Genomic DNA, 136,241 nt, shown 5'->3' with positions numbered 1-136,241 from the left:
TGGTACCTGCAGGTTTAGTGCAGGGCTCCAGCCGGGGGGTGTTCATGGAAAAGGGTTGGGATTGTCCATGGAAAGGCTGGGAAAGGCTCAAGTGCTGGGAAAGGCTCAAAGCGCTGGGAAAGGCTCAAGTGCTGGGCTCAGGAGCAGCAGGAGGTGGAGCAGCCCCTCTGGGTTTGTCCCTGCTGGGGTTTCCTCCAGCTGGAGCAGCCAGGGCTGGGGTCACCCTTGGGCACCAGGGTGGAGCTGTCAGTGATGGGGAGGGGGCTCTGCTCCTGCCCCAGGGGCACAGGACCCAGCAGGGGCACACACGGGCATTGTCACACGCTGCCACTGGGGCATTGTCACACCCCTCTGCTCCTCCTGAGCAGCCAGGGGGACAGCCAGGGATGTCCCCTCCCAGAGACACCCTATCCCAGAGATGTCCCATCCCAGAGATGTCCTATCCCAGGGATGCCCCTTCCCAGAAATGTCCCCTCCCAGAGACACCCTATCCCAGAGATGTCCCATCCCAGAGATGTCCCCTCCCAGAGATGCCCTATCCCAGAGATGTCCCCTCCCAGAGATGCCTCATCCCAGAGATGTCCCATTCCAAAGATGCCCTATCCCAAGGATGTCACCATCCCAGAGACAATCTATCCCAGAGCTGTCCTGTCCCAGAGACACCCCCTCCTAGAGATGTCATTTCCCAGAGATGCCCCATCTCAGCACCTTTTTGAGGCGTCAAACCCAACAAAGCAGAGCCCCCCCTGTCCCCAGTCCTCTCCTGGGGGTGCAGAGCCCCCAGGCCCTGCAGCAGGAGGCTCCCAGCCCCCAGCCATGCTCTCTCCTGGGGGTTCCTGGGTGTGGGGCAGAGCAGGGGGTGCTGGGTGCCCCCCTCAGGGGGTGAAGAAGCGCCGCAGCACCAGGTGCCCCAGCACCACCACCACGGCTGCCACCAGCAGGTACTTCACATAAACATTGTCCAGGTTCTGCACGGCCTCCTGCCAGGGAGGGGACACGGGCGGGGTCAGTCCTGGCAGTGTCCTGGACCCCAAACCTCAGCTCCTGACCCCCAATCCCTGACTACCCCAGCTGTCCTGGCCCCTGTAACCCAAAACCCTGCCCCCAAAACTGCTCCAAAACCTGCCCCAAACCTGCCTCAGAGCTGCCCCAAACCTGCCCCCAAAGCTGCCCTCAAACCCTGCTACCTGCCCCCAAAACTGCCCCAAACCCACCCCTACCTCCAAAGCTGCCCCCAAACACATCCTCTGCCCCCAAAGCTGTCTCAAAGCTGTCCCCAAACCTGCCCCAAATCTGCCCCCTGAGCTGCCCCAAACCTGCCCAGAGCTGCCCAAACCTGCCCAGAGAGCTGCCCCAAACCTGCCCCCAGAGCTACCCCAAACCTGCCCCAAACCTGCCCCGAGCTGCCCCAAACCTGCCCCCAAACCTGCCCAGAGCTGCCCCAAACCTGCCCCCAAACCTGCCCAGAGCTGCCCCAAACCTGCCCCCAAACCTGCCCAGAGCTGCCCCAAACCTGCCCAGAGCTGCCCCAGAGCTGCCCCCAAACCTCCCCAGAGCTGCCCCAAACCTGCCCCCAGAGCTGCCCCGAGCTGCCCCAAACCTGCCCCGAGCTGCCCCGAGCTGCCCCAGAGCTGCCCCCTGGGCTGCCCCTCTCACCCATCCTCCCTGCTGCACGATCCAGCGGGCGATGCGGTGCTGCAGCATGAACTCCCCCACGTAGCCCGCGATGCGGCACAGGAACCCGCTGACCCCGCGCTGCCACACGTGCATGGCCAGGCGGTACCCGAAGGCCATCAGGGCGATCACGCGGCCCCAGTTGATGCCGCTCTCAAACAGGCTGCAAAAAAAAAAAACCCAGGTGATGCCTGAATTCCTGCCCTGAGCTCGCTGCTCGGAGCTGGCCAGGCCAGGGGAGCGCGAGCAGCGGGGTCGGCATTGAGGAAATGGCCCCAGATTGCACCAGGAAAAGCTTAGGTTGGATATTATTGGAATTTTTTCCCTCTGGAAGGGTTGGTCAGCCTTGGAACAAGCTGGGGAATCTTGAGCAGTGCAGTCAACATTGAGGAAATGGCCCCAGATTGGACCAGGAAAAGCTTAGGTTGGATATTTGGGACAATCTTTTCTCTGGAAGGGTTGGCCAGCCTTGGAACAGCTGCCTACACCAGGGAATCTTGAGAAGTGCAGTCAAGACTGAGGAAACAGCCCCAGATTGTACCAGGAAAAGCTTAAGTTGGATATTATTGGAAATTTTCTTCTCTGGCAGGGTTGGCCAGCCTACACTGGGGAATCTTGAGCAGTGCAGTCAACATTGAGGAAATGGCCCCAGATTGTACCAGGAAAAGCTTAGGTTGGATATTATTGGAATTTTTTCCCTCTGGAAGGGTTGGCCAAGCTGAAGGATCTTGAGCAAAATGATCAGGATTGAGGAAACGGCCCAAAATTTTACCAGGAAAAGCTTAGGTTTTATATTACAGCATTTTTTTTCTCTGGAAGGGTTGCCCAGCTTTGGAACTGCTGCCTACACTGGGGAATCTTGAGCAGTGCAGTCAAGATTGAGGAAATGGCCCAAAATTGTACCAGGAAAAGCTTAGGCTGGATATTAGGAAATTTTTTTCCTCTGGAAGGGTTGGCCAAGCTGGAGGATCTTGAGCAAAATGATCAGGATTGAGGAAATAGCCCCAAGTAGTACCAGGAAACATTTAGTTTGGATATTTGGGAAAATCTAGTCATTGCAAAAGTTGTCCAGCCCAGGAGATCTCAAGCAGTGTGGTCAAAACAAGAGGAAATGGCCCCAGATTGTACCAGGAAAAGCTTAGGTTGGATATTATTGGAAATTTTTCCCTCTGGAAGGGTTGGCCAGCCTTGGAACAAGCTGGGGAATCTTGAGCAGTGCAGTCAACATTGAGGAAATGGCCCCAGATTGTACCAGGAAAAGCTTAGGTTGGATATTATAGAAAATCTTTTCATGGGAGTTCAGAGAGGTGACTCAGAAATGGAGCTGCACTCAGAATTTTCCATGGGAATCCAAACATTCCTGGGAAAAATGTGGCTCTGCAGCAATTTGCAAATTTACCTGAGTGTGACAAGGGTTAATTTACCTGAGTGTGACAAGGACAGGGACAGGGGTTAATTTAATTTTCCTGAGTGTGACAAGGACAAGGACAGGGGTTAATTTACCTGTGTGTGTTGCCGCCTCAGCCAGTGTGGCTGCCAGGCCAGGTGAGCAGGAAAAGGACAGAAAGGAAGGAGTTAAACACTGGAGAAAAGAAGGAGTTAGACACAAACACCGAGCAGAGGGCACAGGGACAGGGCTGTCACAGCCAGAGGTGTTTGGAGCAGTGACAGGAGCCCAGAGACCCGTCCTGCCTGACTGGGGTGGGCATTTCCCTGCAGACAGAACCCCTTGGTGTCTCCTCAATGCAAACTTCCCTGGGAAGTCCTGGCAGGAAGGTTTCCAGGTCTGTGCCCTCATCTGTCACTGTGCTTTGGGTGGCTGTCACCTGCAGGAGGCTCTGGGTGTCCCCTGCAGGAGGCTCTGGGTGTCCCCTGCAGGAGGCTCTGGGTGTCCCCTGCAGGCTCTGGGTGTCATCTGCAGGCTCTGGGTGTCACCTGCAGGAGGCTCTGGGTGTCCCCTGCAGGCTCTGGGTGTCCCCTGCAGGCTCTGGGTGTCACCTGCAAGCTCTGGGTGTCACCTGCAGGCTCTGGGTGTCACCTGCAGGAGGCTCTGGGTGTCCCCTGCAGGCTCTGGGTGTCATCTGCAAGCTCTGGGTGTCATCTGCAAGCTCTGGGTGTCCCCTGCAGGCTCTGGGTGTCCCCTGCAGGCTCTGGGTGTCACCTGCAGGCTCTGGGTGTCATCTGCAAGCTCTGGGTGTCCCCTGCAGGCTCTGGGTGTCACCTGCAGGCTCTGGGTGTCCCCTGCAGGCTCTGGGTGTCACCTGCAGGCTCTGGGTGTCCCCTGCAGGCTCTGGGTGTCATCTGCAGGCTCTGGGTGTCCCCTGCAGGCTCTGGGTGTCATCTGCAAGCTCTGGGTGTCTCCTGCAGGCTCTGGGTGTCACCTGCAGGCTCTGGGTGTCCCCTGCAGGCTCTGGGTGTCATCTGCAGGCTCTGGGTGTCCCCTGCAGGCTCTGGGTGTCATCTGCAAGCTCTGGGTGTCTCCTGCAGGCTCTGGGTGTCACCTGCAGGCTCTGGGTGTCATCTGCAGGCTCTGGGTGTCCCCTGCAGGCTCTGGGTGTCCCCTGCAGGCTCTGGGTGTCACCTGCAGGCTCTGGGTGTCATCTGCAGGCTCTGGGTGTCCCCTGCAGGCTCTAGCAGCCCGTGAAGCAGCCCCCATACCGAGGTGTCCATGAGGACCAGCTTGGGTGGGGACTCTGAGCCACCTCATCTCGTGTGTGGCATCCTGCCCATGGCAGGGGTTGGACAGAGATGGTCTTCAAGGTCCCTCCAACCCAACCATTCCACGAGTCCATGATTTCTGTGACCATCCCACCTCCACAGCCTGTGGCTGGGGTTGTTCCCTGGGATGTCCCAGCCTGGAGCAGGGGACAGCAGGAGCTGGTTGTGTCCCCAAGGGGCAGCTGGGACAGGCACCCAGGGACATCCCCTGAGGGACCCCAGGTGCTGGGCAAGGCCTGGGAGGGCACAAGGACAGCAGCATTGCACAGGAGGAGGAGCAGACAGGCAGAAGACACAGGAACAACCCCGGGAAGCTCGCAGGGCTGGAGGGTGAACCTCAGACAGAGCGTGGGTTTAACCAACAGCACCGACCACACCCGACCTCCCCTCCCCTTCTCCTGCACGGGGAACCCCCAGCCCACCCCAGGAGCTCCCAGGCTTTACCTGGAGGCAATTTTGGTGAAGTGCTTGTAGGCGTTGTCGCGGGTGGGCTGCAGGCTCTCCAGCATGGTGCGGAACTCGGCGTCGTAGCGCTCGTAGATGTCGTCCCCGATGATGGCCAGGCGCCGCCCCACCTGGCTGCCCGTGCTGGGGGGACAGGGGGAGTCAAGCCAGGCTCTGGAGCACGGCCTGGCTCGTGGAGAGGGGTAGGAGCAGGGATTCACCTCGCCAGGTTCTGCTGGATCTGCTCGATCTCGGGGTCGGGCGGCAGCTCCGCGCCGCGCTCCTGGCGCTCCTGCTGGTAGCGGTAGAAGGCGTAGCTGCGGAACACCTCCTCAGCCTCCTTTGCCACGTGGCCTTCTGCGGGGCCAGAGGGACAGAGAGCAGGCCATCTCTCTCCATTCTCAGGTTTGGAAGAGAGACATTCCCACAGAACCTCCTCCAGACACACACACAGGTGTCCCTACACCCACAGAACCTTCTCCAGACCCACACAGGTGTCCCTACACCCATAGAACCTTCTCCAGACACACACATGCCACCACAGAACCTTCTCCTGACCCCACACATGCCACCACAGAACCTTCTCCAGACCCACACACGCGTCTCTGCACCCTCACAACCCTCTCCAGAACGCCTTCTCAGCCTCCTCCGCCACGCGGCCTTCTGCAGGGCCAGCAGGGACAAAGCTCAGGGCACGTGCTCATCTCTCTCCATTCTCAGGTTTGGAAGAGGCCATTTCCACAGAACCTCCTCCAGACCCACACATGTCATGACAGAACCATCTCCAGACCCACACAGATGTCCCTACACCCACAGAACTATCTCCAGACCCACACATTTGTCCTTGTCTCCATACAACCTTCTCCAGACCAACACGTGTATCCCTGTCCCCACACAACCCTCTCCAGACCCACACAGGTGTCCCTACACCCACAGAACCTTCTCCAGACCCACACATGTCCCCACACAACCCTTTCCAGACCCACACAGGTGTCCCTGTCCCCACACTGCTCAGGGACACAGCCAGGAGCAGCGTCCCTGCCCCAGGGAGCATTTCAGCCCCACAGTGACAGATCCCTCATCACACACATTCCACAGCTCCAGGGAAAGTCCCCACGGGATGTCCTGGATTAGAGCTCGGTTTGAGCTGCTCCAGAAGCCCCTGGAGAGGGACAGTGGCTCCCACAGCCCCACTGAGTGACCCCACAGGGACCAGGAGCACCAAACCCTGTCCCACCATCCCAGAAATCCCAGAAATCCAGACTGGCCACGCAGCTCTCCAGAATCTGCATTTCCATCCTGAGATCTTCCTGCCCAGGGCTGGGAAGTGAGGGCACAGCTGTGCTGGCAGTGCTGCCCCACAAACCCCATCCCCAAACCTCAAACCACACCAAACCCTCCTCACAGGCTTTGCCAGCTGCTCCTTGTCCTGGCTGGACCTGCTGTGCCCGGGTGACACCAGCAGAGCCGAAGGGAAAGGACAGCTCCTGTCACTTTTCCAGGGGTTATTTTCTGTTTCCAGAGAGGGGTTTGTTTGGTGGCAAACCTCCAGGTTTCCCCTCTCTTTCACTTTTTCAGAACTGTAGTGTCTGACATTCCAAGGGGAGAGCAAGAAAATGAAACCAACTTGAGTCAGAGCTGCAGGAAGTGAAGGGCAAAACACTCAGCCAGACACAAGAGGAAAGGAAATCTCTGCGCCAAAACAAAAAAAAAAAAAATCGATGGAGCTATTTTTCAGAACAGGACAGGAGGACACATTCCCCCTTCCCACAGCTGCTATTCCCATTGGGATTTTCATGGGATCTCTCCCACCCAAGGGATCTGGATCGGGGTTTCCCTGGTGGGTTCCCAGTGCCAGCAGTGCCGCGGGGAGGTTTGGAGCTGCTCAGGGATCTCTGGAAGGGAGGAACTGCTCCATGTCTGCTCCATGTCTGCTCTGTGTGTGATTTACCCTCCTCACATGCCCAGCAGCACCAGGAGTCCCCGTGCCCCACCCTTCACCCGCTGAGGGATTTCCTGCCAGCCCATTCCCAGTTTCACCCATGAACCAGGGCAGGGCAGGGCTGGGCTCACATGGGGACAGTGGCCCTGCTCCCAGCCTGTCACCACTGCCCTGCCAGGGCACACAGGACCTGGTGTCACCCCAAGGCCACCCAGACTGCCTGAGATCTGTGTTTTCCTCTGTGATTTCAAGCCCAAACACCCCCCACTCTCTCATGCTCGGGGAAGGAAAGGCACAACACCAGACAGCTCCCAGCACTTTGTTCTCTCCATGCCTCCGATCCCACCTTGCTGCCCACCCCGACCATCCAATGCCAAGCACACAATCCTTGGTTATTTTGGGTGGAAAATAACAAAATAACCTCTAACCTCGCCCTGTTCCACCCAGGGACACCTCCCTCTAGACCAGGATGCTCCGAGCCCCCAGCATGTCCCAAAAGCGCTGAGCACCTCCGGGTTCAGTCCCGCTCCTTACAGAGCTGATCTGTTACCCCAGCCTTGCAAAAAGCCCCGGAGACAGGAAATCCCAACCTTGCCAAAGGAACACAGCAGGGAAATGAATTAAAAACCAAAGGTTTGAAGAGGAGGGGAGCGCCCAGAGCCCCCCAGAACCCTTTACCTGAACTGAGGCCGTGGCTCCCCCGGCGTCCCTCATTCCCCTCATTCCCCTCATTCCCCTCATTCCCTGAGGCCATTGCAGAGCGATCTGGGGATAGCAGCTTCACCTGGAAGGGGGATGGAGATGGTGAGTGCCTGGAGGAGCCCTCTGGTCCCTCACAGCCCGAGGATCAGCGCGCTCTGATTTTGGATCAGCGCGCTCTGATTTTATCTCTGCCAGGGCTGGCTCCGCCCTTGCAGCACACTCATTCTGTACCCACAGGAGGAGTTGGAGTGCACTGGCTCCCCTCTGACTTCCCTGATTCCCCTTTCTATGAGGGAATATCATTGCTGATGTTACTAAAAGAGACCTCACACCGCTAATGGACTTCCCTACTGCTTCCAAAAGCTGTGGGCCGCACCAGCTCCTCCCCAGCCCAGACCACAGAGCTTTCCAAAAGCCCAGAAAAAAAAATTCCAGCAGCTCTGAGGCTCCCTGGCTTGTGACCACACTGAGCTGCCTGATAACATCTTCAGGAGATGAGCCCTGATTTCCTCCAGGACTCCACAATTTCCTCTAATTCCCTTTGTTCTTTACATTTCCCCTCTCAGAAAATAAGAAAATTAAATAAATGGGAACTAAACACAAAGCTCATCTTTTCCCTGAAGTTCACAGGTGTCCTAAACCTGTAGTTCAGGGCTCATCAGAGCTCCTTGAGGCCACAAAGTTCCTATCAGGATTAATGGGATCAGGGCAGCTCCTTGCTGCTGTCTGACATTCCAGAGCACATTCCCAGCCCTCACTTCCACAGGGCTGAACCCAGGATTTTCCTCATCTGCACCAAGCCTGAAATACAATTCCTGACACCCCAAAATTTAAATTGTATCCTGGTCAAAAATAAAGAAGTGCTGGGTAGGGATAAATAACCACCCATGGGTATGGGAGAAGTGCACAAGGTGGTTCAAGCTCAGGGCTTCACACTGGAGATTGTTCAGAATGAAAAAGAAATGGGAGGCAGGAAGTACAGCTCATTTCTGTGGGATGGAAAGTACAGGCTTGGTGCAGATGAGGATTTTCCTCATCTGCACCAAGCCTGAAATACAATTCCTGACACCCCAAAATTTAAATTGCATCCTGGTCAAAAATAAAGAAGTGCTGGGTAGGAATAAATAACCACCCATGGGTATGGGAGAAGTGCACAAGGTGGTTCAAGCTCAGGGCTTCACACTGGAGATTGTTCAGAAGGAAAAAGAAATGGGAGGCAGGAAGTACAGCTCATTTCTGTGGAACTGCAAAGCTGGGAGAAGCACGAGGTCCTGCACAGCTGCATAGGGGCCTGAGCCTAGTGGCCAGGATGGAAATGCTGATTTTTCCTACACTCTGACAATGGGAGGACAGGATTGCCCCCTTCCTCCCCAGATTCAAACATCCCCATCCAAGGCAGAGCTGAGAATGCAATGAGGATCATCAGCTGCGACCAGGGGTAAATCTCTGGCGAGAGCTGCCGGCCACTGGCCCAGATCAGCTGCAGAGCTGCCTCTCCTGGCTCTCAGAATCACAGAATTCCTTGTCCTGGGATGTGCAGATCCCCTGGGATGGTGCAGATCCCCTTGGGATGGTGCAGATCCCTTGGGATGGTGCAGATCCCCTTGGGATGGTGCAGATCCCCTGGATGGTGTCCATGCTTTGGGGTGGTGCAGATCCCTTGGATGGTGCAGATCCCTTGGGATGGTGCAGATCCCTTGGGATGGTGCAGATCCCCTTGGGATGGTGCAGATCCCCTGGGATGTACAGATCCCCTGGATGGTGTCCATGCTTTGGGGTGGTGCAGATCCCTTGGGATGGTGCAGATCCCTTGGGATGGTGCAGATCCCTTGGATGGTGTCCATGCTTTGGGGTGGTGCAGATCCCTTGGGATGGTGCAGATCCCCTTGGGATGGTGCAGATCCCCTGGATGGTGTCCATGCTTTGGGGTGGTGCAGATCCCTTGGATGGTGCAGATCCCTTGGGATGGTGCAGATCCCCTTGGGATGGTGCAGATCCCCTGGGATGTACAGATCCCCTGGATGGTGTCCATGCTTTGGGGTGGTGCAGATCCCTTGGGATGGTGCAGATCCCCTTGGGATGGTGCAGATCCCCTGGATGGTGTCCATGCTTTGGGGTGGTGCAGATCCCTTGGGATGGTGCAGATCCCTTGGGATGGTGCAGATCCCCTGGATGGTGTCCATGCTTTGGGATGGTGCAGATCCCTTGGATGGTGCAGATCCCCTGGGATAGTGCAGATCCCTTGGATGGTGCAGATCCCCTTGGGATGGTGCAGATCCCCTGGGATGTACAGATCCCCTGGATGGTGTCCATGCTTTGGGATAGTGCAGATCCCTTGGGATGGTGCAGATCCCTTGGGATGGTGCAGATCCCTTGGATGGTGTCCATGCTTTGGGGTGGTGCAGATCCCTTGGGATGGTGCAGATCCCTTGGGATGGTGCAGATCCCTTGGGATGGTGCAGATCCCCTGGATGGTGTCCATGCTTTGGGGTGGTGCAGATCCCTTGGAAGGTGTCCATCTCCTCCACTCAGGAGCTTCCTGTGCTTCCCCCTCTGCCATCCCAGCCTGTGGCCGAGCCCACCTGCACTGGGAGGACTCAGAGCTGTTCCCAAGCTGGGAGCAGCTCCTTGGAGCTGCGGGAATGGTGGGAATCTCCTCTGTACCCGGCAGTGCCCCTGCTCAGGTGGCACAAGATGCTGGGCAGGGTGTGGGTGCACACAGCAAAGAGCTCAGGAGCCCCTGGAGCTTTTCCAGCTCAGCCTGTGGGGCAGAGGGCTGTGCCCACAGTGACCCAGGGCTGCCCAGGGGTGACAGGGACTTTTCCTGCCTGGGATGAGTGAGTGAGGAGCGAGGACTTCCTGGAGCTGCCTGTGCAGCACTGGAACCAACCCAGAGGCAGATGACTCACGATTTTCAACTTGAGTTTTATTTCTGAAGCCCTGCAGTGTCTTTTGGTTTTGGTTTCCTTCTGGGCCCTGGCCGCGCCGTTTTCTCTGTCACACGTGATACTGCAGCCCTGTCACTGCTGTCATCACCCTCTGCCGGCCCCAAATGCCCATGTGGACTCCCAAAAGAGTTCACTGCCCATCTCTGCAGGGCTCAGAGTGCCCCAGGCCATCCTCTCCAGCTTCCAGAGCTGCTGCCCGTGCTCCTCCTGCTTCCCAGCTTCCCCATTCCCCCTTTGTTACTGGAACAAGGGTGTGAACCAGGAGGTGACACCCAAACACCCAGAGACAGCCTGGGGCTGCAGGAAATGAAAACTCTCCAAGATCTGAGTCAGGGCTCAAGGGAAGGTCTCAGGGGAGCCTGCAGGGTCTCATCTACCCTACAAGGGCCCTGTAGGAGGCTGCAAGGGGTTAAAAGCAGCTGCAATCCCTATATCCGAGCCCAGCCACGGGGCTCTGGAATCACCCCCTGATGTGTTATGAATGCCATGAAATTGATGGAGAATCCCCTGGGACGAGCCTTGGCAGTGATCCCTGCAGGGCAGAGATCCCACAGGATCCCTGACCCCATCCCTGCCCGGCCGCTCCTGCCCCTGCCCCAGGGCAGCAAAATTTGGGAAGTTTGGGGCCATTTGGAGATTGCCCAGTTCGGTGGTTGAACAGTTTGGGGGTTGCCTAATTCGGGGTTTGAACAGTTTGGGGCCATTTGCCCAGTTTGGTGGTTGCCCATTTGGTGTTTACCCAGTTTGGGGGTTGCCCAGTTTGAGGGTTGCCTGGTTTGGTGTTTACCCAGTTTGAGGGTTGCCCAGTTTGGTGTTTGCCCAGTTTGGGGGTCGCACAGTTTCAGGGTTACCCAGTTTGGGGGTTGCCCAGTTTGGTGTTTGCCCAGTTTGGTGTTTGCCCAATTTGGGGCCATTTGCCCAGTTTGGTGTTTGCCCAGTTTGGGGGTTGCCCAGTTTGGGGGTTGCCCAGTTTGAGGGTTGCCCGGTTTGGTGTTTACCCAGTTTGAGGGTTGCCCAGTTTGGTGTTTGCCCAGTTTGGGGGTTGCCCAGTTTCAGGGTTACCCAGTTTGGGGGTCGCACAGTTTGGGAGTTGCCCAGTTCAGTGTTTACCCAGTTTGGGAGTTGCCCAGTTTGGTGTTTACCCAGTTTGGGGGTTGCCCAGTTTGAGGGTTGCCCAGCTCAGTGGTTGAACAGTTTGGGGGTCGCACAGTTTGGGAGTTGCCCAGTTCGGGGTCTGCTCACCCAGCACCCAGTGTGGGCACAGGACCCCCAGCATCCACCCAGCCAAGGTCACCCCCAAACCGTGCCCGGGGGTCCCTGCGGGGCCAGCACAGCCACAGGCGCCGTGTCCGTGTCCGGGTCACCGCCCGGGCGTGACGGGACGGGTGTCACCCGATCCCCAGCGGGGACAGCTCTGCCCACCTGTGTCCCCTGCCCACCGGTGTCCCCTGCCCACCGGTGTCCCCTGCCCTGAGCCCTGTGGGCGCTGTGAGACTGATGCCGCGGGCACCGTCACCGCCCGGCTGGAGAAAATTCGGTTAAACAGAAATTTCCTTTTTTGGGGCAGCGACCCGCCCGGAGCGGGACCTCCAGCCCTGGACCGGGGGTTTCTCACTTTGTCCCTGTCCCCCCTCCCGCAGCCCGCACTGCCGCTCCATCCCTGCCCATGCCGGCCGGGCCCGGAGAACGGGGAGGACCCATAACCCATGCCAGGAGAGTCTGGGGAGGGGGAAATGGGGGCGAAACCCCACTCACCGCGGGTCGGGATATCCCGGGAGCTACCGCATCCCTGCCGGGATCCGCTCCATCCCTCTGGCCGCCTCCCTTCCTGCCTCCTGCCCGGGCAAAGGAAGCGCGCGGGGCCGAGGAGGAGGAGGGAAAAGAAGAAGAGGAAAAAAAAAATCAAGTAGAAACCCAACCCCAATGACCATAGATAGAGCCGCGCTTTATTCAGATTTATTCAGCTCCCTCTAGAGGCACCAACCCCCGAGCTCCGGGGCATTTTTTGGGGGGTTCTGGGGTTTCCTCGGGGGAAGCTGAAGCATCTCGCGGTCCCTTGTGGGGCTTGGGGGGTGTCGAGTGCTGGGCTGGTACCGCACACTCCGTGCCACCCTCGGAGATTCTCCCTCCCGGACATCCTCGGCTCCTCCCTGGCTCCTCCAGGAGCTTTTCCTTAAGGCTGCACCTGAAATTCCTCCTCTACCAGGTTCCCCAACCCAGAGCCCGGTTAAAGTAACGATTTGAGAGTTGATTTTTCCTGGGAGGGAAACTTGTGTCGATCCAAAGGGGAAAAAAAAACCCAAAATCCCCGGTGGCAGAGGTGGCTCCCACCAAGCGCCTCAGGGAATTCGAAATCCGCGGAGATTTTGGGGAAATCGCAGCATCTCGAGAGAGAGATTCGGCCCTGGAGGGTTCACAATCTGCCCGAGCGTATCCTGCCCTCCTCGGGCCGCTGCCAGGGCGGCTGCCGGGGCTGGCGAATGCCAGATAAGCAGCGGAGCTCTGGGGCTGGGCAGAGCCCGAGTGCCGATTATCTCATCTCCCGTCCGGCAGGAGCGCTCTGAGCGCCCTGCAGGATCTGCTCTGCCCCGGGATTTTTGGGATTCTTGCCTGGAATGGGTCCCTTGGCTTTGGAATAGCTGGAATATGAGGATCCTCTCTCAGCCATTCCTGAGAGAAGTTGAATTCCCACAGAGGGAGAGGAGGTGACAGCTCGGAGGAGTCGCTGTCCTTTTGTTTTGGGCTTGTTTTGGTCAGGTGAAGATGCAGGGCCCCCAGAAGCGGAGGTGCCCCCAGAGAAGGGGCTCTGGAACATGAGCAGACAGCAAAGGGCTTCAGGTGAGGTGGGTGAGAGGATGGGGAGAGTGGAGAATGCTCTGAGGAGGGTCCCAGGCCTTGGAAAAGGTGTAAGGATGGAGAACCAGGAGCAAAACTGATCCCAGCTCTGCCCTGGCGCCCCAGGGGTGTCCTGGAGGTTCTTCCATCCCTCCCAGCTGAGGAGGGAATAACCTTGGGATGTGCTGGTCAGGTGTGGGCAGCCCTTGGCTTTTGGGAGTGCTTGGCCCATGGGTGCCAGGCACATTGTCCCGTGCCACGGAGCATTCCAGGAGCTCTGGGTGATGAAATGGCCCCAGGAGGGGGAAAGGTGGGAGAAGAGGGAAAGGTTTTTTTCCCAGCTCAGCTGCTGGTGTCAGTTCCATCAGAAGGGAGCTGCTGGACACTGTCAGCACTGACATCATCCCTGCCCGGCTCTGTTTCCACTGCAGGCTCCTGCCCCGAGGAATGGGATGGGAAGGGAGGAGCCGCTCCTGAGTGGGGCTGCAGAGGGCCCTGCAAACCCCTGGGGTGTGCTGCTGCTCAGGAGGCGAGCCAGGAGAGAAATTACCTGCCAGGGGCAGGGCTAGACAGGATTGCAGCAGAAATTCCTCCCGGTGAGGGTGGGCAGGCCCTGGAACAGGGTGCCCAGAGCAGCTGGGGCTGCCCCTGGCAGTGTCCAAGGCCGGGTTGGAGCAGCCCGGGACAGTGGAAGGTGTCCCTGCTGTGAAAAACGCCAATCACTTGTTTTTAAAATTTTAAAAGTTGTTTAATAGTAATAAAATGGTTATAAAATAGTGATATAATTAGAGTAATAATAATTTGGACAAATTGAATTAGGACAATATGAGACAATAAAGACAAAGAGTTACAAATGTCCGGGTACCTTTTTCTGGGCAGCACGAGCCCGAAAAAGGACCCGCGTTAACAAAGGATTAACCCTTAAAACCAACAGCCTGTTGCATATTCATACACCTCACACATGATGCATAAATTCCATTCAAACACAGGATTCTGTCTGGGCAGTGTCAGCTTCTTCCTCTGAATCCTAACAGCACCTTCGAGGCAGGAAGAAGTTAATTTCTTCTGATAATGAGCAATAAATTCTTTTTCTCTGAAAGATTCAGGTGTCCTGTGGCTGCCATCTCCTGCGAGTCCTTTCTTTAAAAAAAGTATCTTACATAGCATAGTTTCTATTTTAACATTTGTTATAACCTAAAACTATATTTAACACTCTGCTTAAGAGAATTACCACAGCATCACTTTCTAACACAACACATAAAAGATTCATTTTAATATTTGCCGAAAGCCAATCATAAAACACGCATTTTTCACACCTGCCATGGCGCTGGATGGGCTTTAAGGTCCATTCCAACCCATTCCAGGATTCCGTGGTTGTGAATCTCCTCGGAGCACCAGGTGGCACTCTCCGACTTCCCGGCGAGCCGGGCTGAGCCGGGCCAAACCCGGCCGGGAGGCGCAGACACCGCCGGCTCCAGCTCCGGGCCAGAGGACAGCGGGGACAGCACGATGGGACAGCGAGGGACGGGTCAAAGGGGTTTTCCAGGTTTTTTTGGGGGTGGGCGGATTCACCTCCTGCACCCTCAGCAAATCCCAGAATGGTGAAAACGCCAGCCCTGTGTTGTTGGCCAGGTTTGTCCCAGAGGGGGCCCCGAGGGGGACAGGGCACCTTTCCCGCGGTGTCCCCACGCCGGGGTGTCCCCCCGTGCTGGCTCCGGGCTCCGCAGGAGCACAGGACGAAGGAAATCGCTTTTTCCTCTCTGCCGGGCTGTCCCTGCCTGCGGGAGGAGCGTGCTGCTGGCTGAGGGCAGCCAGGGTCAGGAATTCCCCACGGGAATGGCGGCTTTCCATGGCCAGAGGGCCGATCCTGCGCAAAGCCCCCCTCGGGCTGAAATCTAGAGGCGTTTGCAAGTCTGGCAGTGACCCATGAGGCGCTTTGGAGGGGAGGATCTGCTGTGCAACCCCTCGTAGGAACATTCCCAGCCCCCAGAACATTCCCAGCCCTCAGAAATTCCCAGATCCCAGAGCATTCCCAGCCAGCATTCCCAGATCTGAGAGCATTCCCAGCTCCCAGAACATTCCCAGCCCCCGGAACATTCCCAGCCCTCAGAACATTCCCAGCCCTCAGAAATTCCCAGATCTGAGAGCATTCCCAGCCCTCAGAGCATTCCCAGCTCCCAGAACATTCCCAGCCAGCATTCCCAGATCTGAGAGCATTCCCAGCCAGCATTCCCAGCCCTCAGAGCATCCCCAGATCCCAGAACATTCCCCGCTCCCAGAACATTCCCAGCCCTCAGAGCATTCCCAGCTCGGTCACGGGCCGCAGGAGCTGCTGGCAGCTCGGCTCGGGCTAATCTGGGAATTGTATGCCAGGAAGGGCACACCCAGCCGGGACAAAGGCTCTGCTCCTCCTCGCTCCAGCGCTCCCGGGTTTCCCCCGAGCGCCTCGGGGCTGCTTTGGAGCCGGCCCGGCCTCGCTGCTCCCTCCCCGCACCTGCCCGGGGCTTGGGCACCTGCTCCAGGTGTGGGGACACAGTTTGGTGACGCCCTGAGCTGCTGGAGGCTTTCCCAGCCCCGCCTCGTGTTCCTGCCCATCCCTGGGGAACGTCACTGAATGGGGATGTAGAACCCAAACTGCCCTGGCCAGGCTGAAACTGGGGCTGTGAGAGATGCACATCCTGAAATCGGGGCTGGGAGAGAGATGCTCACCCTGAAATCAGGGCTGTGAGAGAGATGCACACCATGAAATTGGGGCTGGGAGAGAGATGCACAACCTGAAATCGGGGCTGTGAGAGAGATGCACAACCTGAAATCAGGGCTGTGAGAGAGATGCACGCCCTGGCCAGGATGAAATTTGGGCTGTGAAAGAGATGCACACCCCGGTCAGGCTGAAATTGGGGCTGTGAGAGAGATGCTCACCCTGAAATTTGGGCTGTGAGAGAGATGCACGCCCTGCTCACCCCCAGGGTGTTTAATCCAGACCCTGACAGTGGCAAATTCACTCAGCCATCGTTGTTTTCCTGCCCGTGTTGTTTTGCAGAGCTGTCCTGGCAACAGCCCCTTCCCATGATGCCTTCCCAGGTACCAAAACTCTCCGTCCTTGACACATCCTTAGAAGCCTTGAGCTCCAAATAGACTCCAGGCTGTGCAAAACCGCCCGAGATTTCCCGAAGCTGCAGAAAATGTGGGGGTTATTATTAGAGCTCAGCCTCTGCCAGGGCAAGTGTCAAACACCACGGAGGTGTTGGGAGGAAGGGTTTGACCCGGCTGAGTCACTGCAGGGCAGCTCCTGGTGGGGTTCTGTGTCACCATGATATTTTCCTGAAATATCCCATGAAAAATCCTTTTTTTTTCTCCTGAGAAGCTGAGAAGCCTCAGAGGAAAAGAAAAATAATAATTATCTGCTGCTGTGGAGTGCAACAGGTGCATCTTTGATTGGTCCCATGTGGTTGTTTTTAATTAATGGCCAATCACAGTCCGGCTGTCTCGGACTCTGGTCAGTCACAAGATTTTATTATCATTCCATTCTTTTCCTTTCCTTGCAAGCCTTCTGATGAGATCCTTTCTTCTATTCTTTAGTGTAGTTTTAATATATCATTTTCTTTTAATATATAATTTTCTTTTAGTATAATATATATCATAAAATAACAAATCAGCCTTCTGAAACATGGATTCAAGATCCTCATCTCTTCCCTCATCCTGGGACCCCTGTGAGCACCACCACAGTTCTGGGCACCTCTGAGGGAAGCAGCTGAGAGGAGCCTGGCAGGGACAGCCAGGCCTTTCCACAGAGTCCCTGAGCTCCTTGTCCCCGTGGGAAGTGGAGACGCCTTGGCCAGGCTGTGCTGGGGAGCTCAGATATTGTCATTCAGATATTACAATTCAGATATTATAATTCAGATATTGTAATTCAGATATTACAATTCAGATATTATTTTATGTTATAAAATAATTTCTAGAAGAAAACCATATGAATAATATGACTGAACACAAGCCCTATGAGGAACGTTTGAAGGAGCTGGGGGTGTATAGCCTGGAGAGGAGGAGGATTAGAGGTGACCTTATTACTCTCTACACCTTCCTGAAGGGACTTGCAGACAGGTGGGGTCGGTCTCTGACAGAACCAGAGGACACAGTCCCAAGCTATGTCAGGGAAGGGATAGGTTGGATATTAGGAAGAAATTTTTCACCAAAAGAATAATAAAGCCCTGGAATGCCCTTCCCAGGGAGGTGGTAGAATCACCACCTCTGGATGTGTTTAAATAAAGACTGGACATGGCACTGGGTGCTAGAGTCTGGTTGAGGTGTGAGGGCACAGGTTGGACTCCATGATCTACTTAGAGGTCTCTCCCAACCTCATTATTCTGTGATTCTGTGAATATATTATGAAAGAATACATTTGGCCCTCTGAGGGGCCCCCCGAGTGCCGTACATACATATCTGTATTGGCTCTCTGAGGTCACTTGTCCCCCCGGCGCAGCTGCAGTGACGCTGCCACATCCTGCCGCCGGTGTTTTAAGGTATTTTCAGTTTTTCAGGCGGTTGTTTACAAACAGCGCCGTGCTGCGAGGGCAGGGGGAGCTGCTCACGGACCGGCCGCGATTAAAAGCCTCTGTGCCAGCCTCGCTGGTTTCCCCTGCTCCATGCAAAACCGGGATGCAGCGCTGGAGAGCTGTCCCGGCTGGTGGGATGGCTCCATCCCGTTTCCATCACCCTGCTCCTCGCTGCAGCCTTGCCCTGAGCCACTCAGGCTTGTCCTGCTCCTGCTGCAGCTCCACAGAGGCCTCCTCCATGCAGGGTGCTACACCAACACAGAGGGAAAGAAAGGCCTGGAATAATGTCCAGGCTGAGATTCATGGGGCTGGTGAAGCTGCTGTAAAGTTGCATTACAAATGCGAGCCACTCGGATATTCCAGTGATCCAAGCCAGCAGAGGAGAATATTTTAAATGAAATATTCATGGGGATCCTCAGCCTGCGAAAGTGATAGAGCTCTGCAGCCTTCTGTGGACTCACACTAATTTATTTTTTATTATGACCCATTTGTAGGATGATGGGGCCGGGAGGCTCCAGGCGGTCGCCTCCAGCTTCAGATCCCAATTTTTATTTTTTCTTTTTTCAGGTGCTCTAAAAGCACAGAACAGCTCCACGATCTGTGCCCCAAATTCCAAACCGCTAAGGATGTAGCCTGGTATTTCTGACACACCAAACCTGGGCCCTGACACAGGCAGTAGCTCCTCCTCCCTGCCCTGGCAGCTCACACAGGCCACAGGGTCCCCTCTGTGCCACTGTCACCGCCCTGGGGCCACAGGGTCCCCTCTGTGTCACTGTCACTGCCCTGGGGCCACAGGGTCCCCTCTGTGTCACTGTCACCGCCCTGGGGCCACAGGGTCCCCTCTGTGTCACTGGCACTGCCCTGGCTGAGGAAAGGACCAGCATCAAACCAACAAAGGGCACTCACAGGCCCGGAGCAGATGGGAGAAATATTTGCCAAACAAAGGCTCTATTTTCAAGGAAATCCTCAGACTTTCTGCCTCGAAGACAGAAATGATTCAAGCTCTGGCGCGGGCGGCCGTGGGTAGGAAATTCTCCTGTCATGGGCTCTGCCGTGGCTGCAGCGAGAGCTGGGGCTGCTTTTCCAGGCAGAAATCATTCCTGCTTTACATTTGGAGTGACTTGAACCCCTCTGCAGACTCCAGGTGCACCCATTTCATCCCTGGAAGTGTTGGACAGGGCTTGGAGCAAGCTGGACTGGTGGAAGGTGTCCCAGCCCATGGCAGAGGATGGAATTGGGGGATTTTTAAGGTCTGTCCAACCTGTCCTGGAATATTTCCAGGGATGGACCATCCCCAGCCGCTTCATCCACTCACCCAGCCCTGCTCAGCACAGCAAACAGCTTTGGGCTCTGCTGGCGGGGTGTGAAATACGCTGCAATATCACCTATCATTCTTAAAGCCCCGCAAAACAAAGCACTTGCGTGGCTCCCTTTTTGTCTTTCCCGGCTGTAAATCCTGCCCAGCTCCCGCTCTTCCCCCTCCACTCGTGCCTGTCCCGGTTTATGGCACGGCCACAAGACTGATTTACATGCCGAGTCCCTGCAGAGTCGCTCCCACCCCGCGCTGTCCCTGGTCCCTTGTCCCGGCTGCAGTGACTCAGCCCCACAATGACTAAACCCTTCCCTGTTCCCCAGACCGGGATCACGGCTTTGTTCAGCGCCCCGCAGCTCCGGAGAGCCGCCCTGGCACTGCCTGACTCATCCCCAGGAGCTGATGGAGGCGATGTCCAGCGCTGCTTCCCTTGCAGCGGGGCTGCAATGGGGCTGACCCCGGGATTTCCAGCGGCTCGTAGTGACCCTGACAGAAGTTAAAAAATCTCTTTTCTCACCCCGGCGCTCAAAGAAGGAGTTAGAGCTCTTCATTTCTCGGTCTTAAGGTTGTTTATTGTGTGTTAAAATTTTTTTCTTGTTTTGCTGTGGTCTGCTCAGCGAGACAGTCAGAGGCACTCTGCTTGCCCCCGGGAGGGCAAATGGGAAGGGGAGATGATGGTGCTTAAAGAGAATTTATAATGTCCTCAGCAAGAAAAAGCATAAAACAACTAAAGATGTTTTATGTTCAACAACAAATCCCTCTTCTCTCTGACTGCCTTTTAACTGGCAATCAGAAGCAAAGTCAAGATTTAGTGGACAATGATGGTATCTATCCAAGAAGTCCACATGATCCATCTGCTGGGTGCTGCTGGTAGTAGGATTTCCTTTAAGGAATATTCAACACAACAGGTCCGAGTGGCTTGGGAAGAAGAGACACATCTCCTGTGCACCTTTACTGACAAGAGACTCAAAGGAATGCGCAAGTCTTTTTATACTAAAAACTACGTGTACAATATTTACAGTTACTTTTTAATACTTATAATTTATGTTAGATAGTGGGAGGGTTTATCCACCCTGCTGGGGTTTGCACCCAGCCTGTCCTCACCCTCCAGCACCATGGGGTGGGCTTGGGAGTCAGGATTTTCCTCATCTGGGTTTGGGGGTGAGGATTTCCCTCACCTGGGTTTGGGAATGAAGGTTTCCCCCATCTGAGTTTGGGAGTCAGGATTCCCTGGGTTTGGGAATGAGAATTTCCTTCACCTGAGTTTGGGAGTGAGGATTTCCCTCCCCAGGGAGGGACAGCCACCCATGTCTGATGAGGCTTTGCTACCCCCACGCCCAGTCCCCAGTTTGAGGTGATGGAATATGTGCACAGAAGGAATAATATGGGAGGAATTCCTGCCTGTGAGGGTGGCAGGCCCTGGCACAGGGTGCCCAGAGCAGCTGGGGCTGCCCCTGGATCCCTGGCAGTGCCCAAGGCCAGGTTGGAGCAGCCTGGGATGGTGGAAGGTGTCCCTGCCCACGGCAGGGGTGGGATGGGATGGGATTTAAGATCCTCCCAACCCAACCCATCCATGATCCTGTCCCAGCAGGGTGTGCAGGGTGCCCAGGGCACTCCTGCCATGCTGGGATGGGCACAGGGTCCCTTCCAGCTTTGCCCTGAGCATCTCCAGTGCCATCCAAGCAGGAACAGCTCCAAACTGGCACCCTTTCACCTGGAGGGGCCCAGGCAGGCTCTGCGCACCAAGGGGAGCAGCCTCTCCTGTCCCCCCACCCCTTGGGGACATTCCCAGTGTGACAGGGGTGGTGGCCTGGCTGACAGGGAGGCACAGCCCACGGGCCACTGCCTTCCCAGCCCGTCACTCAGCAGGAAGCAAGGCAAGGCTGTGGTTTGCTCAGCCAGGGCTGTAATTAGGCTGATTGGCACTAACTTGCCTCAAAACTCCGGGGAGGAGGGGAGAAACCACAGCTCAGCCATTTTATGTGGGGTTTTTACTGGGAGAAATGGAGCCAGCACGGGGCTGGCTCTGTCCCTTCTCGCTGTGACATTCCCGTGAGCCCTTTCAGAGCAGACCACCCCCAAGATGAGCCTCACTGCTGCACCCCCTGCTTCAAACCCGCCTGGCGCAGCATCCCCAAAGCCCAGCTGGGGCTGGGATGGAGCTGAGCGTGCCCTGGGGCTGGCAGGGCACCGTGGGCTGCGTGCCCAGAGCAATTTCCTGCCAGGCTCTGATAAGATGTGCCTTCATTCACGGCTGTGTGCTGACCACAGGCCACATGAGAGGCTCAGCATGGCCCACTTGGGAGCAGAGGAAGCACAGCGTGGCCTGGCAACCCCTCTGCAAGGAGCTGCTGGGAGGAGAGGCCGTGCCTGGCCCTGCTGGAGCCCTTTGGGGGTTCTGCAGGGGCTGGGCACACTGTGGGATCTGAGCTGGAGCTGCTTGGGAAATCTGCCCATTTGTCACAGAATCCCAGACTGGTTTGGGGTGGGAAGGAGCTCAAAGCTCACCCCATTCCACCTCCTGCCACTGACACCTTCCACTCTTCCAGGCTGCTCCAAGCCCTGATGGGACCAGGTCTGGTCTGGGTGCTGCCCTGGTGTGCAGGAGAAGGCTTTGGGTGAATAAAGGAGGATTTTCCTGGGATGTAAATCCTGTGGGGTTGAGCCAGTGAGGCTGGCAGTGCTGCTCCCACACGGGCACAGCTGTAATGGGTGAAAAAGCAGCGGATTTGGGGCACAGCTGAGGAGGATTTTGAAGGTGGCTGCACACAGGAGGGCTGGGCAGTGCAAAACCTCTTGGGCAGCTGACAGAAGGGATGGGAAATGAGGATCAGGGCTCTTCCCTCTGCCATCCTGACCCGGGCTGAGGGTACAGCTGGCAGCCCCAGCCCCTGCTCCACCCCCCAATTACCCCGTGTTTGCTCATTAGGGGAGTTGCAAGCCTGTGCAAACACTCCATTTGCTCTCGATAAAGCCAAGGGAGGAGAAAACCCTGCCCGTGAGGTGTGGCCGGACCCTGCAGGCTCCTCCCAGGGGTCCGGGGCTCCCAAGGGCCACCTGGCAAGGCCGGAGCATCCCTCCCTGCCCAGGTGTCACCCCCTGGCTGTCCCCAACCCCGCTGCTCCCACGGCATTTGTCCCAAACTTGGCCCGGTGTCGCTAACAGCAACTGCTAATTGTTCTCGAGCTCTGTACTATATTTAATTCCCCACTATTATTTTTTCCCCTTTTAATCATAAAAAGCCTAAATTTCCCTCGGGGAAGGTTATTGGCTCGAGTGTGGAAATATACCTGTGCCTTGCATGGCGCTGGGCCACGGGGGCTTTGGCTGTATTTTTAAATCCAAGTACAAAGTGTCTTCACCATTTAACCCTTCCCAGGAGGGAGAGTGGGAGGAAAGGACTTGGTGGGGCGAGTTCTTCCCTTTTTCTCAGCTCCTGCTTGGAGCAGGATGGGTTTGGATGCCTGGAGAGCAAGGAGAAGAGTGGGGTTTGAGGAATTTACCCCATATTCCTGGCATTGAGGAATTTGGCTGCAGTTTTAAATCCAAGTACAAAGTGTCTTCCACGCCAGCGCCATTTAACCCTTCCCAGGAGGGAGAGTGGGAGGAAAGGAGAGTGTGGGGGGAGTTCCCTTTTTCTCAGCTCCTGCTTGAAGCAGGGTGGGTTTGGATGCATGGACAGCCAGGTGGGCAAGGAGAAGAGTGGGGGTTGAGGTATTTATCCCATATTCCTCTGGCAAGGTGGGCAAGGAGAAGAGTGGGGTTTGAGGAGTTTACCCCATCTTCCTCTGGCAATTCCTCTGCTTTTCCCTCTCCCAGACCCACCAGGCAGCCCCGAGCATCTCCTCCTTCCCAGCCCCCTCCTGCCCCCGCTGTGGGCGTGTTTTGGGGCTGGGGTGCTCCGAGGTAACCCGGAGCCTCACACCTTTGAGGATGTGGGCCAAAGTCATGCAGTCTGAGAGCTATTTCAGGGGAGAGCGAGCGGCTGCTCCCGCGGGAGCCCCGGCACAGCCGCCGCCGGAGCCGGCCGGGCACGGCTGGGACGGGCAGGAGGGAGCCGCTCCCGCCTCCTCCCTTCACGAAATCACCCGAGGGGGCTCAGCCCTTCCCCCGCAGACCTTGGGGCGCCTTTCAAGTGGCTGCTGCAGGGGGAGGTTTGGGGTTTGCAGCTCGGAGCAGATTTGGGGCGTCACTCTCGTCGCTGTGGATGTTCTGTGCCAAAGGAGTGATTTTGCTCAGTGCTCCGTGCTCTGAAATGCTCGCTCAGAAGGACAAACGGGATTGAAGCAACCCTTTTTTCTGGCCTGGGGGTCAGTCCTGGTTTCATCCATCCCAGCCCTGATGCTGCTTCTCTCTGGGGTGGGAGGATGGGGCAGCAGCTGAAAGGCTCCACACAGGCTTTGTGCTGCTTCTGGATGTTCCCTGACCCTGCTGCTGCCCCCAGAGCCACCAGACGAGGGGACAAATTCCCCTCGTGGCCCGAGAACCCCCCGTCCTCTGCCTGACCCTCAGCAGAGCCCTCTCACTGCCTGCTCTGCCCGGCACAAGGGACCGAGTGTCTCCCTCCCTCCTCCTCCTCCTCCTCAAACAAAGGCAGCCACAGTTATTTTCCTCCTCCTTCTTCTTCTTCCAAGGGGTTCCACCCTTGAGTTGCCGGCCTTGGTTTGGGATTCCTGAGGTGACCAGGAGGCAGAGGGGGCCCTGGCAGGGTGCTGAGAAGCTGCTTGGGCACCAGCACCCATCTGCCCTCCCCAGCTGCCCCATCCCTTCCCAGGGCATCTGGACGAAGCTGAGCTCCAGGTGGGATCCTGTGGAGCTTTGGGGCTGAGGATCCAACCCTGGGCGATCTGTTCTGGGAGTCCAAGCCCATCCCAGGGCAGGGAATGCTCCCTGCCAGCAGGGGAAGGGTGGGCAGGTAAGGGGAGCTCTGCCAAGGGATCACCCTGCGGGCAGGGCGGGGGCCTGGGGCAGGGAGGGGACCCTGCAGCTCCTTCAGAGGAGCAATTTCAGCATGAGAAAGGAATGTGGCTCCCGGGCCTGCCAGGGATGGGATGGGATGGAGGCTGTGCTCAGGAACAGGGATGATTTCTGCTGGCTTGGCTCACTGGCAGCCTCCTCACAGCCGCTTCCTCTCTGGGAGGCAGAAACTCCCAGTTTTTATTTATCACACGGCCTAAAGTAGGGGTGAAGGAAGGAAATGTTCTTATTTTTAACTGCTCTGTCTCCCCAGGGCCTGGGCCAGCGCTGGCATGGCGAGGTGACCACCAGGAGCATCCCCATGGCCAGGGCTCCCCCTCACCTGAGCACTGCAGCTCCCCACAGGCTCTGAGCCCATGCACGGAGTGTCCCTGCAGGCTGGGACCATCGAGGGACCCTGTACAGAGTGGGGACACCCAGGGTGGGCAGGGGCATGGCTCATTGTGGGCACAGCCACGCTCAGGGCAGCTGAGATCCACTGAGAGCCCCTGACAAAATTCATTTCTCTTTCCTTGGAGCCACCTGCCCGTGCTGCTGCTTGTGTGGGGACAAACCTTGGGCACCTCCTGGGGGTCCCTGTTTGTGCCCCCCACAAGGACAGAGCTGTCACCAACCTGGGGTGCTGGGGGTCCCTGTTTGTGCCAGTCTGGCGTGCTGGGGGTCCCTGTTTGTGCCCCCCACAAGGACAGAGCTGTCACCAACCCCAGGGTGCTGGGGGTCCCTGTTTGTGCCAGTCTGGGGTGCTGGGGGTCCCTGTTTGTGTCCCCACAAGGACAGAGCTGTCACCAATCTGGGGTGCTGGGGGTCCCTGTTTGTGTCCCCACAAGGACAGAGCTGTCACCAACCCCAGGGTGCTGGGGGTCCCTGTTTGTGCCCCCACAAGGCAGAGCTGTCCCAGAGCTGGAGGATGGGGAGGGTTTCATCCATCCCAGCTCCATCCAGGGAGGATTTGGGGGTGTTGTGTCACCATTCCCAAGGTTCAGAGTGGGCAGGGTGACACCCCTGGAATATTTTGGGTTCCTCAGCTGAGCTGGGACATTCAGTACCTGGCTGGGCGCCGGCAGCACCCGGTGGTGCCATGGCTGGGATGGAGGCTCTGTCCTGCTATTCCCAGTCCTCCTGGGTGGCAGAAACCAGGCCAGGTGTCTGTTTGTGTAATGCCACAGGGTTTTTTTTGCATTTCCAGAGGGTTTTCCTTGCCCAGCCATGCCAGGTGAGGCCGGTGGCACTGGTGTGGCACAGCCACAGTGCCCCTCAGCTGAGGCACTGGTCATGTTTGTGCTCAGATCCAGGTGTGAAGTTTGAGACTTTGGTTCCTTGGGGCTTCCCTTGAGCTCCTGTTGTGAAACCTTCATTTGCTTCTAAAAGCAGGGAGTTTTTGTTGGGTGTTTTTTTTTCTCATGATCTTCTCTTTTCCCCCTCTGTTGCCCTGAGATAAAGGCTTCTAAATTTGTCCTGTGCTGAAAACGCAGCTAATCCTGATGGACCTGAATTCGCATCTCCCCCCCAGAGGAATTGCACTAATTTTTTTCCCTTTGTTCTGCCAGGGGACCTGTCCGTTTCCTAGTGGAAAGAATTAAAAAAAAAATCACTATTTAGGGCAAGGTTTATATTCCCGAAACCTGTGTTTGTTTGCGAGAAAAGAGGACAGGAGGGAAATAAATGAGAAAAGCATCATGCTGCTTTTTTTTTTTTTTTCTTTTTTCCTTTCCCGATATTGTTTTTACAGCAGGCAAATTTTAATTAAAGTCAAGAACTGGGTCGCTTGTGCTGTCCAGAAGATGCTCTGAGGACGTGCTCCTTCCCCACCTGTGTTAATTTGGGAGCCCAGAGCAGCTGGCCCAGCCTGGAGGTGTTGGGAAGGACTGCAGGGGCAGGGTGGGCTCTGGAGGAGGGCTGGGGGTCTCTCCTCCCTGCCCACGTCCCCTGGCAGTGATGCAGGGGTTGGATGTGGCTTTTTGGGTGCCACCGGCAGGGCCGGGATGTCACCGCGGCAGGGACAGGAGGGGACAGCGCTGGTGGGAGGCGGAGCAGGTGCGAGCTGGCCCTGCTGGGAGCGGCAGGAGCCACCTGGGCTGCGGGAAAACCGCGAGTGGCAGAAAAATGGCAGAAAAATCCAGCGAGAGCCGCCTGGGGCTCTCCCTGCTGCGGGACCGGGACAGGGACGGGGACAGGGAAAGGAACAGAGACCGGGACAGGGATGGGGACAGGGAGAGGGACAGGGACAAGGAAAGGAACAGGGGGCAGGGAAAGGAACAGGGATGGGGACGGGGACAGGGAAAGGAACAGGGATGGGGACGGGGACAGGGAAAGGAGCAGGGACGGGGACAGGGATGGGGACAGGGACAGGGATGGGGACAGAGACAGGGACAGGGACCTGTGGTCCCCGCGGTGCCACCTGAGCAGGGGCTGCACCCCGGGGGCGGCACGGGAGGGGTCGGGGGCAGGGAAGGGGCGGCGGCAGTGCCTGCTCGCTGTCACCGCCCTGGCTGCCGAGGTGCCTGGGGGGGCTCCCCGCGACCCCCGATGCCCCGGGGCCGTTCCAAGCGGGGCAGAGACCCCCGGGCTGGGCTGGGGGCTCCGTGCTGGCTCTGAGCGGCCCGACGGGGAGTTCGTGCCGGGGCTCGGGGGTGGCGGAGCCGAACCGGGGCAGCCGAACCGGGGCAGCCGAACCGGGGCAGCCGAACCGGGGCAGCCGAACCGGGGCAGCCGAACCGGGGCTGCCCGCGGGCACCGGGGCTCGCAGCCGCCGCCCCCCCCGGTGGGAGGCGGGTGCGGGGGTGGGGCCTCCGGTGCCCCCCCCGGTCCCGGGCGGCCCCGGGTCCCCTCCCCGCACGCTGCTGCCGTCGGGACTTCCTGATCCCGCCGCATTGGCCGCAGGTAGCGCAGCTGTGCGGGACGGGGCACGGACAGACGGACAGAGCCCATGCGGACACTTAGCTGAGCTTCATCCCCCGCCTCCCCCCCCCCCCGCTCCTCCTCCTCGTCTTCCTCCTCCCTCCCTGCCCGGCTCCCTTCCTGCCCGGCACATGTAAAACTTGTGCGTGGAGCTCCGCTCCCGTCCCGCTCCCGGTGCTGCTGGCGGCAGGAGCCGGGCTGGGATCGTCCCCCCGGCGGAGCAGAGACCCCTCCTCACCCTCGGAGCGGGGACCCCCCCGGCTCCGCTGGCCCATGCTGGATTTCGGCCCGGGAAGGTGACTGCAGGAGGAAGCGGCGCCGCGCCGGGTCAGGGTAACCATGAATGAGATGTCGAGTTTCCTGCACATCGGGGACATCGTCTCCCTGTACGCCGAGGGCTCCGTCAATGGATTCATCAGCACCTTGGGGTGAGCCAGGGGCTCCCGGGGCCGCCCCGAGGGGATTCCGGGTGGACGGGACGGGAGCGGTGGGAAAAGGAGCCGGGAAGCTCCGAGCGACGGGGACAGGAGCCGGGCAGGGGGACAGGCTGTCCCCGGGCTGGCAGGGGCAGGATGTGACCCTGGAAGGACCCTCAGCCCCCTTTCCCCTGGCCAGAAGCTGCTTCCCCCCATTCAGGGCCGGGGGATCAGATGGGTTTGAGCAGCGCGGGGTCGGTGCGGTGAGGATGGGGACATGTGGGGGTGACAGCTGGGCCAGCCCCTCCTGGGCACGGGGTCATTGTGTGCTCCCAGCCCTGCCCTGCACAGGCAGCGGCGGCTCCCGCTGTCCCCTCAGTGTCGCACACAGCCGGGGGTCAGCGGGGGTGGCTGCGGGGACACCAGGCGGGGCTGGGGGACAGGGCAGCGCCAGCTCCGGGCTGAGGCAGCTCCCTGGACGTGGCAGGTCAGGCCGGGAGATCTCTGCCCAGCCTGGGGACCTGTCCCGTGCCACCCCTGGGCACAGCCAGGCCAGCGATGCCCCCCTGCTCCCCCCGGGAATGTTTGCCCGGCGCCACCGGGACACGGTGGGTGACAGGAGGGCCACCCTGGGGCACGGCTGGGCTTTTCCTGAGCCTCATTCAGGACCCCAGAGGTGCCCACAGCCCCGGGCAGGGGGGATGTGGGGCCGTGCCAGCTCCTGCCCCACGCTGCTGCGTGTAGGAGAGGCTGAGCTCAGGCAGGAATGCTGACTTGGATGGGATTCCTGGGGCAGGAGCTGCCCAGCTCTATAATCTGCGCTGAAAGCGCTTGCTCCCACATGCCTGAGCTGCACATACCTGCGCCCACACGCCTTCCCTCAGCACCACTGGGCACGTGTGGCACTGGGCTGCTGCCCACCGAGGCTCCCTGCACCTGGCTGCCCAGAAATGGGGGGCAGAAGTGCCCAGAAGCCCCGTGTGTGCAGGCACAGGGCCGGGCAGCAGGTCCTGCAGGTGCAGCCTGTCCGTGCCAGCCCTTCCTGCGTCCCCACGGGGGCTTTTGGAGAGCTCTCCTTGGAGCTGTCCCCAGGCAGATGGGGCATGCTGAGCACCCCTCCAGCCCCTTGGGAATGGTCTGCAGGAGGCTCTGGTTGCTGTCCCCAGACACGTCCCAGTGGCTCAGTTAGAATTAGCGGCTCATTTTTCAGAGCTCTGATCCCTTTGCAGCTCTGGCCTTCGCATCCCCCTTTTTGCCAGGTGTTTTTCCAGACCTCTTCAGAAGCAGCTGAAGGGCAGGGCTTGCTTGGGGGAGCCTCTTCTCTGTGGCCCAGCACATCCTCTGCTGGGCAGCCCCACTTTCCCAGGCTCGGTTCTTTCCCTCCTCCTTCCTAAAATTGTTTTCCCTGGTGCCCTGCGACACGGGAGACCCAACCGCACCTTAAATCACTCCTGCGATAAGGGACCAGGTGACTCACCCAGCGTGCTCCTCCTGCCACCGGGACCTTCCTGAGCTCATTTGCAAGGCAAACAGCTCTGCCAGCCCACGCGGCCGCCCTGCGGAAGCTTTCCTGACATCCTTCCTTGTGGAGGGGCCGCCTCTGGGCTCTGGGGTCGCCTGGGCTCTGCAGCGGGATCCTCCTCTCTTTATGGGGTGTCCCCAGGTGTTGATCACCAGTGTCACATTAACGTGGCTGCTGCCACATCCCCGTGGAGCCTCCGGGGGTCTCTGGGGTGTGGGGAGCCCTGCAGCCCCACCTGAGGTTCCTCTGCTCCCCAAATCTCTCAGTTCAGGCACGAATCCTCCCTTTCACCCCTTCTTTGCTTGTGAGCAGGAAAAACATCCCAGGCCAGCTCAGGCTGGGCTTGGGGAATGCCAAACGACCCAAACCAGCCCAAAAACACTCGGGTCAGCCCAAAGCAGAGCCCTGGGAAGGCAGAACCGGGCTCAGGGCTGCTCACAGTGACCCTTGTGGGGCTGGGGCACGGGATGGGCAGATTGGAGCGGCCAGAAGAGGTTTTGAAGATGTGGGATTTGCCCGGGAGGATTTTGTGCTGCCCCATCCCTGCCAGGGGCTCCTTTTGTGCTGCCCCATCCCTGCCAGGCTCCTGGAACCCCTCAGGGGGCTCAGAACGGGCGCTGGCAGAGGGGAAGGGTCGGTGACAAACCCAGCTGGGTGCCGGGAGGCCGTTTCAGGTGAAATCACACCTGGACCTGTGGTTGCAGGTGGATTTCGGGGTGGAGCAGCTCGGGGACATGCAGTTGGTTAAAGGGTAACTCCAGCTCCGCCGGGTCAGGATGATCCCGTCCCTGCCGGAGGGAGGAGGAGGAGGAACCCGAGCCCTCCTGGCACCGGGACAGCACCAAAAAGCTGCATTTTTGTGGCTGCCCCAGCTCAATTCACTCTCTCCTCCCTGGGGCAGTGGTGCCAGAGGGGCTGACCCGGCTCTGTAGCCAACAACGAGCTCTCATCACCCTCCTCTTCCTCCTCCTCCTCCTCCTCCTTCTCCTCACCTCAGGGTTTGCTGGGCTTTCTGCTGGGGCTCTCCTGGCTCTCTTGGGGTTTCCCAGAGAAGAATTCCCCGGACCCTTGACGTGCCCGAGCCCCCGTGGCATCACCTGTGCCACACCTGGGGATGGTTTCTGCCCAGCCCAGCGGGCTCCAGCTGCGGGCTGACCCCGAGGAGGGCTCGGCAGGGTCGGACTGCCCCGGATTTTGGGCGAGCTCCTTCTCCCCTGCCCTCGGGGAAGGCTCTGCCTCGCACGGGGCCAAACGCGCCGGCCCAGGGCCAGGGAATCACTTTGTGCTCGGGGTTTGGAAGCACCAGGAAACCCCGCTGGAAGCCCGGGGCTAAGGAAGAGCCGGGCCAGATGCTCGCCCGTGCTTTGATGAGGGGCTCATCAGGGCTGGATCCCTCCCTTTCTGCTCCCGGAGGGGAATTTGGAACGGCAAAATGACCTTCCACGGGCTCATCCCGCCTCGCTCAGGATCCTCCTCCCCACGGTTTTCCCATTAAAAGGTGCCCTCGCATCGTTTTCCCATTAAAAGGTGCCCTCGCACATCCCCGCTGCTCCCTGGGGAGCTTCCCTGGCCCATCCCACCGCGGGAATGCCGGTTGTTGTCCCGGCCCCAGCAGCCTCCCAGGTGACTCATGTCCACTCTGTCAGAATCCCTTTTTTTTATTATTTTTTTATTTTTTTATTATTTTCAGCAGATTTTTAGCTGAGGAATGCTCGCCCAGAGTTATCAGTTTAATAAAAAGAACACTTGGGGTTCCTGCCGAGCGTGTAATCCTGGGATTAAAGATGCTGAAAAGTGCCTTGAGATCGTTAACTAATTAAGACTTCCAGGCTGGCAGGTCACTGTCTGTAATCCTGCCCGGTGGAGCAGGGCCCAGTGGAGGGAGAGGCTCCCGTGCTCTTTTCTTCAGTGCTGAAAACAAACCTGGCAGGTCAGGCACTTCCTCAGAGACCCCGGCAGTAAGAGTGGAGGATTTGGGGGTTTAAAGTGCCCAGATGAATCTTTCCCATCGAGCCTTTCTGCCTCCATGGGAGCTGGGGATGTGCTGAGGGCCAGGGCTTCACTCCCTGAGCCCCACCCATGGGTTGGTGTCCTCAGCCCCCGGTGGGTTTTGCTCCCAGGCACATCCCAAGGGTTTGTTCTGCCCTGGATCCCCTCAAAAGAACAGAACTGAAACCAAAACTGCCCCTGAGTGATACCAGGGCTGGGCTAGGGCTTTGCATGTCCCCTGTGGTGCTGCAGCTGCTCTGGTTTTTCCTCTTTCCCTCTTTCCCTGCCCTCCCAAGGCTCTGCAACAATCTGGGAATGTCCCTGGCTACTTCCCTGCTGTCACAACCCAAGGAAAAGGTGTTTGGGCCGCCCCAAACACCCTGGTTTGCAAAGCCCTGTCTGCCCACAGCTCGTGGGTTTGGGGTTTTTCCAACCTTCCAGGTCTCTGCTAATGGTTTTGAAGCTTCTCGCTGCCACCAGGCAAATTGCTTTTCTCCCTTTCTGTGAAATGTGAGGCACAGAAAGCAGCTCAGGGGTGTCAGAGCCCGGTGCCAGCCCACGCCTCCTCACAAGGCCACGGCAGCCCCGGGGTCCCCGGGGTCCCCATCCATCAGCACCGAGGCCAAATTCCTCCGTGCCGAGCCAAAGGAATTCTCCCCTCCTCCAGAGAGCGGCTGGGCTGAGGGAAGGAGGCTGGAGCTGCGGCTGGGATGGGTCTGTTCGTGTTCCAGCCCTTTGCAGAGCCATCTTCAGCCATTTTCGGGTTGTTTGGGGGACACCGAGAGTCCCTTGGGGACAGCAGGGACAGCGCAGGCTCTGCTCTGCCTTTGCCTCGCTGCTCCAGGCTGTCCCTGCCCTCCTGTCCCACCACGGGGGAGCACTGCTGGCCATTCTCACGTCCTCCCGAGGATGGGGACAGGTTTCCCTCTCTCTCTCTCTTTCCCTGGGCAGGAGCAGAGTTTCTCCTGTTCCTGTGGCTTCCCGGGGCTGGGGAAAGCGGCGGAGCGGGTACAGCCTGTCCTGCTGGAGCTCCCAGTTCCCTCCCAGCACAGGGAGCCCCTCGGGGGATGCTCCCCCCTCTGATCCCCCTGCCTGCCGGGCTCTGCTTTGCTCTTCTCCCTAACTCTGAAAAGCAACGTCCCACCCACCCCAAAATCAGCCCCCAGCACCCAAGGCCAAGCCTGTCCCAACCCCCCAAAATCAGCCCCCAGCACCCAAGGCCGAGCCTGTCCTATCCACCCCAAAATCAGCCCCCAGCACCCAAAGCCAAGCCTGTCCCAACCCCCCAAAATCAGCCCCCAGCACCCAAAGCCAAGCCTGTCCCAACCCCCCAAAATCAGCCCCCAGCACCCAAAGCCAAGCCTGTCCCAACCCCCCAAAATCAGCCCCCAGCACCCAAAGCCAAGCCTGTCCTCTCCACCCCAAAATCAGCCCCCAGCACCCAAGGCCGAGCCTGTCCTCTCCACCCCAAAATCAGCCCCCAGCACCCAAAGCCAAGCCTGTCCTACCCACCCACCCCAAAATCAGCCCCCAGCACCCAAAGCCAAGCCTGTCCTACCCACCCACCCCAAAATCAGCCCCCAGCACCCAAAGCCAAGCCTGTCCTATCCACCCACCCCAAAATCAGCCCCCAGCCCCCAAGGCCGAGCCTGTCCTATCCACCCACCCCAAAATCAGCCCCCAGCACCCAAAGCCAAGCCTGTCCTATCCACCCCACCCCAAAATCAGCCCCCAGCCCCCAAGGCCGAGCCTGTCCTATCCACCCCAAAATCAGCCCCCAGCACCCAAGGCTGAGCCTGAGGGATTTTGCTCAACGCTGGGAAAACGGAGGTGGGCAGGGAGGAGACACAGAGCCTTGATCTGATGGGCAGAGCCTTCAGCTCTGATCAGATAATAATTAATAACTGGTTTGGGGGGGGCCCTGCCACCTCCATGCACAGCACCTGCACCCTCTGTGTCCCCATGGGAAGATAATAATTAATTACTGGTTTTAGGGGGCCCTGCCACCTCCATGCACAGCACCTGCACCCTCTGTGTCCCCATGGGAAGAGTTCCCAGCCAGGGAAGGAGAACTGGTGGTGAATGGAGCTGAACTCCTCCTGTTTTTGCAGGATGAAGGGTGCAATAACAGAGCTCTGTGTGCAGCAGGGAGAGCTGGGCAGGGCAGGGTCCCCTCTGGCACTGATCACCCTGCAAAGGAGCTGCAGTGACTGCCACAAACCTCCCTGGTCCCTCAGTGCTGTGCCAGCCCTGTGTGCCCGAGGCAGGGCATGGAGAACACCCAGGGAAGCAGCGGGAACTGAGGGAAGGGGAGTTTGGCTCCTGAGGAATATTTATGGGTGGGAAACAGGAGGTGCAGCAGCTTTGGATTTGTCACTCTGGGCCATGAGAACCACTCTGCTCCCTCAGCCCTGCTGGTCCTGACCCTGCTCCTGCTTTTTGTCCCCCTCAGGCTGGTGGACGATCGGTGCGTGGTGGAGCCGGCAGCTGGAGACCTGGACAACCCCCCCAAGAAATTCAGAGGTGAGGCTGGGGCAGCTCCAGCTCTGTGAGCAGCCCTGGGGCCTGTCCTGGCCCTGAGCATCCACCTGGGATGGGATGGGGTCCTTGGGATGAGATGGGATGGGATCCATGGGATGAGATGGGATCCATGGGATGGGATCCAAGATCTTGACATCTTCAGTGTCATGCTTTTTATAAGCGACAAGAATGTAAAATTTGGTGGGTGATTGGTTGATGGTTTATCATCATGGTTTGTATTTTTGTTTGGTTTTTTTGGGGGGGCGTTAGTTCTGGGGTCAAGTCTATGTTTGTTTGGGGGTGGTCGTGGAGTGATGATGACAGTTGGGTATTGGTTTTAATACTAGGAAATATAGAGGAAGGTTAACTGATACCATCCATGGCATGGGATGGGATCCATGGGATTGATGGGATCCATGGGATGGGATGGGATCCATGGGTTTGGGGCACAGCTCTGCCCTGTGCTGCGCCCACCTGGGATGTGCTGGCGTGGTGCTGACTGCCCCAAGGGTGCTGCACGCTCAGGGAAGGGCCCTATCTTGGCAGGATTTGAGTGCCTGGATCACACAGCCAGGGAGCAGAGATGGGAAATGTCCCCAAACCCGTGACTGGGGTGTTGGTTTAGGGCAGCTGCTCCTTTCATCCCCCCTGTTGTCATTTTATGTCTTCTTTTAAATCAGACTTTTTAAATATCAGTTCCCCACTCTGCCTTGTGCCTCCACCTTTTTCTCAGAGTGGCTTTACCAGCACCCACCCCCCTGACCACCCTCCTTTCCCCCAAAAAATCTCAAGACACCAATTCTTCCACTCTCTCAGGATTCCACCAAGCAGCGACTTGCCTCTCCACGGGAGTCATTACCATTAATTCATTCATTAATCTAATTAACAACCCATCCAGCACCTCCAGCATCCCCCCAGCACCTCCATCCCCACATCCCACCCAGGGCTGGATGCTCAGCAGCCTGGCCGTGCCTGTGGCTCCCAATCTCTTTTCCAGGCGCAGGTTTTTGGGCTCAGCCCTGCTCCCTATCAGGATATCCAGCTGTTTGTTTTAATGGCCGGAAAGGTAGAGCTCTCCCTGCTCGATAGCCATCGCCTGCAGCGAGGTGGAAACAAGGGCTGGGGCTGCTCCTGGCCCCGAGGCTGCGGGCGATTTTCGTGCTCTGTCGCCGTCCCCACATCCTGTGGCCGGACCCTGCCCTATCCTGCAGCTCACACGGGTCGTGCCGGGGCTTCCCGCTGGGAAAACAGCCGAGCTCAGCTCCCAAAAGGTCCTTTGGAAATGCCAGAACCCACCTGGGAGCTGTTCCTGCCCGGCTCCACACCTCTCAGTTATTTGCTTTTTTTATTCCTTGCGGTTTCTCCCTCCCCCTGCCAAGGTTCTTCCCCAGCCCAGCTCAGGCACGGCAGGAAAAGCTTCCACCCTCGCAGGCAAGGGGACAGCAGGACCTTCGGCTGTGCCACTGCTCTCTCTGGTTCCCCAAAGGAGCCACCTGGAACTTTTGCCCACCCAGATCTCTCTGGGTTGAAGTTTTGCCCCCAGAGCCTCTCTGGGTGAGAGATTTTGCCCCCAAAGCCACTCTAGGTAGGAGGTTTTGCCCCCCAGATCTCTCTGGGTGGAAGCTTTTCCCCCCAGCCCTCTCTGGAAGTTTTGTCCCCAAAGCCCTCTCTGATTAGGAGGTTTTGACCCCCAGACCTCTATAGGTAGAAGGTTTTGCCCCCAGATCTCTCTGAATGAGAAGTTTTGCCCCCAGTTCTCTCTGGAGGAGAAGTTTTGCCCCCCAGCCCTCTCTGGGTTGAAGTTTTGCCCCCAAAGCCACTCTGGGTTGAAGTTTTGCCCCCAGTTCTCTCTGGATGAGAAGTTTTGCCCCCACATCTCTCTGGATGAGAAGTTTTACCCCCCAGCCCTCTCTGGGTGGAAGTTTTGCCCCCAGTTCTCTCTGGGTTGAAGTTTTGCCCCCAGTTCTCTCTGGGTTGAAGTTTTGCCCCCAGTTCTCTCTGGATGAGAAGTTTTGCCCCCAGTTCTCTCTGGATGAGAAGTTTTGCCCCCAGAGCCACTCTGGCTCCTGGCAGGTCAGCCCCGCATCCCACTCTGGGCGCTGCTGCTGCAGGAGCTTCCTTCACCTCCCCTCTTTTCCACCCCAATCCATTTTCAGAAATCTGGCAGTGCTTTAGCCCAGGGACCAAAACCTGCTGCTCCCAACAGGAGCTGTGCTGGAGATTTTCTACACACACAGCCCCCACCGTGCCTCAGTTTCCCTCCTTACAAAGCCACGCTCAGAGCCAGGCCTTGGATTTGCAGCCATTTCAGAGTCGCTGTGCTGGGGTTTTTTTTACCTCCCCTTGGCTTCTCCTTCCCACCAGCACCTTCCACAGCAGCTCCCATTAATGACCCATTAATGACCCATTAATTACCCATTAACGGAGCCCCGTGCAGGTGCTCAGGGGGGGCTCACGGCCGCTGCCCCGGCCCTGGGGGCTGCTCTGGCTGCTTGGCAAATGGGGCTGGCAAAGGAGATGTGAAACCTGGCCCTGCCCCAGCCGGTGAGAGCGGCACTCCCAGGTAAATAAACACACACCCGGGCCCGCCGCCAGCCAGGGAAGGGACTTTGGTTTTTTGTTTTTTTGGTTTTTGTTATTTTTATTTTTATTTTTTAAATCTTCTTTTTTGTGCCTGAAAAAAAAATTTCTTTTAATTTTTTAATTTTGTATAATTTATATGCTTTTTATACTATATGTTTTATATAATTTATATAATTTATATGTTTTTATAATATATAAATTTATAATTTATGTTTTTTAATTTTTTAAATTTTCTTTTTTTGTGTCTGAAAAATTTTCTTTTATTTTTTACAATTTTTTATTTTTTTAATCATTTATATGTTTTTATAATATATGTTTTATATAATTTATGTAATTTATGTTTTTATAATATATAAGTTTATAATTTATATGTTTTTATAATGTTTTATATAATTTATGTAATTTATATAATTTATATAATTTATGTGTTTTTTATAATATATAAATTTATAATTTATATGGTTTTTATTTTTTTAAATTTTCTTTTTTGTGTCTGAAAAAAATTATTTTAATTTTTTTTTATATTTTTTATAATATATATTTATATAATTTATATAATTTATATGGTTTTTATAATATAAAAATTTATAATTTATGTTTGTTTGTTTGTTTTTTAATTTTCTTTTTTGTGTCTGAACTTTCTGGGCTGCTATTTTCAGGCATAATTAGGGCAATTCAGGCTGCAGAGCCCTTCCTGCCCTTCCAGCTCGGGAAGGGGGCTGGGAGATGTGAGGTTGTCTGCAGACATCTGCTCTCCTGCTCCAGTTCCTGGCCCTGGATGTCTGCACTTCCCGCCCACCATCCTGGGGGAAAACGGGGGAATGGGGGCAATCTGCACTGCAGGGACGGTTTGGAGGAGCTGGGATGCATTTTGTGCATCCTTCAGGAGCTCGAAATAGAGCTGCTGACACTGAGGTTTTGGGAGTGGGTGCCTGCAGCATCCAGTGCTGGTGATCCAGGTCACGGAGGGATGGGGGGGATGTGTGTGTCCTGATGGCACAGCCACCACAGGCTCCTTCCACAGCTTCTGCAGGCTCAGGGCGTCCCCTGGGTGACAAGGGTCGTGGTTTGAGAGGAAGTGAGGTGTTTTGGGATGTTATGGTTTAATTAATAGGTGTTTACATTTGAATATTGGCACTTGGTGTGGCTATTGAGGACGTGGATGCGCTTCTGAGAACACAGGGGGTTAAAAGCAGAGAATTCTTAGGAAAACTTTCTTTTGGTTTTGGTTAGTGAAAGGTTTAGATTGGGCAGGGCCCACTGGGTTAGTAGAGCTTTGGGTGTTAACTAATCAGGTGGCTTTTGCCAGATGCTGCTCTCAGTTTTTGAAAGGTTTCTCATTTAATGCTTTCAATGTGGTTTTCCACAGTCTGCTGTGCTTCTCTGCTTTGTTTGCAGCTGGTGCATGGTAGGGGACATGGTGCCCCTACTCAATGCCATGTTCTGTAGCATAGGTGTTGATAAGGCTGTTGATAAGCTCTTGAAATGAATCAAGGGAGGTGGAGGTGGCTGATGGTGTCCCAGCCTCCCTCCTGCATCCTTCCCACCAGGATCCTCTCCTCCTTTGGTGCAGCTGGGCTCCATCAGAGCTCCTTCTCCCCCCTGAAGCTTTCCTTCCCGAGCAGCACAGCCATTTCCGATGGGAACACTCCTAATCACGAGTCCAAGCAGTGCAGTAATTCCTGGACTCATTATTTATCCTGATTTAGAGCCGACCCAGCAGCCAGCACACGCTGACGTGACCTCCAGCAGTTCTCCCTCGCTGATGGGGGGGACCATCCCAGGAGTGTCCCTGCCCCTCGGGGACATTGGCCCTGCTGGGGACACCCTGGTGGCTGTGCAGCCTCGCCAGGCTCTGCTCTGTGCTCTGTTCCCAGATTGCCTCTTCAAGGTGTGTCCCATGAACCGCTACTCTGCCCAGAAGCAGTACTGGAAGGCCAAGCAAACCAAGCAGGACAAGGACAAGATCGCCGACGTGGTGCTGCTGCAGAAGCTCCAGGTGAGCAGGAGCCAGGAGCCCAGAGCTGGCAGTGCCCACCAGCTGGCTGGGCGATGGCATCCACACCTCTGCTCATGCTGGTTTGGGATGAGGAGGGATTTCCAGGCTGGGTTCTCCCCCTTGTCCCCTGCCCAGCCACGGCTGTGTCACCCTCCTGATGCTTCTTGTGCAGAGGTGCTGTGGCAGAGGAGGTCTGTGTGCACAGCCCTGCACCTTGGGGCACCCCAGGGCACTCCAGGACGCCCTTCAGCACCCCAGGGCACCCCAGAACACCCCATGGCACTCCAGAACATCCCAAGGCACCCTTCAGTACCCCAGGACACCCCAGGGAACACTTCAGTGCCCCAGGGAACCCCAGGACATCCCTCAGCACCCCAGAACAATCCTCAACACCCCAGAGCACACTTCAACATTTCAGGACACCCAGGGCACCCCGGAGCAACCTTCAGCACCCCAGGGCACCCCTCAGCACCCCAGAACAATCCTCAACACCCCAGAGCACTTTTCAGCATTTCAGGACACCCAGGGCACCCCGGAGCACCTTTCAGCACCCCAGGGCACCCCTCAGCACCCCGGGACACCCGTGCAGGAGGGAGCCCTGCTTCCAGGACGTGTTCCAAAGGGCTGGGGAAGGGAAAGGCTCCCGTTGGCTTCCCCCAGCTTTGGCCAGGGCCCACATCAAACATTGCACAACGGCCTCAGGCAGCTGGCGAGGCCCCGCCGATGATTCATAAAAGCGAGGCTGGGGAGAGATTTCACTAAATCATCTCATCGGGCCTCCAGCCCAGCCCCAGCCCCACCAGCCCCGGCTCTGCCTCGGCCAGGGGGGGCTGAGCAGTGCCAGGACAGGGTGTCCTGCCCTGGAGGTGCCAGGGCAGGGTCAGTGCCCAGCCCTGAGCCATCCCTGGCACGCAGAATTCCCATTTTCCTGCTCCCCTTAGCCAGGCTTGTAAGGTCCCAGCTGTCCTGGCCACGAGTGGTCCCAGGGGCTCATTTCTGAGCCTGATTGATTGCACCTTGCTTAGGGCTTGTCTTAAAGAGATTCTGCCATTTCCTGGCTCCTTTCTGCTGCTCCCGGTGTTTCCCTTCGCGGCCGGAGCTCAGCCCAGCCCTGCCAGGCTCTGCAGGCACTGCCCTCATCAGGGAGGAGAGAAACAGGCTGAGAACATCCCCCAGCCCACGGGGATGATCCCCTGAGGCAGGAGCAGCCAGGTCTGGAGTGGGGAGCCCTGCCTGTGATGCCTGTGCTCGCCTTTCTGAGCTCCTGCCCCTCACTGCTGTGCTTCTGTGGGTTTAAACTCTGTTTTCCTCACCCAGAGCAGCTCAGACAGGCTGGGGGGGGCTTTCCAGCCCCTCTGCTGATGTCCCCCGGTCCCTTGTGGGCATCCCTGACTGGGCTTGGGGACAGACCCTGCCCGTGCAAGGGACAGTGTGGGAACATCAGTCCAGGGAACTCGAGCTGCCACTGCCAGCCCCCCTGGCTGCTGGCTCAGATCTGGAGGGACATTTAGGATATCTGAGGTGCTGGATCTCCCATCAGAGCCCTGCTGCTCCCTGGAGTTGTTGTTAAACTCCCAGAGCAGCATCAGTGTGGGATTTCTGGGAGCAGGTTTGTCCTGATGGCAGCAGCCACCACTGCAGGGAGGTGAGGGTGACTCCAGGTGGCACCCAGAGCTCTGAGGGCATGGAGGGTGACTCCAGGTGGCACCCAGAGCTCTGTGGGGACAGGTACCAGGCACATTCAGAGCCCTCACCTCCTTGGGCACTCAGGCCCTGCAGCCCCATCCTCCCTCCCAGTGCCAAGCCGTGGTTCCAGATGTTTCCCAATTCCTCTGCCCTCAGATGAAAGGGGTGAGAGATGGGAAAGGGCAGAAGCTCTCCCAGCTCCATCCCTCACTGTTTCCCATCTTCCCATCTCAATTTTGGGGATCCCTGGGCTGGAGCTGCCTGGGCCTTGCCCAGCCTGGCACCGGGGCTGTCAGCACTCCCTCACCATTCCCAGATTTGCTGTGGGAGCAAGTTCCTGCCTCACTCCTCATGTGTCAACATCCCATCACTGCTCCCACTGCCAGAGCCAGAGTGGAAAATCTCTGTGGTTTTGGAGAGGGGCTGCTGAGCCTTCTTCACTCCTGGGGACACCTCCTGCAGCAGCAGCAGCAGGCCCAGGCCTGCTCCATCTCTGGGCATGGCGCAGCTGGCACTCAGCTGGCACTCTGCCTTTGGCTGCTTGGCTTTGGTGCTGCCAAGAGCCCCCAGTGCCCACATCCTCCATTTTGGGGGTTTGACCCCCATCCCCAGCCCGAGCCCAGCACCCCTGTTCAGTGTTACCCCACAGCCTGCTGTCCTGGGGGAATTCTGGTGCCAGGGTTAGGGTTAGGCCTCATGGCCTTCCTGGGGCTGGTCAAGGCCACACCTTGGCCCTGGGCTGAGCTCCTGGGTGGCTCTGGGCTGGAATTCCTGGTTGAATTCATCCCTGGGGGACAGAGGGTGCTGACCCCGATCCCAGCCCGTCCCATCCTTCCCAAAGCCGGGGCTGGGAGTGACCCTGCTGGGATTTGCTCCTGGGGAGGGAGGAGGGAGCTGCCCCACCCTCAGCTCTTCTCCTCTCGGAGCAGCACGCGGCCCAGATGGAGCAGAAGCAGAACGAGACGGAGAACAAGAAGGTGCACGGGGACGTGGTGAAGTACGGGAGCGTCATCCAGGTACGGGGCAGCACGGGGCCAGCAGGGATCAAACATGGATTAAATATGGATTAAACATGGATCCAGCAGGGATCAAACATGGATCCAACACGGATTAAACATGGATCCAACACGGGGCCAGCAGGGATCAAACATGGATTAAACATGGATCCAGCAGGGATCAAACATGGATCCAACACAGGGCCAGCAGGGATCAAACATGGATTAAACATGGATCCAGCAGGGATCAAATTTGGATCAAACATGGATCCAGCACAGGTCCAACATGGATCAAACATGGATCCAGCATGGGTCCATCATGGATCAAGCATGGGTCCAACATGGATCAAACATGGATCCATCACAGATCCATCACAGGTCCAGCAGCGATCCAGCTGGTCCAACACAGATCCAACACAGATCCAGCATTGATCCAGCATGGATCCAACATGGGTCCAGCACAGATCCAGCACATCTGGGAAGGGGCTGGTGTTGCTGCACTTCTCATCTCCCCCACCCTTGTGTCCTGCAGCTGCTGCACATGAAGAGCAACAAGTACCTGACGGTGAACAAGCGTCTGCCGGCGCTGCTGGAGAAGAACGCCATGCGGGTCACCCTGGATGCCACCGGCAACGAGGGCTCCTGGCTCTTCATCCAGCCCTTCTGGAAGCTCAGGAGCAACGGGGACAACGTGAGCCTGGGGCCCAGAAGTCCCTGAAGGGGGAGCTCCGTGCCTGGGCTCGGCTCCACACCCAGGTCTCACCCTCGCTGCCCTTCTCCCATTTTGCTCCCCAGGTAGTCGTGGGAGACAAAGTCATCCTGAACCCTGTGAACGCCGGGCAGCCGCTGCACGCCAGCAACTACGAGCTGGCTGACAATGCTGGCTGCAAGGAGGTACAGGAGGGGCTGGTTTTTTCCTTCTCTTTTTCCTTCTTTCCCTTTGTCCTGGGGTCGTGACCGTGCTCTCTTGCTCTGCAGGTGAACTCGGTCAATTGTAACACCAGCTGGAAAATCAACCTGTTCATGCAGTTCTGCGACCACATGGAGGAAGTGCTGAAGGGGGTAAGGAAGGAGGTTTGGCTGCGTGGACCCGACAGGCTGTGGGGGACAGGACGTGTGAGCCTTGTCCTGGCTCTGTGACAAGGGCACAAAAGAGCTCCTGCCTTGAGGGCTGTAATTCCTGCTTGAATTCATCACCTGGAGAACAGCACAGTGAGGAGGAGTGGGATATTTTAGGATCTGCTGGCAGCAGGGAGCCAAGGGCACAAATTACCGACCTCAGGGTGTTGAATTGACTTTTGGGGACAACCCCACGCAGTGCCAGCAGTGGCCTCTTGTGCAGGGACAATTCCAGCAGCTCAGCCGTGCAGCAGGGTGGCTGTTGCCTGGGAAAGGAACTTTCCCTGCTGAGCTATTGTTCGGGGCTGAGGTCCTCCAGGAAGCAGCTGGATGGATGTGGATTGTTGGGATCAAACAGCCCTTCATCCTCAGGCACTGTGCTTATCCCAGCTTCCCACATCCTCCTTCCCGGGGTGTTAATGCCTTAAACAGGTCTGGGAGTGGAGCCTCTGCCTGCTCCAGGGCTGGAAAGTGGAAAGTGATGGATTCACATCCATTTATCCTGTGGGGGTGGAAGCAGAGGGTCAGTGCATGGATAATGGGAGTGATGGCAATGCAGGGTGCCTGTGCCCTGTCCCCTGGGCTCAGAGGAGCATTTGAGCTGCCTGGGGCAGGTTTTAGCAGAGCTCCAGGAGGTTGGATGGGAAGAGGTGACAGTGCCCTGTGGTCCCCAGGGTCCCACAGTCCTGCCATGCAGCTGGGAGCTGTGTCCAGGAGGAATCCTGTCCCCTTTGCAGCATGAGGGGTCACAAGAGGAGATGCATTGCAGGACAGTGATGGAGAAATTTCTCCACTGACTGAGTGGTTAAACATGGGAACAGGCTCCCCAGGACAGTCACCATCCCTGGGGGTATTCCAAAATGAGTAGACAAACACTTCAGGTTACAGTTTGGTGGGCATGGTGGTGAAAGAGTGGATTTAATGACCTTGGAGGCCTTTTCCAACCTGAAAGACTCCAGGATTCTTTGACCCTGAGCCCTGTGTCCTGGTGCAGGGGGACGTGGTGAGGCTGTTCCACGCCGAGCAGGAGAAGTTCCTCACCTGTGACGAGTACAAGGGCAAGCTGCACGTCTTCCTCCGCACCACGCTGCGCCAGTCAGCCACCTCAGCCACCAGCTCCAACGCGCTGTGGGAGGTGGAGGTGAGCAGGGCAGGGTGTGGAGGGGTTGTCTGGAGCTGTCCCAGCCCCTGCCGTGCTGTGGCTGAGCTCCCCCTGCCTCTCTCAGGTGGTTCACCACGACCCGTGCCGAGGGGGAGCCGGGCACTGGAATGGCTTGTACCGCTTCAAGCACCTCGCCACGGGCAACTACCTGGCAGCAGAGGTAAGGGGGTGGCAGAGGGGTGCAGGAACGTGCCCTGGGGCTGTGGCACCCCTTGCAAAGGCAGTGCCCACCTCGGGCAGGGAGTGATGCCCACTGTTTCCCCTGGTCCTCTCCAGTTTGCTCTGGGAGCCCCTGTGGCTCCTCCTTGCTGGCAGGAGATGTTGACACCTGACCACCGTCATCATTTACCTGGTTTGGGACCAAATTTCCCCCCTGAAATCCCCCAGTGAAGGGGCTCACTTGCTCAGATTGTCTGGGTTTGGCTCCTTTTCTGGCCCAGGGGGACAGGAGGGGGTGCCTGGGGCGTTTCTGCGCTCACCCCATGCCAAGGGACCGACTGGCACAGCCCAGTGCTTGGAAGTGGGACATGACTCACCCTGCTGTCCTCACCTGGCAGAGGGTGGGGGCAAAATCTGGGTCTGGAAGCACCATCTGCCAGGTTTTTCTGCTGCCTTTTAAGGCCAGCTCAAGGCCTCCTGATGGAGGCACAGGGGAATTGCTGCACTTGGATACTGGGGTGTGTTTGGCACTGCCAGCACCGAGGGCTGTGCTCTGCTGCCAGGGCAGCAGGGACATCCTGGGGATGTTCCCCAGCTGGAGAAGACACCCAAGGGCAGCCCCCAGGACCCTTCCATCACTGTGGGATGGAAACCAGCAAACAGTGGGACTCTGAAATGGGTGCTTTAAACCCAAAGACACTCTGTTAACACTTGAAGACAAAAGAAGATCTCAGACTGAGCCCATCCTGGGCTGGTGCTGCTCACTGGGAGCTCAGCCTGGAGCCTCCAGGGAGTTCTTGCTGCCACACAGAGCCCAGGTCTGCTCCCCTGGGCTTCCCCATCCTCCTCCCAGGGCTGGGACACTGTGCAGTGGGCACAGGTCACATCCTCCAGCCCCACCTGGGCAGGTTTCCTCTCCGTGCAGTGTTCAGGGAAGGCAGGAACAGGGATCACACACCATCCCCAGGGGTTTGGAGGGACCGAGCAGGAGGACTGACAGCTGCTTTTCATCTCCCTCTTTAACTTTTCAGGAAAACCCAAGTTATAAAGGAGACGTGGCTGAGCCCAAAGCAGCGCCCACGGTGAGCAGAACCGCTGCTGCCGCTGCCCCAACCACGCCAGCTCTCAGCCAGGGCCTGAAAGCAGGGAAATGCCCCAAAACAGAGCCCTCTGAGGGGACTACAGCTGAGTTTGTCCCTCTGTGCCAGCCCAGCACCCCTGCCCTGCACTTAGAGCAGTGTCCCACAATGAGAGGGCCCTGCCAAAACCTCTCAGAGGGGTCCCACTGCATGTTGGCTCCCCAGGCCACAGAGAAATGCTTGGTGGATGAGAGAGCTGGACGTTCAAGGGGGTTTTTCTGTGCTGTTGGTGAGGTTTGGATTGGGGGGGGCCTCGTAGCTCAGGTGCATCCATGCTGCTTGTGCTCCACTCATGAGAGGCTCAGCCCCAGCAAAGCTTCTGCTGCATCCCCCCGATGCCCTGGGCACTGGGGACCCCCGAGCCGGGCTCAGAGACCCCCTCCCCACCGTGCAGGGGGGCAGCAGCCGTGCCAGCCGCAGGAACACCGGGGAGAAGATCAAGTACAGGCTGGTGGCCGTGCCCCACGGCAACGACATCGCCTCCCTCTTTGAGCTGGACCCCACCACGCTGCAGAAGACGGATTCCTTCGTCCCACGGTACAGCAGTGGGGTCAGGGTGAGGGAGGAGGCTGAGTGCCGGGGAAGGGCAGTGCTGGTGTGTCCCCGTGGGGGTCACTGGGCAGGACACTCTGGGGGTCACTCAGCAGGACGCTGTGCTGTTGGCAGGAACTCCTACGTGAGGCTGCGCCACCTGTGCACCAACACCTGGATCCAGAGCACCAACGTGCCCATCGACATCGATGAGGAGAGGCCCATCCGCCTCATGGTACAGCCCCGCTCCCTCCTCCCTCCCTGGGCTTGGTCCCTGTTCCCCAAGAGCTCTTAGGCTGCTCCTTCCCTCCCAGCGCCCAGGGACTGAAACACCCTGGATGATCCAAAGGGGTGGGTGGACACCAGCCTGGAGCCCACCCCAGTCAGCCAGAGCCCACTCCAGCCCCTCTGGTGGGGACAAACTGGGTCACTGATGTCAGCAGGGGTGGTGGCAGATGGTGGGGACATGCCTGGCGTGGCCTTGTCTGTGTGATGCTGCTGCTCTGTTGCTTCCCAGCTGGGCACGTGCCCCACCAAAGAGGACAAAGAAGCTTTTGCCATCGTCTCCGTGCCCGTGTCTGAGATCAGGGACCTGGACTTTGCCAACGATGCCAGCTCCATGCTGGCCAACGTGGTGGAGAAGATGAACGAGGGTTTCCTCAGCCAGAACGACAGGAGGTAAAAGGGAGATGGGGCTGTGCTGGGCTCCTCCAAGGGCTCCCCACCAGGATAGGGCCCCTGCCTGGTGCTGGTGCCAGCACTGCCCTTGCTTCCCTGCCCACAACCCAAATCCACGCCTGCTTCTCCCAGAAGCCTGGCGAGGAAACCAGATAACGGCACAGCCCCGCTCTGGCCCCTCCTAGAAAAATATCCCAGAAAAATATCCTAGAAAAATATCCTAGAAAAATATCCGAGGGGCTGGGAGATGGCCCCACGATAGGGGCAGCCGCCTTAGTCACTGTATTATTTTTAGGTGGGTGGGTTCTTGGTGCTTCCTGAGCAAACACAGATCCCTGTGGGACACAGCGAGTGGCTTCCGCCCTGCCAGCCTGGCCCACGGGGGTGACCACAGGGGAAGAGGTGTTAAATGCAGAATCCCTGGCGTAAGGCACAAGCAAAGCTCCCCAGACATTCACCCTGGCATGTATAGGAACCATGGGGGCTGCACATCCAGCCATTGACCTCCATCAGGGAGTGCAGGATCAGCCAGCAGCTCCCCTGGCAAGTTTCTGAGGCTCTTTGGTCCCCAAAACCCACCAGCATCACTGCAGGGACCTGAGTCTGGGCAGGTGAGCAGCCCCCAGCCCACTCACCCCATGTCCCTTCACAGGTTTGTGATCCAGCTGCTGGAGGACCTGGTGTTTTTTGTCAGTGATGTCCCCAACAATGGCCAGAACGTGCTGGACATCGTGGTGACCAAGCCCAACCGGGAGCGGCAGAAGCTGATGCGGGAGCAGAACATCCTGAAGCAGGTGGGTGGCCCTGGGGCCCTGCATCCCAGCAAGGCTGGGACGTGTCCTGTGGACATCTCCTGTCCCGCTCAGGGCCACTCTGGGGGCCAGAGGGATGGAAAACACCACGGGGAAGGGTCTGGCCTCCAGCTCATGCCATGGTGTCCAGCCGTGCACAGGGGGCTGGTGTGGAGCAGGACACAGCCCTGATCTCCGCTTTTGGGCAGATCTTTGGGATCCTGAAGGCCCCATTCAAGGACAAGGGCGGGGAAGGGCCCCTGGTGAGGCTGGAAGAGCTGTCGGACCAGAAGAACGCTCCCTACCAATACATGTTCCGCCTGTGCTACCGCGTGCTCCGGCACTCCCAGGAGGATTACCGCAAGAACCAGGTGCTGGGGGCCGGGGGGGGGACTCCCCATCCCCGTGGAGCCTCAGGGGGACATCGCTCACAGCCCCTCTGTGCCCTCTGCAGGAGCACATTGCCAAGCAGTTCGGAATGATGCAGTCGCAGATCGGCTACGACATCCTGGCCGAGGACACCATCACGGCCCTGCTGCACAACAACCGCAAGCTGCTGGAGAAGCACATCACCAAAACGGAGGTGGAGACCTTCGTCAGCCTGGTGCGCAAGAACCGCGAGCCACGGTGCGTGTGTGGGGGGCTCTGTGGAGGGAGAGGGGAAGGGGAGCCGTGGGGTCTCAGGTTGCTGTTTGTTAATTGCTGCCCCGGGATGTGCAGGATGTCTCTGCTCCGGCCTGCGTGGCTGAAGAACGAGTCTGGACTCTTCACTTTTCGGTCTTGAGGTTGTTTATTAATTCTTAGCTATAAAATTTTCTTTCTGCCCAGCCAAGATCTGCTCAGCAGGGCGGCCACAGCCACTCTGACCGCCCACAGGGCAGTGCTGTCTTTTTATACTACAAACTATGTATAACATATTTACACTGAATTCCCAATACCCATCACCTATGTTAGACAGTGAACTTCTATTCTAAACCAATCCCAAAGTGCCAACATCACTGCAGAAAATGGAGAACAGAAGAAGAAGAAGAAGAAAGGCTGGACATGTCCAAGTCCCTCCATCTTGTCCCCAAAACCCCCATACCAAAAATCCTAAAATCGACCTTTTCACCCTGTGATAATTTTATTATTATGCTATTTAAACTTCTGTGACTTTCAGGTCCTCATACAAAGCTGGTAACTTGCTCCAGGGGTCATAAGCAAATGCTCAGGTGTTCTGGGCTGTGTGCCAGGGTCCTGGGCAACTCTGGACACCCAGAGGGATGCACTGAGTTCTGACAATGGGGAACCCCCTCTCATGGCAGAGCTGCCTCTCCCTCGGCAGGTTTTTGGATTATCTCTCGGATCTCTGCGTGTCCAACCACATCGCCATCCCCGTCACGCAGGAGCTGATCTGCAAGTGCGTGCTGGACTCGAAGAACAGTGATATCCTCATCAAAACTGAGTGAGTGGATGAGGGAAGGGTTTTCCACATCAGGGTGGTGTGGGATGGTTGTCAGGCGCCCACCAAAGCCTCTCACTCTGCAGCTGGAAGGAGAGAAAATATATCGAACGGTTCATTGGTTGGGATAAGAACCAGGAGAAATCGCTCATCAAATACAATCACAGGCAAAACAGGCTCTAGTCAGGGATGTGAATTAAGTTTATTCTTAACTAAATCAGAGCAGGATAATGAGAAGGTAAATAAAACCCTTACACCTTCCCCCCATCCTACAAGAAACCCTCTGCAGGATGGGCCTGGTCCCACTGAAGCTCCATCACCTCTTGAGGTGCAGCCCCATCATCCATGGGAGCATCTCCAGATTTCCCCTTTCCTGTCCCAGGCTGAGGCCAGTGAAGGAGATGTCCCAGACCCACGAGTACCTGAGCATTGAGTACTCAGAGGAGGAGGTCTGGCTCACCTGGACGGACAAGAACAACGACCACCACGAGAAAAGCATCCGGCAGCTGGCACAGGAGGCCCGGGCTGGCAATGCCCACGACGAGAACGTGCTCAGCTACTACAGGTGATGCTCCTGTGACACCTCCTGTCCAGGTGAGGCTGTGAGGGTTGCACGGCCTCACTCCCTCTCCCCCTCACCCCTGGGCAGGTACCAGCTGAAGCTCTTTGCCCGCATGTGCCTGGACCGCCAGTACCTGGCCATCAAGGAGATCTCCCAGCAGCTCGGGGTGGACCTGATCTTCCTGTGCATGGCAGATGAGATGCTGCCCTTCGACCTGCGCGCCTCCTTCTGCCACCTCATGCTGCACGTGCACGTGGACAGGGACCCCCAGGAGCTGGTGATGCCCGTGAAGTTTGCACGGCTCTGGACGGAGATCCCCACAGCCATCACCATCAAAGAGTGAGACACACCAGGGCTCGGGATGGCTCTGAGGGACAGGGGTGGCAGATGACATGGCAGGGAGTTTGTGGAGTGATCTGGGTGGGTTTGAGCCCTCAGAAGGAAGTGGGCTCCATCTGTCTCAGCATCACTGCTGGTCACAGTGGCTCTGCACAGCGCTCCTGCCTGCTGGGTGTGAGGACACCCGCTGTCCCCAGCTCACCCCGATGTGTCCCCTTGCAGCTACGACTCCAACCTCAACACCTCACGTGATGACAAGAAGAACAAGTTTGCCAGCACCATGGAGTTCGTGGAGGACTATCTCAACAACGTGGTGAGCGAGGCCGTGCCCTTCGCCAACGAGGAGAAGAACAAGCTCACCTTCGAGGTGCGGCCCCTTGCAGGGTGTGCCACGGTCTGGCTGCTGCTGCCCCTGCAATGTCCCTGTCCCCCACCATGGATTCTCCTGCTCAGCCCCGAGCAGGGCGAGGTCTGGAGCTGCCTTGTCCTTCCCCAGGTCGTCAGCCTTGCCCACAACCTCATCTACTTCGGCTTCTACAGCTTCAGCGAGCTGCTGCGCCTGACACGGACCCTGCTGGGCATCATCGACTGCGTCCAGAACCCTCAGCTGATGATGCAGGCTGTCTACAATGATGAGGTGACAGGTGAGTCCCTGTTTTCCATGATCTGCCCAGTGTTTTCCAGTTTTGGTGGCAAGAAAACCAGGCACTGCTTGCTGATGTGGCTGGCTGTGCTGTAGGACATGGGGTGGTGAGCCCTTGGCTATGCCAAAAGAAATATTTGGTGCCTTCTGCTCGTTCTCTGATTAAGTCCAGAGCATTTTCCAGTCCAAGTGGGTCCTTCCTTGGTCCTCTGCCACCTCCCTCTCCACCCACTCTAACTGTGGCTGCCTCTGCAGGGAAGAATGTGCGGAGGTCGATCCAGGGCGTGGGGCAGATGATGTCCACCATGGTGCTGAGCAGGAAACAGTCCATCTTCAGCTCCCCCAGCCTCAGCACTGGCTCTGCCCCGGAGCAAGTGGACAGAGGAAGGAGCATTGAGAACGAGAACATTGTGGTGATGGAGACCAAGCTGAAGATCCTGAAGATCTTGCAGGTTGGAGCCAAAAGAGTGGTGGGACCTGTGGGATGAGGGTGTGTAATGTGATTTTCTCAAGCAGGGGCACAGTTGGTGTGAAGAGGGCACTCAGTCACTTCTGGTTTCTCTTTCCCTGCTGCTTCCAGTTCATCCTGAATGTGCGGCTGGACTACAGGATCTCCTACCTGCTCTCTGTCTTCAAGAAGGAGTTTGTGGAGGTTTATCCCATGCAGGACAGCGCAGCCGATGGCACAGCTCCAGCCTTTGACTCCACAAGTAACTCTCCCACTTTGCTCCTGGTACACCCCCAGCTCAGCAGACCCCAGGGGCTGGGAGGACACAGGTGGCAGAGGTGGCACCTCCAGCATAAGTGACATCTCCAGCATAAGTGACATCTCCAGCAGCTGCTGCTGGCAGGGGGCAGGGAGGGATGGAGTCAGCGTTTTGGTGGGAGCAGGATCAGGGAGCTGGGTTGGTTCCTGTGGGTTCCTGCCAAGACACAGGGCTGGCATTGTCCACCCTTGTCACTCCCTTCCTCTCCCTGCAGCTGCAGCCATGAACCTGGACCGGATTGGGGAGCACGCCGAGGCCATGTTTGGTGTGGGGTGAGTGCCTGTCCCCCATAGCTCCCCTGGCCACAGAGCCCTTCCCCTTCTGTCCATCCTGCTCAGGCTGGGAGCTGCAGGTGATGAGCAGGATGAGGCTCTAAAGGCTCCAAAGCTGTCCCCATCAGCCCCTGAGCTCCCTGCTGATGCCCAACGCTTCCATCCCGCTCCAGGAAGTCCAGCAGCATGTTGGAGGTGGATGACGAGGGAGGGAGGATGTTCCTTAGGGTGCTGATCCACCTGACCATGCACGACTACCCCCCACTCATCTCCGGCTCCCTGCAGCTCCTCTTCAAGCACTTCAGCCAGAGGCAGGAGGTCCTGCACACCTTCAAACAGGTGACACTGAGGGGACCTGGAGATCCCACGCCTGGCTGTGGGTGGGGGACATGGTGTGGATCCTGGCCCTTTCCTTGGGAGGGAGATCTGGGAGGAGGATTTGTGCCCCAAGCTGGAAACCCCTGGGACTGTCACTGCAGGTCCAGCTCCTGATCTCAGCCCAGGACGTGGAGAACTACAAGGTGATCAAGTCAGAGCTGGACAAACTCCGCATGATGGTGGAGAAATCGGAGCTCTGGGTGGACAAGAAGGGCAGCACCAAAGGGGACAGCACAGGGGAGGGGAACAAGAAGGAGAAGAAGGAGGTGAGAGCCCTGAGCAAGATCCTGGGATCCAGGGTGGGGAAGGAGTGGGAGGCAGGGGAGCAGCTCACCTTAATCCAACACCTGATGCCTCTGGATGGGCTCGATGGGAGGCTCCAGAGGGTCCTGTGGGGTGTGGCTGGAGGGGCACAGTGTGACCCCAGTGCTGTCGTGTCCCCTGCAGCACGGTGCCGACGAGGAGGTCATTGCTCCAGGAGAGAAAAGCAGTGAGAACTACCAGATAGTGAAGGGGGTGAGTGAGACCAAACCCCGGTGCACCGGCGGGAAGGAAAGGGGCAAAATCCTTGGGGGGGGATTTCCAAGTTCTGCTGTGCTTCAGTAGAAACAAGTGCAAGCCTGGCTTGGTCCTGCCAGCTCAGCACAGGGAAAAGCTGTCACATCCTTGCACTTGAGGGGACTGGAGGGCACTGGGTGGGTGACAGCTATGAGGGCTGTGCACGGAGGATCCCTGAGGGCGGCTGAGATTTGTGAGTAAAGCAGGGAACACCCAGGATTACGGAGGGAACACATGGAATGCAAACCAGCCCCAGGGCTGGTGGCCATCCTGAGTGGCTCCAGGCTCAGCCCCTGCCTGCTGTGGTCTCTCTGTCCCCAGATCCTGGAGCGGCTCAACAAAATGTGCGGGGTGGGGGAGCAGGTGCGCAAGAAGCAGCAGCGCCTGCTGAAGAACATGGATGCCCACAAGGTGATGCTGGACCTGCTGCAGATCCCCTATGAGAAGGTGGGTGGACAGAAACCAGCTGGTCCTGAGTGCCCAGGGCAAAGGGGGCACACAGGGACCCCCCTGAGTGGCCTCCTGCCACTCCCATCCCTCTCAGCTCCACGTGTTTCTCCTCTGTCCCCTCCTCAGGGGGATGCCAAGATGATGGAGATCCTCAAGTTCACCCACCAGTTCCTGCAGAAGTTTTGTGCTGGCAACCAGGAGAACCAGGCCCTGCTGCACAAACATCTCAACCTGTTCCTGACCCCAGGGGTAAGGAGAGGACATGGAGGGGCAGCAGCGCAGGGAGGGAATTCAGCACCACTCCTGGGGCTGAGAGCGCGGGATGGAAAAGCCAGGAGGAGACGCCAAGCAGGGCAGGAGTTGGGGGCAGTTCCTGCAGCCCCCTGACCTCACTCTGCCCCTTGTCCCCAGCTGCTGGAGGCAGAGACGATGCAGCACATCTTCCTCAACAACTACCAGCTGTGCTCGGAGATCAACGAGACGGTGCCGCAGCACTTCATCCACTGCGTGGCCACCCACGGCCGCCACGTCCAGTACCTCGACTTCCTGCACACCATCATCAAGGCCGAGGGCAAGTACGTCAAGAAGTGCCAGGACATGATCATGACTGAGGTGAGGACCTCTCCTGCAGGGCAGGAGTTGGGGGGGGAAGCAGGACAAGGCTTTTGGAACCTGCACCGTTGGCTTCTTCCTTGAGAAGAGCCTTCCAGCCGTGCTGGATCCTCCCTGGAACCAGCCAGCCCCAGTGCTGGTGGACATCTTGAGTGGCCCTCAACCATCTCCAGGGGCTCAATGGAAGGTCCAAGAGTCAGTTTGGGAGTCCCACAATTTTTGATTGCACTGCGAATGCCTGGTTTTCCCTGTAAACACAAATCCCTGTCCCCTTTCCCAGCCACTGCTGCTCATCCCCACTGCACAGGGGACACCATTGGCCTTGGAGGCTTCTGACTTTCCTTTTTCAGAGTGGTGAGCACTGAGCACTGAGCACTGACCCTTCCCTGCAGCTCACCAACGCCGGGGATGACGTGGTAGTTTTCTACAATGACAAAGCTTCACTGGCCACCCTGCTGGAGATGATGACAGCAGCCAGGGATGGGGTGGAGGAGAACAGCCCCCTGATGTACCACATCTCCCTGGTGGACCTGCTGGCTGCCTGTGCCGAGGGCAAGAACGTCTACACCGAGATCAAGTGCACGTCCCTGCTGCCCCTGGAGGACGTGGTGCGGGTGGTGACACACGAGGACTGCATCACAGAGGTACGGGGTGGCAGCCAGGAGGACACTGGGCTCTGCACTGGTTGTCCCCTGACGGTGTCCCTGCCCCTTTCCCCATCCCTGACAGGTGAAGATGGCCTATGTGAACTTTGTCAACCACTGCTATGTGGACACGGAGGTGGAGATGAAGGAGATCTACACCAGCAACCACATCTGGACCCTCTTTGAGAACTTCACCCTGGACATGGCCCAGGTGCTTGGGGAGGGTTGGGTGGGAGGGACACAGCAGTGGTGGCTCGGATGGGGACAGGGTGGTGTCACCAAGGCTCCTTTGAATCCTCCTGCAGGGCATGGATACACATGTGGGACCTCATTCAGCTGCCACACTTGGGGCTGGGGGGTGGTCAGGGCTCTCTGTCCCTCTGGGCAGACAGGAGCTGGCCCTGGTGCCATCAGTGCCCTCCCTGTCCTCACAGATGTGCAAGAAGAGGGAGAAGCGCCTGCCGGACGCCACGCTGGAGAAGTACGTGCTGACGGTGGTGCTGGACACCATCAACGCGTTCTTCAGCTCGCCCTTCTCAGAGAACAGCACCTCACTGCAGGTGACAAGGGTGGGCAGGGTGGCAGAGGGGGACAGCAGCTCAGCCAGGCCCCCAAAACACAGTTTGGATGCATGTACTGACAGTCCTGTCTCCTCCAGACCCACCAGACCATCGTGGTGCAGCTCCTCCAGTCCACCATGAGGCTCCTGGAGTGTCCCTGGCTGCAGCAGCAGCACAAGAGCTCGGTGGAGTCCTGCATCCGCACACTGGCCATGGTTGGTAAGGAGCCACTGCCGTGCCCAGGGGACAGGGGACAGGGCCACCCTGGGCCAGCAGCGAGCAGGACACTCTGTCCCTCCTGTGGGGGTGGCAGGACACCGTGGTGAGGGGCTGCCAGCTGGGGATGGGGACATTTCAGCTCCAGGATGGGCTTTTTTTGAGCTTCATCTCAGCATTCCCAGGATAATGTGAGGATAACCAGAGCCTGGGCTTGGCTGGGAGCTCCCTGGTGTGTCCTTGCCTGGACACAAAGCCAACATTGACAGTGGTTTTCCCTGGCCAGGACTTTGCCCTCAGTGTGCAGCTGCCTGACTCAGGCTGAGGGCTGTTAGCACTGAGTCACCGTGGAAAGGATTGCTGGTGGCTGGGCTCTGGGTGGGGATTTCCCTTTGGAATTCCAGGCAGGGTGCTTGCAGCCTCCCCACGCTGGGCTTTCCCAACCAAAAACTGGGGCTGGGGCCAGTTTCCACCCTGTGAGATGCTGTGGGTTTGGGGACATGTGTGAACACTCCAGCCCATACTGCCCTGGAGGAGTTTACTGATGTATTTACCCCAAATCTCTGCTGCAAACGAGGTGAACACTGGTGAAGGGATGCCCAGACAGGGTGGTGGGACCCAGCTGGGTGATGGCTGTGCCAACCCCACCCCTGTGTCCCTCAGCCAAGAGCCGCTCCATCGCTCTGCCCATGGACCTGGACGCCCACGTGAGCTCCCTGCTCAACAGCAGCTCCACCAGCACGGTGCAGAGGAACACCTCCAGCTACAAGGCAGCCACACGCACCTTCCCTCGTGTGTCCACCACCCCCAACCAGTGGGACTACAAGAACATCATCGAGAAGCTACAGGTACGGGGCAGGGCGTGGCGGGGCTCAAGAGGGCTCTGGCATCGCAGGGTCCCCCTCCTGTGTGTCCCCTGGCTCTAAGGGGTTGCTGTGGCCTGCAGGACATCATCAACGCCCTGGAGGATCGCCTGAAGCCGCTGGTGGAGGCCGAGCTGTCCGTGCTGGTGGATGTCCTGCACCGGCCAGAGCTGCTCTTCATGGAGGGCACGGAGGCGTTCCAGCGCTGCGAGAGCGGGGGGTTCCTGTCCAAGTGAGCCTGGGCTGGGGGTGCTGGGGGTGCTGGGAAGGGTTTGAGACCCTCACCATGGGTGCTGGGAAGGGGTTGGGAGCCTCATCCTGGGCAGGCTGTGCATCCCTGTGTGCCTGCAGCTGGAGGGGCGATGGGGGTGGCTCCCCCTGGGATGCCCAGGTCCCTCCCGGCTGTGTGACAATGGCTTTGCTGTGCCAGGCTGGTGCAGCACACCAAGGACCTCATGGAGACAGAGGAGAAGCTCTGCATCAAGGTGCTGAGGACGCTGCAGCAGATGCTGGTGAAGAGGAACAAGTATGGAGAGAGGGTGAGCAGCATGATGTGTGTCCATCCAGCCCCACTCCCAGGCTGGCAGAGCCCACCCTGGGCACCCAGGGGCGCTCAGCTGGTTCTGCCCTGGCCCCAGCCTTGGCGTGGGGACACTGGTGATGTTTGTTTGCCTTGGCAGGGCAACCTGCTGCGGAAAATGCTCATGAACAATTACCTGCAGAACAAGAGGTCCAGCTCCAAGGGGGAGATGGGGGATGCTGCTGGGGGAGGTGAGTGCCCCTCTCCTGCCCCTTCCCCTCAAACAGCGACGATGGGACCAGGTCTGTGGCTCGTTGCCAGCTCCACAGAGGAGCAGAGGGTTTGGGGAGGTGAAGGGATGGCACTGAGATGCCCCTGGCAGTGGTGGAGCTGTGCTGGCCCTGTGCTGCCACAGCCTTACATCCCTGCTGTCCTCTGACACAGGCCAGGACCAGGACTGGTCAGCCATTGCTGCTGTCCAGTGCCGGCTGGACCGTGAAGGGGCCACCAAGCTGGTGGCTGACCTCATCATGAACACCAAGAACGAGAAGATCTTCCAGGAGAGCATCCTGCTGGCCATCCGCCTGCTGGATGGAGGCAACACCGAGATCCAGGTGCTGAGGGGAGTTGGGCAGCCAGGGGTTGATGTGGGCAGGCTGAGGGTCCAGTGCTCAGCCCCGGGCAGAGCAAACAAACCTCTTGTTTGTGCTGAAATCTGACGATTGGAGTTTCCCAGCTCCATGGCTGGATGAAGGGCTGCAGGCTGTGGGAAGAGCAGGTGGCTCCAGGTTGTTTCTGGAGTTCTGCTGATGCCCTCTGCCGGGAATTCCTAAAATGGCTCAGGGCTGCAGCGCTTGTGGGGGACCTCCAGGGTTTTCCCAAGCCCTTTGTCACAGAGAAGCTGAAAAATGGTGTGTGCAAAACCCAGTGGGGCTCCAGCAAAAGCCAGATTATCCTGGCAATGCCTGCAGTGCTGAGGCTGCTGCCCAGAGGGACAGGCAGGGACACTTCGGACCCCGTGGTGGGGACTGAAGCGAGCGCCCTTTCACCAGAAATCCTTTTACAACCTCATGACGAGCGACAAGAAGTCCGAGAAGTTCTTCAAGGTTCTGCACGACCGGATGAAGAAGGCGCAGCAGGAGACCAAGTCCACGGTGTCGGTGAATATGAGTGACATCGGGAACAAACCCCGTGAGGACAAGGACGAGCCAGAGCCTGGCACCAAAGGTATGGGCACTGCCCCTTGTCCCCTCAGGAAGGCCAGCGCTGGCTCGGTGACAGGCTGAGCTGAGGAGGGGACAATTCCTATGGTGGTGTTCACAGGGGTCTCAGGATGAGGGGAGAGATGAGAATGTTGACTCTAAGTTTTAGAAGGTTTGATTTATTATTTTATGATATATATTATATTAAAACTATACTAAAAGAATAGAAGAAAGTCCATCCAGCACAGGCTGAGCTGAGGAGGGGACAATTCCTATGGTGGTGTTCACAGGGGGAAGAGATGAGAATGTTGACTCCATGTTTCAGAAGGCTTGATTTATTATTTTATTATATATATTATATTAAAACTATACTAAAAGAATAGAAGAAAGGATTTCATCAGAAGGCTGGCTAAGATTAGAATAAGAAAGAATGATAACAAAGGCTTGTGGCTCAGACAGAGAGTCCGAGCCAGCTGGGCTGTGATTGGCCATTAATTAGAAACAACCACATGAGACCAATCCCGGATGCACCTGTTGCATTGCACAGCAGCAGATAACCATTGTTTGCATTTTGTTCCTGAGGCTTCTCAGGAATAAAAATCCTAAGGAAAGGGTTTTCCATAACACGTGTCTGTGCCATATTCCCTCCAGGACGAGGAGACGCCTTCCTGCTGCCCGGCACCCCCACGAGGTACCCGATGGCCGTGGGGTTCCGCAAGGGCCACGAGCCCGGGGAGCAGGGCCAGAACAACGAGATGGGGGTGACAGTGCTGATCATGGAGCCCATCCTGCGCTTCCTGCAGCTGCTCTGTGAGAACCACAACCGGGACCTGCAGGTTGGTGCTGGAGCCATGGGGTTCTGGGGGGTCAGCTCTGGGCTTGGGCTGGGGGAAGGTTGGAGACAAAACGATGCAGACACGCTGCTGTTCTCGAGGTAAAAGGGAAAGTTTATTTTCTGACTCTAACATTTATAGGTTTCTAAAAGTGACAGTGTACTGGAGGGTGACAGTGCCACCTCTCCAATGGCACCGGGCAAACCAATGGTCCATCAAATTTTTTCCTCCTCTATAACAGAATGCAAAACAATCAGTTATTTACAGGAAGTGCGTGAGAAAGTTTGTTACAAGGATGTAAATATCAGAAGGCTTAGAAAATCTTTAAAAATCAGGGCGACAGTTGGGATCTGCCCCAGTTTGGCCCCAAAATTCCGTGGCACCCAGCAGCTCTGTGCCTCAGTTTCCCCATGTGCAGTGCACCATCCAGCTTGGGGCTGTGGGAGGAGTTCATGGCAGGAGTGGCTGTGGGACTGAGGTCTGAAGGTTACAGGGGCAGTCCCAGCCCAAATGTCCCTCAAACTCCAGCTGGAGGCGTGTGGGGAGAGAGGGATGGGGACTCCATTGCTGGGCTCTGCTCCACAGAACTTCCTGCGGTGCCAGAACAACAAAACCAACTACAACCTGGTGTGTGAGACGCTGCAGTTCCTGGACATCATGTGTGGCAGCACCACGGGCGGGCTGGGGCTGCTCGGCCTCTACATCAACGAGTACAACGTGGCTCTCATCACCCAGACCCTGGAGACCCTGACCGAGTACTGCCAGGGGCCCTGCCACGAGAACCAGGTCTGGGGGGCCTTCCCCAAAGCTCATCACAGACCAGGGGAGCTTCTGGGGGGATGTGGGGGAAGCAGGGACCGGTTTTGGGCTCAGAATGTGGAGCAGAATGTGGGCAGCAGAGGTCACAGTGTTCCTGCACAGGTTACCAGCTGCTGCTTGGCTGCAAAATGGGGGGTAAATAAAGGGGGGGAAATAATTCAGTGGTGTGAATGGGTCCTTTGCAGGGAGAGGGGAGGTTTGGGGGCCCAGGGCTGCAGGCAGGGCAGTGTTTCAGACCAGGGCTGTGCTGGAGGGTGGAGCTGGGAGGACTGGCAGGATCTGTGGGATAACACACTGCCCGACTCCCCCAGAGCTGCATCGTGACCCACGAGTCCAACGGGATCGACATCATCACAGCCCTGATCCTAAACGACATCAGCCCCCTCTGCAAGTACAGGATGGACCTGGTCCTGCAGCTGAAGGTGCACAGAGGCCTGGGCTGGGCTGCTAGGAATGTGTCTGTGTGTCACTGCGTGTGTCACTGCGTGTGCCACTGCGTGTGCCACTGCGTGTGCCACTGCGTGTGTCACTGCGTGTGCCACTGCGTGTGTCACTGCGTGTGCCACTGCCAGGACTCACGGGCAGGGTCACAGGGTGTGCTGTGGGGTGAGGTTGTCACTGTAGAGGGGGCTCTGTCTGTGTCAGACCCTTGGGTGTGGGGGCAGATGGGCTCGGTGGGGCAGAGCTGGGGCATCTCCACCACACTCAGATGCCCCTGGCACAAGGGAGTTGGATAATTCTGCCCACCCCAAATCCCTGGGCAGTGGCAGGGCACAGCTCCCCTCATCAAGGGTTTCTCCTCACCAGGACAATGCCTCCAAGCTCCTCCTGGCCCTCATGGAGAGCAGGCACGACAGCGAGAACGCCGAGCGGATCCTCATCAGCCTCCGTCCCCAGGAACTGGTGAGGGAACTGGGAACGTCCCACTGAGCCCCCAGCCCATGTCCTGGCTCATGCTGCAGTTTCTGCCTCCCTCCTCCACGACCCACATCCTCTGCCCTGGGTCCTGGCTGCAGTTTCTGCCTCCCCTGCCCCACTGCTTCTCCTCCTGCCCCAATCCTGGCTGGAGGAGGAAGCAGGGAGTGGGGAGGAGCTCAGTGCCCCTGTGCTGCCTTGCAGGTGGATGTGATTAAGAAGGCCTATCTGCAGGAGGAGGAGTGTGAGAATGCTGAGGTTTCCCCCCGGGAAGTTGGACACAACATTTATATCCTGGCGCTGCAGGTAGGGAGCTGTAAAAGCATCCTGCCAGGCTGTGCTCACAGGTTGCACTTTTCCCTCCGTAATTATGCACATTTCCCTCCATAATTCTGCACATTTCCCTCCATAATTTTGCACATTTCCTGCAGCCAGATTGGCCTCCCTGGAGAGCCAAATGTGCCTTTGGCTGTGGGGAGCAGCCATGGCTTGCTGGCCATCCTGTGCCCCGTGTCCCCCTGCCGCGTGTGCTGGGGGCTGCCTGCCATGCTGTGCTCACTGTCACCACCCCTGTCCCCCTCCCAGCTCTCCCGACACAACAAGTCTCTGCAGCAGCTCCTGAAGCCAGTGAAGCGAATCCAGGAGGAGGAGGAGGAGGGAATCTCATCCATGGTACGGAGAAGCACAGCCCCCACAATCCGCCCTGATCTGAGGCTGTAAAAAGCCTTTGCAGAGCCCACCTGGGCTTTGTTGTTCAGGATTTGATGGATTTTGGTGGGATTAAAGAGGGAGAGACACCTGAATGCCCTTTTAGCCAGAGGTAGGAGCCCAGAGGTGTGTGTGCCCTGCTGTGGGGTGACACAGACTGGTGGCCCTGGGGGGGTCCTGCCCTTACACACTTCCCTTCCCTTCCCTTCAGAAAGGAAGGGCCGAGTCCTTTGCTGCTGTTCCTGGCCCAGGTACCTCAGATCCCGACAAGATTCAGCAGGAATGTGATTTCCCCGGGGGTTTTGTGAGCACCGGTTTGTAATTTGTGGATTAGCAGCACTTGGATGTAATTATTGCAGGGAATCGATTGTCTGTCACGGCGGGGAGCGCTCGCACCCCTCACAGAAGCTTTAATTCATTTGCTTTTCCCTGGAAACCTCATCAGCTGTGGGAGATGTTGAGGCATGTTGGATCCTCATCCTCTCCCTTTCCCTTTCCCATCCAGCTCAGCCTTAACAACAAGCAGCTGTCACAGATGCTGAAGTCCACGGCCCCAGTGCAGGAGGAAGAGGAGGATCCACTGGCTTATTATGAGAAGCACACATCCCAAATCGAGGCAAGACTTCCTGGCTGTTGGCTTTCCATGAATCCCACCTGGCTCCAGATGCCTCATGTCTGATTATCTTGCACCAAGAGCTGCCCCCTCTTCCCACGGCCATGCTGGCAGGAGCATTAACTCCAGGAACTGAGGGATGAGCAGCCCCCTGGGCCCTGCCCTTCTCTCCCAGCAGCAGTGGGATGCAGCTGATCCAGCAGCCTCATCCTTGGCATGGATCCCCCATTCCCACACTCCCGCTTACCCCAGCCAGAGCTGCCTCTGCTGGGGGAACTTTGGAAGCTTTTAAATAAGGGGCTGACAATATTTAGACCCTGTGAAGCTGGAGGGAGGAGGGGTAGGCAGAGCTGGATGTGAGAAGGAGGAAAAATCCCCAGCAGGGCAGGATCTGAGGGCTGTGCATCCTGCAGATCGTGCGGCTGGACCGGAGCATGGAGCAGATCATCTTCCCTGTGCCTGGGATCTGTGAGTTCCTCACCAAGGAGACCAAGTACAGGCTCTTCACCACCACGGAGCAGGACGAGCAGGGCAGCAAAGTCAGTGACTTCTTTGACCAATCCTCCTTCCTGCACAACGAGATGGAGTGGCAGAAGAAGCTGCGCAGTAAGAGCAAGGCAGAGCCTCCCTCCCTCCCTCCCCTGGGCTGCCCCGCTGGGAATCTGGGACATTCCTGCAGGGAAAGGGCTGGGAATGGCATGGCTGAGCTGCCTGAGCTCTGCAGAGCACCACACACCTGGCACAGTGCAGGGAGTGAGGGTTGAAATCCCAGCCATGGGCTCCTCTGTGCTCTCAGGGCACCTTGCTCATGTTCCCTGGGATTCCAGCTGAGGTGTTTTCCCTGGAGAGCCCTTTCAGTTGCCTTCTCCTAAGCCAGGGTCTTGTAGCTGCACGTGGGAAATAAAACCTGTTTCTCTGCCCCCTGCAGACCTGCTCAGGGGCTTCCAGGGTGGAAATCCTGGCTGTAAATCCCAGGAACTGAATAGAGGGTTGCACTATGGATACTGGGATGCAGCTGAGGAGTAGTGTAGGAGCTGAGAGGGAGGACAGAGCCAACCTGATTCCAGGGTCTCAGAGCAGGTTTCCAGAGGGCTGGGAGACCAAGGAATGTGAGCAGAGTCACTTAGAAGGTGCACTCCTCTTCTAACAGATGGACAGGAATGTTTTCAAAACACTTCATGAATGGTTTGAAGAAGGTGGGAGGCTGGGTTGGTCTGGGGGCAGCAGCTGCAGAGCCCACAGGGGTCTGGGGTGGCACAGGGGGGCTCCAGGAGGGCACAGGGGCTCCAGGAGGACCCGGTTGGCACGAGGCTGGCTGAGGTTTGTGTGTTGCCTCCTCTCCCCCCAGGCATGCCGCTGATGTACTGGTTCTCCCGCAGAATGACGCTCTGGGGAAGCATTTCCTTCAACCTGGCCGTCTTCATCAACATCATCATTGCTTTCTTCTACCCCTACGTGGAAGCCACTTCCATGGGTAAGTGTCCAGGCATCTGCTGCTCCTCGGGGTGGGAGGAGCAGGTCCTTGGGCCGGAAAAAGGCAGATCCCTGAGCTGCTACAACCCCAGGTCCTTTCTGCTGCATAAAGGATTAATCAGGATTTCAGTTTCCAGCCCTCCCACCCCTTCCTCCTCAAGGAAACCTCTCTTCTCCTGGGCTGCCCTTCCCCTGTTTGTACAATGTGGGGAGCAGTGATGGGATACGTTCCTGCTGTCGGGGAAAGCCTCCATCACCTACAGTGGTTCTGAGCTCTTGGATAAAAGATGTTAGAAAATGCATCAGCAAAAACCACCTGAACCAGCACAAAGCCTGCAGTGCAGCATCATCATTTCTGATAAAGAGCTTGTGACAGTGTTCACAGGGGGCTCAGGTTGAGGGAAGAGATGAGGATCTGACTCCATGTTTCAGAAGGCTGATTTATTATTTTATTATATATATTATATTAAAACTATACTAAAAGAATAGAAGAAAGGATTTCATCACAAGGCTAGCTAAGAATAGAATAAGAAGGAATGATAACAAAGGTTTGTGGCTTGGACAGAGAGTCCGAGCCAGCTGGGCTGTGATTGGCCATTAATTAGAAACAACCACATGAGCCCAATCCCAGATGCACCTGTTGCATTCCACAGCAGCAGATAACCATTGCTTACATTTTGTTCCTGAGGCCTCTCAGCTTCTCAGGAGGAAAAAAATCCTAAGGAAAGGGTTTCTCATAAAAGCTGTCTGCGACAAGAGCTCATTGGTGTGGCTGGGCAGCCTGGCAGCAGCAGTGCCCCTGCCTTTAGCATCCATGTGTTCCTCTTGCCAGGAGTGCTGGATTCCCCGCTGATCTCCCTGCTCTTCTGGATCCTGATCTGCTTCTCCATCATGGCCCTGTTCACCAAGCGCTACGGGGTGAGGCCGCTGCTGGTGGCCCTGATCCTGCGCTCCATCTACTACCTGGGCATCGGGCTCACCCTCAACATCCTGGGCGCTCTCAATGTGAGTTCTCCGCCTGCTGGGGGATCAGGAGTGTCCCACATTCCCAGAGCACAGCCAACCCCACTCCCTCCTGCGCAGAGGATCAGTAACGGGACATCACGCCGTGATCAATATGATCAAGTGAAGCCAATTTATTACAAAATCAAGCCATTTTTATACTATTCTCTATTGTTCGTGCCTCAAGCTAATACACGATTGGTTAAATCCTTTTTATGCACGCATTTTAATATTTCAGTTAATTTTAGTTAGTCTTCCTTCTTCATGTGTCTCACTGGGGTTTTCTTGTCTGCCTCTGCATCCTGAGCTGTCTGCTTCTGAGCATGTTCTTCTCCTTTTGTGTCCTTCAAGGACACGGTGACCTTACTTCTCAGAGTTTAGTTGTTAATTGCTGCCCCAAGATGTGCAGGATGTCTCTGTTTCGGCCCGTGTGTCCGAAAAACGAGTCAGAGCTCTTCACTTTTTGGTCTTGAGGTTGTTTATTAATTCTTAGCTATAAAATTTTCTTTCTGCCCAGCCAAGATCTGCTCAGCAGGGCAGCCACAGGCACTCTGACCGCCCTCAGGGTGGTGTTGTCTTTTTATACTACCAACTACATATAACATATTTACACTTAATTCCCAATACCCATCTCCTATGTTAGACAGTGCACTTCTACTCTAAACCAATCCCAAAGTGCCAACATCACTGCAGAAAATGGAGAGCAGAAGAAGAAAGGCTGGACATGCCCAAGTCCCTCCATCTTATCCCCATAACCCCCATACCAAAAATCCTAAAATCGACCTTTTCACCCTGTGATAATTTTATTATTATGCTATTTAAACTTCTGTGACTTTCAGGTCCTCATACAAAGCTGGTAACTTGCTCCAGGGGTCACAATCAAATCCCCAGGTGCTCTGGGCTGTGTGCCAGGGTCTCTGAGCCCCCCGGCAACTCTGGACACCCAGAGGGGTGACTGAGTTCCAACACTTACTCAGTCTATATGAGGGCTGGTTTGTGCATATGTTGCACATGTCCATTGTCCTGCAAAAAACTCTCAACACCCTCCTGTTTCTGGCTGTCCCCAGCTGACCAACAAGATCGTGTTCGTGGTGAGCTTCGTGGGCAACCGAGGCACCTTCATCCGTGGCTACAAGGCCATGATCATGGATGTGGAATTCCTCTACCACGTGGGCTACATCGTGACCAGTGTCCTGGGGCTCTTCGTGCACGAGCTCTTCTACAGCATCCTGGTATGATCAGTTCAGGAGCCTGGGGAGCACAGGCAGCCTGGCTGCTGCTTTAGGAGCTGGAAGGTTCCTGTGACACCTCCCAGGGGCTGATTGATAGCGGAGAGAACAATTCCCTGTGCTCTAATCTTTGCATGGGCTGAGCTTTCTGCCTCCTGACAGCATCTATTGCTGTCTCTCTCCTGGTCCTGGCCTGTATCTCTCCTTCTAATCTGCTGTGTGCTTTATCTGGGTCAGCTGGGAGGCAACGTGAGCTGCCGAGGGCAGAGCCAGGGTACATGTGGCCTATTCTTGGCTCTCCTGCTGTGTATAAGTCACTCCATTCTTCTCTGCTTCCCTTCAGTAAGCTGGGAAACTTAAAGGCTTTGTGAGGAAAGTTAGTCAAGGTCTGCTGAGCGAACCAAGATCTCAGGATAAAAGGGGATATAGATAGGCCAGGCATTATCAAGAGAAGCACTCAGCAGCATTTCTTTGCTCCTGGGTCCTTTCAGCTGTTTGACTTGATCTACCGTGAGGAGACCTTGTTTAATGTCATCAAAAGCGTGACACGGAACGGGCGCTCCATCCTGCTGACTGCCCTGCTGGCCCTCATCCTCGTCTACCTCTTCTCCATCGTGGGCTTCCTGTTCCTGAAGGACGACTTCATCCTCGAGGTGGACCGGCTGCCGGACAGGAAAGCCAAAGGTTGGGCAGTGCTGGGGGTGGTGGGACACTGTGGGACCCTCCACAGCACATCTCGGGGGGTGCTGGCTGGGGTTTTACACTGGGAGCACTGGTTCTGGGCTCACAGAGAGGACAGCTTTGTGCTCGTGCTGCACAGAGCAGGGTTTGGGGTTGGTGGTGGCAGGGAAGGGGGCACAATGAAGGGTCAGCTCTGTGGGGTCTCAACTCTGAGAAAAAGCTTCAGGGCCCAGGAAAAGTAGGAGAATATGAGGCAGGCTTTGCCCAGGAAGGTTGGCATCTTCCTGGGAGCCCATGGCAGTGGTTTGCTGGGGAGAGGTGCTGCTCTCACAGGGCTGGGGTCTCTTCCTTGCAGATGATCCCTTGGGGATGCAAAAGAACGTGGAGAGCTTCATGGAGTCGTGCAGCAGTGACAAAATCAGCTGCTCTGCTGCACCCACTGCCTTGGAAGGTAAGAGAGCCCTGTGGAAATGCCAGCTGTGTGTGGCAGTGTGGATTTGCCAGCCAGCTGAGGAAAATCCCAGCTTTTCCAAGGCAGAAACTCAATCTGCTTCCTGGGATGTATTGGGCAAGAGGCCTGTGAATTTTGCACTGACCCTGGCATAAAAAATGTTGGGGTGGATTGATTTAATCAGAAAGGAGGTGGGAGCTGCAGGAGGGTTTGGCTGCTGGAGGAGCTGCTGGCTGGGACATCACAGCAGCAGCAGCTGCTCCTGTGTCACTGCCACTGCAGCTGGAGCCATGCCACTGCCAGGCTCTGTGCTCTGCTGTGCTCTGAGTCCTTGCCCTGCTCTCCTCCCCAGAAGCAGAGCCAGAGCAGTGGGAACGCGCCTGTGACACGCTGCTCATGTGCATCGTCACCGTCCTCAACCACGGCCTGCGCAACGGCGGCGGCGTGGGGGACATCCTGAGGAAACCCTCCAAGGATGTGAGTGGGGACAGCACCTGGGACTTCTTTCCTCTGCCAAACCCTGCTGCAATCACGGCTGGCCCTTCTTCCTGGGAGCTGCAACACATCCAGCTCCATCTCTCACGTTCTCCTCCTCCCTGGTGCCTCAGCCACAGCTGTGTCACAGGGCTGGCTGGAGCAGAGCTGTGCAAGACACCCAATTCTCCCTCTCATCCATTGCAGGAGTCCCTGTTCCCTGCTCGAGTTGTCTACGACCTCCTCTTCTTCTTCATTGTCATTATCATTGTCCTCAACCTCATCTTTGGAGTCATTATTGACACCTTTGCTGATCTGAGGAGCGAGAAACAGAAGAAGGAAGAGATCCTGAAGACCACCTGTTTTATTTGTGGTGAGCACTGGGAATACAGGAATTGCCCTAAAGCTCTTCCTCCCCTCCCAGGTTGGGGGAAGGAAAAGAATTTCAGCTGGATTCTGGTTTTTATTTATCACTGCAAAACTTGAATCTGTTCATTGAGGGGTCACTGCACTGGGATGGGTTTAAACAAGGGCACAGCTGGAGGGAAATTCTCAGAGCTGTTCCTCACCCTGCTAATGAGGTGTTAAACTAAAACCACATTGTGGGATTCTTGTCGCTGTGCATGTCAGCACTGAGACCTTCCCTTGGCCAGTGGGGGAAAAAAGCAGCAAATCACTGGAGAAATATAATAGAGAAAATGCTCTGGAATCCTTTCAGTCAGCAGTAGGCATAAAAAAAAAAAAGAAAACCCCAGTAAATCTCTCTGCTTTTTTCCTCTAAAGATCCTCTGGGTTTATTTTACTGGGCAGAGGCAGAGCCAGCAGGACATGGAAGGGGGTGAAAGATCCCTTCCAACCCAAACCATTCCATGATTCTCTGATTCTGTGATTTTATACAGAAGTCTCCTGAACCCCCAGCTGGGTTGTTGCCCCCTGGTTTGGATGTGTATGTGCTAAATGCCAACTAATTACTAAAAGCACTTAAATGTCACCTTTAGGAGAGGATGCACTGGGCTGAATTTCCTTCCACGTTTGCTGCTCACTCACTTCCTCCCTGTCCTCCTCCTCCCTTCCTTGCTTTTCCCAGGGCTGGAAAGGGACAAATTTGACAACAAGACCGTGTCCTTTGAGGAGCACATCAAATATGAGCACAACATGTGGAACTACCTGTACTTCATCGTGCTGGTGCGGGTGAAGAACAAGACTGACTACACCGGCCCTGAGAGCTACGTGGCACAGATGATCAAGGTACAGGTGCCCTCAGGGCAGCTCCTTGGCCATCCCAACCTGCCTCCCCTAGGGATATTGGGAACAAGGGGCTGGCCAAGGAAAAACAGCTCTGGGAAGTCCTTTTGGAAAATACTGGATAATGGTGCAGTGCCTGAGGTTGTTCTTTGCTGGTTTTTTCCATGTGGTCTGTTTGAAGGTTTGTCCTGTGGGTTGAAGGGTTGAACCAAGCAGGGAGTGGGGCTTCAATGGGGTTTCTAGGCAAGGGAGGGAAAGGAAAGCAAGGAAAGAAAAACCTCTGCACTTAAGCCCATGAATCAACCTAGAAATGGAGCATGCATGAAAAAAAAGGCAGATTTTTTCAAAGATTTTTCTTTAATCCTTAAGCACAGGGAGGCTGCCTGTTAAACCCTATCTTCCCTCCTCCTCTCTGACCCCTCACCCCAACTCCCCTTGTCCATGGTCACGTTCCCAGAACAAGAACCTGGACTGGTTCCCCCGGATGCGAGCCATGTCTCTGGTCAGCAATGAAGGGGAAGGGGAGCAGAACGAGATCCGCAATCTGCAGGACAAACTCAACACCACCATGAAGCTCGTGTCCCACCTCACCTCCCAGCTGAACGAGCTGAAGGAACAGGTATGGAAATGGGAAATCCCCTGGAGGAACCCTCTGTCCTTCCCAAAATAGCCACCTAGGGCAGGGAATGGGAGAAAGGACCTGCCCAAGGCAGCACAAAGACAAGCACAGGGCTCCTGCAGCTCTTTTTTGGGGGAATTGGGGACACCTGGGACACGTGGGTTTGGGAAGCGCCTCACCAGCTCAGAGCTTGCTGGCAGAGGCTCAAAGCAGCACAGTCAGACACTTGGGAAGAACATCCAAGAGCAGGAGGGCCTGGAATTGCCTCAGCGTGTCCTTGTTGGAATTGCAGATGACGGAGCAGCGGAAGCGCAGGCAGAGGATGGGGTTTGTGGATGTCCAGAACACCATGAACCACTGAGACACAGCTCCAGCCACCGAGGGACTGCACCTGTGTCAGCTGAGGAGGCTGCTCCTCCTCCCTGGGCTCCAGGCATGGATTGTCACTGCCTGGGGACAATGGACCACATGGAAAGGGGTTCCCAGGCATCATCTCCCTTAGAGCTTGCAAGCAATCCCAGGAGCTGGGACTGGCCCGAGCCCACCCCACACCTGGGCCCAGGTGTTTTTCCAACACCCTCGTAGGAAGATAAACCATACAGGACTTTCATTCCTCATTGCAATAACTCTTTTATTTTGCAACTGTGGAGGGTTGTATCTTTATCTCCATGTGCTCCAGCCCCCCTCAGCTGTGGGGTAAGTAGCTGTAGGGCCGCACTATTTAACTTATTCCGAGTGCCACTTGTCCCTGTGGATATTTGCCAAGCAGCCCTCGTTATCTGCTCTGCCTGCTCCACGCTGACCCCTCTCCATTTACAGAATTCTCTCCGTTCTGTGGTGCAGTAAAGAGCAGCTGAACTCAAGGAGGTGGATTTAATTTAATTAACTTGCCAGATGAGGAGCTGAGCTTGTCCTAGTGGGAACTAAAAGTCTTTTGCCTTCTGTGGACCAAGGATTTTTGGGCAGCAGTAGTAGGAGCCTGCAGGTTTACAGGAGTTCACTGTGAAGGGGTGTCCTGTGTTTTAGTTTCATCTCTGGTGTAATGTTTTACCTTTTTTTTTTGGTTGTTTTGTTTGGTTTTTTTTTTTTTTTAGTTGTTATCATTGTTACTTAAGAACTGAAGTGTAAATTGCCTTAACTAAATTAAATACAGAATCATGTTATAATAAAAACTTCAACGTGGTAAAGAAAGTCCCCTCCCTGTGCCCTCTGTGTGATGGGGCTGTGGAACAGAACCCAAAGCAGGGCTGGAACCCAAGGTGCTCCCCAGCCTGCTGCTCCCAGCTCCAGGTGTTGCACATCCCCTGCCAAACGCTGCCGTGAAGAGCCACCACCAGCACCAGCCTTGGTTCCTGGAGCTCTGGACCAGAGCCTGCTGCAGTTTCAAATTCTTTCACTGCCTGCCAGGAAATCACTGCTGAAACCCATAAAAAGGAGCAGCTGTTGGTGCTGTGGAGCCCTGGCACAGCTCTGCTCCAGACACTCATCCTTCCCAAGCCAGCCCCAGCTCCAAGCCCAAGAACAGACACTGATGAAAGCAGTAAAGCTCTAAAAAAGAATAAAAAAGCCCATAACAGTGAAGTTGCAGAACACTTGAAATGTGTTTATGGCTCCATCTAGCAGCATGTCATTTAATCCTGCCTTCACCCTCAGCTCTGCACTAACCCACACATCCCTCTCCTCAGGCTGGGGGGAATCTGCACAGAGCCTGGCTCCTGCAGCAGCAGCTGATTAAAATCTCAATTAAACTCGTGCTCCACTGTCACCATGGCAAAGTCACCCTCTGTCCTCTCTGTCTCCTCCGAAGGAAAATAAATGTGGTGATTAAAGTTCTCCCTCCCTGCACTGCCCTGGTCCCTGAGCTAACACACAAACACAAGCACAGAGAGGTTTTCATATCCTCTCTGTTCTCTTCACAAGAACATTTAAAGCTGCACCTCCTCCCTCTGGGCAGCTCCTGCTTGTTCCATCTTTTGAGATGCAAAGGGCCAGGTTTGACACCACAACGTTCCCTTCCCTACGTTGCTCCAGCAGGGATGGATGTGCTCAGCTCTGCCCCAGATTCTCAGCAGCAAAAAAGGAGGCACTAAATATGAAGAATGTAAAGGGTAGGGCTGAACAAAAATGCTGTTGCTAAGAGGAATAAGTGGTTTTATTCATCATGGCAACACACAGAGCTTCAGGGATATGTACAGTGGAGAAGCTGAGAGCTGGGCCCTCACTTCAAGTCATCCTCGGGTTTCTTGGCAGAGAACTTTTCCCGCAGTCTTTTCCACGTCCCTTTTTTCCTGTCTTCCATCTGTCTCAGAATGTCTGCAAAAAGGAGAAGGGAGACAGAGATGGGGCCAGAACAAGATAAGCAGGCAAGCAGAGAAATGAAACCCTCTTAAAACAGCTCTGCCTTCCATCTGATTTCCTTTCCTGACTTCTCTTCTTAATGAATTTTCATTCCAGGCCCGAGGCGAGGTTGGTTTCCCTTCCAATCAATGCAGGGAGTCTCTTATCACCAACAACTGATACTCAGTTTCCACGCACTGCAATCAAAGTCAGGAACTGGAGCAGAACAAAGCTGCTCTGGCTCCCAGCTCTGCCCTTCCTAAGGGATGTGGTGAGAGCATTTCTGCATGGGGCACCAGCTCCTTCCCAGGGTCTGACACACAAGGAATACCAAGGGAATTGGAAGATGGTGAAAGAGAAGCTGAGCTCAGTGTTGGGCTGATGTAGCAAATGTGTTCCTTCCACACAGATCCTGCTGTCTGACCCCACAGGGCCTTTGCAAACCCTCTGTGGTTCCTGACAGTGCAAAATCCAATGGATTCCTCACCCCAAAATATTGAGTTACTCCTATTCCTGAATTACTCCTCATCCAACACCTCCACAGAATTGCAGGCAGCTCCTTGGCACCCTCCAGTCCCAGGGGCTGAGGAGGGATGCAAGGGAGCACCCCAAAAACCAGAACATCCTTTTCCCCTGCCCTGCCCTCTCAGAGCAAGCCCAGCAGCAGTACCTGTAGCCAGGATTGTCCTGCAATCCTCCACTGTCACCCCGGTGAAGGTGGTGTCTTTCAGGCGTGGGTACTTCCCAGGGGAGCAGCAAAAGGAGGGAGAGAGACAAAGAAGTCACTTGCAGTGCATGAAAAAGGCACAAATGTCACCAGCTGGCTCAGTCTGAGAGTGCTTTCAGCTGGGATTCATCCACACCAAGAACCAGGCCTGCCCTGCTCACCCAGCAGCTGCCCTGGGCGACCACAGGCACGGCTGCATCATCCACCCCTCAGCTGTCCCTCAGGCATTCCCAGCAATGCTGCCATTCCCAGCAATGCTGCCATTCCCAGCAATGCTGCAGCAGGTGGGGGCTCCCCCCCAGAGAGAGGGGCAGAGGCCAGTGCCCCAACTCTCACCTTGTTTTTGTAGAAGTTGGTGTGGATCCTGACCAAGCTCTCGTACATTTGGTCACAGGCCTCGGGGTCAGGGATCTGCAGGGGACACAAGTGTCACACAAGTCTGGTTTTGCACCTCCACAGCAAAATCCCTCCTTGTTCCAAGGGACAATGGCCATGGGGGAGCAGCTCAGAATTCCCAGTGCACTGCTGGATACTGTCCATCTGCTGTCCTGCTCCAGGCTTTTCCCCTCCATCTCCCACCAGCTCAGCCTGCGGGAATAACAACACCTGGGATTTCCAGAATGGATCTGAAACTCTGCCCCAACAAGATCTGACAGTGAATACACAGCTCCAGAGAACGTTACTGGCTGGTGCTGTGAAATCTGTGGCCCTTCCTGCTGTGAGGCCACTTCTGTCACCTGCCTCATTGTAGGGAATCACCCAGGACAAGGTGCCAGGACTCCCTATAGGGGGCTATAAATAACCTGTAATTGATTAAGGAAATCAGCACAAATGACAGGGAACAGCTTGAAGGGTAACTGGATTTCTGTTTCAGCTGGAAGATCCGGCTCATCCTGGTGTCTCTGCCTGGCACAGCCCTTGCTCAGCTGCTTTTCCAGTCTACAATGTTTTCCCTGTTGGTTTTTTTATGGTGGTAAAATGAGCCCAGCTCACCCCAGAACTCAGTGTTGGTCCATGAATGGTTAAAATAAGAGTAAAAATAACACAAAAGGTGTCAGGATGAAGTACAAAGAGTAAGGAAAAGGTTTCTGCAGGAGAGAGGACACAGGGACAGCCACATCCCCCTGCAGGTGATCCCCAAGGCTCCAGCAGATCCAGCCATTAAAAGGGTGGCACAAACAGCATCTCTCTCCTGGAAATCCAGCAAATCTCATTTCATTAGATGGCTAAAGAAGCCCTGTGGCTCTAGTTCCCCTCTTAGAAGCTCCTCCTGCGCCAGCACATTCAGCCTCTCCACACACAAATTGCCACCACTGCTGCAGGCATCAATTCAGATTTCCAGGATCAGTGGCAGCTTTGGGATCTTGGAGCCAACTGGTGCAACACATTAAGCTGTCCTGAGCATATGGAAAAGCAATAAAACCCTTCCCAAAATGCCTGCTGCAGACTATTCTGGTCACCAGTACAGGATTAGGAGCCTCTAATGGCCCCTTGTGGTCTAAAGTGCATCTCTGGAACAATGTTTTTATGCTAAGAAAGGGCACATTTGCATTCTGCAGCAACACCTCCGCGCCTGGGAAGGTCTGCAGCCAAGTCAGGCAGCAGATTCCCTAATTTATTTCAGCAGCAAAGCCTAAACTCCAAGAGAATTACAGCTGGAGGCGGAATTCAATTGTACAACCGCTGCGTTCCATCAGTGTCAGGCAGTGCTGCAGCATCCCATCATCCCAGCCTCGAGGTAAGGACATCACAGGAATTAACTGGATTCCAGCAGGGCTGACAAATTTCCAAAGCCCTGTACCCCACTCCCACAACCACAGGAACGGGCTTCTCCAAAGAACATGGTGTAAAGGGTGCAAGAACTGGGTATAAACCTGGTATATCCTGAGGATATACTGTCCTGGGTATGAACCAGGTGTGCTGGGTATAAATCTTTAGCCAGGGCACCAACCAGGTGTCTTGGGTCCAAACTGTCCTAGCCAGAAATTGTCCTGGGCACGCACTAGGTGTCCTGGGTACAAATTGTCCCGGTCAGAAATTGTCCTGGGCACACACTAGGTGTTCTAGGTACAAATTGTCCCGGGCACAAACCATTTATCCTGAGCACTAACCAGGTGTCCTAATCACAAAACCCAGGTGTCCTAGTTACAAAACTCAGTGTCTCGGGTACAAACCCGGTGTCCCGGCTACCAATCATTTGTCCCAGGTACAGCCCAGGTGTCCCGGGCGCAGTTTGCCCCATGGAGGCACAAGCCCGTGGGCGGTATTCCAAAGCCTTCCCGGGATGTGCGTTCCAAATTCTGCCGAGCCCGGCCCGGGAGCAACCGGACTCCATCACCCCTGGAGTTCCCGTTCCCTTCCAGCTCTAATATTCCACGAAGCCCCGAGCACAGCCTCCTACAGCCCAGCGAGCCCCAGGGCAGAACCGCGTGTGAGCCCCGAACGCCGCGCTCTGCCCCGGCCCCTCAGAGCCCCCGCCGGGCCGCTCCCCGCGCCCTCCCAGGCCGGCGCCGCGGCGGTGCCGCCCTCCGCCCCTCACCGGCGTGTTCTCGCCCTCGCGGAAGGCCTGCGCCACCTTCTGCCGCAGGAAGGAGCCCAGGTCCCGCTGCTGCTTGGTCTCCTCCACCGGCCATTCCTCGCAGAGCCGCAGGAAGCGCCGGTACCGGCTGGCGGCCATGGCGCCGGGTCACGTGCGCCAAGGGGTCACGTGGCGCCGCCGCCGGGTCACGTGCGGGCGCGGCTGGGCGGGAACGCCTGAGGGGGGAGAATCGTGAGGGGCGCGTCGGGTCCCAGAGTGCGCCCGGTGCCCGCCTTGTGGGGCAGCCCAGAGCGCTGAGAGCCGCACCTCCAGCCGTGAGGGCTCCAACACCGCCCCGCGCAGCCCCTTCCAAAGCCTCACCGCCCTTTCAGCGAGGAAATTCCAACCTGAGCCTCCCCTGGCTCAGCTTGAGGGCGTTTTCCCTCGTCAAGTCCCTTGGGAGCAGAGCACGACCCCCTCCGGCTGTCCCTTCCTGTCAGGGAGTTGTGCAGAGACGGAAGGTTCCCCCTTGGTCCCCCTTTTCTCCGGGCTGAGCCCCTTTCCCCGCTCCCTCAGCCTCCGCTGGGGCTCCAGACCCTTCCCAGCTCCCCTCAGCCTCTGCTGGGGCTCCAAACCCTTCTCAGCTCCCTCAGACACTCCTCACAGGATTTACGATGGTTTGAGTTGAAGGAACCCTAAATTCCATCTCATCCCACCCCCTGCCATGGCAGGGACACCTTCCACTATCCCAGGCTGCTCCAAGCCCTGTCCAACCTGGCCTTGGACACTGCCAGGGATGGGGCAGCCACACTGTGCAGGTGTATGAGAGGTGAAAAAGGAGGAAACATGGAGATTTTTCTAATTATTCAGCTAACAAGTTGTTTTCTGTGCAGCAATGAAGAGTGAGGGGCTGCCCACTGAGCCGTCCTGGCTGTGGTGTCACACCCAGACTCGTCTCATCCATCCCATGTCCTGCTGTGCACCCTGAGAATGCTCAGGTGGCTCCGTACAAACTCATCCACAAAGCCACAAACTCTTATCACAGACTTCTGCTGTGAGCCAGGACAATCTGTGGCTCGACCCCTATTGAAATTGAGTGTCTGTGGCTTTTTTTTTTACAGCTTGTGGTCACGCAATAACCCAACACTGAACAAGAGTCTTCCCAGGTGGACTCTGGGCCAAGGAAAACACACAACTGGGCCAGATGTCTTAAATTTTCCAACTGTAAATTGCAGCAGCTCCCCAGATTTGTGCTGTAAATCCAAGCGAAGCGTCTCCCTTGGGATCTGGTGTTTAAACCCATGGCAATAACAGCTCTCTTAAAAAATGATGGGCTTAAACAAAGGATAAATGTACCTCAAGGATGCTGCAGGAGGAGAAAAAGAGATGGACAGTGGTGGGAGTTACTTCCACAATTTTATTTATATCCCCTCTCCCCAGTAGCAGAGTTCTGTAGCTCTATTCCTTGTGCAAGGACTTCTCCTTCAGATTTCCCACACCATGCAGGAAGGAATTGTGTTTGTTCCATCATGATAATAAAATCTGTCCACAAAAGCTGTAAACATTATTTTTAGAGTCTTTTGTTACTGTCTCCTTCAAACACACACACACACACACACACACACACACACACACACACACACACACAGTATTAGTATCAAAGAATTTCTGGGTGACCTTTGACGTCCAGTCCCTGACTCAATCTCACAGTTTTTTTTCTTTTTTTCTTGTTGGTTTATTTTTTTAAGCAAAAATCCCTTGATGTGAATGTTTTTTGTGGCTGATACCTGACAGAGTCATTGCATTCCCACACCTCCAGCCCCAGTGGAGCCTCTTTCCTAGAAAATCCGTGGAAAATTCCCTGTTATAACCCCACAGGGATGTTAAAGCTTGGTGAGGTGCAGCTCTTGGTCTGAACACGTGCACAGAGAATCCCGACCAGGGGCACTGGGAATGTTGGAGGGTGTTTTTCCCTCCCACCTGAGCAGGAGCAGGAAGGGAAGCTCCAAATGGAAGCTCCATCTGTTCATTCCTGCCTCAAACCCCCTCCTCCCGCTCGGCTGCGGGGTGAGCATCTCCTGGTTTATCATTAAGACTCTTCCCAAGTAATGCTTTCTTTGGCTCACAAATAAATCAAGGACAGCAGTAAAACCAGAAAGGAAAATAAATCTTCTGATGGATGGAGAGAGAGCAGATTCTTCCAGCTCTCTGCTTTCCACGCTTCAGTTCAGTGATGGCACATGGAAAATTTTCAGCACTTCCCGACTGATCCGTGCTCATTCCGTGCCACATCCAGCGGCCGGAGGGTCCCACACAGCCGACCCCAGGAGGGATTTTCAGGGCTATCAGTCATTAGGAAATCCAGGCCGTTTCACAGAAATTCTCACTTCCCTTCCAACAGGCTCTGAAGGATTTTGATGAGGTTCTCCAAGCCAAAAATGTAGCCGTGGTCCGGCCCATCGTAGGGGGTGGGGTTGGGATTGCTCTTGGAGCCTTTGAAGGTGGTGTGGGCAAAGTCTATCATCCTCACATCCACCCTGGAGGGGTTTGTGCCGTGAGTTTTTGGGAAGGGGAGGTGTTGATCCGCACTCTCCTTGTGCTCCTGCCCGTTGTAAATGATGAGGAGGGAGCTGGAGTAGAACCTGTAGGAGCTTTGCTTCCTGATCACCGCCAGCAAGGCCTTGAGGCGCAGGATGATGGGCTCCAGCAGGTCGGTCCTCAGCTGGTTCCCGTTGCACAGGAACTGCCGCAGGGTCTGCCGGAATCCCTCCGGGGAGAGCTTCCTGCCGTAGTATTTGTCTTTGCACAGGAAATGGCCAGTGTCTGCCTGGTAAACCTGCAAGGGAACGGAGGAATAATCCATAAAATCGTCCTGGGTTGTGAGGGATTCATTAATGATGCCTCACTCGCCCTTATAGCAAGCCCCACCACCACAACCAGCTCTATCCCAAGACCATAACCAACAACACCCCAATTAGCCCAAGCTTCCAGATAGGGATCCGCTGCCAATGACACTGAATAAAGATTTTAGCCTTTATATTTTTCAAATCCTGTGCTGCCAAATTAGTGCCTAACTCTAAACTTCATATAACTACTATGGTAGTTAACACTTTACACTGACACACTTTGGTCAGACAAAACAATTCCTCCAGGCCTGGAACCCAAGGACACCCTACAGCCTCAGGCCCTGAAAAGTATAAACAAAAGTAAATTGGGGAGGAGCAAACTGGGAGTATATGACTTCATTACCTGAAGCTCTAATTGGAGAATTAACCCCTGATATGAAAATAGACCAAACTTATATCTGTCTGAAAATCTTGTGACCCTCTTCCATTTTGGGTGTAGCCTCCGGGAGGCTTCTGACTGCCCAAGGTGTATCTATTATTTTAATAAATACCTACTTTATTCTCATAACTCTGTCTAGCCTCTGTTCTAGGTAGCCACTCCAAGGATCAATATGACCACTGAAGTTCAACTCTGCAGTTATGAAGATGCCAGAGATCAGAAAAGGTCATGGGTTTTGACTTTATATATTTTGATTTATATTCTATTCTCATTATCCTTCAGGCAGGGTTTTGAAACCTGCTTGAGAATAGTGAGTGAGGGAAACACATGGTTTGAGTTTCCAGGAGGAAGGATGGGGATTTCCAGCAGGAGAAATTTAGTTCAAAATGAACCCCTGGCTCTCACAGCTCAGTGAAAACACAACTGGGGCAACGTGGTGCTTTTGGGGTTTTTTTGTGCAGCAGCCAAGAGCTGAGCAGGAATCCGTGTGTAAAAGCAGCTTCTCAGATGGGGTGAAGGGTTCCAGCTGCTCACACTGGTGGCAGTGGCACAGGGGAAAGGTTACCCTACATGTGCCATATTTGAGAGGACATGGAGCTGAGTGGCCATGGGAATCCTTAAAATCAGAGGGTTTCTTCCTAATATCTTGCTAGATATATTTTTCTGTAGCTTAGGGAGTTATTCTATCCAAGGGGTAATACACAGAGCATTGTTCTATTGTCCTTACTTTCAACTTCTTATATAACTTTTCTGCTGTCAAATCTTAAGGCTATTGCTCAGTTCTGCTGTTTCTGAGGCCTGCCTTTTGCAGCTTTCCCAAACCTCTCTGCTTTTAAGGATTCCCACAAGTGGCCACTTTTTACAGCCTGTATTTGAGAGCGAAAAGAGAATAAAACTGCTTCGATTCACACCAGCCAAGAACCCCTGGAGATCCCAGCTTGGTTCCAAGCGAGGAACCAAGGGGGGAACCAACACCCTGAGGGGATGGAGGCTTTACCTGCATCCCACAGATGCGCACGCCCAGGGATGCCGAGGTGCTCTGCTCGCATTTCTTGATGTGCCGAGCTTTCTTCTCCTCTGAGGCGTCGTCCCCGTGCTGCCGAGTGCCCATCTTCAGGTCCAGGATGCAGGGGTAGCTGTACTTGGACACCACGTTTTCCAGCAGGAGAAACTCTGAGCGTGACTTAAGGGAAACCCAATGCTTTGAAATTCTAATTGAAAGAGGCCTTAAATCAAAGCAACTGCTGACACTCTCCAGAACAGCTCACAACTGTAATGAGACTTTCTCAGCCAATTTCTCCAAGGTGTCATTGCTATGGGCCTCTTGCTGCCAATTCCAGTTAATTTACTGTACTACAGCCCTACCAATTAAAGCCCCAACAGCTCCATTCTCCAGTGACACCGTAGCCCTGGGCTGTCACTCTGACACCTTCCCTAGGTGCTGAGCTCGCTCCGGTGGGTGGGGGAAGTTGTTAAACTCTATTACCCACATGACTGGTGGGTAATGAAGTGTAATAGGAAAATAAAAGGCGAGGCAGCTGCTAATTCCTGTATAGTTGTGTTTTTAAATGTATGCCAAGGGGATCTTTGACTTCTACTGAGAACTCTTTATGGGAAATGGGTTTTTTTTTCTTTCTCCTTTTTTTTAGAAGATAACAGAGAATATTCCTTATTTTCCCAGAGTCTGTGCAGAGGAGGGAATGCATTCCCCTGCAATAAGCCCTACACTGATTCCCAGCTGTTATCAGTGGCCAGGGCTGTGCTGGAGGGGAGGGAGGAGAAAGGATACGATGAAGTTTGTTCTCGTTGTGCTTGGAGGACATGCGGTTCAGGTGCTGCCGGTGACAGTGCAGTCCCCAGGGGTTGTAGCTCTTCCTTTCTGCTTGCTTCCCATTTGCATCCTCCAAAAGGGAATCTGTGTGGTACTGAAGGTCTGTCCTCAAAAGCATCTTCCCAGGGCAGCTAGACAAAGCACACAAAGGGACACGTCAGGTTTATAAGCTCCAGAGGAGAATATTCTCTTCCTTATTTTTTTTTTTTCCTGTAGAGCCTCAAACTTGATAAGGTGGATTTTCAGGGACTCTCAAAGGAACTATATTGATCATACCCAACCTGCAGAGATCCTTTGTTACTCCATAACAGTAATTTTCAGAAAGCCAGCTATTGCTGCCTGCCAATAACTTTTCTTTCATTATAATTTAAAGAGTGCTGGCTCCCTTGAAAAGCCATTCACAGCCCCAGCTGCCAGGGATCTCTATTTATCCACCTAATGGGCACAGCTCAGGCAAATGGTCCAACAATGGGAATGATTCCCAATTTGGAAGGGCTGGCTCCAAGGAGGGGAGGGAGGAAAGAGTGATGAGATCTGTTCTCCTTGGGGGGTCATTCCTTGGTCTTGCTCATCCCAACTCCACCACTCCCATCACTCCAAAGGCAGCAGGGATATTCCACCTCCAGTCCTGGGTGGCCCAGGGCTGCTCTGAACCACTTTGGGATGAAGGATATCCTGCAGAAAACCTCTGTGAGGCAGAGGAGCTGGGAGCACTGGGTGCCTTCCTGGGAGAGCTCTGCCCTGGGGTGGGATGGGATGGGGTGGGGTGGGATGGGATGGGATGGGATGGGATGGAGTGGGATGGGATGGCACTGAAACCCCTCTGTTGCCAGCAAAGGGACATTCCATGCTCAGTGACTGTTCTCCCGTGGCCTCTCCTCTCCTGGAGCCTGCTGTGCCCCAAGGAATGGGGTTTAGAGCAGAATTTGAGGCAGATATTTGAACAACAACATCCCAGATCCACCTCACTCTGTCCCCACACCAGGGGAGGAGCAGAACCACATACACAGGGCTTGGCCCTGCTGTTCTTCACCTTGGCTGGGTCCTTTAGCCCTAAACCCACAGCTGGACCACCAAACCCATCCCAAACCATCCCAAACCACCCCACCCAAGTGGCAGATGCCAGCCAGGAGGACTGCAGGGACCTTCACCTGTCTTTGAAGGTCTTGGTGACCTGGGTGTGGCTCCACTTGCATTTGTGCCACAAGGTGACAGCGGGGTCCCCTCCGGCGCTGTCCAGGCGGCCGCAGGTGTCGGGCTGGCCCAGGCCAGGGCTCGCAATCAGGGTCAGGTTGCCCAGGCTGTCCTTCTTGAGGTGCACAGACACAATGCCTGGACAGAGGGGAAAACAAAGGAGACAGAGATGAGCCCATGGGGTAGCACAGAGGCCTGGCCACCACCTCGGTGTTTTGGTGGCCTTTCACTGATCCCACTCTGATTTGAAGCCCAATAAAGCATCATTAGGCCGTGACCCTGGAAAATACTCTCAGGATTTTCAAGTGTTCCCCCTCTCAAGGCTCAGTTTGAAATCTGCCTCCTCTGAACCCCACACTCCTTTGTGCCCCACCCCTCAGAGCTCTGCTGTGCCCCAGGCGACCCAGAAAAGCCCCCCAGTCCAGATCAGGAGCTCCCAGCTTATTTATCACAAGGGATTTAAGTGCTTTTTAAAGACAGCACAAGGCTGGAAACACTTTTCATTGGCAGGAAGCAAAGGGAGGGTTGGGGACAAGGCATTTTCCAAGGACACCCAGCATGCCAACTGCTTCTTTTAGTTGGAGCGCCCCGAGAGCAGGGCAGGGATGTGGCCATGGGCTGGCAGTGCTGCCCACACACTGTCATGGCCATGTCCTTCCCCTAGCACCAAGACCAGCACCCAGATATCCCACGGGGGGCTGGAGTGTCACACCTCCTGTTTTTGTGCCCTCCAGGGACCAGGACTGTGCCCGGAGGTTATTTTTTTCCACCCTGAATGCTTAAAACACCATTCTGCATTTGAACATTGCAATTTTCCCTGACTCTGACAGGAATCACAGGGCTCAAATGCCAGCCAGTCCAGCACGGATTTAGCCCAACACGAGCCCATCCTTGGCACGGGGCCGGCTGTCTGCGCGTCTCAAGTGACAGCGCAGGAATGGCCACGGATCGCGCTGCCGCCGGCTCTGACCTTTCTGGGAAGGGCTGATAACGCCAGCCCCGCTCCCGCAGCTCCGCCACGGCTCCGGGGGCGTCCTCAGAGCACAGCTGCACCACGGGAAGTTTAGGTTAAATGTTATTAAAAAAATAATAATTCTTCACTGAAAGAGTGATTGGGCACTGCAATTGTCTGCCCAGGGAGGTGGTGGAGTCACCGTGCCTGGGTGTGTTTAAAAAAGGGTGGATGGGACACTCAGTGCTGTGGTTTAGGTTAGGTCACTGGTTGGACTTGGTGATCTCAAAGGTCTTTTCCAACCTGGTTCATTCTGTGATTTGGGGCTTGGGGGGCTGCCAGCTCCCAGAGAGGACAGGGACCAGGGACAGGGCAGTGGGACCAGCAAAAGCAGAACTGGAAAGAGCCCAGTTGGGGACATGGAGAGCTGGGCTGGATCCAGCTGTGTCCAGGGCATCCTCACCGGATCTGCTGGGCATGTGGGGAGATGATCTCAGCAGCTTAACAAACAGTTCTGCTCTCCCCAGCAAAGGTGCCAAAGCAAATAAAGGTGCAAAGCCCCTTCTCTCCATTCCAGGAGCGATTCCAGGGAGCAAACACTGAGCAGAGGCTTTGCCTCCTGTGCCTGGCGGGCTCTGCTGCCTCGGGGCTTTCCCCACCTGAACTGTCCCTGCAGCCACCCCCGCTGGACTGGGGTGCCCATCCCTCCCCGGGTCCTGCACCCCAAAACCTTGGGTTTGGATGCTTTTCCCTCACCACAGCCATTCCTGGTCCTTTCTGCTGTACAATCAGCATTATTGTGAACAGGCTGGGTTAAATGGGCTGACTTTACACAGAAATGGGGGGGAAGTCTACCCAGGCTGCTCTGCCAAGGGAGCTGAGGGGCTGCAAACCTTCATTTAGGGAAAAAGGAATATTTTTAGCCCTCCCAAGCCTCTGTGGTGAGCTCAGGGAGTTCCATCTTGCTCAGACTCCAGCATTACCTTTTCCCTGAGTCCTCTTCTTAAAAAAATCCATATTTCTGAGAGCAAACAAATCTCCTCTCAGCCTGGATGACTGCTTCACATTTTCAGGGGATGTAGGCATAGAAAAAAAAAAAAAAAAGCCAACATGTCTTCCCCTAAATCAAAGCCTTTTTCATTTTAAAAAGTCACAGGGAGGCGACCAGAGCCCTCAATTGCAAACACCATAACCTTAAAAACTGTCCCAGTTCCTGCCTGCAGTCAGCAGGGCTGTGCTCATTTGCATAGTGCTGACGGGCTGGCCCCAAAAAACTTAAATATAGCGTGAAAATAAGAGTTGTTAACTATCAGCCATTAATATGAAAATTAATGGGGAGATTTTCAAAGGCGAGAACCGAGCGTTAAATTGGAAGGGAATGTGATCCTCTCCCTCCTCCCCGCTGGAAATTCAGTCCTCAAAAAACCTACAGCTCAGCCTGGAAAGTGTTTTTTGTCTCCTGGGGGGATTCCATGGGGGTTTGCAGGTGTCCTGCCATGACCTGTGTGTGGCAGACAACCCCCAGAGCTCCTCCTTTGCTGCAGTGGGCAAACATCTCTGCAAAGCCTTTGGGTGCCTGTCTGTGCTGGCCTTTGGTGTCACTGACACCCCAGTGCCTCTCCTGCTGGCACCAGCCAGGAGCCAGAGGGTATTTCTGGGTGCTGTCACCACACTGGTGGCATCCAGAGGCACTCAGGAGGTTTCACTCTGTAACTCTGCCCTCGTGGGTTTATTTTTGTGTTTACGAGCGCATTCATCTACGGCCAAGGGCCTGGGAACCTGAGCAGAACTGGGCTGGAAAACAAGCCCAGCATCCCCCTGGGAGCTCAAGTGGGACAAGGCAGAGCCTTCAAAGGGGGTAAAAGTCGGTCCTGAGGTCACCAAAGTGCCTGATATGGGTGAGATGAGCAGGAAAAGCCACGGGCTCGGCATGAGGCTTGAATGATATTTGATCCCCATTGTGGAGAATGTCATCATTACACAGAATGTCACCATTGCACAGAATGTGACCATTACATAATGGTCCCAGGGCTGTTCCCACAGCCCAGAAATAGAGATGAGGTACATGGATACATGTGGATGGGGGATGGAGCCACCGGGAGCATCCCCCTCATCATCCTCACAGTTCCACCTCTTTAATTGCCTGGCAGCAGGGCTGGGACAGCCAGGAGAGGAATAAACCTCTGAGCCCAATGGAAGATTGGAGAATTGCTTTTTAATTACCCCTCATCATAAAATTCTGTGGGATTTGAAATAGGAGAAGACACAAAGGTTTGAATAACCAGGGCGCCCCTGGACTGGTTAAACTGGGATTGTTTAACAGCTTTATCAGCGAGGGCCCAGTGCTGCAGCACCAAACCCCAGCTCCTGCCACAGGAAACCGCTCAGAGGAAACTTTTCTCCCTTAAGCATCTTTTTAATATTGTCCCATAAATCTGCAGAGGCCCCTGACTTTCTGGGAAAGGGAGAGATTGGGCTGGAAGCACATTGGAGCCGTGGCTGACTGAGCTCTTTGCTGTAACGCTGAAGGACCAAGAGATATTTTAAGTTTTTACGTGACAACCAAGCTTCTCGCCTCCCCCAAAAGCCAGGGTCAGGAGCTTTATGAGCAGCACAAGCCTGGCAGTAAAAGCAGAAAATACTGAAGGAATAAGAAAGAGAAGGGAGGGAGGATGTCTTAAAAAAATGCTGGGGCTGCTCTCCCAGTGCTGCTTTCCAGGGGCTGAGAGATTCAGCTGGGAAATGGGGTCAGGGAGGGGGCAGCAAGATGAGGGACAGGCAGGAAAACCCTCACTTGAGGAAAGGCCTCACCTGCAGCAGCTGGGGATGCTTTTTAGGAGGGTGAGAGCTCTGTGCTCCCCTTACCTTTGTACTGGGGCGTGAACTGCCTCATGGCCAGGGGCAGGGACTCGTAGAAGCTCAGCTCCTGCGACACCAGGGGCTTGCAGATGGTGTGCTCATCGTAGGTCAGCATGCTGGTGTGGCCTCCCACCTGGTGCACAAAGGGCTGCAGGAGCACAGCAGCCCTGGGCTCAGCAGGGCTCTGCCCCACCATGGTGCCAGGCACAGCCCAGGGGGCTGCAGACCCCTCAGCAGCAGCACACGGAGCTGGGAAACAAAGGCTGGCACGGGCAGGGCTGGGCCAGTTTTCACCCACTCTGGTGTTTCCCCCACGCTGGGTTTTCCTCCACGCTGGCCGTTCACCAATGGAATCTGCAAAGCAGAGGGAATGAAGGAATTAGAGGAGAAGGGCCACCCAGCAGCTGGGTGGGATGAGATCTATCAGTGCCCAGGGGCTGGCACAGAGAGTCCAGGGAAGCCCCAGTTTTGATCTGCTGGGGACAAGAGACAGCGATCAGAAGAGCTGTGAATTAAAGCAATGATCTCATCAAGGCAGGGGGATCAGGGATTAACACAGTGCACTGATGCTGTGGAACACCCCCAGTTTGTCCCACAGGCCATGCCAGAGTGGTGCCAGGCCTTCCCTTGGACATTCCCTGCACAGCAGAGTTGCTGCAAAGCCCCTGCAAGTCCCCAGGCACTCCCTTGCTCTCCAGCACTGCAGGAGGGGTGAGCAGCAATTCCTGCAGCTTCCAGAGAAAGCTCAGTTTTGGACGTTGGCTGTCATTGAACACCTGAGCAGCAGCAGCAGCAGCATTTCCTTCCCAGGCTGACACCCACCAGGGGATGTGGATGTGTCACAGCAGCACCCACAGGGCTCACACCCAGCTCTCCTCCCTGCCCCCAGCCATCGATCCCTCCCTGATTCCAGAAATTCCTCCTTGATTCTGACAGCCACAAGTCTCAGCTCTAAAGCAGCAATGTAGGAAAACCACAGAGCACATCCGTGGTGCATCCCCAGCAGCAGCAACCACCAACACCTGCTCCTTCTCCATTCCTCACAGGAAACCCATGGACAGGTCCTGGATATCAGGAATTGAATCCCACAGGCACCAATGATGGCAAAAAGGAGCTGATGTTGGTGCTGGCTTCACACCAGAGATGGACACTCCACATCCCAGACTCACAGGAATAGGAAAAAATCATTAAAATCATCATTTGAGGAGAGATCCATGGCAGCACAGGCCCTTTCTCCTGATTGCTCCACCTTCAGCACAACCTGGGGAGCTTTGCAGCCCATTTTTGCCAGCAGAACCCCAGTGCAGGGGACAAGGATGCCTTTGCAAGATCCAGTTGTGCCAGGAAAGCCTCCAGGCTGTGCTGCCAGCTGAGCAGCTCCACCCCTGCCAGCCCCACGGGACAGATGTGACCCGGGCAGCGCTGCCACCCCTCCTTGTGCAGCAGCCAGGGAACAGCAGAGGGGTGGTGGCACCTCCTGGAGGCACCTGGAGCTGCCCCTGGTGGGCAGAGCTCTGTGGGAAGGGCTTTCCCTGGAGCTGCACCATTCCCCACGCTGCAGGAAGGATCCAGAGCTCAGCAGTTGGATCTTTCTGGGTCCTTTCCAACTCGGATATTCTGTGATGCTCGAATCTCCCCTGCTGGGATTAACCCCAAGGGAAAAGCACCTGGTGCAGGTTCCTGCTTTGTTCCCCACCTGGAGCAGGGGGATGGAGTGGGCTAAAGGCAGGGAAGAGCCACTCCCACCTCCCAAGGCTCCTTTATCTCCCCCAGGGTGGGGTTTTTCCCATTATTCCTCCTTGGAGAGGAATTCCTGCTCTACAATTACCTTTCCCCAAAGAACAAAGCCAGGCCCCCGAGCCCAGCGCTTTCCAGCCGGGAAGAAAGCGGCTCCTCGCAGCTTTCCTGGGCGGTAATAAAAGCATTTGGTTACGTTGTGGCAATTTTTAAAGAGGATTTTCTGCCTCGGGAGCCGCAGGTTTGTTGTGGTTTGTTTTGTGTAGCTTTGCCCCCCTCCCTCCCTTTCCATCCCATCCTTAAAAAGAAGGAGAAAAGCCAAAAGCAAGCGGATTTGTCATAACACCTCTTTGGAGCAGGAAACAACATGACTTAAATCCTTTCTTGCTTCTGAGACAGTCCAAGGCTCAGACTCAGCTGCCACAACCCCCTGACAGCTCTGGCAACTTTAGCATTGCGAAGGGAGTTGGGGAAAAAACATCCACAATTTGATAAAGCTCCCGAATGTTTCCTCCCAAGCAAAACTCGGAGCAGGATTTGCAGTAGGAGAAGGAGGTTCTTTTCTGGGAGTTTCTGCTGGGAAGCAGCTCATCCATTCGGAGCAGATAAATGTTCCTGTGAACACTGAGCTCCCCTGAAACAAGACACTGGAAATAAATCACTTCCACTGGCTCAAGGTATCGCAAATGCCAGGAGATATTTACGTCACTGAAAATACACAGAATTACAGATAAATCCAGAGCCTCCAAGAAAAACCAGAATCTGTCAGCGTTTTTCCTCCAGCTAAAGCAAAAGCAGCTCAGGTGCTGCAGGTGGAGGTGAGCCTGGAAATATCAGGGAAGGAGGATATGGAGAACATTCCTCTGCATAGAGGAGAAATATTCCATTCTCCAGCAAAGGGATGGGGCTGTGGAGAAACCAGGGAAGGTGTCCCTGCTCCTGGCAGAGCTGGAGCTGAATGAGTTCTGTCCCAGTGCTGGGGACAGCGCTGCTCCCCTGGCACTGTCACCTCCCACCCTGCTCCCAGGCAGGGCCAAATGTCACAGGAGTCTCAGTGAAACAGGTTGTTTATCCCAGCTCCAAACCGAGCCAAAAGGAACTGGGCAGCTTCAATTCTCTAATCTTTGAGTGGCACTTACCCCATTCATCCCATCCCATCCCATCCCATCCCATCCCATCCCATCCCATCCCATCCCATCCCATCCCATCCCAAACAGGACTCGTGTGGCCCCAGGGGAATGCACAGCCAGGCCAGAAACACCCAGGAATATTAAAATACAAAATCCCTCTAAAAACAAGAGCTCTGTGCACAGGCCTGTGCTCTCAGTGTCACCCCTCGTGGCCACCTCCCTGCTCCTGGAGCATCCCAGAGCTCCAGAGTCGGGTTCCAAGCACTGCACTGCAGATTCTTTGCTTCATTAAAAGGTAAGAAAAGCACGTGGCTGAGATCTGTGTGTGCACAGCTCCCAGTGCTGGAGCTCACCTGGAGCCACAACCAGCCCTGCATGGAACCCCAGAGCTGGGACCCAGTGCCACCACAGGCACAGTAACACCAGAGAACCCAGTGCCATCATGGACACGGTGCCACCACAGGATCTGGTGCCACCACAGACACAGTAACACCACAGACACGGTGCCACCACAGGACCTGGTGCCACCACAGACACAGTAACACCACAGACACGGTGCCACCACAGGATCTGGTGCCACCACACTCTGCAGAAAAGGGCACAGGCTCCCTCACCCCCCTGCCCACTCTGCCTCCCACAGCACCTCCGTCCCCTCCTCCCAGCCCAACACTTTCCAGCCATTCCACCATGGAGAACCGAGAGCCACCAGCTCCAGGGTCACTGCAGAGATTCCCTCCAGCCCCAAGTGCTGCCTGTCCCCGCTGCTCCCGTCCCTTCCCCCCTGCCAGAGCCTTCCTGCCAACCTCCCAGGCACCTCCAAAGCTGTGCCCATCCCGCCCCATCCCTCCTGCCCTGGCATCCAGCCCGGAGCTCACCTGGTGCTGCAGGTGCCCGCCGGGAGCTGCCTGGGCCGGGCTTCTCGCTGCTTCTCGCTGCAGCTCCAGAGGGAGCAATGAGGGAACATTTGGGCATGGCCCGAGTGCGTCGGCGCTGGCAGGAGCCCGGAATGTCCAGCTGACATTCCAGGGGGCTGTGCTAGGGAGGGACAGCCTGGCCGGGACAGGGAGCAGCCGCGTGTGAGGGAAAGGGAACGGAACGAGAGGAGCCGGCTGCACGCCCCGGCTGCCTTGGGAAATCGGCTCTCCAGGAAAACAACTGGGGAGTTGTTTTTGTCCATCTGTTTTCCACGGAACTCCCCCCTCAGCTCGGGTTTGTCACCTCCCTGCAGAGTGAGCAGACACTGGGAGAGGGATGGAGCTTCCCAGAGCTCCCAAACCACCCAGGGAGATGCAGGAGGAGAGGCACAGGGGGTGACAGGGGCTGGGGGCCACCAAATCCCCTCTGTGCCAAAGGAAGGGTGTGGGCAAAAGGAGGGGAAGGCCGGGAGTTGCCCAAAGTTGGGTAGGAGGTGAGTGGATCCAGAGCTCCAGCCCTGCCAACGGGAAAAGGGCCACGTCAGAGCTGGGAGCCGTGATGGGAATGGAAAAGTCCCAGGGAGCTTCCTGCCAGGGCCACACTGTCCCCTGCAGCCATCGTCAAGGACAGCCTGTCCTCCCCCCTGTCCTGGACAGCGAGTGCCAGGGGCTCCTGCCAGCCCTGCACCCCAAAGAAATGGGATCCATGTGGTTTTTAGGGCATCACAAGGAGCAGCCAGCCTGGGCAGCACCCAGGACAAGGAGGAGACGGTGCCCATTCTCACCCCCAGGGCCCAGCAGGAACCTGGGGACTTCAGCACAGCCATGCCCAGGCCTGGGGCCCCCAGGGATGCCATGGGGGAAATGCTGGGGAGGAAAACCCCACAGCTGGGATAAGGATTGGTGGGTGTGGAAATTCCCACTAAGTGGAGGGGAGAAAGCGGCTCAGGAGGGGCAGAGGGATCAAACTGCTGGTGAGGGCAGAGGCTGAGATGAAAGACAAGGATGAAAGAAAGACCCAGATTCCCAAGGCCTGGCTTCCCAGCTCCCCTGGATCTCCCCAGGAGAACTGGCCCCGTGCCCTGACTCCGTGCCCATCAATAAGGTGCAGCATCAGCTGTCCTGTCAGCAGCAGGAAAAACATCCCGTGGGAAGGGCTTTAAATGGAAGCAGGAAAGGAAAAGATGAAGAGCTGGGTTCGTTTCAGAGCCCTCGTTGGGCCACGTTTGCCTCCCTGACAGGGAGGGGGTGCAGCAGCTCCAGTGGATGAGTTATTTATAGAAATGTGCTTCATTATAGAAATTTACTTTGCAGGAAAGTGGGAAAGGGCCCTCAGCAGCTCTGCTTGGCAGTGGGGGCTGCGAGGGGAGCGGGGCAGGAGGGCAGAACCTGCTTTTCCCAGGAAAACTGCCAGGATTGCCAGTCTAGTCTGGCATGGAACAGGGCTGCTCCAGCCTGGAGAGGAGCAGGGGACACGGTGGGGGTGACAGTCACAGCCCCTGGCTCATGGAATGGCTCCAACAGCACCATTTCCTAACCTGGAACCGATTCCAGCTGTAACTTAGCAACCTCACCTGGGTGAAAGCATCCCACCAGGAATGTGGGGCCTGAGGAGAACCAACCTCGCACTGATTCCCTCCCTTTTGTTCCCAAATCTCAGCAACAACCGCAGGCAGAGAGGAGGCAGCTCCTGTGGCCACAGAGCCGTGGAGCCACCCCCTTCCTGTGCCACTGGAAATCCCCTTTGTCACCCAGAGCCGCAGGATGAGATGAATTCATGCAAACTGAGTCACCCCTTCCCACAGAAGTCACAGCAGTGAGGAACCACTCCTGCCACACCCCAGAGCTTGGGAGAAGCTGCAGCTCGACCTGATCCAAGCAAAAGCACTTGGGACAGTCTGTGATGTCTCAGCACGAATAAAAGTTGTAAATGATTGGTAATAAATTTATTTTTGATATTGATTTTTTTACAGAGCTAAATGGAACATAGAAACAGCACCAAGCCATTGAAGTTTGTTCTACAAAACCAGGTTTAATACAAAAAGGATGACAGCAATGCCTGACTCTGCGCTTCTGGACGGTTATAAAAGCTCACCCAAACCCCAGCAAGAGTTTAAAAAGGTTTAAGAACAGAGGCACCGGTGTTTGAGAGCATTTCTCTGGCAGCAGTAATGATCTTTATACATGTGGGAAGAATCAAGGTTACCTTCATTCCCAACTTATTGCAGTGCAAGGGGGCTGGTCCTTGCCTAGGAGAGCTGTTGAGTCTCCAGCCCAAACACCCACACCCAAAACTTTGGGGTAAGAGCCCCCTCCATGCAGGAAATTCCCCATTTAATGGGAAAGATCTCCTGGTTTTGCTCCTGGAGAGCTCAGCTCCACCCACGTGGGGAGAGGTGCAGACTCTGCCAGGTGAGCAGGCACAAGGAGCACACCTGGAGTGGCATCACCTGGACAGGGGCAATCTGAGCATCCAGCCCCGGGATGTCCTCAGGGAGAGCAACATCCAGGGGCCACAGGGCTCAAATCACTGCTGCCTTCGCTCTGCAACTCCTCCTGCCCGAGGCCAGCAAAGGATTTGGTTCCTGCAGCCTGAGGAGCTGCTGCAGAGCCCTGGGAGGAGCAGAGCAGCAGCTCCACTGCTGAGCCTGAACTGCCACACTCTGGTGCCATTTCCTGGGAAACAAACATTCCTTCACTGAACAGAAAGAGAAGCTGAAGTAACCAAGTGATTACAGACATGAGATACAATACAGCAGGACTGGGACTGAGCCAGGCTGCTCCTGGGACCCACAGGGGGCTGCAGGAGCAGCGACAATCCCAGAGCTGGCACCTCCCTGCTCCGACACAAACACAGACACTGCAGCTGCCCAGCTCAAACATGAGCCCTGAGGCCTCAGAGCCCTCCCAAAGCTGCTCTGGAACAGCCACGGAGCAGTCCTGGGCTGCAGCCACAGGAAAGCACCTTTAGAAGCTTCCTATATCCTTTATTTTCCACCCAAATTCCCCCCCCCCACGCCCCCCAAAAATAAAAAAGCACACAGACTGCAGACTTAGAAGTGTAACAGGGTCACAAACTCTCCTCCACCACCCCCAGCCCAGCCCAAACCACCAAGGCACGTCAGGCTCCCCCCTCTCTCCAAGCCCACCTTCACCCAATTCCCCTTCTCCCAATTTTGGATGGATGAAGCCAACACAAAACATTTTCCTTGCTGGGAAGCAGCAAGTGCTTCCTCATTGTCTTTGCACTGATAAAAACAAACAAAGACACGCCTGCAACTGCCACCCTAATGTTTCCATGGGAAATGTTCTCTTTCAGCACATTCCCTGATGGACTCTGCCACCAGTTGGCCTTTGCAGAATTGAGGTCAAATTTTGCACCCCCAGGCTCTGGCAGAGCCCCCCAGCCCTCGAGAGGGGTGTGCAGTTATTCTTTGTAGGTTGTTTGCCACGGGAGCCAGGTCTCTGTGGAAGGCTCACTTTGGTGCAATCCCAGCTTCCCACCAGCTCAAGCCCATCTTCTTTCCAAGCCAGCATTGCCCTGATCGTGTTTGTTTGGAGAGTTTCAGCAGCGAGAGCAAACAGAGCCTGGGCCAGGCCCTGCTCCTCCCACCACCAGCGAGGGCCCTGAGGCCTGCACAGGGTCCATGTCCCACCCTGCTGCTCCTCCTGCTGCCCTCAGTGCTCAGAATCCGACAGGTACGAGGGCTGAGTCCATCTCCACACCAGCATGTCCTCCCCTGCCACCCTGTGCGATTCTGTCTGGATCCGGGACTCGTTGGAAGCCAGGAAATCCACGGCTCTCTCCCACACCCGCTTCATCTTTTTTCTGCAAGGAACAGCAAGAAAATAAATGAGAATCTCCAGTTGGTTGTGCTTCCGTGCCTGCAGCAACTGGGCTTGTGGATTTGGCTGCCTGCTGTTCCCTGTGCAGGCAGAAAAGGGCATCAAACAAAACTCTGGTTTAGAGATTTCAGACCAGGGCATGGCCACACAAATCCTGCCTGGGGGGAAGATGAGAGGCTCTGTCAGTGCCCTGAATTTCTGCCTCAATTTGTGCTGCAAAGGGACTCGATGAGCAAATCACCCTCCCCTGTCCTGCACACAGAGATCTCAGCCAGGGGGACACCCTGATGTTCACCCCAACTTTGGATCCAGCTGTCCTGAGCATCTCACACCAGGGATGGCTCAAATAGCTGCAGTCATCCCTTGCAGGAAAAGGAACCATTTCTGGTATAGAGGGAGGATGTTTAACACTTCACAGGTGGACAAAGCAGCTCCATTTAACCAAAACACAAGAAATAACCCTGCAGAAATTGAGGAAAGCACGAGGATTCAGCCCTGCAGCCCCACCACCCACAAAGCAATGAGCTCAACCACAATTCCTGTCTGAGAAAGCCCCAAACCCAATCATCTCACTCCAGCTCCCTTCCCAGCTGTGTAACTCAAACTGGCCCCTTTCCAGGCACACAATCACTGCAGAGGAGCCCCAATATCCTGTTCAGCTCATGGGAATTGTTCTAGTCTGGAGAGCCAGGCAGGATGGCTGGGAAAGGAGACAGCACCAGACACCCAGCAGATGAAGCAGAGGACACCTGAAGCTCCAGGTCCAAGCAAACCAAACCCAGGTACTGCTGGGCAGAGCAAGGACAACACACCTGTGGCCCTGCACAAGTGACAATACACCTGTGGCCCTGCACAAGTGACAACACACCTGTGGCACTGCAGCAAGCAGCAGCTCTAGGGCTGGCACACTGATCTGCACCAGGTGCAGGCACAGCCTGAGCTGTGCCCAAGCCCTTCCCAACCCAAAAGCTCTAGCCTTGTCCTGCAGAGCAGCTGCAGGGATTGATTTTGGAGCTGTGCTGAGTCCCATCCTGTTGCTTCCAGCCCTCCTGAGTGCCCAGAGCAGCTCACCTGCTCTGAGGAGGGATCAGGCTGTCCCGCACGTGGAAGATGCCGACGTAGGGGTAACGCTCCAAATTCCGCTCCCATTCCTTGTAGTGGTCCTGGACAACAGCTGGAGGACAGGAGGACACAGCAGTGAGGGCCCAACCCTGCAGGAGCACAGCAGGGCTCCCTGTGCTCCCACAGCTCCTACCTATGATCTTCTTCACCATCTCATACATGGCTTGTTCCTCCTCCTCCATCTTCCGCCAGCGATACCGGAGGTAGAGCAGGATGCCCCAAAGGGTTATCAGACCTAGGAGAATAAAACCAAAGGGGATTCAGGAACTGGCAGCTGTGTGCTTGCTGGATGCAGTTTTAGTTCTCACACTGTGACCCAGGCCTGCTTGGAACTGAATCCCAGTGATTACTTTTGATCCCAGAGCAGCTGCACCCCAAAAACCCCTTGGTGCTGCCCCCTCTGGGGCACAGGAGCACCTGTGGGTGTGGGATGAGGTGCTGGGAAAGCCTCAGCACGGAGCTGCCCTCAGGAAAGAAACCACAGAGCCCCAGGTCTGCAAATCCCAGAGGAGGCTTTGCCAGAGGCCTCCCCTACAAGGATCACTCTGGAAGACTGTCAGGTTTGGAGAGCTGCTGGATAGGGAAATAAAGCCTGGGACTCCAGTGGCAGCCCAAAATGCAGGAGATGAGTATGGAAGGTTTAGCACTTACAATGCCCCCAGCAGGACTTCAGTGTCTGCAATAAACAGAACTGTCCCTTGTCACCCCTCCCTGTCAGGTTGGATTAGAAACTCCTGCAGTCACACAGCTCTCGTTATCACCTCGCTGGGTAAAACCCCTGTCTCAGCTGAGGCGTGACAGACTATTCCAATAAAACCTCCAACCCTGAAATGCTACAAGTCATTATTAAAGAGGCTGGAGGACTTGGGAGCTTAGAGCAAGAAAAAAAGAAAAACTGACTCCTTAAGGTAAGTTAACACACTTATTCTGCAGCCCATAATAATTGGCACTTGAGGAATACCCAGAGAGCTCATCAGCTGCCTGATTTAAAGCAACTTTTAAGCACTCACAGCACAAGAGGAGGGCTGTGGGTCTCCCATGCTGCCAGAAAAAAGGTTAATTAGACATTAACTCATCAGCAGATTTATTTCACCTCTGTTAGGTGTTCCCTATGGCTGAGCAATGTGTGATCACAGAGCTTCATCCCTGCAGCTGAGCCCCAAGAGCCACTTACTCCAGAAGAAGAGGAACAGGTTCATGATGGCCGTGACCACGGCCCGGCGGAAGCGGCAGCCCAGCCCCATCTGGGGATGGGCAGATTCCAGGCAGAACACTTCCTCCACGCTGGAAACAGGCTCTGACAGGTCCCTGCCTTTCAACCTGATGGGAAGAGGAAGAAAATCTCATTGAAGAGAGCAGGCTGCAACTGCAGTCTTTAATCAAGGAGAACAACCAGACTGCGGATGCAGCTGCTCGCAGGAAATGCCCCCACACCAGGCACAGCCTCCTGCCAGAACATTTGGGGGACTGGCTGCTTAGCCAGGGATGGATGTGACTCCAGGAAGGCAGCAGGGCTGCAGCTCCCACTGGCACGCTGAGTATCCCTGCACTGCCTCTCTGACAGCCCCTCTCAGCGTGCACAAGATTGAACTCAGAATTGGATTCCCACCTCCCAGCACGGAGATGGAAACGTTCCCTGAGTCAGAGCCACTGCTCAGCCCCAGCAGTGGGAGCTGGGGGACCCAGGCTGGGAGCAGGGGCAGCTCAAAGAGTGGCAGAGCAGCACAGAGCCCTGCAGAGCCCTCAGCTCCCCTCCCTGCAGCGCTGCTGCTCCCAAACCCAGGCTCACTCCACACTGAGCCATTCCCAGAGCACACAGGCACTGAGGGGTCCAAGGGACAGCCAGCAGATCCAGGGGAATGGAACAAAGGGGACTGTATTTTTTAAGCTCCTAATTATGCACAGCCCATTAGACAAAGGGGTTTGCTAATTTACAGGTGCTCAGCTCATGAACTGCAGAGAGCTTGGCTGGTTCTGGGTTCTGCAGGAGCTGCACACACACGGTCGTGTCCCACCCCCTGCTCTTATTTACAACCCAAATTCCACGGAAATATTTAAAACATGCAGCAGAATCACCCAGTGCAAAGCTCATTTTCAGTCCTGCATCTCAGACTAGCAACTAAAAAATAATCTCATGTAGTTAAAAATGCCAGGGGCAGGGTTTTGGGGATGCTGCCACGCTGGCTCTGGGGAAGCAGAGCTGTTTGGGGACCAGCCAGCAGAGCTGCTAATTAACAAAATAAAAAGTGGGAGGATATTGTATCCCACAGCCTCTGACTGGAAATGTGCTGGAGTATAAAAACATAAAATTTGAAAACTCTGCATCCCAGCCCACCTACAAATCCAGCCCTGCCCCTAAGGAAGCCGAGCCCCGTCCTGGGAATTTGCAGAGCCCAGGAATCAAAGCAGCAGATGCTGTCTGATCCCTGGATCACAGCAGCAGCTGCAGGAATATTTAAGAGCAAATGGAGCAGTGGGAATTCCAACAAGCTTGCCCACCAACCCCAGCACCACAACTGCTGCAATTCACTTAATCACAGACACATTTAGCAACGTGCAAATGCAAACAACTGTTAAGGCTTTAGAGTTAGAGCAGACTGGAGGCAGCCCACGCTCCCCAGAGGAAGGTGATGATGGCTGCTGACTCTGGGAAAAGTGACCTCGTGGGCAAGTTAAGGAAGAGCTGTAGGCACAGGACCATGGGCAGGACACCAGGAGCTCTCCACAGGAGGCACAACACAACCACGGATGGCCACAAGCAGCCCTGACCTCCCACCTCCCTCTCACCTGTGTCCCACAGCCTGGGCTGGGAATGAGACTCCTGGAGGAAGCCCAGCTCCCACCCTGCTGCAGGGCTGTACTTTTCCTTTGGATGTTTGCCCAGCAAGCTCAGCCACAGCCAATCCCTGCCCACCTGCTGCAGCCCAACGAGCTCTGGGAGCTGAAGGGCACCACTGACCCTGTCAAATTCCACCCCAGCCAACACCCAGATGCCCAACTTTGACACAGTGGGCTCCTGCCCACCCAATTCCCAAATCCCTGCTGCTGTTCAGTATCAGCAGATCCCTAACTTTGACACAGGGGGTTTTTGCTCACCAAATTCCCAAATCCTTGTTGCTGTTCAGGATCCAGTGCAGGGCAGCTTCAAACTTCTGTGAGGAACTGCCAGTTACATTCTGTGCAAAGGAAGCCATAAGAAGATTAGCCTTCCATTCATTTAAAATACTGACCAACGTGATTTCATTACAGCAGTGGGAGAATTCATTCCATAGGGGCTGAACCCAGGTTAATTCTTATCAGGATTCTGCAAACTGGAGGGAGGAGAACTAAGCCTGAAGATCTGCCTGGCCTAAAGTCTTCTGACTGGGGAGATGATGCATGAAGCACTCAGTGAAATAACAACATCCCAGACTGTTAGGGCTAACCACTAAATACAACATAATCTTACTGACAGGTTACCAGGAAAGAAATGGAATGCTGGATCAGAGCAGTCTGTCTCCTGACACTCTGCAGTAGAGAAAAATCCTTCTTCTGCCCAGCCCTCAATCCAGGGAAATTTCTGGTTGCACAAGACTGATGGCTCCAGTGAAACAACAAACCATTAAGATTTACAGGGGGTGAAATCAGAGATGGAGGAGAAAATGATTTCAAAAGAACTGCTGAGAATAGGACTGGCCAAAGGGGAAGTGAGAGATATGGGAGAGAATCAAAGCAGGATGAGGAAGCAAAATGGATGGTGAATTGTTTTAGTGTCTATTATTTATTGCTTTATAAGAGACTAAGCACTGGGTTGTAACAAAGCTGCTCAGAGCCCACTCACCAGCACATGATCCTTCACCTCACTAACCCAAATGCATTTGCTTTTTAGGTTCTCAGGGTTTCCACATTCAAAATTACCTGGTAAGAAAAGTCAAATAAAAAAATCATATTTGTAAAAAAAAGCCTTTGAACAGCTCAGAACCAGGCTCTGAATGTACACCAAGAAATGCTCTCCCTTGCTATCAGCCCCAGCCCTGAGCAAAATGATTCCAGGATGAGATTTATATTGCAGGCAGATCAGATGACTATTAATAAAATGCTCAGCCACTGCACTGAGGTTGGATAAGGGCAATCAAACCTCTCACTTCAGAGCTGCTGCTGGATAAGGGCAATCAAAGCTGACACTTCAGAGCTGCTGAACACACAATGAGGGGGAAAGTATTGCTCCTGCCCCTTGCAGAGCACAGAACCACAGCTGCCACCAGGTAACAGGTGTGGAGCTAATGATCAGTGTTCAAAATGCCTCCAAGGAGCTGAAATCACAGCTCTGCCTCCAACCCAGGCACAGAAATGCTGGCAAGGCACTAAATCCTCTAAATCTTGCCTCACCAAGTTGACTAAACAAATGTGCTAAGTAACTCTGGTGGAAATCCGAAGTCAGATTTGAAAAGATTTAGGAATTCTGTGCAGCTTCAGTATCCAAAGGTTTCAGCCTCGAGGTCTGAAATGCAGAAAATGGAACTGAATCCCTTTTACTGATTACCACTGCTGTGGATCTTGCTGAACAAGTCCCTGCTCATACAGTGGATTTCTAGCAGCCTACTCCATCCCAAAATACCAGTGATGGGCTGGATTTACTCCTGGAGTAGGGACTGTGCTGGGTCAGCTCCTTGTCTCAGAGAGCCTGTCCCTCTGTGGTGAGGAACAGGAGAGGCACTCGCACGTCTGCCGCCACATTTCAGCAGAAATGACAATTTCTTAGGACACTTCATGTGGAAGAACACATCAGTTTACACTCCTGTCTCTATCCTGAAGACAATTTCAAGCTGTTGGTAGAAAAGAATAACAAACCCAACCAATCCCACCTGAAACTCCCAACACTTCAAGTACAAACAAGGCCCTCTTACCCAGGCAGGGTGACAGGCGTGCATCAGCCAAGCACCACTCAGAACAAAAATAAACCCACCTTCCCCTGTTTTCCTATTCCCTCTCTGCCTCAGAAGTCCTCAAAGGGAACTGCCTGTTCCATAAACCCCTCCAGGGTGGGACAGGAGCGAGTAGGAGCTGGGAGAGGCAGCTCCTGCAGCTCAGCAGGGTGGGGATGTGCTGGCACTCACCTGCCTGCACGGACAGGTAATTGTAGAGCTCGTGCAGCATGGCCATCATCACGTCCTTGTGCTTGGCCTGGCAGAACTGCAGGGCACAGACAGGGACAGGGACACACATCAGCAGTGCCATGGGGACAGTGGGAGTGCAGCTCCAACACCAGACACAACTACAGCACTGGAGTCTGGCTCAGTCCTGCACCACCAGCTCCAGGCACATCTCCTGAGCAGGGGAATGCTCCAGACACAACCTTCCACCTTCTGGAAGTCCCTGCCCAGAGGAACTGGGTGAATTTTAAGGTTCCTTCCAGCCCAAAGCAGTCTGGGATTCTGTGAAGTGCCACCAACCCACAGCCCAGCCTGCAGCACCAGCCTCGGACCTACCACAGATGGATCCACCACCTCCAGAACTTCCCAGCACACAGAACTAAGAATCCAACACAAAACCTTCTCCCTCCTAATGTTTGGGTTGGAAGGGACCTTTAAAGCTCACCCAGTTCCACCCCTGACACCTTCCCCTATCCCAGGTTGCTCCAAGCCCTGTCCAACCTGGCCTTGGACGCTTCCAGGGATGGGGCAGCCACAGCTTCTCTGGGAATTCCATCCCAGCCCTTCCCCACCCTCCCAGGGAAGGATTTATTCCCAATATCCCATCCAAACCAGCACAGGGAATGCTGGAATGGTTTGGGTTGGAAGGGATCCTGCCACTATATCCACTATCCAACCTGGCCTTGGGCAGCCCCAGCTTTTCCAAAATTCCATCCTGACAGAGGGAGCAGGGCTGTGCAGGCACTCCACAGTGGAGCTCAGGGAATTAGCTGGATTAAATCTTGCACTGTTAAAGCTGAAAACAGCTTTATTGCAAACCAATAACACTGCTGGTACAACTGTTAAAAAAGAAATTGATTCACGTAATTGGGAATTTAAATTTTTATCTTTCGGAGTCTCAAGCACACTCCTAAATTCATCTGGCCCATTAATTTCAACTCATCAAGTCCCAATTTTTCTGTAAAACGACAGAACGAATCATTTTACAGTGATACTGTTATGGGTGGAATAGACTACCTGGAATAATCACTGTTCTGTGAGAGCTCACAAGATTGAGAATAAATAAATAAATGCTTACATCATCCGTTCTTTTGTCACAATCCACAGGCAAGAGATTAACTAGGAAAGAGAAGAGGGCGAGTTAGCTGGCTGCAAACAAGAGTTTTGATCAAGAAAATAATTATCTTTTTAAAAGCAGGCTCAACTTAAAGCCTGGTTCTGCTATTGTTCATCTCCCCCTGGTAGCACCTGGAGATGCAAAGAGCCCCCCCAGGAGCTGCTTTGGGAGCAGCTCTGAGGAAAAACACACCAATGATGGAGCTGATGAACGTGTTCAGCTGGGGAGCGAAAACTGGGGCTGGATGTTTTAACAGCTCCTGTTTGAGAAGCTTCATGGTGATCTTTACACTCCAGGGCTGCCTCTTGCTGCCCACCAGGGTCACCTGAAATATCCCAGCACAGCCATGGAGGGAAATGAACCCCCCTGGAGGGCTGATTGCAGCTCTGGGCTCTGCAGGGCTTGAACAGCTCCTGGCACCTGTGGCACAACCCAAACCTGGGCACCATTCCTGCCTCCAGAGCTCCTGTCACAGCTGGGACAGGACAATCCAGTGACAATGGGCAGCTTTATCCCAGCTTTGGGAATGCAGCAGCTTTCCCAGCCCACACCAAGGGCACAGAATGCCCAGGGTCAGGACCAGCACCTTCCCAAATCAGCCCCCAAACCCTTCTTTGTTCAGCTCAAAGCCTGAAATATCCCCATTTCCAGCTGCTCCAGCTGGGGAACTCTGCCTTAAAAACCCGTTGCTGGGGAAACCCCTTTTCATTTCTCATGGAAGAGAACTCTGCCACACCTGAAGTGCTGAATTGATCTTCTGCACTTCTCCCTTGGACAGAATAAAGGCTGGGAAGGGCCATGCTGGCAGAGGGAACATCAAAAACACACCCCAGGTACTACACAGACCTCGTGTCACACCATAAAATCCATCCTTGGCCCAGCAGGAATGGCACTCCACATAAACCCCATGGTTCTGAGGGACTGAAGGCCAAACTCGTTTGGAAAAAGCAAAGTTTTGATTTGCTTCCCATGACTAACAAGGTTCCCCATAGGAAAGGAAAGATGGGAAAAGGGACAGAAACAGAGATGTCAGGTTACGGCAATGAGAATGATAAACGTGATGGGGATGGAAGCAGTAAAGGGAAAGCAGGAAGACAGGTGAGGAATAAAGTTTAAACGAGAATTAAACCAGTGCACGTACACCTCTCCTCTCTCCCATCCAGCCAGCCTGACCCAGCCATCTTCACCACGAGGATGCCCAGAAAAATCAGCAGCAGCACCAAGCTGGCGAAGCAGAGGAACTGGGACAGGTAATACTCCAGGCCTTTCCCCTTTCCCTCGGGCTGGGCCCGGGGCGCTGAGCGCAGCAGGGCTGTCCGCGGGGTCACTCCGTGCCCCCCATCGCTGGCTGCCCGCCACGGGAAGCGCCGGATCAGCCCCCCAGCCCTGCTGCCCGCGTCCCGCTCTGCCTCCTTGCCAACGCTGGCAGCCAGGTCCTCCTTCCCTCTCCTGAACAGGCTGCTGAACCTCCCTGGGGCCGCCGAGGAGCCCCACTGGGTGCTGGGGGTCACCTCCCTCTCCCGTCTCCACCAGCTGTTGGAGGAGAGCCCCCTCCTCTCGCCCGCCGTGTCCCAGGCAGCGCGGGAGCTCTGCGCCCCAATTCCCCCTCCCGATGTCCCCCAATGGCTCCTGGGTTTCTCCTCGCTGGGAAGGGGTTTGGAACCTGCTGAGGAGCCAATTCCCCCTCCCGATGTCCCCCAATGGCTCCTGGATTTCTCCTCGCTGGGAAGGGGTTTGGAGCCCGCCGAGGAGCCCCAGTAGGGTGTGGAGCTCAGCCCCCCAAGCCCATCCAACCCCGAGCCCGCCCGGCTGCCGAGCCCCCCGCTCCTCTCTGCCGAGGGGCTCCACTGGGACGTGGAGTTCGAGCCCCGGAACCTGTCCAGGGTGGGTCTCAGGCCACTGCTGAGCCCCCCACTCCTCTCTGAGGCGCCCCACTGCACTGAGGAGCCCCGAAACCCATCCAGGGTGGTCCCCAGCCCGTGCTCTGTGACATCTCTGGATGTCTCCCAGTGGGACGCAGAGCTCAGCGCCCCGGCCCTGTCCGCCCCCAGGCCCCCGCTCCTCTCTATGGACGTGTCCCACTGCGAGGAGGAGCTGAACACCCCGTGCCCGGCCAGGGATGCCCCCAGCCCACCGCCACCTCTCTCCACAGTCGTTCCCCACTGCTCCGAAGGGCTCAGCCTCCCGAGGCTATCCCGGGAGGAGCCGCCCTCAACCCTGATGCCTCCGGCCCGGCCCGGCGGGGACCCCCGGGGGTCCCCCCAGGACTGCCCGCCGCTCTCCCCGGACGTCCCCCAGCGGGACGCGGGCGGCCGCCCCACTTCCTCCTCCTCTTCCTCCTCCTCGTCCTCCTCCTCACTCTCACGGGCGGCCGCGGCGGTGAAGCCGGAGCGCTGCCGCGAGGGCGAGGCCTGCGGCGGCCCTGCGGAGGAGCGGCCCGGGCTGGGCGGAGCGGTGCGGCCGCTGCGCCGGGCCGCCGCCACTTCGGCCCGCAGGCAGCCCAGCTTCTTGATGTAGACCTTGCGGGTGGTGGCGGTGATGGGCCCCGGGCGATAGCCGAGCGCCAGCAGCTCCTTGCGGAGCTCCGCGTCCGTCAGATCCGCCATGGCCGCGCTAGGCCCCGCCGGAAGCGCCCCGCGGGCGGGAAGCGACGCCGCCATCTTGGGAGGGGCCCCTGGCGCCGCCATGTTGGGAAGGGCACGGGGCGTGTGGGGAAAGGGCGCGGGGGCGGGCGCCATGTTGGGAAGGTCAAGGGGGTGCGGACTCCGTGTCTTGAGGGAGCAGCAGCTCCCGCTCCTCGCCGCTCCCTCAGGACCGGGGAAAAGCGGGAGAAATGGGGAAAGCAAAAGGCGAAAGCTGCCTCATCTGCGTGATGAGCCGGTGTCGATGATGGATTGTCCCCCATCACTGTGTGGGGCAGCTCCTGCCTCACTCACACTGATGTTCTGACTCTTTTAGGGCCATTCTCCCAAAAAATGTCCCTCTCCCAACCACCTCCCACCCCCACACGCGTTTCCATCATCGCTGCCCAGTTGCTGAGCTCTGCCAGAACCTCAGGCAGGACCAGGATCCAGATCCATTAAATATTTCCTGGGAAGGGGGGGTCCCTCCACGCCCCACACCTAAAACAGCAAACCCAAGCGTTGACTTGTAAATTTATTTTGGCACAGCTGTGATGAACAGTAATTGGTTTTTCCTGCTGCCGCCGCTAAAGAAAGTGATGAAAGCGGCTGAAATACGGTGGCGTCATGTTGGAATTTAATTAAAGGTAATGGAGCAGCAGTGCTGAAGGTGCTGAGGGCTGGCTGTGTGCCATGGCAGGTGATGGATGTGTGACACTGGGGTGTGGGACACGCCGTGGTCCCTCAGGAATGGCACCTGTGGGGAGAAGGAGGTTTCTAGAGGAGTATGAAGCTGAAAGAGCTGAGCTGTGCCTTCCCGACATGAATCACAGAATTCCAGAGTCAGTGAGGCTGGGAAATCCTTCCAACACCATCGACCGATCCTTACCTGAGTGCTGTATCCAGATTTCCTTGGACACCCCAAGGATGGGGACTCCAAACCTCCCTGAGCAGCCCCTTGCAATGCTAACAACCATTTCCATGGAGAAATTCCTCCTGATGTCCAACCTGACCCTCCTCTGGCACGGCATGAGGATATATCCTCTTGTCCTGTCACTAATCCTTCTTTCAGGAACCCTCTTCCTTAGCACGTCCCCAAAGCTCACCTCACTTTTCCCAATTTATCCAAGAAAGCAGCAACAAGATGCTGAGATTTGTTTGTCAGGTTGGCAACAGCAAATACATCCTCAGCAGAGGCCAGGGAGCCCATTAAAAGAGCAAACTCAGCTGTGCTGGGAAGTGTGAATGCGCTAAGCTGAGCTTCCTCAGTGCTCCTCTGCCAGCTCATGATGTGGAGAGGGGTCTAATGTAAATAAAAAATTCCAATTTGCTCCTATCACACGGATCCTGTGAGCTCACAGCTCTCACTTTGCAGAAGCTCTGCCTGGGCATGCAGCTGCGCGCTGGCTGAGCTGGTGCAAACCTGGGAATTACATGAACTCACCTTTTTCTGGAGAAAACAGCAACAAAAGCCCAAACCTATCCTTTCAATTTGTGATTCTGCCCATCATGGGAATTACCCCAGGCCCAGCAGCCTCATTGCACAATCTTTGGAGAGGAAGACATGGGGTTGGTGTTGGACAGCTGGAGGATGGGGGGAAAGCTGTGATTCCTCCTTAGAAGGAGGTTGGCAGCACCAAAGCTCAGCAGGATCAGATGCCGATTCTTTGTGGAGAGAAATCCACGACCCCTTTCCCTTCTTCCCATGGGAGAATCCCTGCCTTCCCTGGAAGGCATTTGGCCCCCACAGGGAAGGCAGCAGGAACAGACATGTCAGACCCTATATCCCCATGGGCAATCTTTGTTCCCATCCCTTGCCCACAGTGCCAATGCTGAATTTGACAGTGGATTTTCTATTTTTGCAGCCCCTCCATCATCCTCGTAGCTCTGGGAGCACCGAGCAGTGCCGAGGCTGCAGATGGGCTCTGCAAAAAGCGTTTCTTGGCTGGAAAGAGCCGGAGCTGGCTGTGGGAAGCTGGGACAGCATGGAGGGACAGCCTCCACCTTCCCTGCGAGCCCAGAAGCTGCCTCAGAGCTGCTGGCAGTGCCTCCCATGCCAGAGGAGCAGACGCGCCGCGCCGGCTGCTCCGGTTCTGGCAGCCTGAGGACAGGGCTGGTGTGAGCAGAGCCTTGGGAACGGATCCGTGCTGGAGCAGGGCATGGCTGCACCCCAAACCCCACAGGTGAACCTTCCACCACTGACTGATGGGCTGCTGAAATCCCCGTCTGTGGCTGTTGGGTGCCAGCCCTGCATACGGCACCTGGCAAGTGTCAGGGCTTTCTTGGGAGCTGACTGTGCCCGTTTGTCACCCTGTCACTCACAGCCACAGCACAGGTGTGACCCAAGAGCCCTCTGCCTGCCCTGGGCCTGCTCAGTTCCCTAGCAAGTCAGAGGTGACTCCGTTCCCTCCTCTTTCCCCCAACTGTTGGGCTGCTCGTCCCACCATGAAATTCTTGTTTGGTTTCTGGTGGAGCAGATTCTTCCTGCCTGTCTGCAGGTGTGACCTGGGTGCTGCTGGCTGCCAAAGCACCTTCCAGGGCAGGGGGAAATGGAGATCTGTCCTGAAACCTGGAGAACGCTTCCTTCTTACTCAGAAGCAGAGCCCTGACAGCCTGGAGGGGGCTGGTTGGGGTCCCTCCATCTCTTTCCAGTGGAAATGTTTCTGCTTCTCCTGCTCAGGCCCCTAAGGGTGGAAGGAATTTACTCCCAAAAGTTGAAGGTGTACTTTGGCGCCTGCTTGGACACCACAGTTGGTGCTGCAGGACAGGACAGGGCTTCCTGTGGTCTCTGTCACAACCAGCCATTACATCCTGAGCTCATTTATAACTGGGACAACTGGGATGAGCCACTGGAAAATCCATGGCAGGGGTCAAAGCTGGCCCTTGCTGATGCAGCTTGTCTGGGTCCAAGGGTAAGAGTCCTGCTGGTGGATCTCCCTCTGGAATTTTCCACAGCGTCAGCCCCACCATCACCCCAGTGGGAAATGGTCCAGAGAGCAAATCCACGAGGCTCATGTTCACCTTCTTTCTTTCCATCACTTTCCTTCCTGCATGGCACAGAGGACGTGTTAACCTAGAGAATGATGGGAGTGAAAGGGCTGGGAAAAGAGCACGCTGCAGGGACAGCTCTGACCCACAGTGGAGCTTCTGGAGGGGGTTTGGGGGCAGTTTTCCCTTTGAGGGGGAATTCTCCTTTGTTTTCACGTGGCAGAATCAAACCCGGAGTAAAGGTTTGGGTGTCTCTGAATTAACAAGGCAAGAGGTGCCCTCTGAAGCGAACACGACTCTGACCTTGCTGCACATTGGTGTAAACGTGGCACAGCTCCTCCTGTGATTGCCATGCCAGCTCTTCCATGGATATCACCCCTCTGCAGATGGAGCTCCTGCAGCCCAGACTGCTCTCACTCCCAGCCTAATGGAATGTGTTATTTCCCATCTCCCTCCCACTCAGAGTCATTACAGAGCTTCCACAGCTCACACTGCCTCAGCATTACTGGGAGCTTCCTGGAGCTGATCAGTCCCTGGACAAGGAGCGTGCCTTTGGATCAAACATTAGAGCTGTAATCCACCGCACGCTGCCTGTTCCATTACCCATTGGGAGCTTTCTCCTCTCCCCAGGGCTGCTTGCAGCAGAGTGCTCCGAGGGGTGTTGTTCCAGCACAAACAGAGCTCTTGGAATGAGCTCAGCGAGAACAGAACTCCTGGTAGGTTGGGAGGATAAAATTGGATTGGAATTGGATATATTCACGTACATACCATTGATCTCATCCATCCGTACTTTACATATGTTGGATTTCCTGCTGCCAGCAGAGAGGAGTAGCTCTCAGATAAGCCAAAGGTATGGAAATGGAGAGCAGGATGTTCAAGTGGAATTAGGATTTCAACTTGGGGTGTGTTTGAGAGGCAGGAGAAAGGGCAGAGTGCAGTTCCCTCACACTGTGCCTGGCACAGCTGCTCCTCACTGTGCTGGTGGATTTACAGCACCAGGCTGATAGGAGGGGTTTGGGCACAGGGAGGGGCTGCCCAGCAGGGTTCCTGCATTCTCCAGCAGTGTAGGAATGTTCCAGAGCACCCTCCTGGAGCAGGGAACTGAGTTAGGGACATACAGGTCCCCCCCTTGTGTCACCAGTTTGGCCAGGAGATCTGGTAAAGGTTTGCCTCAGTTTCCCTCATTGCTAAAAGGGAGGGCTAAGACTTAAACTCCTCAAAGATTGATTCCTCAGGCTCTGACACACACCTTCACAGAATCCCAGAGTCCTTGAGGTCAGAAAATCCCTCCAGGATCATGGAGTCCAACCTGTGCCTACTCTGAGCACTCAGTGCCACCTCCAAGTGATACCTCCAGGGATGGGCACTCCAAACCCCCCTGGGCAGCCCCTTCCATGAGGAAATTCCTGCTGGTGTCCAACCTGAGCCTCCCCAGCCCAGCCTGAGGCCGTTCCCTCTCCTCCTGTCCCTGTTCCCTGGGAGAAGATCCCAAATCCCCCCGGCTGTCCCCTCCTGGCAGGGAGTTGTGCAGAGCCAGAAATTCCCCCTGAGCCTCCTTTGCTCCAGGCTGAGCCCCTGCCCAGCTCCCTCAGGACTCTCAGAGCAGGGCTCAGGAAAACAGAGATGTTCCCCAGAACCTGGAGCCTTTCCTATGTCTTCTTTCCCACCTTGGGCACTCCCCCTCTGTTTGAGAGGCTTGCAGGACAGAAGACACAAATCCTCCTTTTAATTACACTGCACATTTATTAAATCACCTCAGATTTTGTTAATCTCTCTCACGAATTTCGTTTACATAAGTGGAGTCTTTCAGCTTGAGCAGCTCCATCACTTTCTCTTCTGATCCTGCAGATATCAGTCAGCTAAATAGAAAAGAGAGAAAAGCACAAGTGTCCTTAAAGCTCTGGAAAGACTGAATGAACGCCAGATTTATGTGTTGTTTCCTCCTCCTTCAGCTCCCCAGCTGAAAGCTCAGAGGCAAACTGGGATGAGCACAGGCAGAGCAGAGCAATCCCACAGGGAGAGTTGGACCCCCTTTCTTGGGCTTAAACATGCCAGAAAAGGCAAAGGCTCAGGGACAGCCCCATCCCACCATCCCTCAAGCTGCAGGCAGGAAGAGCAGCACAACAGCCTGCCCCTGGATATTTGCTGCTGCAATTCCCACACACGATTTCCCAAAGGAAAAGGAGGATTTGCAGCAAATTGCAGGGTAATTAAGTGTCAGTGTTAAGCCCCCGTGCAGGCAGCGAGGTGTTCCAAGCTGGCTGCACATGCTGAGCTCCCTCGCAGGTACAGTTGCTGTTATAAGCTCTGCTGGAAATTGTTCCCTGGAGACTGAGGACTTTTTGGGAGGAGGAGGAGCAGGGAAGTGGCAAACAGAGCTGCTGGGAAGGGTTGTGTTGCTGCTTCCAGTCAATATCAGCTCTGGGCAGCACCTTAGGAGGAAATAACCTTTCCAGAAGGGTGCACACGGGAGTGGTTGGGATCTGAGGACTCCACAAAGTGAGCAAACACGACACAAAAACCCTGCTGGGGAATATAAATATCTCTGTGCTGATGAGCTGGTGAGAAGAAGGAAAGGCAGAATTCCCAAGGCAGAAATCAACCCTCTGACAGTACCATCTGGGGTGTCCTGTAACAGCTCTGCCAGCAGTTTCTCCAGGACATGTTGGTATTTTTCCAGCTGCCTTGGGGTGAGCCAAGCTCTGACAGGAAGGGCTTGCTGTGGAGGAAACCAGAGAAATCAGAACAAAAAGGTGAGGGGAGCAGAGGGAGGAAGGTTGGGGTGCTTTGACCCCACTTGGATCGAGTTAGTGGAGGGTTTAGGACTTGGAGGGAAGAAGATGAGCCTCATATGGGGAAAAGCAACATTTTGAAGGCAACACACTCTTGAGTTGTTCAGAGTGCTGTTGCATAACCCGTGGGCTGGCTCAGAAATCCAGATAAAGGCACCTCCTGGCAGCAGGGATGCAAAGAAAATAATTTCTGAACCTTCTAATCCTCCACTGTGTGGCACATGGACCCTTCCAGCCTGAGCCTGCAGAGCTCCTGCCCTAGCAACAGCTGAGGACGAGCTGTGGTCCTGCTCCAGCCTGCTGGACTTGGAGCCAGCTGTGCCTGAAGCAAAGAGCTCTGTTCTGGTGCTGGCCAGCTGAGGGATGTGCTGATATTTCACACTTTGAACTGGGCATTTTGCTGTTTAAATCCTGTTACCAAGTGCTGGTGCATCACAAGTGCAGGAGGAGCTGCACATTAAGCTGTGCCTCGGCCAAATTCCAGCCTGGTTGGTCCTGCTGTCTGTCCCAGAGGATCTGTCCCTGTTTGGGGGGACCTGCACCCTCCTTTTGCTGGCAGAGCATGGCCAAGCTCCCTGCACTGCCCACACAGGAAAACGTTCCCTGTGCTCAAATGGCAAAGCACAATTTTCAGACTTAGCTCGCCAGGTAAGTCTGCCTTTGAGGGCTTAGCCTGGCACTTCAATCCCTAAAATTGCCCATTTTCTGCTCTGTGTACAGACTTGGAGCCCAAGTTTTTAAATAAGGCCTCTCCAGTGCAGAGAACTCTGGGGCCAGAGGTGACTCCGAGCAGGAGCTGAAGCAGAACTGGGAGTTCCTGCCTTGCACCTGGCTGGGCTTCACTGCCTGGCAAAGAGACCTCAAGCTGTTCTCATCTTCCTCAGGGAGAAGCTGTTGGATCTCAGGGGTGACCTGGCTGCTGAAAGACCAAGATAATTTAGGGTGGAGCTAAAACTTCTCTCTGATATAAGCAGGCAGGCAGGGGACATCTCTTGGACTCCTTATCCCCTGCATATCCTCGTGGGCTTCTCAGAGTCCAGTGGCTCCACATACCTGGAGGGCCTTGGCTGCATTGAGATCCACACCAGATTGCTCAGGGAAACCTTCCTCCTCCAGCTGCTGCAGCGAGCTCAGGGATTTCTTCTGCCCTGCCTTGTTCCTCTCCTTTTCCTGCAGTTTCGGGGCAGAGAGCAGAGGGGGCGAGTTGGTGATGCTGGGAGCAGCAGCAAAGCCACCCTGTGCTGCCCCAGCAGCCAGGAATCCACAGCGCTGGGCACAGACCCAGCGAGGTGGTGGAATCCTCCTGAGAAGGGCCCATCAGCTGTGGCCTGAGTGGCCTTTGGGGACTGAAATCCAGCAGTGCTGGGGGCAGGGTGTGCGGGTCTGCAGTAAACAGGAGCCGCGTGTGGTGGCGGAGCCCTGTCAGCAGGAGATGGGAGCTGACAGCAGCACTGGGACCTTCCCCAGCTGTCCCACGGAGCCTGGCCTGGGTCTGTGCTGGAGCACTGCAAGGAAACTGAACCAGCCCTGCGTGTGCAGAGGTCGCGTTTTCCCAGCCTTTCTGCAGGTCTGTAATGTCAGCCCATCCCCGTTTATTTAGCTGCCTTCAGGACCCTCTGGGAAAAGCCAGAGGTGCTTTGGAATATGACAGACACAGCAGGACACATCAAATGTGGCACAGGCCCTGCTCAGTGTCCAGCATGTGAGCACAGGAGGGGCAGGGACAGCCTTTAGGGAGACAGATTTCCCCTTTGTTCATCCAGAAAACCCCAATCCCTGGCAGACACGGAGCTGCAAGGGCAGTGGGGCACAAGCACAGCCCATGTGTGTCCCCATCCTCCCCAAGGACTTTGAAGAATGCCTGTGCTCCCCACAAACAGCAATTGTTATCCAGGGGGAGGTGTTGGGAATGGGATTTCTCCCGGTATCCAGGGGCTCGGCAGTGCGGGGGAAGCTCGCTGGGGCTGCGTTTCAGAAGCTGCCGTCTCTGAGCCTGCCTGACACCTTTCAACGGTATTTGTTGCACTTCAAAAGGAAAAACGTTCTCTCGGCACGTCCCAGAGGTGACAACCAGCCGGGGGATGGTTAATTATTTGTTACAACAAAAGAGCCATCGCTGAGCTGATGGGAGGCTGCAGCTGCTCTGGAAGAATTCCAGCTCCAGGAAAGGGAAAGGACCCGCAGGGACTGCAGGTGACACCCCCACAGGTGTGGCAGACCTTTGGTGGGGGGGGTCCAGGCTCTCCCTTTCTGTCTCACACCTTAAAAATCCCCTCTGCCTCCCCCCAAAGCCGTGGATTTTGGGAGAAGGATATCACAGTGTCTCCTGTTGGTGTGCACTGCAGTCTGGGGGATGAGGGCAGGAGAAACCTATCCTGGTTTATTCATTCCAGAGGGGTTACCTGCATTTTCTGGAAGTCACTCTGGGTGAAAAAGGGCATGAAGCCTTGGGTCTGCTCAGCCAGCACGGACAGCAGGGACACCAGCAGCAAACTGGCCACCACCTTCCTCGAAACCATCCTGAGAGCCTGGGCAGCACAGGAAAGGAGACACCAGGGCAGGAGTGGAGAGGGAGTTGTGACAAAAACGCCTTTGGCTCTGCACCAGCTGCAACCCAGCTCAGCCCCAGCCCACCTGAGGGATATTTACTCTTCCAGTTGCTCCTGAGCTGAGAATAGAAGTGCTTTGACTGAGAATAGAAGTGCCTTGACTGACAATTCTCTTCTCAAAGCTGTTTGTGTAAACAGATTTGTTCTTGAGCAACATCTCCAAGGATTTCAAGCCCAGCCCTTCAGGACTGCTCAAGCCTCCCTGAGTTCTGGAGCCTCAGCCCTGCAGCTGTGTTGGTTTAAGACCTGAACACCTCCAGAGCAAACCCATCCATCCCAGCATGGCAGACAGAGGTGCTGTAAAGAGAAAATCCTTCAACCAGCTGGTTTTTAAATTTTTGGTTTGATTTTCCTCACCACTGAAAACCTTCCTGGGTGGACTGGGTCTCTTAAGAAGCCTCATTGAATCCAAGGGAAATGGGAAAGGCGTTTTCTGTCTGAGCCTGGAATATAGGGCTTTAAAAACCACCTCTGAAGTGATCTAACTGTGACTTCACCTCAGGAAAGGACTTATGTAAACATTGAATGTTCTCTTTAAATATTAAAATATTCTCTCTGGACAGACTTAATGAAGTCTGGTGTCCTACAGCTTAACTTCTCCACCTGATTGGAGCCTGATCCTTAATTAGTTTCAGCAACCTCTTGGTTTGGACATTATTGAGAAGACATTGTTAAGTTAGATTTGACTCCTGAATTAGATTTCCCATAAATATCAGCTGGTATTGAACCAAAGGCTAGTGGAAGTTAATAAATATTCCCTTTCCATAGCACCTGTCAGTCACACCCTCTCCTCTCCCTGCCCTGGGCACTGCACTGGTGCCATCTCTCCCTGCCCACCCAGACTGGGCCACCAGAGCCACCTCCTGCCCTGGGACATCCCAGGCTGTCCCAGCCCTGTTTCCTGCAGGGATCCAAGCAGGAATTCTCCAGCTCTGCCCTTGCAATGCAACCTCAGCAGCATCAATCTTTGGTGCTTTTTCATTTGTTCTATCGCTGCAGTAAATATATAAATAAATAAAATACTGCTGAATACAAAGAAAACACACTCAGTCACTTCCTTCATCTCTTCTTGGCTAATCCCTTTGGGAATTGATTCTCTCCCTCTTCTCCCAGAAAAACACCCACACAGACCTCCCCACTCAGAAACAGCCCTGCTGAGAGCCCTCCCTTGCCTGGCAAGCAGGACCTGTATTCCAGCCCTGAGATCTCCAGCTCAGCACCTCTCCAGGCAGAGAGCACTTGGTGCATTTGCTTCCCAGCTCCACAGGGAAAAGCAAAAAGCAGGAGGATCCTGAGTTCAGCATCAGCACTGCGGGCACACAGGGCTGGGACACCCCTCAAAACCCAGTCAAGTGCCAGCCTGGGGGCAGGAGGGGTGGGCAGCTGGCACAATGACAGGACATTCACTACTGACCTGTCTCCCCAAAAATCCAACCATTCCTGGCCCTAGGAGCTGTCTCTGAGGGTCATTTTCTGCCTGCTCAGAGGGCACTGGGGCTCCCACAGCTCCGTGGCAGTGCCCAGTGTCTGCCAGGTGCCCACAGGAGGCAGGAGCTGCTGGAATCGGTGCTCCCGAGGTGGGGATGAGGGAAAAAGCTCCTTCCCCATTGTTTCAGCATCGATTTCGTTCCCTCCTCCTCTGAGCTGGCTCTGCTGTGGCCAAGAGCTGCCAAGACCTACCTGGGAGTGCAGCCACGGACACTGGAGGTCAGAGCTCTTCTCCCTCCTGTCACACCTGGGTGCTCCTGCTGCTTCTCCTCCCTTTATAAACCCCTGCAGGCACTGCAGTCGCTCACCTGTGACCCTGTCCAGCTGCCTGGCCTGCATGGAAACGGCTTTCCCAGGCAGGGAATGTTATCTGCACTGGAGTTTTCTGAGTTTCTCGTTTCCAGGCAGATCCCTTCTGCTCCCTCCCCACGTTCTTTAGCTGTTCCTGGTGGTCCCACAGCTGTGGCAGATCAGCTGCTGCCTCAGTTTCTCCATCTTTAAGAGAAATTCCTCTCCCCTGGCTTGTGTTTCTAGACACTGAACCTGCAGAATGAGTTTCTTAGGATGTGAATGTCCCAGCACTACAATGACACCTGTGTCAATTATATTTCTACTGTAATTGCAAATCACAATAATATCAAAATTTCCACTTGGAGCCTTCAAGTGGCCCCTTCTCCCATCCTCACTGAGCCTGGCACACCGATCCCCCTCGGGAACAGAAATCCTGCACTGTCATCCCTCTCCAGACAAACGAGGTGCTGAGAGAGGGAGGGAATTGAGCAACAACTCATCCATGCTCTCCCAGGACCGTCAGCCAGGAGCTGATGCCAGAGGGTTTGGGATCAGGCCAGGCACATCCTGGTGCTGCTCCTGAGGGAGTCTGGGAGCCGCCAGGCGAGGAGCAGGAGGGAAACACGAGCTGGGAAGCCATGAAATCCTCCTGCATCCACGGGCTCCAGGGGCTGGGAGAGGGGGAGCATTCCTGCCTGCCTGGGGAGGGATATGGGGAACAGCCATTGCCCAGCCCAGGAATGGCATTTGTCACTTGGGAATGGCATTTGTCACCTGGGAATGCCATTTCTCACCTGGGAATGCTGTTTGTCACCTGGCCCCACTGAAGCCAGTCAATAGGACACGGGCACACCAGGTGTCACAGGGCCTGCTGCTGTCACAGCTGTCAATAACGCTCGATTTGGGACACAGCCCTCCTGAAAAACCTCGTGTCCAGCACTCAGGTGCTTCCTGGATCCCTGGGCATCCTCCCCAGCTTATCACAAAGCTCCCAGAGACTCCAGCTCAGCTTTGCTCCCTGGAAACCTCCCTGGGAATGTGGCTGAGGGTGATGCAAAGGATGTCACCCACACAGTGTGGGGTGAGCCCTCCCTTCCCTAAACAATTTGCACAAACCCCATCCCATTCCCATTTTAATTGACTTTTCCAGTGCTTTTCTTCACACGGTTGTGATGGATGCAGCTGAAGAGTCAGCAGATGGTGCTGGGAAGTGACAAATGAGTTACCAAGAAAGGTCACTTTTCCAAAGCACTGAACTTCCCCGTGTCTTGTCCCACTGTCCCTCCAAGACGTGTCTGTCTGGCAGCTTTCCATGCATCTGGGATGGAGCCTTCTGCCTGGGGAAGGACAACCTTCCAAATCAAACAGAGGGACGAAAATTAATCATATCTGTATTAGCTGCATGCAGCCTGCCAGCTTCACCTCTTAATTATGCAAGAGTGCTCCGACAGGAAGGAATCGTGGAGCTGAAAATAAAGGATCTGACTCCAGGTCTGGGAGTGCCAGGGCAGGTGGGAGCAACAGGCACCTCCTGGCTCTGGCTCGGCCCAGTCCATAAATGCAGCTTTTGGCACATCCTGGCTGCAAAACAAGGATAAATGAAAATAAAAAATCCCAGCTGGAGGTCTCCCTGCCAGCTCTGTAATTCCACAATTCCATCCTGCTGCATCCCTGGCACAGTTTGCAACCTGCAGCCCCTGAAACTCCCCTGCCAAGTGGCAGCAGAGGTTAGAGGCAACAGAAACATGATGGGCAGGATGGGTTTGAGTGCAGCTCTGCTTGCTCTGAAAGTTAAACATGTGGCATAACTGGGAGTCGTTTTCCCAGGGAACTGGCAGTGGAGTGCAGTCCATTGGGCCTGGCAGCAGTGGCAGTGCCAAGGAAAGGGGGCAGAACGAGCTGCCTGTGCCAGCAGCACACCCAAAGCTCTCTGAAACCAGCTCTGAGGTGACCTGTGCACCCCAAAACTGGGGAAATTCTACCTGCTGCCTCAGTTTTCCATGAAAGAATAAAAGAGAGGGAAAATGGTTTTCTGGACAGAGCCTGGGTGGATTTGGCTTCTCTGCAAGGGCTGGAGGGGACAGGCACTGACCAAAACCATAACAATCCTCTTTCATTGAGATTTAAAAAAAAAATTTAAATCCCTTTTTCTAATAAAATATATGTCTGTGCTTAGAAAAACTTTCTCTTCTCTCAAATAAGGAAAGAAATAAACAGGAGAAAAATGTTTCATTGCCTGGTTTCTCTACATTTTCGGTCACTCCTTTGCCACCCTCTCCCCGATGTGGAAGGAGTGAAGAGAGAAGGGAGAGGAGGTGAGAAAACGCGATGGATGCAGCTCAGCTGTTCCCATTTTGGTTTTCAAATCTGAGCCACCCGGTTTTCACTTGAGGGATCAGGAATATTTTTAGGAATGGTACAAAATGCAGCCTCACACCCAGGGAGGGGATGTGACTGGTCTGTCCCGTGGGGCTGGGTGACATCCCTGGGCACCCCACTGTCCTTTTGGGGTGCTGTGACCCCAGGCAGGTGATGGGAGAGCTCAGAGGCAGGGAAATCACTCAGATTTCAGCCAAAGAGATCCCTGCCCTGCTCCCAGGGGATATTTATTCATTTTGGTGAGGAGGAATTCAGTTTTTCCATACTCCAGGCACCCTCTGACCTTTCATTGCCTCATTCCCTCCTTCCCCTGCCCTGTTCCCATGTCCAACACCAATAGATCAGGTTGAGCCCTGCAAGCACCAACACCAAGGCACCAGAAGAAGCCCCAGATGGTTTTTGGGGGGGCTTTTGAGGGGAAAAGGGGCAGGGAACACAACTGAGGGGGGAGAAAAGGAGGGAGAGAAAGAAGAGGAGGGGAAAGAAGGGCAGGAAAAACAACTGGGGGGGAAAGAAAAGGAAGGGAAAAAAGAGAGGGAAAGAAGAGCAGGGAAAACAAGCAGAAGGAAGAAGAAGGGGAAAAGAAAGAAAAGAGGAAGGAAAGAAGGGCAGGGAAAACAATTGGGGGGGAGAATGAAAGGATGGAAAGAAAGAAAAGGGGAGACAGAAGGGGTCCAGCATCTTTGTGCTCAGCAGTGCCAGCTGCCAGCAGATTTCCCCAGACTGGATGATGCCAGATTCCCAGGATTTATTGGCGCTCTCACTGGAGTCTCCCCGTTCATCCCAGCACCTCTCAGCAATCAGTGGCCATTTATCTGCCACAGAGGAGAAGGGTTCTGGCTCTCAAGGCACCAGTTCATCCTGGGAGGAGCAAGGAGGCAGAGCTGGATGGCTTCAGGGTGAAAAAGAGACTCCTGTGGCAGGTCAGTGAGCTCCCAGGTGAGGGATCCCAGGAGAGACTCGGAGAGGAGCAGCAGCACATCCATCCCAGCTGGGATGTGGGAAAAGCAGAATGGAAAATTGTGACAGCAGCAGAAAGATCTGCAGAGCCTCGGGGCCTGTGCAGCCAGGCCTGATCCCAGCACAGGGCTCACTTTTGATAAAATGCCCGTTTAATCCGTGGTTATTTTGCTTCACTGTGGAATAGCAACCTCAGCGAAAGCCTCTCAACCACAAAGGCTTTAGAGGGCTAAACAGTAAAGATTGGGAATTAAGAAGAATAAATATTAATGAAAGGGGTGGGAAAATGCATAATTTCTCCAGACAATCCTGCCTGGGCTCCCCTGCACGGGGCTGTTTGGTTTATTGTTCTCTGGAGCAGGAGCTGCACATGCTTGGAGGGATCGTGCTGGGATGGAGCTGCAGCACGAGCCACACAGAGCCTGGAGAGAGCCCACATCCCATGGGAGAGGGAAAAGGGAGCAGATTGCCCCCAAAAAGGGTCAATATGGGATTCAACATGCAGTAAACCCTGTGCTGGTGTCAGTGGCTGTGGATCAAACCCAGAGTGGCACAGCCAGAGCCAGAGCTGTTACATAAAGGGATGGGGAGCAGCCCTGAATGGAGGAAATGAATCCAATTACAGGATGAAGGGCACAGGGAGAGGATGGACACATTTGGTCTGGAGCAAATCCTTAAAAGGCTTTAAAGTAGGGACAGAAAGAATGAATCATGGTGTAGGACATGCTGCCACCACCGAGAGGAGTTGGGGCCTTGGGATGGGGCAGGAGGCAGGAATGGGGCTCTGCACCTGGCTGAGGGACAAACACTGCCAGGATGTGGTTCTTCTGTGAGCTGGGACAGCAGTTTGGCTGTTTCTGGGGATGTTGGAGCGAGGAGCCAGCCCAGCCAGGCAGCAGGGAACAGCCCTGCTGCAAAGAAGAAACAAGCAGGCAACCCCCAAATTTCCTCCGTGCTGATTCCCATAAGATTATAACCCAGCTGCCCGTGTCACAGCAGGGTCCAGGCTTCCACTGAGAAAACTAAGGGCTCGCATTAGAAAGGAAAAAAAAAAAAATTGACCCAGTTATGACAAAACGAAGCAGCACGTTCACAGCATCGCTGTGGAAAGCCATGAGCAGCCACAACAAGGCCCTCGGGAGTAACAGGATTCCACTTCAAATGAGATTTACAAATTAAAAATAAAAGAGCTGGATTATTTCTGTGTGCCTGAGCCCCCCTTCCTGGCTGCTCAGCCAACCTCGAGTGGACACTGCAGGGTGGGGAGGGGTGCCATGCACATGCAGACCTTGGGAATTTGGGAAAATCCTTTCCTTTGTCTCTCTGACTTTGCAGTCAAGCACTGCCCCGTGTCAGACAGAGGAGGAGAGCTGGACACAGGTCCCTGGTAACTCCCTCAGAGAGCCCAGAAACCAGACCAAAATCCAGACTGGTTCCAGTTTGCCAGGCAGGGAGATCAGAGCAGCATTTTTGCCATCACCCCTGGCAGAGCACGACTCACTCCCAATGCAGCCCCAGGAACGCTGCCAGAGCTCCTGGGATCTGCCAGAGCTGCCAGGATCTGCCGGGATCTGATGGAGCTGTTGGGATCTGCTGGAGCTGCCAGGATCTGCTGGAGCTGATGGAGCTGCCAGAGCTGCCGGGATCTGCTGGAGCTGTTGGGATCTGCTGGAGCTGCCAGAGCTGCTGGGATCTGATGGAGCTGCAGGGATCTGCCAGAGCTGATGGAGCTGCCAGAGCTGCCGGGATCTGATGGAGCTGTTGGGATCTGCTGGAGCTGCAGGGATCTGATGGAGCTGTTGGGATCTGATGGAGCTGTTGGGATCTGCTGGAGCTGCCAGGATCTGCTGGAGCTGTTGGGATCTGCTGGAGCTGCCGGGATCTGATGGAGCTGCTGGGATCTGATGGAGCTGCCGGGATCTGATGGAGCTGTTGGATCTGCTGGGATCTGCCGGATCTGCTGGCTGGGCTGTGCCAGCTGCTCCTCGCTGTGGGGCCGGGGGAATGTCTTGCACACCTGCCCACTCTGCCGCAGCCCCGGGTTGTCACCGAGGGAGAAGTGTTGACAGCACCACACGGAGCGGAGCAGGTTCGCAGCTGAGCCGGGATTGCTCAGCTCCTTGGCAGCGAAATGACAGGGCCCAAAGAGTGCCTGTCTCTCCAAGGAAATCCTGCGGCGCTTGGAGAGACATTACCTGGATCAGCAGCGGGAGGAAAAGGCTGGGAGCTGACAGAGCGTGCAAATACCAGGAGAAGAGGTTGGCGTGGGGGAGCTCTCCCCACATCCCAGCTGCTTTGTGGCTTGGGGGGAGACCCTGAGCAGGATGCAGATGGAGAACCTGCATGGAAAACGGGAGCTGAGGTCCCTCCTGCTCAAATTTTGTGCATGAAACACAAAAGACAGCCTGCTGTGCACTCTTATTTTTTGTGACAAAAGCAGGGTCACCTCCCTGTCCACCCCCAGCCCCTGCCCTGGGTGGGTGCCCAGGGCACGGCCACAGAGCCACAGGGCCACCAGCCATGGCCAGGTAATCCCTGCTGGGGGAGGGCTGGCCCAGAGAACCCAATTGTAAATACATCAGTGTCCTCCTTCTCCCTGCCACACGTTTAAATCTATTTGATCCACTCTAATGGATTGATCTACAAGTTTGTGCACACACATCCTGCTTTGGACGGGCGGCTGGCAGCGCCTCGCCCATCACGGCCTGTCAGCTCCACTCAGCCTCACCTCGAGTGCAGAGCGAATCCAATTACAGGATAAAGGGTTTTCTTCCCCTCCATATGGTCTCTATAACGCTGTGGCTTTATCTTGCCTTAACCCCTTTCCTGGCGAGGGAGCTCCCAAGCCCGGCCTAAGCGGCTCAGCACCGCGGCCCTGGGTGGCTGCTATGTGATACAGGAAACGGGGTCTTCCCAGGGCACCCAGAGGCACATTCCTCCCTCTTCTCCTGCCCACTGGGGAGGAATGAGCCCGCACGGGAGGGAGATTCAGGGCAGCACTGGTTATAAAAGCAGCCAGCAGCACAGGAGTGAGCCCAGCCGTGCAGTCAGAGCTGTGCTCACAGCTGGGGTTCATGGGGCTGTGTGTCAGCCCAGCACCAGGAGATCAGCACAGATGTTCCCTTCATGACTGATTTGTTGTGCTCTTGCATTTCCCTCCACCTTGCTCTGCCAGGTGTTCCCTGAGTGTCCCTGGGCAAGCGGCTCCTGTGGCAGGGCTGGGGATGGGCACCACAAAGGGCTCCAGGAGCCCCCCTCCCCTGTGTGAGCTCTGCCTGTCGCTGATCCCTGTGAACCAGGCGTGTCAGCTCTGTGCAAGCCAGTTATTTGATTATAATTATCATCCCTTGCTTTACACAGGGCATGAAAGCCCAGAGCAGCTCAGGGCCCCGTCACGCCGCGCGCCAACAAACAATGAGCCAGAGACAATCCCAGCTCAAAGCAGGAAAACCTGCAAGGGGCAAGAAAAGCCTTTTCCTGAGGACAAACACAGAGCAGCAAAGCTCTCCTCCCGCATTAGGCAGGGCCTGGAATTTGCTGCTGTCGTAGAGTCAGCACAGAAAACAACCGGGAGCTCTCCTGGAGAGAGAGCAGCTCATAAACTTTCCCTGCTAAGAGACAGCAAATTAAAGCCATCCCTGTGACAGGGCTGCAGCAGGAGCTGAGGTTGCATTCAGGACACGTCCTGGAGGGACCAGGCACTCTCAGTGGGGTCATTTCCCTGCTCTGGGTTTACTCGAGGCCTTGGCCATTGCTCTGGGTGTGCTGACCTGCCCAGAGCTCTAGATCCACCAGTCTTGGGGCAGTGACCCCAGCGGACACATCCGTGAGGACAGCTGAGAGGGGACAGCCCTTTTACAAAGCACAGGTGGCTCAGGCTTACCTGCTCCACAGGCAGCTCCCAAAAAGGGTAAGGACCTGGTCCAGGTCGGTTGAAACCCTTCCAGTCCAATTGTCCCTTTGAAAGGTGTCTGGGAACCACCCATGAAGCCAAATCTCCTCCACACTCAGCTGCCAGGTGAGTGGAGAGGATCTGCTGAGCCAGGAAAGGTCCCTCTCCCAAAAAGTGCAGCTGAGTGTTCTCCCAGCACCCAGACTCAGTGTCCCTGTTCCCCCCACAGCTTCCTTTGCACCAACCTTGACTTTAGAAGAGGGCAGGACACCCCAAAGGGGTGCTAGGAAGGGATGGGAGGTGACAATTTACTTTCCCATGGGGTACCCGTGCCCAGATGCAAAACCTTGGAGAAGCTGCAGAACTTTGGGATGCTGCTGGCACTGGCAGAGAGGCCCAATTGTTTTTGAAGTGAAATCTTGGAGCTGAGGATTTGCTTTCTCTTTTGAAGCTGGGCCACCACAGTGAAATATTGGAGCTGGAGGGAGTTGCCTTCTCCCATAGGAACTGGGAGGTGCACACTGGAATTGAGATGGATGCACAGCTGGTTTTGTGGATTAGAATTTCTGGGATTTCCTTTGATATTCATTCTGCAACAATGTGCCAAATTTTTGTAGAAATTTTTTGAGCTTGACAATGGCCAGGAGAGGCAGGAAATTCCTCCAGGAAAAGGTCTCTGAGAAGCCATGGGGCTCCTCCACTTTCCCCTCATCCCCTCAAGGAAGACCTGGACCAGGAATTTGGTGCCTGGTGGCTTCGTGGTGTGGCAATTCCAAGAAGCACATCCATCCTGTGAGGAACCCTCATCCCAGGGCACCTGAGGCTGGCCTGACCCACTTCCCTGCACCACGTCCTACTTCTGCACCCACTGGATCAGGAATTAGGACACCATCCATCCCAACACCCCCTCAGCCTTCCGCTCCAGCTCGGAGATGCTCCAGGCGTGCAGGAGACCTCATTTATCCATGGGACAACGGTGACTTTTTCCATGGGCTGTGCCTTGAGGAGGCCCAGCTTACCTCGTTATCCGATCAGCTCCCTTAACCCCCCACATCCCCAGGATTAATGGAAGAGCTGCCCTAAGGCGCCTTAGGCAGGTCCCCTGGAGAAGGAGCCCCCATGACCCAGAAGGAAGAAATGGGGAAGAAGAACTTGGATGAGCTGGAGCCTTGGCACTGGCCCTGGGGATCCCACACTCCGTGCTGGGAGCCTGGGAAAAGCTCCCTTCCATCCCTCTGGCTCTCCCAGGCTGTGCTGGTCTATCCACACTCTCTGCAGGGAGTTCAGGACGTCTTTGCTCTCCTCTGCCCCGTGGCACAACCAGGGGTGTGATCAGAGTCACACAACCAAGAGCTCTGCCCCAAAATGCTGCATTTACCAAAAAATTACCAACTGCATTACCTTTGGGATGGGAAGTGGCTTCCCCTCCTACCTTTGGCCAGCTCCAGGCCTTTGGCTGTGTCAGCAGAGCCTGGATTTGGGATGCACACCCCAGCAGTCCTCACACTGAACCAGGTGCCTGAAACAGAGCCCAGCCAACAGCTCAGCCCCACAAAGCTCAGTCCAGTCTTCCCCCAGTGACCTCCCCAAGGTCAGTGGGGCAGAGCTGGCCACTCCCCAGTCCCCAAGTGGTCTCACAGGGTCCTTCAGCCACCTAGGGACACCCCAAGCCTGTGACACACTGTGGACCCCAGAACAGCCCATTTTCACATCGGCCCCTCCCAAACTCCCCACCGCTCCTCCCACCTTTGCCCCTCTTCCCAAGCACTCCCCACGCCATCCCTTCCTGCCCCCAACACCTTAAACAACATTAAACACTTAATGGCAATTAATACTCTTTAATGCAGGTTTTGGGGCCAACTGGCTGCTTAGAGGGTGCTTAAACCATCAACCCCTCTCAATCCCGTTGCCCTTGTCATACAAAGTTAGCCGAGCCCCTCGTCAGCCTCCCCCCTCCCTCGAGGAGGCCGGAGGGTATAAAACCACCCCGGGGCGCAGCACCGCCAGCCCCCGGCGCGGCACAGGGCAGGGCACCGCCTCCATCCCCTCCACTTCTGCTGCTCCTCGTAATTCATCCATTTTTTGGGTTGGAGGGGAACCCTCTCAAAGGGGTGGGGCTTCCCTTTTTTCATTAATCAGGGTCAGAACTCGATTCGTTGCAGAAAACCCCTCCGGCGGAGCAGCTCCCGCAGCCAGGGCAGCATGAACGGGACGGAGGGGATCAATTTTTACGTGCCTATGTCCAACAAGACCGGGGTGGTGCGGAGCCCCTTCGAGTACCCGCAGTACTACCTGGCCGAGCCCTGGAAATACCGCCTCGTGTGCTGCTACATCTTCTTCCTCATCTCCACCGGCTTCCCCATCAACTTCCTCACCCTCCTGGTCACCTTCAAGCACAAGAAGCTCCGGCAGCCCCTCAACTACATCCTGGTCAACCTGGCGGTGGCTGACCTGTGCATGGCCTGCTTTGGTTTCACCGTCACCTTCTACACCGCCTGGAACGGCTACTTCGTGTTTGGCCCCATTGGCTGTGCCGTGGAGGGATTCTTTGCCACGCTGGGAGGTAAGAGATGGGAATGAGGGCTTGGACTTTCCTTCTCCAGGGCTTTGGGAGTCTGGTTCCGTCCCTTCATGGCACTGTTGGGATGTGCAGCGTTGTTCTTCCGCGTGTGGGGCTCGCACTGCTCTTAAAATGGGGGAGGAAAAGAGAATTCTGCGTGTTTGGTCTTGATAGCAAGGAGCCTCCATGGCATGGTGGCAGGGAAAGGAAGCCTGGGAAGGGATCCTTGTTTGTAGGATCCAGCCTGGGGTCACCTGGCCCTGGTAACAAGGTGGTTGCCAGAGACCTGCCAGGGACGACCACGGCGTGTTCCTGAATCAACGCCAAGCAGCTCGCACCAAGAACAGGCTTGGACTTGAGGTCTTTTCCCAACCTTCATGATTTCATGATAATTCCTTAACCCAAAGGCTTCCCTTTTTGGGGAAATGGAGGGTTTAGAAAGTGAAGAGAAATCCCTCAGGAAGGGAACCCCATGGTAGAGCTAGAGGTGTGGAGACACGAGAGGGCTCAGAGCTTATCCAGGGGCAAAAGGAAGGTGAGGAGGATCCAGGGTGGTTCCCAGGCTCCTCAAGGATGGCTCAGCTCTGTCCCAGCTGCACCAGATTTGGGCGCCCTTGGGATTTTCCTTGAGGCATTTCTCAGGGACACACACGAGTGCTGCCAACACTTGGCCCTGCAGAAAAACAGGGAGAATTCACTCGGCAGCCGGAGCCCACGCAGGCAGCCCTGCCCACGCCACACCTTGTGATGGATCTGACAGCCACCAGTCCTTGTTGGAGAGACCCAGAGCCACCACAGGGACTTTGCTGTCCTTCCCCTAAACAGTGCCATCCCCCACAGTGATGCTGCTCTGGATATACACATTTTAAAAACATGAATATTCTGCCAAAGGCACAGCTGAATGTCCTGATCCAATCCAAGGGGCAAGGAAAGGCTTGGGGTTGGAAGATCCCAAAGTCTGCTCCATCCCTGTTCAGTGAGCCTTGGGCAGTGTTATTTTGCCTTCCCAATGTTTGTACCTCTCAGAGGAGGAGGAGGAGGAGGCTCCTGTTCCCAGGGAAGGAAGTTGGCTGGGAAGCAGCGGGCTGTGCGAGCAGCAGGTCCCCAGCGAATCCCAGCACAGGGTGTCGTTATCAGCAGCTTATCACAGCTGGGGGCATTAGCAGGCTTACAGCACCGACTAAACGCTCCCAAATCCCCTGAAGTTTAATTATCCCTCATAAATACATGTGCACGTTTCCCACCCACACAGTCCCCCCCCTCCCCGCACCTCCCCCGATCCAGCGCCAGCAGAAGGCTCGTGAAATGCACAATTTAAAGGAATCAACAGGTTTGGAGGCATCCGGCAGCATTGCCAGGAATTGTGCTTCCCCACGCCCAGGTGGGATTCACTGCCTTGATTCTTAATTTATTAAAACCCCTCCGCCCCCAGCATCCCCTCGGCTCCCAGAGCTTCTGCACGTTACGGGTGGAGGATTCCCAGTTTTCTAGCAGGATGCTGCTTCTCCCACGCTGATCCCCAGCTCCCCCTGCTCTTCTGTGGAAGCACCAAGGGAAGGTGGAGCCCAGGCGGGCTCTGACCACTCCATGGGCTCTCCCTCTCCTCCCCGCAGGCCAGGTTGCCCTGTGGTCCCTGGTTGTCCTGGCCATCGAGCGCTACATCGTCATCTGCAAGCCCATGGGCAACTTCCGCTTCTCCGCCAGCCACGCCATGATGGGCATCGCCTTCACCTGGGTCATGGCCATTTCCTGCGCTGCCCCGCCGCTCTTCGGCTGGTCCAGGTGAGCCCCAGGATCCCCAGCAGCTCCTGGACCCCTCCATCCCTGCAGGGAGAGCAGGTGGCTCCCAGCAGGGAAGTGCTTGGCCTTGGAGGAGGGAAATGAATGTCCCGTTCTCATGGGAGGGGGTGTCACAGCAAGCTGACGTTGCGTGCTCGAGTGCACCCCAACCACCCGTACCACCCTTCCAGCATCCCCCATCCTCAGGGAATTCCATCCCTGTTGCCCCTCAGGGAGGGTCCTGGAGCAGATTCCCACCTTTCTCCTGCCAGGTACATCCCGGAGGGGATGCAGTGCTCCTGTGGGCCCGACTACTACACCCACAACCCCGACTTCCACAACGAGTCCTACGTGCTCTACATGTTCGTCATCCACTTCATCATCCCCGTCGTCATCATCTTCTTCTCCTACGGGCGCCTCGTTTGCAAAGTCCGCGAGGTAACGGCTGGAGGGGACCGATGGGGACGGGGGGGTGGCTCGGGCAGGATTGAGGGGTGTGAGTTGGGGCTGCAGAGCTGCCCCTCACCACCCTCTGTGTGCACAGGCAGCTGCCCAGCAGCAGGAATCGGCCACGACCCAGAAGGCAGAGAAGGAGGTGACGCGGATGGTGATCCTGATGGTGCTGGGCTTCATGCTGGCCTGGACGCCCTACGCCGTGGTGGCGTTCTGGATCTTCACCAACAAGGGCGCCGACTTCACGGCCACACTGATGGCAGTGCCTGCCTTCTTCTCCAAGAGCTCCTCCCTCTACAACCCCATCATCTATGTGCTCATGAACAAACAGGTGAGACACCCATATCTGGGGGCTCCATGGGCACGTTGCTCCTTCCCAGAAGGATCTCAGTCCATCCAGGGACTCCTGGCCCTGTGGCACATCCCCTCTGGCCCCCAGTGCCACCACTGTCATTTCTCTCCCCTCCCCAGTTCCGTAACTGCATGATCACCACAATCTGCTGCGGCAAGAACCCCTTTGGGGATGAGGACACCTCCTCCACTGTATCCCAGAGCAAGACCGAGGTCTCCTCCGTCTCCTCCAGCCAAGTATCACCTGCATAGAGCATGGACAGTTTGAACTGGGGTGACCTGCTGAGCTCGGGGACCCAGACAGACGCCCCCCAGCCATTCCCTCGTGCCCCGGCCCCCTCCCCTGCAGGGGAATTTAGCTGTGCCCGTCCTGCCATAGCTGTGCAGACCCCACCCCACACATCCACGGGGACCCACACGTGGCACTCTGAGCTCTGCCAGAGTGCTCCCACTCTGACCTGCTCCCAGGAGCACGGCACCTCTGGGGGACTGTCCCCACCTGTCCCCACTGAGTTCGAACAGCAGCAGATGATGGGGACCCCAAACCTTTTCCTGCCTGAATCCCACACCCCGCCAGCATCGCCCTTCCCTGGGCTCCAGGGAGCATCACAGGAGCACCCAGGCCTCATTTGCAAAAACCTAAATATTCTGGCAAAGCCCCAGGAGCAGGACCCTGTGGCTGGGGTGGCCCCACCTGCCCCTCAGCAGGGCCTGAGCCTGGGGCTCTGTGGAGCCACGCTCCCGCCGGGATTCCCAGCAGGAATCGATTCCTGCAGCCTCTATAAATCAATACAACAAACGGAGCCACGGGCGGGAGCCCAGCTCCCTCTATCCCCAAGACAGCACTGTAGATACATTTTTTTGTCTTGGAACCTGTAAATATTTGCTCATGTCCTTTGAAATCTCTATCCCTCTCAGCTCTTTCCTTTCTTCTCCTGTTCCCCACTCCAAAGCAGAGAAATTCCCCTTCCACCTCTGCTCTGGCTGGACAGGCACGGCCAACCCTGGAGGGTGGGGCCGGGACCCGAGCGCTTTCCTGTACATATTTTATAAATAAATAATCTCATGTCAGCACAAGGACATCTGCAGTCAAGGAGTAGGGGTTTAAAAAAACTAAGAAATAAACAGAAGCAGCACAGAGAAAAACACAGATGCTCAGTCCTTGTCCTTTCTCTTGGGCTGTGGGGACAAGATGCTGGTGGCCAGCTGCGGGAACACAAGACAGGAGCTTGCAGCTGTCCCAAAAGCCATGGGAAGGGGGATCTGTGGGTGACACCATCCCCACAAGGTGGCAGCCCCATCAGCTGGAGCACCAAAGGTGTTTGGAGGCAAAAAGAGACACAGGGCACAGCCCTCACTGCCCAGCCAGGCGTTTTAGTACTTTAATATTTAAGATTTCCCCATGTAGCCTTAAATAAAGCTTCAGCTGAGAGCTTCTCACAGAGTTCAAGTTCCCCTTCCTCTGGGGCCCTTCCAGGCAGCGTTGTGACAGAATTGGAAGAATCAGGGAAAAAACTGTTCCCTGTGTCAGTGAATTCATTCAGGAGTGGCTGGAGAGCGATCCCAGTGCCAGAACCTCGCCCTCCTCCCCTCCCTCACCTCCCCTCTGGTGTTTTTCCTCCTTTTTGGGTCCAAAGCCACCAAAACCAGTGAGAAATCCCAAGCTCATCCCTGGCATGGGAAGGCAGGGTTGGGAAGCATTTTTGCCCCCAAACACCAGGCCTGGGAGGGGAAGGATGCAGCCCCAGCTCTCCAGGCACCCTCCTGTCTCTGCACCCACCCAAATTTGGGGTCCTGGCCGGGATTGCTCTGGAGCTGCTCCCACACCACTCCTGCTGTGCTGGATGATTCACTCTGCCCATCCCAGGAGCCTTTTTTCCTTCCCTACAAAGCCCCAAACCAAGCTCAGAACTGATTTCTTCAAACCATGGGAGCAGGGGAGGAGCAGCCACCAGACAACCCAAAACCCAAACCTCACCCAGCCCAACAGACCCAACCCTTCCATGGCAGAAAGCATTTCAACCAAAGGTTCCTCTTCCAAAATCACCCAGGAGTTCTCTCCTTCCACTTTTCCATGAATCCGTGGATTTATCCAGGCACTGCATTTGCAACCAGCAGGGACCATCCTGGCATCACCCACTCAGAGCAGGCACCACCAGCTGCTCCAGTGCTGCTGGCCTGGCACTGCTGCCACCTAAATTCAGATGCAAACTGAGGAAAGCAGCCAGACTCATCCAGGGAATGGAGACAGCTGGAATCTCAGGCCCAAAGGGCATCTCAGTGTCTGACTCCCATCCTTCTGCAGCTGGGACTGTTCCTCCTCATCCCAGCACTGCTGTCAGCTGGTTTAGGAAAACTGCAGTAATTGGCTCAATTCATTTTAAATCAGTTCTCATTTGTGCAAGCAGCACTCAGGGAAAAGCAGCTTGGAGTTTATAATGTCCTGATTTGGAGCATCCACAGGGATGAGGGGGAGATCTCAGTGAGGTGTTCTTGGTCTTTGCCCCACAGCCCTGGGCACAGACAGAACCCCAAAAAAAGGGACAAACCAAGGTGCTGGCCCAGTGCTGTTCCCCACAACCCTCATCCTGCCAGGGCTGATGGAAAGGGGTTCTGGTAAGGACAGGATGGAGGAGAAAAGGGGTTCTGGGTGGAACAAGCTGGAGGAGAAATGGGATTCTGGAAGGGAAAGTCTGGAGAAGAAAAGGGATTCTGGAGAGGATGGATCCATCCTGGGATGGCACTGCCTGGATTTCTCCCAGGACATTTTTATCCCATCAGTGCAGAAGGAGCAGCTCCATGCCAGAGGGTCTGGCTCTGCTCGTTTGTCTCTGCCAAAGGAAAAACATCTCCTTGTCCAGCCACAAGGAACAAGAAGATTAAAACCCTCAAACACTGCCCCCTTCCCTCTGTGCCATCACACACAGGGCTGGGGGGCCAAATCCCTTTCTGGAGTGCCCAGACCCTGCTACCAGGAGAAAAAGCTGCTCCTTAAGGGAAAAACTGCTGGAATTTGGGCTTGGGAGAAGCCAGGATTGCCCCTGACAGTGCCAGGGGGACCTTGCACAGCCCCAGCAGCTCAGGGAGACCCAGGCAGTGTTTGCCTCCCACCCAGGAGGGTTCAGGAGTCCCCACATTTGTGTCACATCCCCAGCAGGGCCACGTTTGTGTCACATCCCCAGCCCGAATCCATCAGGGCTGCCTGTGTCACGTTAGCAGCAATAAAAGGATTCAAACAGCAATTCCTTACTTTTATGAACAAATGGCCCTGGCTGGATGATTCAGGCAGCATTCAATTCCCAGCCAGAAAGTGTCAGCAAAATCCCAGCCTCTCACATGTAGGTGGATAACTGCAAATGAAAGGAGGGAATTATTAGCACTTAATAGCCGGTGGGTCTGCACTCCCCAGTGCTCCTCTCCAGGAGATGCCAAACGCTCCAGAGCCCCAGCAGCTGCAGGGCCCTGCCAAGGGGGGGCTGCAGGGGTTGGGGTGATGGCTCTGGACACTGGGATCGACCTCACCCCACTGCCAGGGCCCTGCTCCAGCCCAGCCCCACCAGAACCCCTGCTCTCCTCCAGCCTGTCCTTTTCTCCTCTGATCCATCCTCTCCAGAATCCCTTTTCTCCTCCAGACTTTCCCTTCCAGAACCCCATTTCTCCTCCAGCTTGTTCCATCCAGAGCCCCTTTTCTCCTCCAGCCTGTCCTTACCAGAATCCCTTTCCTCCTCCAGCTTGACCCCTCCAGAACCCCCTTTCCCCTCCAGACTTTCCCTTCCAGAGCCCCTTTTCTCCTCCAGCCTGTTCTTTCCAGAATCCTTTGTTTCTTCCATCCCATCCTCTCCAGAACCTCTTTTCCTTCTCCATCCTGTCCTTACCAGAATCCCTTTTCTCCTCTATCCCATCTTCTCCAGAATCCCTTTTATCCTCCAGACTTTCCCTTCCAGAGCCTCATTTCTCCTCCAGCTTGTTCCTTCCAGAGCCCCTTTACTCCCCCAGCCTGTTCTTTCCAGAACCCTTTTTTTCCTCCATCCCATCCTCTCCAGAACCCCTTTTCCTTCTCCATCCTGTCCTTACCAGAACCCCTTTCCTCCTCCAGACTTTCCCTTCCAGAGCCCCTTTTCTCCTCCATCCTGTTCTTATCAGAATCCCTTTTCTCCTCCATCCCATCCTCTCCAGAACCCCCTTTCCTTCTCCAGCCTGACCCCTCCAGAACCCCTTTTCTCCTCCATCCTGTCCTTACCAGAATCCCTTTTTCCCTCCATTCCATCCCATCCTGAGCCCTTTTCTCCTCCCCACAGCCCCTCTCCCATCTCCCCCTCCCCACCCAGGGACCCTCAGGCACCCCAAACCCTTGGTGGCACAAATCCCCCAGCTCCAGAGGGATCCAGGGAGGCTTCCCAAGCACCTGGGGCTGCTCCTGGCCATGCAGGACCGTGCACCACACTCTGCCTTTCTCCTTCACCCAGCCTGCCCGTATTTTTCTTGTTCATCAGACTGACAAATGGGCAGAAAACAGACTCCTGGTGATTTCCTGCACAGGCTGCCCACTCCTCCTCTCCCCTCGGCGATGACTGAGAGCTGAAAAAGCAGGAATAGCATATAAATTTCCTCCCTGCTTTAATAAATACCTCTATTACCTTGCGCTTTCCCCCGGCTCGCTGTGCAGCTCCTGCTGCCCGCCGGGCAGACGTGATAAACCAAAATTCACATTTCTGTGGGGGACCAGCAGCAGCAGGGCTCAGGCAGGCTGGCAGCAGCATGGGAGGGGTGAAGCTCCCACCTCGGGGGTCTGGCTGCAGCTTCACATCATCCCACGGGGAGATAAATCCATTTATTTATTACCAAAAGGGAGCTGGGGTTTGTCTCTGGTCCCTCTGTGGACTCCCTGTGCTGGCCTCAGGGGTAGGAGGGGTCCAGGGCTTGTCCCAGACACCTCTGAGCCCCTCGGGGTGAGCCTGGGGTTTCCTGAAGGGTGGCAATAAAGACAAACCCTGCTAAAATCTCAGCCAGAGAGTGCAGGGGGAGCAGAAGGGTTTGGTGGTGGAGGGAAAGCTGTCAGAGCTGGGATCTGTGCTGGGTTCCTCCTCCCTGGGCCTCATCCAAATCCTTGCCTGGGGCTCTCAGGACACCCGGGACAGGACGTGTCACTGTGCCTTGGCCAGGAGACCCCCGAGCAGTGCAGGACCAGCCCGAGCATCCCAGTGGGATGCAGAGACCTCTCTCCATCCCCAGCCCACCCCTTCTGAAGCACAACGGGCAAAACCCGCCGGCCTTTGACACCCCCAGCGCTGCCAGCAGCCCCTGGGGCACCCCTGTCCCCTCTGCCACCCCCAGCACAGCCTGATCCAAGCGGGCAGTGCCGCTGTCCCCATCCCCAGGGCGCAGCAGCCTCGGCTCCTCCTCCCCCTCAGCCGGATTGATGGCGGTGTTTGCAAAAAGCACCTTCAAAAGGAGCATTCGGAGGTGGCAGCCTCCCAATTTCCCCCTCAGCCAGCGATTGCTGCGTCTCATCCCCTTCCCGGAGTCTGTTTAAGTTCTGCATTTAACAAGCTCCTAAACAAGGAGCGGCCGCAAGGGGCAGCGCCCGCTCCCTCCCTGCCAGCGGCATTTGGGGACCCAGGCCGGGAATGGGAAATTCCTCCAAATTCCTCCTCTCTGATTTATGGCTCTCGTTAATCCTCCAGGAGGGCCCCGAGCTGCCCCGAACCTCCGAGGGATGAATAATTTAGTAGCTGGTCAAATATTCTCTAAGGGTTAGAGAACATCAGTGGGAGCGGGGATTTCGGAGAGGGAGGGACACAAAATGACAAATTGAGGCCAAAAAGCGGAAAAAGGAGATGGAAGGGAAAGGAAGGGAAGGGAAGGGAAGGGAAGGGAAGGGAAGGGAAGGGAAGGGAAGGGAAGGGAAGGGAAGGGAAGGGAAGGGAAGGGAAGGGAAGGGAAGGGAAGGGAAGGGAAGGGAAGGGAAGGGAAGGGAAGGGAAGGGAAGGGAAGGGAAGGGAAGGGAAGGGAAGGGAAGGGAAGGGAAGGGAAGGGAAGGGAAGGAGCCAGCAGGGCTCAAGCCCACCCTGGTCTCACCGGATGCCGATGCTGCCCCAGCCCGGCACTGTCTGCTGCCCTCGGGGGCAGAGCTGCAGGGACACAAAGTTTTGGCAGCAGAGCCTCGATGAAAAGTGCTGCCAAAGGGATTTTCCACCTCCTTCCCTCCTCCTCCTCCCCAGGGATCAGGGCAGCGTTCCCAGCGAGGAATCCCCGGGGCTGATGCTGGAGGGCGGTCACGGAGCAGAGGCCGGAGAGGAGAGTCCAGGTGCTGCTGCTGGGAGCTCCCAGCTCCTTCCAGCCTCGGCTCGGGATGGTTTGGGCTCCCCAGGGCCCCCGCAGCCCCGCGGAGCCGGCGGAGGTAGAGGGCAGCAGAGGCTGCTCCTTGCGGCAGCCGGGAGGGGACGGGTCCTGCCCGCTGGAACCGCGTGAGGAATCAATGGAATGAACGGAATGAACGGAATGAACGGAATAAATGGAATAAAGCTGCTGCACGGCAAAGGCACAGCCAGGCTGCTGGGGTGGGAATAAGCTGCACATCCCAGTGGGGATGGGGGATGGAGCCAGGATGGGTCCTGCAGGCTCTTGGACCCCTCCCCAGTGGGTCTGGGGACAGCAGGGCCACAGGTCGGGTTCCCAGGTGTCCCATGCCATGGCCACAATCCTGGGACAGTCTCCAGACACTGGAATTTGCTCTGACACAGACACGGGATTTCCATGGGATGACACCAAGGCTGGCAATGCCACCCCTCATCATTTCCAAGAGGTCTGGAGGGGATAAATTAATAAAAAACCATGTTTATAACCTCCCCATCCCATCCCCAACTGGGGCTTTAGCTGGGATCTCAGGAAGGAGGAGCCCAGGCCAGGTGCCCCCATCCTTTCTCCTCTCCTTTGCTCATCCTCACTCCTTATCCCAGTCCCCCACCCCACAGTGATGGAGGCTGGGGGTGAAACAGGGAGAGGAGCTGGAGCTGGGATGGATCCCAGAAGGCAGGGAAGATCAAATAACCTGTCCTGAAACACAGGGGAAGAGGAGCTGGGACTGCAGCAGGAGGGACCCCAGACAAAAATCCTGAGCTTTACTGAGCCCTGCTTGTTTAAAGGAACAAAAAAAAGGAGTTTTTTTCCTAATTCCCAGCCCAAGAACCTGCAGAGAAGTGAGGGAGGGGTCTCATTCTGCCCCTGCCCTGGGTTCTGGGGAATCCTGGAGCTCCTGAATCCCAGAGGTCCCGAGCAGGGGCAGTGGGGGCTGGATAGATCCATGCCATGGGTACAGGGAGGGACCAGGGGCCACTGGCACGTGCCCAGAGCAGGATTGTGATGCTCCTTTTGGTTTCCTTTTTTTGAGGGCAGCGGCCACCGCCTCCTTTTCCAGTTTTTTCCCTGTTTTTCCTCCTTTTCCTGGTTCTCCTCCTCCCCCTTGGGCTGCTGCCTCCCGCCTGCGGTGCAGATGGCCCAGCATATGGGCAGCCTCCCCTCGTGCTCGCACCTTGTAAGCAGATTCTGTCAGGTTTCAAGAGGAAAAGCTTAATTAAGCAGTTGTGTGTGTACAATTATGTCCTTAATTATCTCCGCGTTTGGCTCCTTTGTTGTTCCCCGTTTGTGAGAAGTTTGGGAACAACCGCGGGCGTCCTGCAGGAGCTTTTTCCTAACCTGGTTTCTCTCTTCTCCTGCCTCATTTTAGGGATTTTCTGGCTGAAGGGAGCTGCAGGATGAACCCTCCCTGGTCCCTGGGATTCACTGACCCCAGCTCAGTTCCCAAAGCAGAGCAGCTGCCAGCACTGCCCACACCAAGGGCAACCTCAGCTGCTCAAAAGCTGCTCCAGCCCAATTTACCACCTCCCACATTTGTGCTCCAGTGCCCCAGCCCTGCCCCAGCACCCTGGGGAATGAACAGATCCCGTGAGAGCATCTTCAGGGTGCTGCTGCTCCATTGCTCCCATACCCCAGCAACGCCAGCCAAGGGGACCCTGCCTAATGAATTGCTCTAATTACTCCACTTCCCCCCATTTCCCAGCTTGGGCAGCAAGCCTGTCACATCTCCAGGGACATCCTGGGTGCCCTCCTCACTCTCAGTCAGGGTCTGCAGCCACCTGCAGAGATCAGGGACAGAGGTGGCACAAACAACTGGCTAATTTGTGGTGGTGCTTTCATTTTACGCTCAGAGCACTAAACAGCCATAAACATCCTGAGCTGGATGGTGGAGCTGGGGGTGGTTTTATTGTCTGCAAGTCCTTGAAGTTTTGCCATGAACCTTTTATTAAAAATAACCCCAAACTCTCGTTTCTCTAATTGAGTGTATTTCAGAACCCACACGCTTGCATTTGTACCCAGGTATGTTTTTATCACCACCACCAGTTAATTTTTATTTACCTTCTAGTGAAACTCATCTTCCTCCTTAATTCCCAGGCCTGCATTTGCTTTCAGATCAGAATTGGGACCCAACAATAAGCCGTATATTTAAGGTGCCATTAAATCCTCAGCTCTGCTCTCACAGCTTCCAAACCAAAGCACAGCAGTGACCTCCCCCTCCTTTGCCAGACATCTCAGCAGGGAAAATGAATCTTCATCCAGCTGAGAGGTGCCAAGTGCCAGGAATGAGCCCGGGGAGAATGGCAGGAGTGATGGGGGCTGCAAAGGGAGGGCTGGGGGGAGATTGGAGGGAATGAGGAGAGGAACAATCTGTGAAAAATGTGTATTTTATGATTGGCTTTTCGCAAATATTAAAATGAATATTATATGTGTTGTGTTAGAAAGCGATGCTGTATTAATTCCCTGAGCTGGCCCCGGGGCAGAGCACAACGTGTCCAAGTGGGGCTGGGGCAGATCCTCCCCCAATTCCCCGCCCCGCTCCCCAATTTTCCACTCCACTCCCCAGTTCCCTGCTCCAATCCCCAGTTCCTCTCTCTGCTCCCCAATTCCCTGCTCCACTCCCAAGTTCCCTGTTCTGCTCCCCAGTTTTCCACTCTCCAATTCCCCTTTGCTCCCCAATTCTCTTCTCCACTCCCCAATTCCCTTCTCCACTCCCCAATTCCCCTCTCTGCTCCCCAATTCTCCTCTCCACTTCCCAATTCCCTGCTCCACTCTCCAGTTCCCTGTTCTGCTCCCCAGTTTTCCACTCCCCAATTTCCCTCTCCAGTCCTCAGTTTCCCTCTCCACTCCCCAGTTCCCTGCCCCACTCCCCAATTCCCCTCTCCATTCCCTTTTCTACTCCCCAATTCCCTTTTCTACTCCCCAATTCTCCGCTTTGCTCCCCAGTTCCCTGCTCCGGCGCGGGGCAGTTGAGGACAGGGGCGGCTCTCGGGCTGTAATTAACACTCGGCGGTAATTAACACCCGGGAGCAGGGATTTGATCCCTTTCATCCGGGGGCTGCGGGGAGGCATCAGAGCCCGGAGGCTTTGGGGCTGTCGCACCCCAGCCTGGTGTAAATTCAGTCCCTTTTTGGGGGAATTTGAATTTTTTGGGGGGGGGCGCAGCGAGGAGAGGATTTGGCAGCATCAACAGCCAAATCCCTGCTGCTCCTGCCCAGCCCCAAGGTCCCCATCAGGGCAGTTTGGGATGCAGGATGTGGCTGAAACACAGCCCTGCACCCCAAAACCCATCCCCGAGGGTGCTGAGGAAGCAGGTTCAGGGATCCCAGCGCTCTCCTGGCTTTTCTGTCTCTCTGTTATTCCCCCTTCCCGCAGGAATTATTCCTGTCCAGCAGGACTTTTACACCCTGCAGGAATTTTACACCCTGCAGGAATTTTACACCCTGCAGGAATTCCACCAGGCAGCCCAAAGCAAACACAATATTTTAAAGTCCTTCCCAGCCTAACCATCCCCAGCGCTATTAATAACACTTGTAAGGAGTTGTTCTTGAATAGATATGATTTTTATCTTGACAGCGTCTCCCTAAATCATTTTTATCCCCACGAAGTTTGCGAGGAGCAGATTTTCCTGAGGGCCATTTATCTCGGCAAATATCCCCACCCCTGTTTATTGCTCACTCCCTCTTTTAGCGATGGTTTGGGCTGTTCCCCACGCTCAGCCTCAGCTCCCACATCCCTCCGTCCCCTCCCTCCACGTGTGTTTCACTGGTGGCAGCAAAATAAACTCAAATTCTCCAATCTCTGTGGCTGAGGAGCTGTTGGGAGGTGGGATGGGGGTGTGAGCTCATTGCCAAACATCCTCCTGTCCTCCCTCCCCCCGCGTCTTCAGACACAATTCCGCTTCAGAAAAGGCTCAGAGCTGCCCTGAATTATCTGAATTTTCAGCTTTTCCCCTCGTCGTGGCAGATGGACAAAGGCACAGGGAAAGCTCGAGGCGGGGGAGGCAGTGGGGCCATTCCTGCTGTCGCATCCATCACTGGAGGGGGAATAAAGGGGTTTTTAAAAGAGGAGAACTGCGGGGAAAGGAGCAGATTCTCTGATCCTGCTTTGGGAAACACCGATTCTGCTGGCAGATGGGCCGGGCTGCTCCTCCTGGGGCATGAACCCATCCCAAAGGGGCTGAACTCACTCCAAAGGGGCTGAACTCACCCCAAAGGAGCTGAACTCACCCCAAAGGAGCTGAATTTACCCCAAAGGAGCTGAATTTACCCCAAAGGGGCTGAACTCACCCCAAAGGGGCTGAATTTACCCCAAAGGGACTGAACTCACCCCAAAGGGGCTGAACTCACTCCAAAGGGGCTGAACTCACCCCAAAGGGGCTGAACTCACCCCAAACATGCTGAACTCACTCTGGAAATGCTGAACTCACCCCAAAAATGCTGAATTTACCCCAAAGGGGCTGGATTTACCCCAAAAGTGCTGAGCTCACCCCAAAGGGGCTGAACTCATCCTAAACATGCTGAATTTACCCCAGACATGCTGAACTCACCTCAACCATGCTGCATTTACCCCAAAGGGGCTGAGCTCACTCTGGGAATGCCGAATTTACCCCAAAGATGCTGAACTCACCCCAAAGGGACTGAATTTACCCCAAACATGCTGAACACACTCTGGGAATGCTGAACTCGCCCCAAAAATGCTGAATTTACCCCAAAGGGGCTGAACTCACCCCAAAGGGACTGAACTCACCCCGAACATGCTGAACACACTCTGAGAATGCTGAATTTAACCCAAAGGTGCTGAACTCACCCCAAAGCTGCTGAATTTACCCCAAAGGTGCTGAACTCACCCCAAAGGTGTTTGTGGATGAATTTTCCTAACCCCAGGAACCCCTCAGGAGGTGAATTCAGTGACCTGAGCTCAGTTCCCACCCCAGCCAGCACTCATGGACTGGGAATTTGGGAATTTGGGCTCTTGCTGGAGGAGGTTTCTCCTCCCAGGTGTGGGCAGGAGTCCCCTCCTGGCTGTCAGCAGTGCTGCAGGGCTGGCAGTGGGTAATTAAACCTTTTATGCTCTTATCAAAGCAGGAGCCCAGTGCAGAGGGGAGGGAGAGATGCCAAAGCTGCCTGCAAGAAAGTTTGGGCTTCATCCTCCTCTCCCAGCTCCTTAAACCCACCCTGTGAACAGCAAATCCATGAATCCACGTTCAAAGTGACTGCAGGGCTCAGCTGGGCAGGGCTGGACCCTCCTGTCCCTCCATTCCCAGCCCTGCCCTGGCTCAGGGATCCCATGGGCCCAAGTGATCAAGGAACAAGTGTTGGGGAAGATGAACCAGGAAAGCCTTATCAATATGATTGCTTGGCGAAAGATTTTGAGAATATGGAAACTATAAGCGAGATTGAAGTGAAAGCAAGCTTTGAGATCCCTCAGTTACTGAACAGCTGGAAAACAATGGTGTGGCCACTGATTGTGATCCCCTTTTGATGGAACAACACCCTCTGCTTGCAGACAGGCCCAAGGGGCAGAGCAGACCCTACCAGCTTGGCAGAAGGGGCCCAAAGAGGAGTTTTTAGGGTTTAAAATGTAACACAGTATAGTAATGTAGTGATTCTTATAGGCTGTATGTAAATGCTATAGGATTTGTATCTTGTACTAGATTGGTCAGTGAGAATTAGAATATTCAACACAAGAAGATTTATGGTATTGTAATGGGAACCTCGCTCTCTTGCCCCTTTTACTCTCTCACCCTCTCATCCTCTCTGCCCCTCTCTTCTCTCAGGCCTGCTCTGAGCTGTGCCAGCAGGGCCCTGCACCCAGGCCCTTTGCAATAAACCCCAAATTCTACGCCCAGAAGAAGATTTATTGTATTGTAATGGGAACCTCACCCTCTGATCCTCTCTTTTACTCTCCCATTCTCTCTTTACCACACTCTTGCCTTCTCTCTCTTTACCTCTCCTTCTTTGGGGCCTGCTCCGAGCTGTGCCTGGCAGCTCCCAGCAGGGCCCTGCACTCGGCCCTTTGCAATAAACCCCAAGCTCCAAAAGGCCCCTGCACTTGACCCTTTGCAATAAACCCCAAGCTCCAAAAGGCCCCTGCACTCGGCCCTTTGCAATAAACCCCAAGTTCCAAGCCCTGGCTTCAGAGATCTCTCATCTCCATCCATCCTGACTGTCCTACCCTCCGACACTCCTACAAATAAGGAATCAAGGATCCCCTGGCCCTGCCCAGGCCTGGGGACCCTCCCTGCAGCAGGACAGAGCTCACCCCCCGTGTTTGGCAGCACGGAGGGGCTGTGACAGCAGCTCCAAGGTGCAGAGAATTTCCCAGCTCTCGGATACAAGGAAGGAGCAGAACATCATTTGTCATCTTTAAAGATACGCAGAGCCGGCGAGAGAATGAATTCTTCTTCATAACCCAGTTCCCAGGGTATTTTTACTGTGCATCATAAATTATAATACCTTTTTATTTTTGCTTTATGGCCTGTCCCCCGCCAATTCTGGTGATCTACATCCTCACCCCCCCCCCCTCCACCCAGTGCTTTAGGAACAATTCCTGCCTGGCTCTCTCCTCCTCCCATCAGCTCCTCAGCCTCTCTCCTTCCACCAGCAGCTCTTTTTCCTCTTGTCCACCCATGGGAGTCAC

General features: G+C 55.5%; 7 protein-coding genes and 1 long non-coding RNA gene across 10 annotated transcripts; 2 read left to right on the top strand and 6 right to left on the bottom strand.

Moving 5' to 3' along the window:
• Positions 1-539: 539 nt before the first annotated feature.
• BAK1 (BCL2 antagonist/killer 1) lies at positions 540-12,288 on the bottom strand. The gene is made up of 6 exons (XM_066565327.1): positions 12,184-12,288; positions 7,457-7,562; positions 5,058-5,193; positions 4,837-4,980; positions 1,657-1,837; positions 540-980 (listed from the first exon to the last, which is right to left on the bottom strand). The coding sequence occupies exons 2-6, from the start codon at positions 7,530-7,532 to the stop codon at positions 876-878; spliced, it is 642 nt and encodes a 213-aa protein (XP_066421424.1). The 5' UTR covers positions 7,533-7,562; positions 12,184-12,288; the 3' UTR covers positions 540-875.
• Positions 12,289-27,342: 15,054 nt separating this feature from the next.
• ITPR3 (inositol 1,4,5-trisphosphate receptor type 3) lies at positions 27,343-68,450 on the top strand. The gene is made up of 58 exons (XM_066565491.1): positions 27,343-27,431; positions 33,383-33,453; positions 37,911-38,032; positions 40,648-40,734; positions 41,246-41,404; positions 41,509-41,607; positions 41,692-41,775; positions 42,827-42,973; positions 43,059-43,154; positions 44,185-44,235; positions 44,687-44,829; positions 44,959-45,058; positions 45,341-45,501; positions 46,154-46,295; positions 46,502-46,663; positions 46,747-46,919; positions 47,617-47,736; positions 48,116-48,298; positions 48,383-48,634; positions 48,857-49,001; positions 49,131-49,278; positions 49,533-49,729; positions 49,858-49,987; positions 50,259-50,316; positions 50,490-50,655; positions 50,796-50,960; positions 51,142-51,210; positions 51,574-51,699; positions 51,829-51,951; positions 52,114-52,314; positions 52,707-52,958; positions 53,044-53,169; positions 53,393-53,518; positions 53,617-53,737; positions 54,398-54,582; positions 54,681-54,829; positions 55,028-55,136; positions 55,278-55,368; positions 55,562-55,731; positions 56,170-56,344; positions 56,971-57,155; positions 57,738-57,938; positions 58,283-58,393; positions 58,779-58,874; positions 59,091-59,192; positions 59,472-59,558; positions 60,100-60,210; positions 60,621-60,813; positions 61,556-61,681; positions 62,513-62,685; positions 63,750-63,914; positions 64,403-64,595; positions 64,948-65,043; positions 65,396-65,520; positions 65,725-65,890; positions 66,605-66,765; positions 67,220-67,381; positions 67,674-68,450. Exons 1-58 carry the CDS (start codon positions 27,343-27,345, stop codon positions 67,740-67,742), a joined length of 7,995 nt encoding a protein of 2,664 aa, XP_066421588.1. The 3' UTR covers positions 67,743-68,450.
• Positions 68,451-69,515: 1,065 nt separating this feature from the next.
• Positions 69,516-73,149, bottom strand: UQCC2 (ubiquinol-cytochrome c reductase complex assembly factor 2). 2 transcript variants are annotated; one of them, XM_066565493.1, is made up of 4 exons: positions 72,985-73,149; positions 70,782-70,856; positions 70,389-70,458; positions 69,516-69,694 (listed from the first exon to the last, which is right to left on the bottom strand). In XM_066565493.1, the coding sequence occupies exons 1-4, from the start codon at positions 73,120-73,122 to the stop codon at positions 69,600-69,602; spliced, it is 378 nt and encodes a 125-aa protein (XP_066421590.1). In that variant the 5' UTR covers positions 73,123-73,149; the 3' UTR covers positions 69,516-69,599. The 2 variants fall into 2 exon arrangements, with proteins under 2 accessions (XP_066421590.1, XP_066421591.1); XM_066565494.1 differs by having other exon boundaries at positions 73,021-73,149.
• Positions 73,150-74,360: 1,211 nt separating this feature from the next.
• On the bottom strand, positions 74,361-83,295 carry IP6K3 (inositol hexakisphosphate kinase 3). Its single transcript, XM_066565301.1, has 5 exons — positions 83,091-83,295; positions 79,231-79,411; positions 78,038-78,210; positions 77,246-77,421; positions 74,361-75,799 (listed from the first exon to the last, which is right to left on the bottom strand). The coding sequence occupies exons 1-5, from the start codon at positions 83,278-83,280 to the stop codon at positions 75,347-75,349; spliced, it is 1,173 nt and encodes a 390-aa protein (XP_066421398.1). The 5' UTR covers positions 83,281-83,295; the 3' UTR covers positions 74,361-75,346.
• A 5,501-nt stretch (positions 83,296-88,796) lies between these two features.
• On the bottom strand, positions 88,797-100,690 carry LEMD2 (LEM domain nuclear envelope protein 2). Its single transcript, XM_066565381.1, has 9 exons — positions 99,224-100,690; positions 98,044-98,084; positions 96,930-97,005; positions 95,654-95,730; positions 94,930-95,009; positions 93,008-93,153; positions 91,967-92,068; positions 91,783-91,885; positions 88,797-90,694 (listed from the first exon to the last, which is right to left on the bottom strand). The coding sequence occupies exons 1-9, from the start codon at positions 100,686-100,688 to the stop codon at positions 90,544-90,546; spliced, it is 2,241 nt and encodes a 746-aa protein (XP_066421478.1). The 5' UTR covers positions 100,689-100,690; the 3' UTR covers positions 88,797-90,543.
• A 4,766-nt stretch (positions 100,691-105,456) lies between these two features.
• MLN (motilin) lies at positions 105,457-109,002 on the bottom strand. The gene is made up of 4 exons (XM_066565047.1): positions 108,886-109,002; positions 107,537-107,653; positions 106,308-106,410; positions 105,457-105,533 (listed from the first exon to the last, which is right to left on the bottom strand). Exons 1-4 carry the CDS (start codon positions 109,000-109,002, stop codon positions 105,457-105,459), a joined length of 414 nt encoding a protein of 137 aa, XP_066421144.1.
• An 11,302-nt stretch (positions 109,003-120,304) lies between these two features.
• Positions 120,305-123,575, top strand: LOC136566254 (green-sensitive opsin). Its single transcript, XM_066565323.1, has 5 exons — positions 120,305-120,665; positions 122,276-122,444; positions 122,714-122,879; positions 122,986-123,225; positions 123,366-123,575. The coding sequence occupies exons 1-5, from the start codon at positions 120,305-120,307 to the stop codon at positions 123,495-123,497; spliced, it is 1,068 nt and encodes a 355-aa protein (XP_066421420.1). The 3' UTR covers positions 123,498-123,575.
• A 1,024-nt stretch (positions 123,576-124,599) lies between these two features.
• Positions 124,600-129,534, bottom strand: LOC136566255 (uncharacterized). 2 transcript variants are annotated; one of them, XR_010785004.1, is made up of 4 exons: positions 129,324-129,534; positions 127,651-127,823; positions 126,496-126,595; positions 124,600-126,076 (listed from the first exon to the last, which is right to left on the bottom strand). It is a non-coding gene; the product is annotated as an uncharacterized lncRNA (long non-coding RNA). The 2 variants fall into 2 exon arrangements; XR_010785003.1 differs by having other exon boundaries at positions 124,600-126,595.
• Positions 129,535-136,241: the final 6,707 nt, after the last annotated feature.

This window comes from Molothrus aeneus, chromosome 24 (assembly GCF_037042795.1).
Source record: "Molothrus aeneus isolate 106 chromosome 24, BPBGC_Maene_1.0, whole genome shotgun sequence".
Taxonomy (NCBI): domain Eukaryota; kingdom Metazoa; phylum Chordata; class Aves; order Passeriformes; family Icteridae; genus Molothrus; species Molothrus aeneus.
Note: the sequence above shows the minus strand (reverse complement) of the source record. Positions and strands in the feature narration are given on the sequence as shown.

Excerpts from the sequence above, each read along its gene's own strand:
- UQCC2 (XM_066565493.1), bottom strand. The coding sequence starts at position 73,122 with ATGGCCGCCAGCCGGTACCGGCGCTTCCTGCGGCTCTGCGAGGAATGG. Across the intron at positions 70,857-72,984 it reads GCGAGGGCGAGAACACGCCG|ATCCCTGACCCCGAGGCCTG; the intron begins GTGAGGGGCGGA and ends TGTCCCCTGCAG. Across the intron at positions 70,459-70,781 it reads CCAACTTCTACAAAAACAAG|TACCCACGCCTGAAAGACAC; the intron begins GTGAGAGTTGGG and ends TCCCCTGGGAAG.
- MLN (XM_066565047.1), bottom strand. The coding sequence starts at position 109,002 with ATGGTTTCGAGGAAGGTGGTGGCCAGTTTGCTGCTGGTGTCCCTGCTG. Across the intron at positions 107,654-108,885 it reads GTGACTTCCAGAAAATGCAG|GAAAAGGAGAGGAACAAGGC; the intron begins GTAACCCCTCTG and ends CCGAAACTGCAG. Across the intron at positions 106,411-107,536 it reads ATGCAGCCAAGGCCCTCCAG|CAAGCCCTTCCTGTCAGAGC; the intron begins GTATGTGGAGCC and ends TTTCCTCCACAG.
- LOC136566254 (XM_066565323.1), top strand. The coding sequence starts at position 120,305 with ATGAACGGGACGGAGGGGATCAATTTTTACGTGCCTATGTCCAACAAG. Across the intron at positions 120,666-122,275 it reads ATTCTTTGCCACGCTGGGAG|GCCAGGTTGCCCTGTGGTCC; the intron begins GTAAGAGATGGG and ends TCCTCCCCGCAG. Across the intron at positions 123,226-123,365 it reads ATGTGCTCATGAACAAACAG|TTCCGTAACTGCATGATCAC; the intron begins GTGAGACACCCA and ends TCCCCTCCCCAG.
- BAK1 (XM_066565327.1), bottom strand. The coding sequence starts at position 7,532 with ATGGCCTCAGGGAATGAGGGGAATGAGGGGAATGAGGGGAATGAGGGA. Across the intron at positions 4,981-5,057 it reads ATCCAGCAGAACCTGGCGAG|CACGGGCAGCCAGGTGGGGC; the intron begins GTGAATCCCTGC and ends CTGTCCCCCCAG. Across the intron at positions 981-1,656 it reads TCGTGCAGCAGGGAGGATGG|GAGGCCGTGCAGAACCTGGA; the intron begins GTGAGAGGGGCA and ends CCTCCCTGGCAG.
- LEMD2 (XM_066565381.1), bottom strand. The coding sequence starts at position 100,688 with ATGGCGGATCTGACGGACGCGGAGCTCCGCAAGGAGCTGCTGGCGCTC. Across the intron at positions 97,006-98,043 it reads GTGACAAAAGAACGGATGAT|TTCTGCCAGGCCAAGCACAA; the intron begins GTAAGCATTTAT and ends TGTGCCCTGCAG. Across the intron at positions 95,010-95,653 it reads AGGTGAAGGATCATGTGCTG|AATGTAACTGGCAGTTCCTC; the intron begins GTGAGTGGGCTC and ends TCCTTTGCACAG.
- IP6K3 (XM_066565301.1), bottom strand. The coding sequence starts at position 83,280 with ATGGTGGGGCAGAGCCCTGCTGAGCCCAGGGCTGCTGTGCTCCTGCAG. Across the intron at positions 77,422-78,037 it reads CAACGAGAACAAACTTCATC|AGTTTCTCCTGCTGGAAAAC; the intron begins GTATCCTTTCTC and ends AGTCACGCTCAG. Across the intron at positions 75,800-77,245 it reads TGCGCATCTGTGGGATGCAG|GTTTACCAGGCAGACACTGG; the intron begins GTAAAGCCTCCA and ends GTTCCCTTGCAG.
- ITPR3 (XM_066565491.1), top strand. The coding sequence starts at position 27,343 with ATGAATGAGATGTCGAGTTTCCTGCACATCGGGGACATCGTCTCCCTG. Across the intron at positions 42,974-43,058 it reads ACGCGCTGTGGGAGGTGGAG|GTGGTTCACCACGACCCGTG; the intron begins GTGAGCAGGGCA and ends TGCCTCTCTCAG. Across the intron at positions 51,211-51,573 it reads ACTACCAGATAGTGAAGGGG|ATCCTGGAGCGGCTCAACAA; the intron begins GTGAGTGAGACC and ends CTCTGTCCCCAG.